Source organism: Schistocerca gregaria, chromosome 7 (genome assembly GCF_023897955.1).
Source record: "Schistocerca gregaria isolate iqSchGreg1 chromosome 7, iqSchGreg1.2, whole genome shotgun sequence".
Taxonomy (NCBI): Eukaryota; Metazoa; Arthropoda; class Insecta; order Orthoptera; family Acrididae; genus Schistocerca; species Schistocerca gregaria.
The window spans coordinates 406,953,743-407,097,921 of record NC_064926.1 but is presented as its reverse complement, the minus strand read 5'-3'; the positions used below and the strand labels follow the sequence as shown (position 1 = coordinate 407,097,921).

Sequence of the window (144,179 nt, the reverse complement as noted above, 5' to 3'; positions counted from 1 at the left end):
GGCTCTTCTGATCTTTGAAGTGGTATATATCTTTAATATACATTATATTCGTTGAATTGACCATAAAAGGCAAACAATCACCAGTCTGAAATGACTGGAGTGTTTGTATGTCAAACACATGTAAAAAACTGAAACGAACATACCTAGGTGGATTTGCTCTGTAAGACAGTCACTAAGAACAGATAAAATATGGTTGGCATCTTTCCCTGGTTGTGTCTCTAAGACAGTATATACAGGATGTCTGGTCATTATGAAAATGAATATTGAACGTGTACATCTACAATAATCTTCGTACAATTGACTAAAACCATAAAGCCTGGGTGGAGGAATGTTTCAGCCAGAATCGAATTCTATGATTGTACATTTCTCATTGTCTTCATCTTCCTCTAAAATTTATCTTTTTATTTCAACGTATGTCTCAACGTCTTCTTGTGAAAGAAATATACAACTCTGGAGCAGAGTTGCAAGTTTTGTTTCACAATGTGTAAAATTGTCACATAGAAGACAATAGGTTGTTGGAATAAGAATCTACATTTCTGTCTAAATAATATGAAGTATTTGCTATAACTCAAAGAAGAACATTCCCAGTCTGATACATTAGATATTTCCTGTACTTTTCTTAAAGTGTTTTAACATTCAACTCTGACTCACTGAAATAATAACAAATTCGCTCTGCCACCAATGACTTTTGTGTGACTGATTTGTCATCATTTCTCAATGCATTGTGACTGAAATTAGATGGCCTGTTAGTATGAGTACCTCTTGTGTTCACAAGAGATTTATTTAATGCAACTTTCTCTTAAATACTGAGTACTCTTTTATCACATGCTGTAAGTAAAGTTAAGAAAAATTTCTGACAGACTTTGACTTCCATCCCTGGCAGACATAACCTGTAAGCCCTGATATGTTATCTACTCTTTGAGTCTTTGCAGCATTGAGAGCTGTATTGTTTGGTTCATTAGATATGCAACAATTAGTTATGATTGTGGCTTGAATATCTTCAGACCCACTTAACCAAGACATATTGAGACATTGTTCTCGGTACTCTTCATTTATATCTTCCTGATTGTAACTGTCGTTCTGCCAACAACCCTTTATACATTGAAACGTTTTGGCTGCTGTTACCATATTTGAAGCAGCAGCATACTGTATGCCTGCATTTCTTGCTACTTTACTATACTCTTTATTCATAGACTTTTTTGCTATCAGTTTTCTTCTAGCACAATGGACAGACCTTTTGAGCTCTAGGCCATCAGTACCTTGAGCATAAACATCCTAGAACGTTATGTGAATTAATGTAACATACTTTCAAAGTAAGTTAATCATTTCTTTTATAGTTACAAAGCAATAAATTTTAAAGTAAACGTTAGTGTAGGTTACGCACCATCATTATGCATCAGTATTCAGCTGTGGAATTATTTCATGATGCTCCTAATTAACTTCTAGAGATGACTAATTGAAGTAGAAATTGCAGAAACTATAAATGTAAGTATGGCGGAATGTTTGAAACAGTGGGTGGAAAAGGGGCACATAAGCATATTTGCCCTTTTTCCAACCACTTCCTCAACAATTTTTTTTTACTTTATCCCACCAATCTGGATACCACTTCTCACAAATTTTGCTCAACATTTAGAGAATTACAATTTTCTTCATGGGTGTCATTGTAATACTGCCACATATTTCTGAAACAATCTTTGATTTGCTCTTTTCCCATATTCTGTTAATCAATGAGAATTTGTAAAAACTAGTATCTCGTATCTCTATCCCCCCTCCCTGCATATAATAACTAGCTTACAACAAGAGGCAGGGCCTGACCACGTGGAATATTATCAATAACTTGCCTTTTCACATCATAACATCATAACCACATTTCAAGCTATTAAACTTTAAAACATCTTCCTCTTCTATTTGCACTTAAATCTTACCTCTAGTCATTCCATCATAAACAACAGCATCACCACCCATTTTAATCTTATTAACTTTGCTGTCATTATTCACACACAAGCCCTTCATTCCCTTCTTCCACAAATCTACAACTTTCACATCTATCACTTTTTCAGTATCTACAGGATCACATTTTCCTCTTCCTTCCAAATTACCCAATAATTCATTAATACTAAGTTCATGATAAACATTAGTTAATACTACCACTTCCCCTAGTACATCATAGTCTGCCAGGCTGTGTACATCAGTATCCAGTTCAATCTCTTCATTGCAAACACGTATACAGACACCATGTTTTTGTTCACTTTCTTTACTTTCCAGAACCACTCATCAAAATAATCTTTTCTCTTGGTGTTCATCGAATCCGACTATGTAGATTCCCTGATTTCCCCTTTCTTTAAATAATTATTTAGATATGTTGGCTCAGTTTTGGTTTATATGCCTCACTGCCAACCTGATGAAATTCCTAAAGTAGCGCCACTTTCATCTTATGTCTGATTTTTTATCCTATTACCCTACCAAGGCTTCCTTCTATTCTTAAAATCTCAGTTTCCATTCCAATCTCGCAAAATGGATGAGAGTGTCATGGTTATCATATGCTAATTTGGATGGCAGTCACTAAAACAACGTCTACTAGAAACAACTGTCTACTTTACCAAAAGCAATTGTTACTGGACCTTTTATTTGCATTTAGACACCACACACTTTTCTGTTTAGTAATTACACTGTTCCCTTTGTCTTTGTAGTACTGGACTACCCACTTTACTTTTACATATACTGTTAGAATCAGTAATTGTGTCAGTCAACTTTTCGTTCAGTTAATCAGTTTTGAGATTTTTTCCTGTTGTCTTACAACTTAGTTCATTTATTTTGGTTTTTTATTGTATAATGCTGTCAATTACTCCTTTTAGTTCTTTTGTAAGTTGTTACCACACACCATTTGCCGCTGAAAATGAATCTGCAGAACTTTGATCAACCCTGAATCATGTCTTCCCATTGTCTTAAATTATATCTCAAATTTTATAACGAGATTTTTTCGTTTTTGTATTTTCACAGTAAAAAATAATTTCACACAACACGTTTTGCGAAAATTCATTTAAATTCACTGAAATAAAAAGTTGCTGTAAGTTTCTATACCTATCATTTTAATTTCATGCTATGTGACAAACAAAGACAATTCATTTAAATTCACTGAAATAAAAAGTTGCTGTAAGTTTCTATACCTATCATTTTAATTTCATGCTATGTGACAAACAAAGACTGTTTTCTATTTTTTGAACTTGAGTTGTCGTTTGGCTGCCACTTCTCAGTACGATTTTAAAAATTAAGAAGAATTAATATCTGACCCTTCTGCTTTAATTGATCTTAAATTCTTCAAATCTCTCTGAAATTAATGTTGTGATACTGTATCCCATATCTCTTCTCTATGGATTCCTGTTTTTTCTATAAAGTCATCGGATTATTTCTCGACCTTATGATGGTCTTCAGTGGATTCGTTTCACCTATTCGCTTTCGTCCCTGCATTTAACAGTAGAGTTAACATTGTAGTGTTAATGTTGACACCCTTATTCTTAATTTCGCCGATGATTTTATAACTTTTCTATGTGCTGAGACAGTTCTGCCATCGGTCGTTTCTTTTTCGATTTATTCACTTTTTACTGCAGCTGTTTCACCATGACTACGAAACTCTTCCTATTTATTTCATTCCTAGGTAATCTATAACACTGTATTCAAATTTTCCCTGAGCATGTTCGTATATACATCTTTTGACTATCTATTGGAGTATTTAATTAGTTATCAGATGTTTTTTCACAGTTCCATTACTAGTACTTACGTTCATCCTTACAACATCTCGGTGTGACTTTTTCAGTGATGTCCTCTCCTCTTTAACTGAACTGAGTACTTGGATATTCAATATTGCAGTATTTACATTTTTAGTGAAGTTCAAATGCGTCTCATCCTTCCTCAGTACATCAGCATCTCGCATCCTTCGACACTGATTCTTCTGTACGATTCTCTAAAACTTCATTCTACTCTTCATCATTACTAAATCTTGATCTGACTCTTATCTACTCCATTGTATGCCTTACAATCCACTATTTAGCTTCAGGATCTTTATTTGACAATGCTGTAAAACAACTTGAATCTCTCTGTAAGTCGAAGCAAAGTTTAGATCCTCCTCTTGAGATTTTTGAACAGTGTAATTGCTAATACTAAATGAAGTTCACTGCAGAACCGAAATTAGTCCTCACTCTCTCCTATTCCTATTACCACACCAAATTCGCCAATAACTACATCTTTTACTCTTTGCCCTACAACCTCATCATTATTAGGTTCACACCTCAATTTATGTACTGAGTCATTCTTTCAATATCCACATATACTTTCTCGCTTCATCTTTTGCTTGCAACACCAGGATGTGCTCATGAACTATTGCTGCCAATGTTGGATGGACATCGAATATGAGGTGAACAGAATTCAGAATTTGTGTATTTAATGTCAAAGCAAGCATTTTGTTAGAAAAACTGTTCTGATTATGATGTGAAATCCTTAACTGAATTGTTCACAATAACTCACTCTCTGTCTTATCTTCCTATTCATAACGAATCGAACTCCCATTTTTCCATTTACTGTAACATTAGGTGCGTCCTGCCAGAAACTATTATCATCTTTCCATTTCACTTTCCTGAACCCCATTATATGTAGATTAAGCCTGTGCATTTGCCTTATTAGATTTTCTTGCTAGACTTCCACAATCAGAATTCTGCCATTCCATTCTCTTTTCGTTGATTAATCCCTCTTTTTCTTGTGATTACCTCCTCCTTGATAGTCACCTCCAAGACAACAGAATGGGGGATTAGTCCGGAATCGTTTGCCAGTAGAGAGACCATCATCACAGCGTTTCAGTCACAGGCCGCATGTCCTGTGGATACATTTTATGTGTCCTTAACTCTGATAGGAGCATGAAAACGGGTGTTGTAACTTATGCCCACGTTTGAAAGTATTTAATTGTATTGTATAATTTACATTTTGAAAAAAATATATTATCTTCAATGAGTTCTTCAACCAGATTACAAAAATGATTTATATTTTTAAATTAAACTTACACAAAAAATTTAAGTCTTAGTATTTGATGTCACTTTTTCCAAAGAATGTCATACTTGTATTAACTACACTCCTGGAAATGGAAAAAAGAACACATTGACACCGGTGTGTCAGACCCACCATACTTGCTCCGGACACTGCGAGAGGGCTGTACAAGCAATGATCACACGCACGGCACAGCGGACACACCAGGAACCGCGGTGTTGGCCGTCGAATGGCGCTAGCTGCGCAGCATTTGTGCATCGCCGCCGTCAGTGTCAGCCAGTTTGACGTGGCATACGGAACTCCATCGCAGTCTTTAACACAGGTAGCATGCCGCGACAGCGTGGACGTGAACCGTATGTGCAGTTGACGGACTTTGAGCGAGGGCGTATAGTGGGCATGCGGGAGGCCGGGTGGACGTACCGCCGGATTGCTCAACAAGTGGGGTGTGAGGTCTCCACAGTACATCGATATTGTCGCCAATGGTCGGCGGAAGGTGCACGTGCCCGTCGACCTGGGACCGGACCGCAGCGACGCACGGATGCACGCCAAGACCGTAGGATCCTACGCAGTGCCGTAGGGGACCGCACCGCCACTTCCAGCAAATTAGGGACACTGTTGCTCCTGGGGTATCGGCGAGGACCATTCGCAACCGTCTCCATGAAGCTGGGCTACGGTCCCGCACACCGTTAGGCCGTCTTCCTCTCACGCCCCCAACATCGTGCAGCCCGCCTCCAATGGTGTCGCGACAGGCGTAAATGGAGGGACGAGAGCGATGAGGGATGGAGCGATGAGAGTCGCTTCTGCCTTGGTGCCAATGATGGTTGTATGCGTGTTTGGCGCTGTGCAGGTGAGCGCCACAATCAGGACTGCATACGACCGAGGCACACAGGGCCAACACCCGGCATCATGGTGTGGGGAGCGATCTCCTACACTGGCCGTACACCTCTGGTGATCGTCGAGGGGACACTGAATAGTGCACGGTACATCCAAACCGTCATCGAACCCATCGTTCTACTATTCCTAGACCGGCAAGGGAACTTGTTGTTCCAACAGGACAATGCACGTCCGCATGTATCCCGTGCCACCCAACGTGCTCTAGAAGGTGTAAGTCAACTACCCTGGCCAGCAAGATCTCCGGATCTGTCCCCCATTGAGCATGTTTGGGACTGGATGAAGCGTCGTCTCACGCGGTCTGCACGTCCAGCACGAACGCTGCTCCAACTGAGGCGCCAGGTGGAAATGGCATGGCAAGCCGTTCCACAGGACTACATCCAGCATCTCTACGACCGTCTCCATGGGAGAATAGTAGCCTGCATTGCTGCGAAAGGTGGATATACACTGTACTAGTGCCGACATTGTGCATGCTCTGTTGCCTGTGTCTATGTGCCTGTGGTTCTGTCAGTGTGATCATGTGATGTATCTGACCCCAGGAATGTGTCAATAAAGTTTCCCCTTCCTGGGACAATGAATTCACGGTGTTCTTATTTCAATTTCCAGGAGTGTATTTTGAGGTTCCGAATCTTACTTACACATCAGTATTTGTTAGAAATATGTGCAGCGAGTAAAAGTGATCAACAGTTAGCGAAACTGGCACTTAAAATATTTTTGTTCTGTTCATAATGTAGTTTGTAGTCCAAGTTATTAAAAGTGCCTTTATACTGCTAACAGTTGGTAAACAATTTTTTCAGGTTGCGAACCCTACTTACAAATCAGTGCCGCTTTAAAAAGTATGTTGTAATATAAGCAGCAGTTAATGAATTTTGCTTCTTTAGCTTTTTTGGGCCGGCATAAAGTTCCCAACCACCCACCCCCGTCTCACCGCTTTAGCGAAGCGCGTTACAGGAAATGTATTGGTATTTTGGTAGGGTTAATGCAGTGCTTTCTCTTGCCTTCTGCATCCTCATGCCTTTGATCATTTCTGATTCGTCCACCTCTTAGGACCGAGCGAGTTGGCGCAGTGGTTAGCGCACTGGACTCGCATTCGGAAGGACGACGGTTCAATCCCGTCTCCAGCCATCCTGATTTAGGTTTTCCGTGATTTCCCTAAATCGTTTCAGGCAAATTACTTGATGGTTCCTTTGAAAGGGCACGGCCGATTTCCTTCCCAATCTTTCCCTAACCCGAGACTGCGCTCCGTCTCTAATGACCTCGTTGTCGACGGGACGTTAAACACTAACCACCACCACCACCACCTCTCAGGGGCAATTTCACACACCAACAGTAAGAGAGGGCCTTGAACGTCCGCTCACTCCTTCACTCTCTTTGACAAAGCCGGTAGTAGACCGATGTTGACTTCTTATTTCGGAATGTAGTGAATAAAGGCAATGAAAAGTATGATGACATCCACATCTGTACTAAAAGGGATCCACGTAACTTCGGTTGCATGGTAAATCACACAACTCTGAAGGCCGTGAATTCAGCTAAGTACTTAGGAATTACAATTATGAATAACTTTAACTGAAACGATCACGCAGTTAATGTCGTGGGGATAGCGAACCAGAGCCTACAATTTATTCGCAGACCAGCTCGAAAACATTGCAAGTCTACTAAAGAGACTGCCTGCAGTGTGGTTGTCCGTCCTCTTCTGGAGTATTGATTACAAGACTGAAATGACCATCACAATAAATCAGAGCACCCACAGAAGGATTTAACTGTTCGTTTGACACCCTAGTGTTCGAGTGTGGAACGACAGAGAAATAGTTTGAAGCTGTTTCGGTGAACCCTCTGCCAGGAGCTTAGTTGTGACTTACAGAGTAATCACGTAGATGTAGTTGCAGAAGCCTTCGGTCGCCATTGATGACTATTTTTATTTAATATTTATTCATTAGCTAATTTAGAACGTGATTGCCATGACGATCTGATTACTTGTCAAAGACACTGCCGGTAGACCACACATACATTACGTCACAGTAGTGCACTAAAAAGATGTTTGGCAGTTGACAAATAAATGGAAACTGTCGTTTATAATTCTTTTAAGCTCATTACAGTAACATACAGTTACACAAAATAACTTTATTTAATGAAATAATCATTTGAAACGTTTTAATCATTGTTGTGGTTAGAAAAATCTATATAAATAAGAAAGTAAATGTTCGTTTGTTCAAAATCGTAATTTCCGAAAGTTGTTCACAAAAAACTTTAAAATTTTGACGGAATGTTGCATTCGAATACAGGCAGGTTTTTATATTTGTTAAATTCCTTGTGCCTTATAGGTAATATTTAAGTAAATTCGTAAAATATATAAAGGGGAAACTTTTCACTACCCAAAATTGAACTTTCGTACACCTATACAGGGTGAGTCGCGTAAGACGTAACACCGCCTTTAATCCGGGTGCGATTGCACTTATCGACAGGCTGTTTTCGACGAATCAAAGCCGACTATGGGGTACGTATTTTGGTGCACGTAAAATAATCATAACGTTTATATTGACCGAGATAATGAGGTACGCACCTATTTTTTAAATGGCACGCTGTACTTCTTTTACCATCATTCGAACGCTCCTGAAAAGACGCGTATAGTGATGTAACACATGTTGCTATTGTGACTGAAACTTTGCTTAAAAGACGCTGGGAAACGAGGATTTACCTACGAAGCGTAGGCGTGAATGCTGCATAGAGCACGGTAAGTCGGCCAGCGCGTCGCGCGAGGCGTGTTTACAGTCTGCAGCCGCTTCCGACCGCCTCGACCTCCAATCGTACAGTATTTCCCAGCCTCTTTTAAGCAAAGTTTGAATCACAATAGCAACATGGGTTACATCAAATACGCGTATTTTCCAGAGCATTTTGAAGTACATCTTTTCGAGATTTTGTGTAGTGAGAAGTTTCCCCTTTATATATATTATGAATTTACTTAAATATTACCTATAAAGGCACACACACACACACACACACACACACACACACACACACACATATATATATATATATATATATATATATATATATATATATATATATATATATATATATATATATGGGGTTATGATTAGAATACTGCTGTAAAATGTTATTTTTCAATGACAACAAACATGGCACATGGCATAAGGTGAGAGAAAAAGAGACAGATGGACAGAGGGGCTGCAGGATTGTTCGGGATCGAGTCACAGTTCATACTGAGGTTTGTGCTCAGGACTCGTTCACTGAGGGTTCCGTAAACAATTCATCCATTTCGGAAATCGAGAATCTGGACAATTTTTCCCTATTACCGATATCGATCTTGGCATGTTATCAGTCTCGGGAATACCAAGTCTTTGAAGAGTGCTTTTCATTGTATTAAATTTAAGTTTTGTGTGTAATTTCACATTTGCTACTGTGTTTTTCAATCATCTTATTAACTTTGGAGCTCTATTAACATGATATGCCTATTGACAATAGCAGATGTGTTCATTTCGTCTGCCCTCGTTTCTGTTGCGGTTAATAGTAAGATATGAAGGAGTCTCAAGAGAAGGTAATATGGCTAATGTTGTTACCAAAATGGTGAACTGTTCTGTGAGAAACTTCAGTGTATTTTAAGGCATAGAGTATCAACGAGCAGGAGGGTGGCCTTATGCCTATTATCGATAGATGGTAAAGGCACCGTTTTAACAGCAGCAAGGGACTTCATTTCATCGTAGGTTTCCAATTACCATGAAATATTTGTGAAATAAACATATGAACCCTGGAAAAAGTTTCATATCAGGGTGCACTCTGCTGCAGAGCGAAAATCTCATTCTGGAAACAACCACCAGTCTGTGGCTAAGCCATATCCCCGCTTTATCCTTCCTTCCAGGAGTTCTTCAAGGTTAGCAGAAGAGCACCAGTGAAGTTTGGAAGGAAAGAAATATGGAACTGGCTGAATTACGGTTGTGAGGAGGGTTCGTGTGTCGTGCTTGGACAGCTCTGTTCAGATGCGCTTTGGGACGCGACAGCGACAGGACGCGCCGGTACTTCCGCGTAGTCGTAGCACCGCAAGCCGTGTTTATAGACTTTCTCGGATTGTGACCTACGATATTCTCAGTGCTTCTTCGCTACCGTCGTTCACACTCTTGTTAATTACTTCACAGCGGTCTCGGCCACTCATTTAGTGCAATTATGGCTCCCAGTGTACCCCGTACGAATACCCTGTATTTTGCATTTAAGAAATCCTCCAGGAATGTGCAACCGAATTCTCTAGAAATCCATGACTGGATAATAGATATTATTGGCATCACGTCCGACTAGGTCCACACAGCATATTGTGACATGACCGAATACTGTTTCTTTGTGAAATTTTTGGATCGCATACAACTGGAGAAAATTTTGGTCAATACTGATGGGAAAGCAGAGTTCCGACATCGTGATTAGTCGGTGAGTAGAATTACTAACGCTGACATCGAATACAAACGAGTGCGAGTGTTCAATATGCCACTTGACGTTGAAAATTGTTTCCTCGCTAAATACGGTGACATCCGACAGATAAGAAACGAAAAGTGGTTTATCCGTCACAAACTCCAGTGTTATAGTGGGGTTCACTCAGTTGACATGGCCGTTAAAGTCAATATCCCATCCTATATAATGGTTTGTGGTTATTAGGCTCATGTCATTTTACGATGGACAAGTAGGCACATGTTTTATCTGTAACACGAGTGGCCATTTACGAAATGATTGCCCACGGCGCGTTGTCGTACTTCGAAAGAAATTGCAACAACGACAGAGATTAACATAGGCTGATGTCCTAACTCAAAATCAGACGCTTTCTGTGATTGACTGCCAACCAAGTGCATCTGTGCCAGAGGACAACAATCTCGGTAACGGCACCTTCCCACCCTTACCTCAGAAACCCGTGGCCAGCCACCCCTTAGCCGCCGGTGCCGCATTATCTGTCGGTAACAAACGACGCCGTACTAGTGACGCTAGTGGCTATGGTGACCAGGTTGTAAGAAATCAAACCGATGACGCGGAATCACCGGCCTCCACACAGGAAACGCGTATGTCGGCTCAGTTATGACACGCCGACCTCACATTGAATCTCCCGACGCAGAAACAGTCAATACGAGTGCAGTAGGCCGGCCGGGGTGGCCTTGCGGTTCTAGGCGCTTCAGTCTGTAACCGCGTGACCGCTACTGTCGCAGGTTCGAATCCTGCCTTGGTCATGGATGTGTGTGATGTCCTTACGTTAGTTAGGTTTAAGTAGTTCCAAGTTCTAGGGGACTGATGACCTCAGAAGTTAAGTCCCATAGTGTTCAGAGCCATTTGAACCTTCGAGTCAGTCGAGTGTTTACAGCAATCCGTTCCGATGCCGCTTCTCGACTCACCACAGGCAGTCAACACTCCAGAGGCGGAAGTCAGTCAACTTCACATCTGAAACACAGAGGATGATGCACGCGGTGTAGAGCATAACATGAAAACCCGCCACCTCGGAACCGGAAAGCTGTATACAAACAGCCAGTGCGGCTCCAAACAGACACAGTGAGCCTACTGAAGACGCGTCTTCGGAACTGGCGTTACCCGTTCCGAAGTAGGACTTTCACGTACCGCTTACAGCCATGATTCGACATCTTCGTCGTCTTCTGTGACGCATCGGACGACTGTACGGCGTCAAATTAAAGTTAAACGAAATGACTCCGTGGCTGGAAGTAAGTAAAAAAGTAAAGACAGATCAAAAACTTGTACAAAACCTGCGGATATAGGTTCGAAGTTCGAGGGTGAGATGGACTGCGCTTCCTACGCTTCCCAACACCCACGTGTCTCTATCATGAGTCAAGGTTATACGTTTTTGCCTCTGAACATTAATAGCGTTAGGATAGATTTAAAATGAGCAATGTTGCGTCAGTTTATCTATCAGCCCGACGGTTATTTAGTTCTGTCACGGGAAGAGTCTGACTTAAGTTTTCATGTATCAGGATTTATAACAATCGTAATCACCCTTGCGGAAAAGTGTAAAGGTACGGCGATTCTGTCACGAGACGGAATCCCAGAGAGCAATATCGAAATGTTGGACCCCGGTAGAGGCAGTCATAGCTTGCCAAATTTCTGACGTCACCCTCGTCAACATCTATGCACCATCTGGAACGACTCTAAAATCAGAAAGAGCTAACTTCGTCTACTTGTTACGCCGCAACATAACAAAGTTGATAATTAGTGGTGATTTTAACTGTGTGATCCACAAGAAAGATCAATCGCCAAAGTTTAATTACTGTAGGGAACTACATGATATGGTGCGTCACCTGCAACTGAAGGATGCGTGGGAACTAAAATTTCCTACCCTGGTAAAGTACACGTACCTGACCTCCACCGCATGTAGCCGTCTACACCGTTTGTACATCTCTGAAAACATTCGCCAACATGTTCTGGACGCTGATGTCAATCCGGCTAGTTTCTACGAAAACTGCGCCCTCCGTGTCACGATAAACCTGGCCAAACACCATACTAAATGCCGTAAGATTCCGTGGAGCTTAAATGTTTCTATTCTCGCCGATGCCGCGCTACAAGATGTCACCTCCACGACATGGGCGGATTGTCTTAAGCAGTGCTGCAGATATCCGTTTAACATATCCTAGTGGAGTGTTGTGGTCAAGCGTAAAATGCGATTATCCTTAAAAAACTACAGTTGGCAACGGGTGCAAGATGTTAAACGCACGATTAATTTTTACCAGACAGTTCTGCGAGGGCTGTATGCGACAACGTCACCAACTAACACGCAGTTGACGACCATCAAACAAATAAAGGCGACGCTTATAGGCATAAAGCGAACCCGGCTTGAAGGACTGAAGATGACATCTAAAGCAAAGTCGCTTCAAGAGGATGAACTTGCATCGCTGTATCACCTCATAAAACATCGTGCCAATTGCACGCGAGCCTTTATCGGGGAGCTGGACATAGATGATGGACTCCGTTTGGCCCGACAGAGTGACGTACGTACTGCAGTTTACCGGTACTTCACGGATCTGTACTCGCAGTGCGATACATACGGTCATGACGGCGGCGAGATCTTGCGCACTCTGTCCCCCGTAGTCACGCCTGCGGAGAACGCGGCGGTCGTACCCGATTTTGCTCCAGACGAAGTCCTTCAACTGATTTCTGACACACCATCGAATAAATCCCCTGGCCCTGATAGTCTTCCACAGGAATTTTATGTGCGTTTCTGGCCCTTAATCGGACATGCGTTTACAGATTTTCTCAGTGAAGTGCCGCGAGGGAGTGATGTGCCAGCCGAAATGAAGTAAGGTCGAATTGTATTGATACCAAAAAGCTAACACCGAAAAACCTTAGATAACTTCCGACCTACTGCTTTACTCAATTTTGATTACAAAAACCTTTGACAGAGCACTCAACAGCAGATTGTCTTCATTAATGAAGCAAGTGATTCACAAGCATCAATCATGCATCCCTGCCGGCCTCGGTGGTCTAGCGGTTCTAGGCGCTCAGTCCGGAACCGCGCGACTGCTACGGTCGCAGATTCGAATCCTGCCTCGGGAATGGATGTGTGTGATGTCCTTAGGTTAGTTAGGTTTAAGTAGTTCTAAGTTCTAGGGGACTGATGACCACAGATGTTAAGTCCCATAGTGCTCAGAGCCACTTGAACCATGCCTCCCTGGTCGCACTATTATTGGGAATACTGAGATGTAATAGCCATAGTGTGAATCTCGCATTGCTGTTTATCGACTTTTGCAAGGCATTTGATCGCGTCCGCCACGAGTAACTCCTACGGCTACCTCAGAGGTGTGGTTTTGATCAACGGGTTATGAATGTTGTGGGCATTACAACCAAATGCCAGCGTAAATGGACAACTTACTCAGCTCATCGAGGTCCTAAGAGGAGTGCCACAGGGGAGCCCTCTGTCCATGATGTTCTTTGTTTTATCGCTCGAGCCACTCTTCCGCTCCATTCATGACAGACTTCCAGGCCTGTCGATCACCGGGACGTCCTTCGTGGTTCGTGCTTACGCCGACGACATCGCAACAACGGAGATGTCTCAACCCTCAAGATCGTGGTAGACGAGTACTGTCGTGCTTCCGGTGCTTAGATCAACGTCGATAAATGCACCCTCGTTAACAATCGGGGATTCGACACAGTTATTGTATCTTGGGCGAGGCGTGTCGAAGCTCTCACCACTCTGGGGATGATTATCGACAAATGCCCCTTAAAAATTAATGAAAAATATTGCAAGCAGGTCACCAAGAAAATGCAAGGTGCCATCTATGAAAACAATTGGCGGTCTGTTGACATCCTCCAATGCATACGACTCCTCAGTAGTTATATATTCAGTAAAGCGTACTACACGGCCCAAATATTTCCAGTCCCCAAGATGCAGGCTAAACACTTGATGAAACTCTCTAATAGATTTATCTGGTTCATTGGAAGGCAGTTTGGGGCAACATAAGTTTAACCGTACACACTGCTGAGGCGGCATCCACATAAAGTGGTAAACGATGTTATACCCATTAATGAAAGCTTGCATAGAATCGGCTTAAGTGACAGTGATAAAAGCGTCCGCTGCGGTCTGGTCGACACCTTACGCCATCGCTTCACTTGTGGCGGGCATCTCATTAAGTGGAAATGGGTGCAGCAGAGGTTGGGTGTGATTACCCGTACCCCCACCCCCTGCCCCCCCCTCTCTCCGCCCAGCCAGTCACTCCACCGACATCCTGCTCTGGCCGGACACGAAATATTTTCCCGCTACCAGGAACAACACCGTGATGTAGCTGATGGGGCGGTGTGTAACATACACCATCTTCCACAATAGCGAAGATAATCTCATTAGTTTCGAGGCTTATATGAGAACGGCACGTTGGAAGATGAAACGTTACTCAAAAGTCTCGAAGAAGTTTGGTAACATGTCAGATATAGTTTTTGAAAAACAAGATATAGGGTAAGTCTCGACGCCGGGAAGGACACAAATCACATGCACGATCATGTAGCAGACAGAATACACGACAGGACTGCTCCCAACTTCTCACAAAAGCGAGGTGGCGCAGTGGTTAGCACACGGGACTCGTATTCGGGAGGACGACGGTTCAATCCCGTCTCCGGCCATCCTGATTTAGGTTTTCTGCGATTTCCCTAAATCGCTTCAGGCAAATGCCGGGATGGTTCCTTTGAAAGGGCACGGCTGATTTCCTTCCCTAACCTTGAGCTTGCGCTCCGTCTCTAATGACCTCGTTGTCGAAGGGGCGTTAAACACTAACCACCACAACCACCCAACTTCTCAATCGTGTTTATTAACTTCATTTGACGTTTTCCTCAATTTATGTTGCCTGTGCCTGTCTTTGTTATTCGTTTGTATGCGCCAAATGACTTTCTGTGAAGAGTTTGGACGGTTGTGGATCAACTGACAGAACTGCAATTCTAGTTAAGACAGTCAATTTAATTTTTTTTCTTTGTATTTCTCTTTAATATGTTTGCGTTTTAGTTCTATATCTCTGTCTGGATTGAAGGTGCTATTGTCAGTTTAAAATTTTTGTTACGTTTTATATGGTTAACAATGGCACTAAGTATATTGAAATGTGTTTTTCAGTCCATTGTAGGATATAATTTGTGTTGCAACAGTTCCAGTTCTTCATTATTTTGTTTCTGTGCTTATGTGCTTATGTGATTGCTTAATTTTAAAAAAAAAATGTCGCAAGCGGGCGAGGCGCCCGTCCAGGCGACCCTGGTTCGAGTGCTTCTATCCTACTTTTGTTTAATTTTTTTTCAAATGCCTGTTTTAATTGTAATTAATCATGAACATTCCGCAATGAATTGATTAAAAAAATTACAAGCCTAAAAACATATAAAAAAGTTGGTAGAGCACTTGCCCGCGAAACGCAAAGGTCCCGAGTTCGAGTCTCAGTCCGGCACACACTTTTAATCTACCAGGAAGGTTATTATCAGCGCACACGGCACTGCAGAGTGAAAATCTCATTCTGGATGTAAACTTTGCTCGTGAATAACTCTATGTGTTGTTGAAAATCAGGTCAAAATCCATATAGGAGTTCCTGGAGTTTTGTCAGATTACAGATGAAAATTAAGTTTGTAATGACAAGGAAAGGAATTTTTGTCTAACACATGAATAATTTAACAATGTCAGAATTTCCCCTTTACCTTGAAACTTTGCTTTTTACAAAATTTCGTGGTTTTTCCTTCGCCTACTTCCCAAACCGTCTAATCATTCTAGGTCATCGGAAATTATCCTACAGGTTTAGATGAATTTAGTTGTATCAAAATATCTGATACAAATAGTCGTATCTTTTGATTGAATTGACTTAGAAGCTTAAATGTTTTACACTGTCAAATGATGATAGACCGTAGGATGAGTCATAAATTTTAAATTGAAACGTCCACCCTTTACGGAGACAAGGGTTTCTTAACCGTCGGACAGACGGGCAGACAAACAGACAGAACACAAGGGGATTCTATAAGAGTTCCATTTCATCAGGCTGAGATACCAAACTCTAAAACTAGATTAAGTAAATTCCATCGGTCAATACACTCTGTGATCAAAAGTATCAGGACAACTCCAAAGACATACATTATTCATATTACGTGCATTGTGTTGCCACGTACTGCCAGGTACTTCATATCTGCGATCTTAGTAGAGAGCAGATATCGTGAGAGAGCAGAATGGGACGCTCCGCGGAACTCACAGACTTCGAACGTGGTCAGGTGATTGGGTGTCACTTGTGTCATACGCCTGTGCGCAAGATTTACACACTCGTAAACATTCCTATGTCCACTGTTTACAATGTGTTAGTGAAATGGAAACGTGAACGGACACGTACAGCACAAAAGCGTACAGGCCGACAGAGACCGCCGACAGTTGAAAAGGGCCGTAATGTGTAATGGGCAGACATCTATCCAACTATCACGCAGGAATTACAAACTGCATCAGGATCTACTGAAAGTACTGTGACTTTAGACGGGAGGTGAGAAAACTTGGATTTCATGGTCGAGAGGGTGCTCATAAGCCACACATCGCGCCAGTAAGTGCCAACCGACACCTCACTTGGTGTAAGGAGCTTAAACATTGGAAGATTTGACAGTGGAAAAACGTTGTGTGGAGAGACGAATCACGGTACACAGTGTGCCGATCCGATGATAGGATGAATGCTACGCGAACGTCATCTACCAGCATAAGTAGTGCCAATAGAAAAATTCAGACGCGGTGGTGTTATGGCGTGGTTGTGTTTTTCTTGGAGGGGGTTTCAACCCCTAATTGTTTAGCGTGACACTATTACAACACAGGCCTACATTGATTTTAAGCACCTTCTTGCTTCCCACTGTTGAAGGGCAATTCTGCGATGGCGATTGCATCTTTCAACACGATCGAGCACCTGTTCACAATGCACGGCCTGTGGTGGAGTGGTTACACTACTATATCATCCCTGTAATGGAGTGGTCTGCTCAGAGTCTTGACGTAAATCCTATGGAACACCTTTGGGATGTTTTGGAACGCCGACTTCGTGCCAGGCCTCACCGACCGACATCGATACCTCTTCTCAGTGCAGCACTCCGTGAAGAATGGGTTTCCATTCTTCAAGAAACGTTCCAGCACCTGATTGAACGGATACCAGCGAGAGTGGAAGCTGTCATCAAAGCTAAGTGTGGGTCAACTCCATATTGAATTCTAGAATTGCCCATGGAGAGCGCCACTAACTTGTAAGCTATTTTCAGCCAGGTGTTCGGATACTTTTGATCACATAGTGTATATAAATAGCAGCTCTAGGCCCAATAAAGTCCCATTGCTGGAAAGGTGGTCATACTTTAACTATTGCGTATACAGAGCTACGCTATGGCATATGATCAATATAGAAGCAAATGAATCGGCCATGCAACGACCCTTAAATGTTGAAGTAACCAGTGAAAGCACCCGAACTGAAAGTGAACCTCTGTGGTTCCCGCCGGCCATGAGTTCCGTTACGTACTGGAGTACCATATTAGAGCCTTTGCTATTGGGTATGAAAACTTGATTGCGCCCTGTTTTGGCATGGGCAGAATGCGAACAGGATTAATTTCTGTATTTGGAGGTTATTTCAGTGTTTTGAATAAAACAGAGTGTTGTATTGTATTGAACTTGTTACCTAGAAACGACGGAGTCGCTTCGTCCCCTCCATAGCCCTCAGTGTTTCACAACACCACAACAAGCTACAGCAGACCACTCACCCATCGCCGGCCGCCCCACAAGGAAACCAGGGTTATTGTACCATTCGGTCCCCTGTGTCCTATAGAACTGACTACGAAAATAAAAGGATCACAGGATTTCGTTACTACATCCTGGAGAAGAGTCACCAAATTTCTGTACGAGCACAACCTGTGACTGGAAAATCCTGGCTAAGTGTCGCCCAAGTCTTATTTGCCGCTCTAAAAAGTGGCTACATATATCAGAAGATTCCAAAATTTCGACGTATTCTAGCAAGCATCGTCAAATTCTTGTGTAAGGTAGCGGTTCAGCAGTTTAGTATACACCCAAGATCCTACATTTCGTAACTCTGGTGACCTACACAGATGGGAAGCTTCCCTTAAGATCGCACGTATTTAAAAGACACGAGGTCACCCAATGGATGGCGACAGAAAATTATTGGGAGTGGCTCAGTTCAGCATGAAAGTGTTGATGCTATTACTCACCCGAACATATTAATGAAGTAATCGTAGCCGTGGCACAGGTTGGGGTATTGATTTAAAATTCGTTTGTGAATACGGCCACTGACTACCGGATAGAATGAGCCCAGGAAAACATTAACGAACACGAGTACTCACATCTAACTGCATAATGGGTTCATCCTTCTGGCTTTGAAAATGAGATCTATAAAATGAAATCTTCATGCAAATTAACTGACTTCGTACTCGCCTCTCGTCGGTGGCTGCAAAGCTGGCGTATGCTTACCACTGTTTAACTGTTTGAGGGTAGAAGTGCAGCAGTGGCTGAAAATTCTAAGTTGATCTCGGCCCCTGAGCGCTGTTCTGAGTTGGACATATCCCTCTCTGCAGCTTTAGTCTGCGACTTCGAACAAGTATCTTCTATCGGCTGTCTAAGGAGGTGTTCTAGACGGCGTCCGTGAAGCAAGTGTGTTCTAACTTCGCTCGACAAAACCTAGTTGGATCTGTTAGCGTCGGAATCTCGCCGTCCAGTTGCAGCCGAATTTGCGAGTGGTACCCAATGATAATTTAGTGAACACGCTTAAGATATCCAACACATACGACTTTTGTCGTGGTTAACCAGAGGCGTGGAGAAGAAGGCAGAAAATCTCTTCCTCTACATCACAGATCTTATGGTCAACCAGAGGACGTGCTCGTTACCACATGTGGGAGCTCTCCCCCGTCACCACCGAAACAATTACTGTGAGCCAAACAGAGAACGCCTTAATAGAATTTGAACAAAAACCACAGTGTGCATAGCTGGGCTTAACGGCTACTCTTAGCCTATGGGGGACTGTGTTTTTTCCCGCCTTTCAGATTCTTATCTTAGCCAGAAAAGATTCCTTGCACTAGTCTCACAATGCAGTTATGGATCGCCGCCCGGCCTCCTTCATGATCATGCCGCGTATAGACGGCAAACCGTCCTCCAGTGGTCTCTAGCTGTGCGGAGAACGGCTTTCAGCGGGAAACAACTATAAGACCAGTCCATTTCCGTATGTGAACTTCCCTTTCACGAGTCAGCTAAAGGCCCCAAAGCCTTCAGAAGTAACGAGACTTCTTCACCATACCAAGATGAAAATAGGTACAGAAATAAGTGGAAATGTAGTGAATATGGCTCTGAAGTTTTCATGCAATGTTAAGTAGCGTCACTTTACTGGCTTTTGGGACCAGCATGTTAAGTTATAAAATAGATTATGCGATATGTTCAGACTAAACTGCATTGAATCTAGGTCGGAATTGGATGTATGTTACTTTACTAATTTATGTGCGAAACAAACTCTTCAAATGGCTCTGAGCACTAGGGGACTTAACATCTGACGTCATCAGTCCCCTGTAACTTAGAACTACTTAAACCTAACTAACCTAAGGACATCACACACATCCATGCCCTAGACAGGATTCGAAACTGCGACCGTAGCAACAGCGCGGTTCCGGACCGAAGCGCCTAGAACCGCGGCCGGCCATTTCAAAAAGGAAACGGACAGTCACGTTGTCTGATATTAATACGTACACACCAGTGGGTTATATCAGCAACTGTGTCAGTGAAATGGTTAAGACATTTAGGGGCTTCTTAAAGTGAATTTTATAAGTAGTGAAACCTGGCATTACTTCTTGCAAGTTACTGATAATAAGTGGTTTTGGTTAATGGATTCCTATTTGGACCAAAGAATGTTTATTGAAATCTTTGTGTACACAATGAAGCTTTCACAGCCAAATGTCTTAGCTGGTGATAAAATTGCCAGGCCGAATGGTCGTGGCCAACGAAACTTTTTTGTTGGTGACTTATCGCTCAGAGCTGTGTTGTACATGTTCAGATACTATTCCGGATTGGCGAGATTGGATTATCAAGAAAATATAAAAGAAGTTACTGACATTTGATACCGATGAGCAAATGGGATACCACACATAAAATTCCCCAGCAGGTAACTGACCCTTGGCAAAGCTTTAAAAATACTGCACGGTTTTCAATAAAATAGAATGAAACAGAAGATAAACAAAAGATGATTTTAAAACTTATGTAACCTGATTTATCGCTAAATCGACAACCCATTAAAGAAAAAGGAAGAAAGCAGCAGATTACCTTATTATGGAATGCGGTGCAGTGCAGTGCAAACCAAACCGGATCAGGCCTGCAGTAAATCTTTACACCATAAACAAACCAAATGTCTAGCACATATTGGATCTGGTAACATACAAGGTCCCCTACACTAGTGCACGCAGCCCTCGGAATATGGCTGGGAAGGGAGGAATGAGGGAGACAGAGGGTGGGGGGAGGAAACTGGAGAAGGGGGGAAGGAGAGGGAGCCCAAAGCAGGAGTGAAGGAAAGAGGAGGCTCAGAGTTGAAAAGGAGGATAAATATCGGGGCGAGGCACATCATCTGGGATGGTGAGACGCTGAAAGTTAGAGCGAGAGTATAGACAGAGAAAGGATGGCTGGAAGTGGAGACGAAAGAAGACAACAGCAAGGGAGGTGGAACGGGGCGGTGGTAGGTGTAGAGGATACAACTGTGTTCAAGAAACAGGACAAAATATGTGAAGGGGACGAGCTCATAGAGGATCCTCTGGGGGATGGGAGACAAATACGGAAGGTAGAGTATATGGCGTTCAAGGATTTGGAGGGCTTTCTTGGATTTATGAGGGGCGGAAATCCAGGTGACACTGGCGTAACAAAGGATGGATCAAGGACTTGAGGGTATGAAGGATGGTGGAAGAACATAATCCCAATCTCTAGCCAGACAGGAGTTTTAGGAAGTAGAGTCTTCTGTGGCTTTTGCGTTGGATGGTACAGAGATAGGAAGTCCACGATAGGTGATGGTGGAGGGTGACGTCTAGGTATTTCAAGGTGAGGGTAAGTTGTATAGGGTGGGCACAGATGTTGAGGTACAAATCACGGAAGGAGGGGGTGGCAGAATTAAGCTAAATCGTACGAGCAGTGTCCTAAAAAGACAAGCATTCATACTTAATGTCTATGTCAGACGGACTGTTAGAAGAACTAATGTCATATTTACATATTTTTGTTTCATAGGGTTTGTTCACAATGGAAAAAGTTGTTAATAACACTCTGTTTGAGGTATTCAAGTGCTACACTGATCGCAGAGATGCCGTAGGGCTGCGTGTACTAGTATTAGAGTGTAAGTAGGATGTTTAGGTTAGTATGTTGCTAACGCCAAGTAGTGCTCTGCATGAAAATAGCTGACTGCGCTGTGTGGCTTGTTGGACTCATTGTTGGGATATTTACTTGCGTAGTGTTGGGCAGTTGTATGTGTGAAAATTCCCCTTAGAAAATGAAGAATGACTCTGCTGGTAAATTTCTACATTATTTGATTTTCAATCTGAGCCAAACTGAACGTACTCGCACTGTTCTCTCTTTTCTTATTCAGACACATAATATTTTCTAGCGCAACGCAATCTGACTTTCAGTAATCCCTACAAAAGAATGGCCCTGACTAACAATTACCTATACCTTTCATCAATCACCAACTCACAAAAATCTTGGTTACTCGAACTACTGCAATACAGCGATCGTCGATACTGCCTGCTAAATAAAAGATTTCTAACTGCTGTCGGCACTAACTACTGATAGGCATAGTTAGAACACGAAAGATTTTGATAGAGAATAAACACTGTATTTACCTAAAAGTATATATATATATATATATATATATATATATATATATATATATATATATATATATATATATATAGTCTTACCAATTTCCTTTTGTGGCGGACACACGTCCAGATCGTCCACTCTCACTCTCAAAACTCTGGCATCTCTATCTCCACATCCACCACTGCCTGCGGTTCACCTCCAACTGCCCAACGCTATGTGCTGCTCACATCCAACAGCCCAACACTACACTAGCGAATAACCCAAAAATGAGTCCAGCCAGCCACAGACTGCACACAGCAGAGTCAGCGATTTTCATACGGACCACTAAGTGGCGTTACCAACATAAAAACCCAACCAGCCTACTAACATAGCCCCCATGCTCCCTACAAAATACTTTACAAATTTTTTTGACCGGTGTACAATATTGTTTGATAAAATTTTTCATAATTATGATAACAAAGATATCAAATGCACACACATATTGATACAATGTTGGTCAAAAGCAAAAATTCTCCTCACAGTCCATAAAGACAGTCTTCATCATTCATCACAGTAAGAATGATAGTTTTATGCACAATTCTGAGCAATAAAGGAGAGTGCACATGGAAGTAGTAAATTTCCATGCAGTCTTGAAGAAGTAATGGTGTTCTTCCAAAGGAAAGACTGTACCACTTCTTGACATGCAGACAGGTAATGGGCCACATTAGAGGAAATCCACAGCAGAGACAGTCGAAGATTTCATGAATATTGATAGGCAGATAATCAGAGAGCAGACCCACAGTATTTCTTGTATAGGTAATGGTATTAGTGGGCCACCACAGATGCAGACCCACTGTAGTCCTAGTAGAGATAGTGGTATTGGTGGGCCACCAAAGGTCTGCAACAAATGTAGTCCTTGTAGAGATAATGGTATTGGTGGTCCACCAGAGGTCCACAACTAATGTAGTCCTTGTAGAGATAATGGTATTGGTCGGACACCAAATGTGCAGATCCACTGTAGTCCTTGTAGAGATGGCACAATCACCATCAAAGAGTCTCACAGATATTATAGGAAGTCCATGAACCACTACTTGTGCAATCACAAAATTTTTGGAATGTCCTTAGTCCCTTGCTGAATTATCAACACATGTGCGAGCACTAACAGTCCTTTTTTTTTACCTTCTCACATACTGTGCATATACTATAAACAACAGAAAGATGTGTAGTGAAATGAAACCCTACTATATACTTAAGCTGAAGAACTGGTGTCAAATTTTATAACATGAGAATACAATTACAAAGGTACAAAATACATCATTCAAAGACATAATAATACAGATAATATTTGTAGCAATACAGACTTTACAAAAGAATATAAATAAACATATACATCAGTGTTACAGGAAGTATGATATAAGTAAATAAATAAAAAAGTGAGAATAGCTTTCGAAATATTAACTTCACACATGAGCATTACAACAGAACAGAATAAATGATGTCTATAAATCTTTACAAACATATTATTAGTACAAATTATATTTGAGAATAACAGTATTCCTCATCATAGTGAATGTACCTTAGTATTAAAAAAATTATACAACCTAACTCTTATCAGATAAATACATAAATACTGAAAGAACACAAATGCACGAGGGTATACAAACATATAGCGGAATAACACAAAAGGAAAGGACAGGATTTGTTTTCAGTGTAATATTTTGTACTGTAGTCCAACCCAAAACTTCATTCCATAGATCTTTCCTCTTTTTCAACATTTTTTTCCGCAAAGAGGTCCTATCTAAGAATCCTTTCTGTATTTTCCATTATCTTACCTCAACATTTGTTTCCCAGAAAATCCTACCTAAACCTGTTGTCCCTAAGCCCTACTTCTTTGTCTATATCCTCTTTCAAAGTAATTATTCTTCATTGTACAATACTTTTTTGGCCAAACCTTTTTCTTATATAGGGTGTTTCAAAAATGACCGGTATATTAGAAACGGCAATACAAAACAGCGATAGAAATACACTGTTTGTTGCAATATGCTTGGGACAACAGTACATTTTCAGGCAGACAAACTTTCGAAATTACTGTAGTTACAATTGTCAACAACAGATGGCGTTGAGGTCTGGGAAACTCTATAGTACGATATTTTCCACATATCCACCATGCGTAGCAATAATATGGCGTAGTCTCTGAGTGAAATTACCCGAAACCTTTGACAACGTATCTGGCGGAATGGCTTCACATGCAGATGAGATGTACAGCTTCAGCTGTTCAATTGTTTCTGGATTCTGGCGGTACACCTGGTCTTTCAAGTGTCCCCACAGAAAGAAGTCACAGGGGTTCATGTCTGGCGAATAGGAAGGCCAATCCACACCGCCTCCTGTATGTTTCGGATAGCCCAAAGCAATCACACGATCATCGAAATATACATTCAGGAAATTAAAGACGTCGGCCGTGCGATGTGGCCGGGCACCATCTTTCATAAACCACGAGGTGTTCGCAGTGTCGTCTAAGGCAGTCTGTACCACCACCAATTCACGAAGAATGTCCAGATAGCGTGATGCAGTAATCGTTCCGGATCTGAAAAATGGGCCAATGATTCCTTTGGAAGAAATGGCGGCCCAGGCCAGTACTTTTTGAGCATGCAGGGACGATGGGACTGCAACATGGGGCTTTTCGGTTACCGATATGCGCCAGTTCTGTTTATTGATGAAGCCGTCCAGGTAAAAATAAGCTTCGTCCGTAAACCAAATGCTGCCCACATGCATATCGCCGTCATCAATCCTGTGCACTATATCTTTAGCGAATGTCTCTCGTGCAGCAATGGTAGCGGCGTTGAGGGGTTGCCGCATTTGAATTTTGAATGGATAGAGGTGTAAACTCTGGCGCATGAGACGATACGTGGACGTTGGCGTCATTTGGACCGCAGCTGCAACACGGCAAACGGAAACCCGAGGCCGCTGTTTGATCACCTGCTGCACTAGCTGCGCATTGCCCTCTGTGGTTGCCGTACGCCGTCGCCCTACCTTTCCAGCACGTTCATCCGTCACGTTCCCAGTTTGTTGAAATTTTTCAAACAGATCCTTTAATGTATCGCTTTTCGGTCCTTTGGTTACATTAAACCTGCGTCGAAAACTTCGTCTTGTTGCAACAACACTGTGTTCTAGTAGTTGGAATTCCAACACCAGAAAAATCCTCTGTTCTAAGGAATAAACCATGTTGTCCACAGCACACTTGTACATTGTGAACAGCACACGCTTACAGCAGAAAGACGACGTACAGAATGGCGCACCCACAGACTGCGTTGTCTTCTATATCTTTCACATCACTTGCAGCGCCATCGGTTGTTGAAAATTGTAACTACTTAAATTCGAAAGTTTGTCCGCCTGAAAATGTACTGTTGTCCCAAGCATATTGCAACAAACGGTGTATTTCTATCGCTGCTCGTTTAGTTTTTATTGCCATTTCAAATATACCGGTCATTTTTGAAACACCCTGTAGCTTCTTAGTGCATTTCTTCCAATTCATCACAGCTCATTATTTAATATAGCCTACCCCCTCTTAAGGTAATTTAAATCTACCGAGCTACACTACAGAATGAGGTAATGCAGAAGCACGAACATTAACACTAACAAGAATGAGAAAAAAAGCAAAGTGGCAAAGCAAGCAGCAATAAATATAAATTAGCATAGTAAATGCAACATTTCAACTAATATGAGCCAATGTGCAGCAACAATAAAAATAAATCAGTAGTAAAACTGGCTTAGCAGAGAAATACAAAGTGAAGTTCAGTAGGACAATGCTTGACAAAGAGCAGCAGTAAAAGGAATAAACTATGCTTAATCTTGACAAAGCTCAAGCAGAAACAATGTTACAGTGAAGATAGAAATTAGGTTTTTGTTAGTCAGGGCCATTCTTTTGTAGGGATTATTGAAAGTCAGACTGCATTGCACTAAAAAATATTGTGTGTAAGTTTAGTGATGATCGGAATAAGTAAACAGAGAAATGTCTGAGTACGTTCAGTTTGACTAAGCTGTTTGAAAATGAAATAACGTAGAAGTTTACCAGCACTGTCATTCTTAATTTTCAGAGGGGAAGTTCCAAGGGGCCTTGTTATTTTTTATATCCAGTCTGTCACGTGCAGACAGAATACTACACCTCTGGCTTGTTTATGATGTAAGGATTTACTGTTGTCTGATCCTGTCTGGTTCTCATTGCATTGCGCCACATGCCATAATAAGGTAATTTGTCGCTTTCTTCTAATTTTTTGTGTGAGCTGTCGATTTAATAAAAAACCGTGTTACATATTTTTAAAAATACATTTCAGTTATCTTCTGTTATATTCTATTGTTAGGATACCGAATAGTTTTTCCAAGACTTTGACAGCGGCCGTTCACCTGCTAGAATATTATATGTGCCATATCCCATGTAGACATCGCCACAAAATTCAAGTAAGTTCTTTTATACTTTCTTGGTGAAACAATATCACTAAATCAGGCCACTCTACAGGTCATAAATTTTTCATATCTTCCATCGGCCAATCCTAAAATACCTAAATAAAGGTGGAACGACAAGTCATTGTTAAGTAATAAAAAATTTTATACACCAACCAAGACTGCTTGTTCCTCCATACCATACATGCTGTTTGCGGTAATAATCCCCTCATGAACCGGATAATGTTTTATTTGAACTGAAGTTAATGATTCTCGGCTATGATTTTAATTACATGCAAGCTCTCGGTTGTATACGGCAAAGTTAAGAGCTTTAGTGGCTACCCTTTCAGTTACATATTGATTTCTCATTGGCCCTACATGGAGCCGAGGTTTCGCGAAGTGTGGCGGAGAAGGCGACTAGTGCGACATCATAAGTTCGCGGTGACGCCGGTATTTTTCGTGGGCCTCGCCTTTTGCGGTGTCGATGGCGTCTGCTGGGTGATCATCGCTCTTCCATCGCTTGGAACTCTCCGCTGGGTGGAGACACGCTTGCACGCCACCACTTCACGAGGAATTCACAAGACTGCATTGCTGGAGCTCCAATATCCCAGTGTGTCTCTTTAAGCAGCTGCTCTCAATTCGTCACCTCCAACATTGAGTGTATCCACAGATTTATCAACACTAATAAAAATGACTTCAGTGAGGACTATACATGAACGTAAGACGACTTTACTAGGCATTAATAATCCAGTAACATATAAGTGTACCTTCATCTCCAGCGGTAATTCATTTGAATACCACCCTTAGATTGTGCTATTACAGTACCAATCGAATTGATAAGTGTTGCAGGTTCCAGCCGGCCAGCTTGCCAGCCAGTCCATCGACGTGCAGCAGTCCAGCCAGCAGTGGTCGCAGCCAGCAGCCAGCAGGGGTCCCCGCCAGCAGCCAGCAGGGGTCCCCGCTAGCAGCCATCAGGGTCCCTGCCAGCAGCCAGCATGGGTCCCCATCAGCAGCCAGCAGGGGTCCCTGCCAGCAGCCATCAGGGGTCCCCGCCAGCAGCCAGCAGGGGTCCCCGCCAGCAGCCATCAGGGGTCCCCGCCAGCAGCCATCAGGGGTCCCTGCCAGCAGCCATCAGGGGTCCCCACCAGCAGCCAGCAGGGGTCCCTGCCAGTGGCCAGCAGCGGTCCCCGCCAGCAGTCAGCAGGGGTCCCCACCAGCGGCCAGCAGCGGTCACCGATAGCAGCCAGCAGCGGTTACCGTGAGCAGCCTGCAGCGGTCCTTGTCCGCAGCCCGCAGCCCGCACCAGTCCCCACTGGCAGCCAGCAGCCAGGAGCCAGCATCCAGCAGCCAGCAGTGGTCCTAGCCGCCACCACCGCCATCACCACCACCACCAGCAGTAGCAGCAGCAGAAGCCAGACGGGTTGCCCCCCCAGCGACAGCATAGTGGGGCTTTGGCCCCAGTCTCCTTCGTCCTTCGTCATTCTCTGTCCCCTTCTCCTCTATGTCTCTCGTCGCCCGTCTCTCGTTTGCTTCCTTGTCTTGTAATGTTTTTTTCCTCTTATCATAATGTCAACCCCCACCACCTCTTCTACAGCCACCACCACTGCCATCATATACACCTCCCCATCCGCCGCTGCCACCACTACCACATGGTGTGCCACTTCACTTCCACCTCAGTCCATCCCCCCCTTCCTCACTCTCCCATCTCCCTCCCTATTTGTCGCCCCATCCCCGGCTCCTCCCTCCCGCACCTCCTCTGATCCCTTTCCTCCACTCCCTCCCTCTGCTCCTTCCGTTTCTGTGGCCATGGCTAGGGTGGTCGCCTGGAGGGCTACAGCCCACGCTCAACTCTCCCCTTCACCTTCATTGTCATCATTTTCACCGTCGCCTTCGCCATCGCCCTCATCATCTCCGGCGCCGCCTCCAGCACCAGGACCTGCCACTCCCAGCCACATTCCAGTCGCTCCCATCCCCCACACTTCCTCCGCCGCCGTCAAGCGCCCCAGTGGCACACCTGCCTCCTCTACTCCCAAAAAGGCTCCGCCTCGTCCACCTTCCCCAACCCATGACGCCATGGATGTCTCCCTCCCCCTCCTCCTCTACCCCTCCTCCTACCGCTACCTCCTCTCCCGTCCTGATCCATCCTTTCTTGAAGCCCAGAACCTCACCCTCTTCCTTCGTCAGAATTTTCCTGGTGACCCCATCTCCCTCCTCACTCCTTGCCATGATTCGGAGCTCATCTCCTCCCCCAGCCATACCCTCCACACAGACCTCCTTTCCCAGATCCCTGTGACCCACTTTGGCCCTAATGCCTCCCTCACCCCTGATCGTTCCCTGCCTCTCGTCCACCAACCCCAACCGCCGCTTTGCCCGCTGACCCTCACCGCCGTGATCACTCAGCTTAGTCCGGCGATCACGGAGGAGGAGGTGTTGGGGGAACTCAAGGTGCATCCCCATCTGGAGGTGCGTGCGGTTCATCGCATCCGTAACTCCACAGGTCCCACCCGCCTTATGTGGGTCGTTTCCGAACACGCCCCCTCCATCGACCGCCTCGTGAAGGAGGGTGCCCTCCTCTTTCACCGACGCTACAAAGTTGACCCTTCCCGTTCCCCTCCTCAATCCCTCCACTGCCAAAACTGCTTACAGTATAATGAACACCCGACATCTGAGAGCTGCAAGGCCCCCACCGGCCCACACTGTAGGCAAGCCCACTTCTTATGGCAGTGCCCCAATCTCCAGCCCCCCCCCCTCCTGCAATACCTGTAGCCTCCCTTATCCTACTTACTCCCAGAAATGTAAGGCCCGACCCACACCTACCACTTCTGAACTCACCGTTCCTGACCGCCCTCTGGACGCCCCCACCCCTCCTGGATATTCCCTTCGCCCACCCCCTACCGCTGAGGACATCATCAGATTCCTCACCATCGTCCTTCAGAATGTTCATCCTTTTCAGTGGCCCACACCCTCCAACAGATATCCCTCTCCGCCCGTTTCGTACGCCACCTATTCCAACAACCAAGCCCATTTCACCTTCTCCCGTCTTGACACCGTCGTCTAAATACCTGTCATGGCGCAACAGCACTTCGCCCTACCTCCTTTACCGCTCCAATAATCCTCTCCAGATTCCGCGTGGTGGAGTTGACATTGGTCACTACCGCCAGATCCCCATTCGGCTCCAACCTCTCCTTCCCGACGCTACTGAATATCTGATCCTTAGTCTCTTCTTCCCTGGCCTTACCGTCTCCTGCAGCACCATCTACGTCCGCCCTAACGCCCCTTCCTCTCCCACATTGACCTCCTACGTGATCGCCGCCGACCTCAACATCCATAGTCGTTCCGCCGCCCAGTTACGGTGGTGGCATCGGTTCCTCTCCTCCCTTCAAGGTGACCTCATCCCCAACTCCCATCACAACCGTCCCGAATCCAACTCCACTCCCGATGTTGTCCTTTCCTTCCCCCAACCTCCTTGTCCGCATAACGGTGGATGTCCTGGAGCCTATTGTGAGCGACCATCTCCCTGTTCTCCTCACTGTTTAAGATGGTCGTCACCCCCGCCACGACCCTCGTAATGAACCTCCCCCAAAATACGTCCATGATTATTCCCATACCAACTGGAATGCCTAGCGGGATACCCTCTCCACCCAGGTCGATAGTCACCCCTTCACCTACTACCAACCTGACGATGTAACCCATGCCACCTCCTTTCTCCAGCAGACCTTGTCTGAGGCCGTGTAAGCCCACGTCCCTACTGTCGCCATCCACCCCCACCATCCTACCTTACCCCCACAGGCCGTCCTCCTCCTCTGTGAATCCCTCCCTTACTGGAACTAAACCCTCCCCCTACTATCCTCTCCTCCATGATGATCACCCCTCCCCTCACACCCTTAGTAAGGCCAATCACTTTGCCTCCTACCTCTCCAATGTATTTTCCATCCCCGATGATCCCCAGTTCGATTACTCCCTCTTCCCGGATGTCCACGATCAAACTGACACCTCTGTCCCTCCCCTCGGGACAACATTGCACACGGAATTCAATGCCCCTATCACTATACAGTATCTCATTGCTACACCCTGCAAAAAACGCAACATTGCTCCTGGTCACGATTGTGTCACTTACCGTCACCTTCGTGAAGCTCCTGTCTCTCTCCTCTCCACCTTGGCCAGGCTCTACGATGTAGTCCTGTCCACCGGTTATCACCCCGACCTGTGGAAAACATCCCGTATCCTGATGTTACTTAAACCTGACAAACCGCCGTTCACCGTCTCCTCCTACCGTCCCTTCAGCCTTACATCAGTCTTCAGCAAGGTCCTGGAATCTATCCTCACCCGACGCATTCACCAGCACCTGTGCCAGCACTGCCTCCTTCCTGTTACCCAGTGAGGCTTTCGGCCATCCTTCTCTTCCGACGACCTTGTCCTTCGCCTCACTCATCTCCTTTCCGACCAGCTTAATTCTCATCGCTCCACTATCTTCCTCTCCCTGGACCTCGAACGAGCTTATGACCGCGAATGGCATTCCGGTCTCCTCTTCAAGCTCCAAATCATTGGCCTTCCCATCACCTACGTCCGTCTGATCGGCTCCTTTCTCTCCCACTGTCCTTCCTACGTCACCATCCATAACTAGGTCGTAAACGTCTCTGAGTCGAGGGAGACAGAAATAGCGAATTTACGGGAATTGAGCTGCGACGGAGACGGTGATGGAGTTGACGAAGAGAGAAAAATTTGGAATGGAATCCACACTGGTTGACGAAATATAGATGATACTGCGTCAGATGCTGAGATGCATGGGAAGGGTATGAATTCGAAGGCATCGTGAGACACTGAGGTGAGGAAGGTGGCACGGTAGGTGTAAGAAACAGAAGGGAGTTTTGTGTGGTTAGAGAAAAATTATGATTTACGAGCATTTACTTAGTTGATATTAGCAACGTGGAGATAGGAGAGGAAGCATTCCTTGACATATCAGTAGGTACAGTAGTCACAGCTAGGAAAAGTGGTGCATTTTTGTGGAATACTTTTTTATGTCCTCTGCTGTGACGCTCATTTAATCCTCTCGCTCCTACAGACGTGCTTGGAACACGACGTGCTGAGAGAGGTATCAATGTGGCCAGAGCTGGCTACCTGCGCCGGTACCATTCCGTGGGATACGGCCTCCTGTCTGCTCAGTTATCTGCGCTGACTTGCTCCTGTTATGCTGAATTCCTGCTTCTACCTCTCTTCAGGTATTTAGCGACATTGGCCGTTACGATGCCCACCGTTGGTGGGGTCTTCCTCTACCTCTTATTCCATAGTATAATTTCTGGCCTTTAAGTCCAGTCTGTCACTCTCCACTCTTTTCAAGTGTTGTTTCCATTTTCCCCTAAACTCTAGTATTTTATCGTTCAGATTACAAAAATTTAGTTCTGCTGTAATACCGTGATTCCTGAGTCTGTCCTCTATTGCACAACCTTTAATTCGTGTCAGGAATTTCATTCCTTGTGCCTGAATGCGACTTTCTTGCTCTTTGCTAATCACCGAGGTCACGCTTAGGTAGAGCGACGAGGAAACTGCCACTTTTTTCTAGAATTTAATTTGAGTGTCTTTCCTAATTTTGTTTTTAATGTTTCTGTTAATAGTTCCACATATCCTTCTACATTTGCTAAGCTTAATTTCGACATCTTTACTGTGTAAGTGAAGTGATTTACTTGCTCTAAAATCTTCTGATCAATCACCATTTTTGTTCTTATGTGTTCTTTAGCCATGAAGGCCAATCTCGTAGGTTTTTTCTGCTTCCATGTCAAGTTTAGGACTACATGTTTCATTAAGTAAATTCCATTCTAATGATCCTCTTCTTTATCTGCTAGGATCACTACATCATCAGCACGAAGTACGTTATTTAGAATAGTGTTCCTGTCAGTTTGTTAAACAAAACTGCGGTATACGGCAGCAATGTCGGACTCCTTTGTTAGACGGTATCTTATTAGTCAATTTTCCGTCATGATCTAAAGCGATATTCGTGTTCTGATACAGACTTCTTATCGCAGTTATTAGATATTTCAAATATTAGCGTTTTCTCATTATCTTCCAAATTCTCTGCCTCTTTCTCCAGGAAAAAACCTTTGTTAAAGCCGCTATAAGAATTGTGTGTTTCTTTTCTATATTCTCTACTTTCTTGTATTATCTGTTGTAAGATAAAAAATGCATCCATCTCAGAGCGTCCTTTCCTAAAACCCATTTGTTCCTCATGCAGTGCTACTGTGCTGAATATAGAGTACGTTATTTTCTTACATTTTACTTTGGGACTGATTTCACGACTCAGGTTTGCACAAGATATAAATAGTCGCAGAAAATTAAAAGTTCAGGGTAAAAAGAATCTACATAGAAGTCCCAAATATTTACTTACCTGTGAAAATGATTTATCGGCAATTAAATTTCTGTGCGTTTCCCCTGCGACACTCATGCATATCTGTAAACAAATGTGCAGACGGCAACGAAAAGACATAATTTCTTTGGCTTCTTCGGCAAGGGTCTGGTAATACAAAACACATATCGCAAACAATCACCAAATTTAGGATGGCCACGTAACCCTGGTCGAAATGTTGCTGATAGCTTCTTGCGTTATGAAGCGGTAACATAACCAGGAGGCTTTCACGTTATCGACGAAAGCATTGATGCTTCTCTGCCATAATTTGCTCACTGGCATCCACAGTGCTTTTCTACATGCCATATGGTGCCCTTGGTGCTATCTCATGAGCTACATTATTGTTCAAAATCTGGCACCAAAAATCATGTAATAGAGTGAAATCAGGAGAGCGCTACGTCATTTAATACATCTCTCTGGCTGCCTGCGATTCACACTCTGCTGAGAGTTAAAACGTGTAGGACATTAATAATGCTGAAACAACATGTTCTGGCGTTTGATAAACGGTGAAACGTCACGAAGTGATTGAAGAAGTCTCTGAGGGAACTAACTAAATTGCGGACGGGTTGTGGTGTCGTCTTCATCATAATCATTCATCCCCGTTATGGTCGGAGGAAGGCCAAGGCAAATCACCTCCGCTAGGACCTTGCTATTCGGTGTTTCGGTGCGGGACAGCTTTGCAGTTTAGGGCGCCTTGTCACGGTTCGCGCGGCTCCCTCCGTCGGGTGTTCGATTCCGCCCTCGGGCATGGGTGTGTGTCTTGTCCTTCGCGTAAGTTAGTTTACGTTAGATTACGCAGTGTGTAAGCCTAGGGACCGATAACCTCAGCAATTTGGTACCATAGGAACTTGCAACAAATCCAAAACGTTCAGGGGAGCGGGTACTTCGCGTCGTCCCCTGTGCTCCTATGAGTATGGGTCATCATCATCATCATCACCATCATCAATTCCTTTTCAATATAACATGATGAAGTTACTGAGGTTTACACACCACACGTAATCTACACTATCAACAAAACTTACTTCTTGTAGAATCTAACTAGATTCTCTACTGCCAGTTATGCTTACTGGATAAATTTACGTGCATGTGGTTATATAAATGAGTTTTCTCAGTAAATAGTATCTCCCTCGTTGGCCAAATGCTACCTTTTTCAGAAATAAACAAAAATCTACAAAGCAAGATATGTGGTTGAAAAGATGATATAGAAAGGATGATATATGTTGATGAATGCTTCTCTGCTTCATTTCGTCCTCATCATTCTTTTTCTTCATGTGTAGTTACTCATCTCTTGACAACAGGTTTTTTACAAATTGTTCCTCTCGTTTGACTTAATACGTGTGACTGATTACGTGATACTTTTCAGTATATAATCTGGCTGTTTCCTTGAAGTTAGTACCATACTCGCGGTAAACTAAAATAGCATCGAGTTTTCGTTCATTATTGAACCTCATGCTCACTGCTACAAACGCAAACACGCTAAAATCAACATACAGCTGTAATAACTGGTGCGCAATGCTTCCGTTGTCGGAGAGAGAAGGGGCCATTTCTGATTTGTTTGACACTGTCTTCCACAACCTCCAAGCTGTCCCTACCTCTTTCTCTCACAGTTCTATTTAAACCAATGTCCTCATTTATTTGCTGCATGTATGTCAGTCCAGGTCTTCCGGTATAATTTTAGTTCTCCAGATCTTCATGTAGTTCCAGTGTAGGTATTGCCTGGCATCTTCACATATTTAGTGTCTCCATCCAAACAACTCTTATCATATCAGTCCACTTAACTCATGTCTTAATCTACGTCGTCCTCTATCCTCTCTAGGTCCATCTTCTCCTCTACACTCTCTTCATCTCCTCATCTCCTCCTGCTCTCTGTCTATCCATCTCGTCATCCCACGTCTCACTGTCCATGTCCTCCTTTCCTCTTCTCATATCATACCCTCCACCCCAACACCAAGGAAAAATCTGTCATTTTTACCCCCACGGTACTTCCTTCCAGATTGTAATGTGTGTACCTTGTTTGGTTGAAATCGGTCTAGGGGTGCAGGATGTGATGTTCAAAATATGCATATGTGACATACATTATACACATATATGTCTGATTCTCTGCTGTTTTACACCATACAGCCAGAGAGAGGATGTTAAATCTATCTGTAATATTCACGCGAGTGCCTCGATCTTAGAGCCCGAAATACGTTGACAAAATTATCGGCTCGCTTCTGTGCTCATTCTCCTGATCTGGGTGACACACTGAACAGCGCAAATAAGAGATGTTTGAAAGCATCCCAAGTCAATTAAATATAGCACCAGCGAAGTGAGACTTTGGTTTATTATGTGGACGGGGGCAGGGGCAGAGACCAACAGTCTTTGTAGCCACGTTCCATACCAGCCGTTAAGACGTTTTGTCTTGCAGCTCCCACGGAACATTTCCAACCGCCGCTTTCTCTAAAAGAGACACTCCTCCATGTAGACATCGTGCCATTGACCGAGCGCTTTCTAGCCACTAGGAGTCCCGAGTCGGTTGAAGGACGAGGGTGTGTGCTGTAACGGCCCAGAAGACCCCTTACAGCTTCACATTCATGGTTGTGAAGAAGGTCTAATGCTTGCGTTTCTCCGCCGTCTCTTTTTGCTAGGCTGCTGTGCCGAATAAACAGAAAAATACAACTTCTCAAAAGCCGAAGTGAATATCTAACTCAATTCCTAACTTAACCATAGGCAATATTAAATAGCGGAAATTTACAATAAAGATCATTTACAGAGATTTGTACGCCACCGCTTCTCATTGACACTCTCACCCCTAATGGCAGTGAGGATTCTTACTCGCATGCTACTTTTTTCACGAATGCACCTAAAATTTTGGGTGCAATGAACTCCCTTGTATAAGACAGCTTAAAATTCTGATTTCTTTACGAACGAGTTAACGTGTTGTGCTTGTGATGGCGAGCACAAAAGTGCAAAAATAAAAACTAGGAAAAGCTTGAAAACATGTTTAAAGTTGGTTGGAGGTCGATAAGTACTTTCATAATCCAACACAGGGTGCTAGTCATCTCGGTAATGTTCGCTCTGTTTTAAGGAAACTTACTTTTTTACGTCTAATTGTTATGTGTAATACAATGATATAGTTTTGCAGGTACATTCAGTGGTATACTTTGATATAACCTCTAATGTGCTATGAATATAGTTAGTAGTAAAGAAGACATATATCAAAACCTAACGTCTCACTCGGTAGTTCCTCATCCATCTCAGTGTCTGTGACGTCTTGAACTAAATTTCGTACAATGATATAATTTGCCGGGTACAATCAGTGTTGTATGTCGATGCTGTCAATGAAATGTGTTGCAGTTAGAGACAAAGAAGTACTAGTTAAAAAGTCCTGCGTGATAAAAGCGTGGATAGCGAGGAAGCAGTAATCGATCAACATTTTTCCTTTCCTCATTTTTCCTGCCAGCGAGGAAAAGCTTCGGAAGGGTTTGAAATTATGTGTGAGGTTTGTCCCAAGTCGCCAAGAGCTTTCGTTCTCAAATACTGGATGAATATAGTACGAATATTTGTGACCTTTTTGATACGCTACTTTTTCATCCGCACCCCTACCCCTTTGAGAGGCAGCTGGTTCTTACTTCCACATTGCTATTTTTCCAGATTTGGTTCAAGTCGATCCAATGCATTAAGAGGACGTATTGAACATTCAGACCTCCGTACATTTTTATAAGATGTAGAGATATTGACAGAGAAGCAGAAAAATGTAAATTCTCTCACTAAAAAATTTGGGAACATTTATTTTTACTGTACCAAAAGGTTTAGGATTCATGCCCAAATATACGTAGTCCACATCTTATGTTATCTGTACATCTGCAAATCAAAGGGTATTATCTTATTAATGACATAAATGGTATATTCGATATGGATTAATAATATTGGTTTATTGGGGAAACCTATATTGTGACAAGGACTCTCAATATGGCATGTTATTGTCGACAGCTTTAACATACAAGATACCTGTCGTCTTGGTCTTGAATGTTATTATTTCACGTACATACATCGATATTCATATTGAAATTGCCATAGGCTGTTGTTTTATTACGAAATTACGTAAAGTATTCTTCTGGTACACTCATGTTGCTATAGATGCCATATAGGAAGCTTGCTGAAGCCTTTGGCGTCCTTGTTTTCTCAGTGCTGTTGAAATCCACGTGGTAGACGCCGAACTTCGGTCTGTAAAAGTGGAAGAAATGACAAAAATATCTACAGACTCACTATCAAAGTATTACAGCATTAGTTACAACACTGTATGTCAACACAGTAATAAAACAGTCTGTCTCTGAATGAAGAATCTTCCTGAAAGCTTAGTATAAACTGAACCAGAAAAAAATTTTCTTATCCAGTGCTGAACTACGCGATAAGAAAGGGGAGAAAATAGAATACTCAGCAAAGGGAGCAGCTAAATGAAGAAATTTCTTTATTACATTCGGTATATAACGTAACAGAAGCTTACCTGAAACCAGAATTAAACATCAAATTGTCGAGAAGGCTCCAAGCTGCATATCCAATTACATTGGCCCCATCTTCATTGATAGCTTTCAGTAATTCTGCCAAGTATTCCTGATAAGAGAAGATGTTCGTTTACACAAAAACTTACTCAGATTATTCGTAGAAATAATTCGTATCCCTCATAAGATACAGAACACAGGAAGCAAAACTCGTTAAAATATTGACACATTACATTTATGGTTTTTTAAATACACTCCTGGAAATGGAAAATGAACACATTGACACCGGTGTGTCAGACCCACCATACTTGCTCCGGACACTGCGAGAGGGCTGTACAAGCAATGATCACACGCACGGCACAGCGGACACACCACGAACCGCGGTGTTGGCCGTCGAATGGCGCTAGCTGCGCAGCATTTGTGCACCGCCACCGTCAGTGTCAGCCAGTTTGCCGTGGCATACGGAGCTCCATCGCAGTCTTTAACACTGGTAGCATGCCGCGACAGCGTGGACGTGAACCGTATGTGCAGTTGACGGACTTTGAGCGAGGGCGTATAGTGGGCATGCGGGAGGCCGGGTGGACGTACCGCCGTATTGCTCAACACGTGGAGCGTGAGGTCTCCACAGTACATCGATGTTGTCGCCAGTGGTCGGCGGAAGGTGCACGTGCCCGTCGACCTGGGACCGGACCGCAGCGACGCACGGATGCACGCCAAGACCGCACCGCCACTTCCCAGCAAATTAGGGACACTGTTGCTCCTGGGGTATCGGCGAGGACCATTCACAACCGTCTCCATGACGCTGGGCTACGGTCCCGCACACCGTTAGGCCGTCTTCCGCTCACGCCCCAACATCGTGCAGTCCGCCTCCAGTGGTGTCGCGACAGGCGTGAATGGAGGGACGAATGGAGACGTGTCGTCTTCAGCGATGAGAGTCGCTTCTGCCTTGATGCCAATGATGGTCGTATGCGTGTTTGGCGCCGTGCAGGTGAGCGCCACAATCAGGATTGCATACGACCGAGGCACACAGGGCCAACACCCGGCATCATGGTATGGGGAGCGATCTCCTACACTGGCCGTACACCTCTGGTGATCGTCGAGGGGACACTGAATAGTGCACGGTACATCCAAACCGTCATCGAACCCATCGTTCTACCATTCCTAGACCGGCAAGGGAACTTGCTGTTCCAACAGGACAATGCACGTCCGCATGTATCCCGTGCCACCAAACGTGCTCTAGAAGGTGTAAGTCAACTACCCTGGCCAGCAAGATCTCCGGATCTGTCCCCCATTGAGCATGTTTGGGACTGGATGAAGCGTCGTCTCACGCGGTCTGCACGTCCAGCACGAACGCTGGACCAACTGAGGCGCCAGGTGGAAATGGCATGGCAAGCCGTTCCACACGACTACATCCAGCATCTCTACGATCGTCTCCATGGGAGAATAGCAGCCTGCATTGCTGCGAAAGGTGGATATACACTGTACTTGTGCCGACATTGTGCATGCTCTGTTGCCTGTGTCTATGTGCCTGTGGTTTTGTCAGTGTCATCATGTGATGTATCTGACCCCAGGAATGTGTCAATAAAGTTTTCCATTCCTGGGACAATGAATTCAAGGTGTTCTTATTTCAATTTCCAGGAGTGTACGTTGTGACAAGTTTTGGGGATTTCCTATACAACGATAGTCGTCATATTCCGGCTAAATTCTATTTATTTGATTCCTAGGAACTACTTACAATCTTTTCGACATGATCTGCGAGCCTTATTGCGGTAATAAAGGCGCATAGTGAGCAATGCGACAACTGTCTGGCTTATACATTGAAGATCTAAAGAAACTGGCACACCTTCCTAATATCGTGTAGGGCCAACGCGAGCACACAGGTGTACTGCAACACGACGTGGCACGGACCCGACTAATGTCTGATGCAGTACTGGAGGTAATTGACACCTTGAATACTGTAGTGCTGTCCATAAATCCGTAAGAGTACGAGGGAGTGGAGATCTGTTCTGAACAGGAGGTTGCAAGACATCTTAGATATGTTCAATAATGTTCATGTCTGGGGAGTATGGAGGCCGGCGGAAGTGCTTAAACTTAGAAGAGTGTCCCTGTAGCCACTCTGTAGCAATTCTGAAGATGTGGGACATCGCATTGTCCAGCTGGAACTGCCCAACGCTCAATGAACATGAATAGATTCAGAAGATCAGGCAGGATGCTTGGATGCTTAATTACGTGTCACCTGTCAAGAGTCGTATCTAGGCTGCACTCGCCTCACACCATTACGGAGCTTCCACCAGCTTGAACAGTCCCTGGATGCCATGCAGAGTCCATGGATTTCTGTGGTAGTGTCCATACCCGTACACGTCCATCCGCTCGATAGAATTTGAAACGAGACTCGTCCGACGAGGCAACATGTTCCAGTCATCAACAGTCTAACGTCGGTGTTAACGGGTCCAGGGGAGGCGTAAAGCTTTGTGTCGAGCAGTCATCAAGAGTTCACGAGTGGGGCCTTGCCTCCGACAGTCAGTATCGATCCTCTTTCGTTGTATGGTTCTCACGCTGAGGCTTGCTGGTGGCCCACAATTGAAATTTGCAGGAATTTACGAAAGGGCTACATACCTGTCACGCCGAAAGGTTCTCTTCAGTCGTCGTCGGTCCCGTTCTTGCAGGATCTTTTTCCTGCCGCGGTGGTATTGGAGATTTGATGTTTTACCCGGTTCCTAATATTCACGGTTCACTCGTGGAATGATCGTACGGGAAAATCCCCACTTTCTCGCTAACTCGGAAATGCTGTGTCCCATCGCTCGTGCGCCGATTATAACACCACATTCAAACTCACTGAAATCTTGATAACCTGCCACTGTAGCAGCAGTAACCAATTTAACAAATGCGGTGGACACTTGTTGTCTTATATAGGCGTTGCCGTTTTCCGCCTATTCCCACATCTCTGTATGTGAGTTTCTTTGGCGCTTCAGTGTATTTTGACAGAGTTGACTAACACTGATTAGGACAGGAGATACGGTGACATGACACGTAATAAGATATCAGGTAGTAACCTCAGCAGTACTAGAGGTGATCGAAAGGGTCCTAAAATCGACTGGAAAGCTATACTGGAATAAATACAACTAATGATGAGGACTTTGAGTATGAGAACTAGACTATGCGAAGAGTTTGGAACGAGAGGAGAAGACCAACGTTAGATAAATTTAAAGAAAAATTAGGAGCTGTAATTTTCCAGGCAGATTACAATTTAACGTCCAGCTTCTGAAGTTTTTACTTTCAGTGACTTAAGAAAATCACGGAAAACATAACTATGCATGGTAGGACGGGAATTTAAAAATATGAAATAGGGTAGTTCAGGTACATCAACGACACCCAGTTAACAATATTACCGAAACCCCATGGTTTAACCAGAAGAGAGTAATTATAAAGTGTTAGAGTAGGTGAAACGATGAGTGATATACATTCACTACTTTGAACTACAGTGCCACTTTTCTCGCTACTAACATGAAATGTTTTTCACGTTTCTTACTCATTGAATCATACCTACACCTTTAATTTTTATGTCTTTCTTTTTGGATTATATTGTGTTATCTCGTAAGACACTCGAAAACTGGCAAATTGTATGGGAATATTCCATACTTACCCCGTAATAACTGATACGTGTTTCATCTTCGAGTCCCCCAAAATCGGGATAGCCGTTCTCCGTGATGAAAATAGGGTAGTTAGGATATCTCGATGACACCCAGTTAACAATATTACGGAAACCCCATGGCACAACCTGAAGGGAGTAAATAAAAAGTGTTAGATTACGTGAACTGATGAGTGATGTACATGTACTACATTTAACTACTAGCCTAAACATAATGACCATTCCATTAAAGATTTAAATCAAACCATGTGGTATTAACAACGTGAAAACCGCAAGTATGGTTCAGAAACAAACTCCAAAGATTTTACGAGGTCTCTTGACACGTGAAAGCGATGCGTCTGTTCATAAGTCGAATTAGGACATTTCGTACTTGCTTAAATTGGGAGTATTTTTGGCACTAATACATTTCTTTTGGCTAGCACTGCTCTCTTCACTTCTGCTTTTCGACTTACACTTTGTCCTCCTTTCTTGTTGTGTGGTCTGATTACAGCATGCCCTTGCTTTGTGTACCTTAGTTCTGACGTGCAGTATAATCTCATATCTGCTGTTCCCCAAAGCTGTTTTCTTTCTTTGGTTTGATCTTAATTCATAGACACTACCAGTACGCTGTTTATTACATGCAACAGGTCATTTTTCTCACATACATGCAGGACGCTTTTATCATCACAACATCTTATTAATGATATTCTCATCCCATATTTTCATCTCTGTTTTTTTTAAAAAAATACATCTTCTACTTTCCTCAGTGATTCACCGAGATTTTAATTAACAGCAGAGAAGAAATTACACTGGCGATCATTACATTTGGAATACCGGAAAGTGTATCAAATAGTAAGATTTTACGTATATTATAAGGGAAGTAAACTGAAAACGAGACAGAATGCAGAAAAGTATGTAGACTGTTTATTATTTCAGAGGTAACCGCCGTAACTATGAATACATTTACCCCACTGTTAAACAAGTCGGTCAGTGCCTTCATGGAGAAATGTTTTCGGCTGCCTACAGAAGCATGATCGTACGCAATCGTGCACCTCTTCACCGAAGCAAACAGACAGCCGCGAATGTCTTCCTTGAGATCTCCAAAAATATGGAACTCGCATCGGGAGGCATCGGGACTGTAAGGAGTGTGTTCAGGGACTTCCCAGCGAAATGTCTGCAGCCTACTCGAAATAACTTTGGTACCTAGTGGGCGGGCGTTTTATTAGAAAATTGTTTCGACTACGGTGTAGAAGTTCCGCAGGGAAGCCAAAACATACTCCATTAAGTCCGAATGTCTCACACATGCGATTTCAGTATTTTTGGGGTAATGAAGAAAGACATTCATGGTCACTGATTTCCTTCGGTCGGAGAAGTGGGCACATGGGTAACATCGTAGTTTCGCTGGCAACCGGTAACATTTTTGTACGAAGGTACTTACCGTCTTGTCTCACAGTGGTATAAATTCACTAACAGCTGTGGCGATTGCTTTTAAAATAATTAACAGATTATTTATTACTTTCCAATCTGTTTCTTTTTCATTTGGCTACCTCTTATAAGAGCAAATATCAAACTTTTAGGTGCTTTGGGGGGGGGGGGGGGGGGATTTAATAAGAGGTAGTTGCACCTCTGGCCGTAACAGCTTCTCTAAGGCCCCGGGAATAGACAACATTCCATTATAACTACTAACGGCCTTGGGAGAGCCAGTCCTGACAAAACTCTACCATCTGGTTAGCAAGATATACGAGGCAGGCGAAATACCCTCAGACTTAAAGAAGAAAATAATAATTCCAGATCCCAAAGAAAGCAGGTGTTGACAGATGTGAAAATTACCGAACTATCAGTTTAATAAGCCACAGCTGCAAAATACTAATGCGAATTATTTACAGACGAATGGAAAAACTGGTAGAAGCCGACCTCGGGGAAGATCAGTTTGGATTCCGTAGAAGTGTTGGAACACGTGAGGCAATACTGACCCTACGACTTATCTTAGAAGAAAGATAAAGGCAAACCTACGTTTCTAGCAATTGTAGACTTAGAGAAAGCTTTTGACAATGTTGACTGGAATACACTCTTTCAAATTCTAAGGGTGGCAGGGGTAAAATACTGGGAGTGAAAGGCTATTTACAATTTGTACAGAAACCAGATGGCAGTTATAAGAGTCGAGGGGCATGAAAGGGAAGCAGTGGTTGGAAAGGGAGTGAGACAGGGTTGTAGCCTCTCCTCGATGTTATTCTATCTGTATATTGAGCAAGCAGTAAAGGAAACAAAAGAAAAAATTGCAGTAGGTATTAAGGTCCAGGGAGAAGAATTAAAAACTTTGAGGTTCGCCGATGACATTGTAATTTTGTGAGAGACAGCAAAGGACTTGGAAGAGCAGTTGAACGGAATGGACAGTGTCTTGAAAGGAGGATATAAGATGAACATCAACAAAAGTAAAACGAGGATAATGGAAAGTAGTCGAATGAAATCGGGTGATCCTGAGGAAATTAGATTAGGAAATGAGACATTTAAAGTAGTAAAGGAGTTTTGCTATTTGGGGAGCAAAATAACTTATAGTGGTCGAAGTAGAGAGATATAAAATGTAGACTGGCAATGGCAAGGAAAGCGTTTCTGAAGAAGAGAAATTTATTAACATCGAGTATAGATTTAAGTGTCAGGAAGTCGTTTCTCAAAGTATTTGTATGGAGCGTAGCCATGTATGGAAGTGAAACATGGACAGTAAATAGTTTGGACAAGAAGAGAATAGAAGCTTTCGAAATGTGGTGCTACAGAAGAATGCTGAAGATTGGGTGGGTAGATCACATAACTAATGAGGAGGTATTGAATAGGATTGGGGAGAAGAGAAGTTTGTGGCACAACTTGACTAGAAGAAGGGATCGGTTGGTAGGACATGTTTTGAGGCATCTAGGGATCACAAATTTAGCATTGGAGGCCAGCGTGGAGGGTAAAAATCTTAGAGGGAGACCAAGAGCTGAATACACTAAGCAGATTCAGAAGGATGTAGGTTGCAGTAGGTACTGGGAGATGAAGAAGCTTGCACAGGATAGAGTAGCATGGAGAGCTGCATCAAACCAGTCTCAGGACTGAAGACCACAACAACAACAACAACAACAACAATAACAACGTAGCTGGGCATCGAGTCAAACAGTGGTCTCATGACAGATGTATCATTCCACACTGCCTCCACGCCATAAGGCATCAATAGTAGTGGCTGGAAATTGGTGGTGTGCCAGTGCTTAAAAAACACATTAGCAGATAGAACATAACTCTGTCGAAGTTTTGCCGAGACTGCAACCACTGCCACAGTGAGATATCGATAGAGTGCCAGCAGGAGCTAGACTTTTGGTTTATTATGTCGGTGGGGCAAGGGTAGAAGACAAACGTCTTTGTAGCCACGCTACATAGCAGACGTTGAAATGCTGTGCCTTGCAGATGCCACGGATAACTTCCAACGTCCGTTTTCCTTAAAGAAGACGTTCCTCCATGTAGCGATCGTTCCTTTGCACGAGGGCTATCTGGCAACTGACGGTATTGCATCCCATCACGTTAACATGCTCTGCCCCATGTCAGTTGAAGGGCGAGGGTGGGGGTAACAATGGCCCAGAAGACCCTCTACAGCTACACGTTTATGGCTCTGACGAAGGTCGAACGCTTCCATGCCTGCATTGCCTCTCTCTGATTGGCTGCTGTGCCGAATAAACGGAAAAATACAGCTTCCCAAAAATCGAGGTGAACAACTAATTCAATTCTCAGTTTTACCATAGGCAACACGTGGAATTACAAGTGCATCGATTCTGATGGCACTTAACCCTTATCTACCTTCCTGTTCACGATGTGTCGCAGTCCTGTTGTACTACTTTCAGCTATGGTTGACCTTATAATTTTGCGTCCGATCAGTTGATAGCGACTCACCCTGAGCCATATTAAGCTGCTGCCAGGCCAAGCAAAGTTGATTATTCGCTGAACACCAGAGTCGCGTTCCAATGATGGTGAGCCACCCACGACTGCAGACTTCACGAGACTTGTTGTGTATGAATTCAGTCCAAAGAAATCAGAAGAACCTGTAAATAATATATCAAGATTTACGATTTACTCTGCAGAGACATGTTTATAAATGAGCTGGTGTTTGTTTTCTTGTAGAAATAGTAAGCAGCCAATCAGTTGCGAAATAGGTTTATTGAAACCTCTTTACCATGATTTCAAGGTTTATAAAAACGTATTCTTCAGGAGAAAATATAGACAACTGGAAAGGCATCCGCACAAGAGGTGGTCCACAAAACAACCGTTGCTGAGATACAACACATTTTCTATAGCAGTTTATCAAGGTCTAGGAACACTGACATCTCTAAACGCTAAAGTAGGTGTTCGAATTGTTGTCCATGCGTCTGAATGCAACGTTAAACTCGTCTCTGCAATGAATTGCGGATCTTCTCAGGCAGTCCTGAGGAGATCTGTAAATTCTGGAAAGCTGCTGCAGTCCACAAGCGTAATTCCTCAGAGACCAGGCCTCGGTAGCGTAGACCAGGCTTTTGACATGACCTCGTACACAGAAATCCATGGGACTTAAATTCCGTAACCTTGGAGGCCATGGCAAAGCCCTCCTCTACCTACCCAAGTTGACCATAAGTCCTAGTTAGAAGCCAGCGCACTCGTAAATGAAAACACATTTTCAGGCGTTGGTTCAGTCGGATAACATCATGTACATCTTGAGGAACAGCCCTCAAAATCCACATTTACTGCTGTCCAGTTAGTTTCTCTGGTAGTAAGTGTGGCCCCCATTGTGCAGTCTCCGAGCAGATCTGCCCAGGAAATGAACTAACAACGCTGCTAATGACGTGATATGGGCATTGCATTAGGAGTGACGTCTGCCAAAATGTTACAGCTATGGTAGTTAGAAATATCGTCAAAGGTAAATCCAGCCTCATCAGTGAACAGAATACTGTTTGTACTGTATTGTGTTGTATGTTAACCGGGGGCCTAGAAACAACGGAGAGGCTCCGGACCCGCCGCAGCTACAGTGATCCACAACCCCAAGACGACTAGCACAGTCCACTTCACCCCTCCGCCGCTCCACACCGAACCAATCTTTATCAAGGTCTAGTAACACTGACATCTCTAAACGCTAAAGTAGGTGTTCGAAATGGGATAGATTGGAGCAATAAAATACTATAAATTCTATATTCATTAATTTCTGTATTAATTACAGTGCTGGCCGGCCGCTGTGGCCGAGCGGTTCTAGGCGCTTCATTCTGGAACCGCGCGACCGCTACGGTCGCAGGTTCGAATCCTGCCTCGGGCATGGGTGTGTGTGATGTCCTTAGGTTACTTAGGTTAGGTAGTTCTAACTTCTAGGGGGCTTATGACCTCAGATGTTAAGTCCCATAGTGCTCAGAGCCAATTAAACTGCTGAGAAAATCGTACATCCTCATAAGCGTTCTTTATTCTGCAAACATTCTTCCAAGTTTTCTGTAGTGTACGAGAAAAGAGATCATTTTAATTGTCACACAGAGGAGTTTATGAGTGCACAATAAATATAGCTTTGAAAATATAAAAAAACCAATGGCCCGATCTCAACAGAAAATGAATAGCAGCGTTTGTAATTGAATTGTGATACATTAGTGAAAGCAACTGCATGAGGGCGCAGAGACTATCTAAATAAAGAGGTGGAAGTTGCATAGGAGCAGAGACAAACCTGCAGATCGAAACATGTGTGAAGATTTCTACATCATCTGGTGCTTGTGTACTGACCATTGATCATCCGCTTCTCCTCGTCTGTGAAGCTGGGCAGACGTGACCTGGGTCGCCCCTCGGCTCTGCTGTTGTTGTCCACACGTTCCCGCACCACGGACGGGTAGTCGCCGTCCACGAAGATTGGGTTCGCGAACATGCCCAGCTGTAAGGTGTTCATAATACAGCAAGTCCTTGAAGCCAAACCATAGAATCTGAACATAGAAAATACAAAGTGTGCAACGCAAACAAGGTGTCTGGGCTACAGGTAACCACAAAAACTAATGCTTATAACGAAAGGACATCTAATGCTGTTGGGCAAATATGATAGAGACACTCTGAAAGATGTGATTCTCACTCTTTCCTGAACAGTGCTAAGTTCCATAGCGCATGCGCATCAATGACAGAGAAAGCCTATCTCGACATTCTGATGAACTATGCAGTTCCACTTATGCCTTCTGATCTCATTTTGCAGTAAAATTTTCCCCCTCCCCTGTTCCCTCACACCCATGATCATGGGGATGTTACCATATCTGCCTATGAGGCGTTTCCCAATCTGACTCCGCTGGATTTTAATGCATGAGGGATTACCAAGGACTCTGCATACAGAACTGGGTTATGCTAGCTTTCAGACAATGACTCTATGTACTAGCAGAGAACATGACACCTGTCATGATTATGAACATGTGACGAGAGACGAGTCGATCATCAAACGCTGCCCACTTTAAATATACAAAACCCTTTATTATTTTGTACGAGATAGTAACATGTGAATATGTAATTTTGTTTACTATTTCTACTTGCATAAGCAAAATTATCCCTAGTCGTGTCTCCAGAATCGCTGTTGAACTCTTTTATATACTACCTTGTCCACAACAGATATCATGCCAAGATCTTTAGTTTTATTATGCCTATGTGGACCCAAAACAGTCTTCAATCATTGTTTAAATCATTGGAATTGAGAGTTGTCTGTATACAAGGTGATTCACAGTTTCTATTACAGGCTTATAGGGGCTGTAAAGGGGCTTTGCGGATAAAGCCTTGATGATTAAACCGTGTCCGAAACTGTACTGTCTGGAAAATAAGTTTGAATATCGGATCACTTTCACAGTTCCCATTTCACCATACACACACAACGGACGTATTAACCCGTGTCCGAAAATGTACTGTCTGGAAAATAAGTTTGAATATCGGATCACTTTCAAATTTCCCATTTCACCATACACATACAACGGACGTAATGAGGGCTGACCAGTGCTCGTCTACAGGCGCACATGACAAGGGCAACGTTTCGTCGTCAGCTTGTCTCCTACATAACTTAGGACACCCTCTTCACACTCGACAGTCGGAGCGCCAGTGGTACACCAGAGTACACTCTTCTAGCTGTAAGCTCACCAGTTCCTCGCGCAGCCGCTGAAGTGGGACGAAATTAGTACGTGGTGTCTAGGTCCCGGATTTTAATGACATTAAAACAGAAAAATATGTATGCATTTAAGACCTAAAACTTACATAAATAACACCATAAAAAATAAAATAATTCTTTTCACAAGCTAATTTTCTTGTTTATTTGCTTATACACCTTTCGACATAAAATTCACTTCCGAACAAATACTGAGCACGGTACTTATTTTATGCAGAGTTTGAAGCTAACTAGCATTTACTTTTGAAATGTTTATTTGTGTGTGAAAAAGAAACAATATACAGTGAAAACAAAGACACCTATCCAAACAACTAAGCTACATTTTTACCACAGCACACCATTTGTTTAAAGAGTTTTATGTAATTTATCATGTCCTGTCAATCTTCAGTTTCTACAGAGCCACACTGGATCTCAAGATGAATTTCTTAGATTTTCGGTTCTCGTAGGAGAGCTTCTGTAAAGTTTGGAAGGTAGGAGACGAGATACTGGCAGAAGTAAAGCTCTAAAGACGGGGCGTGAGTGGCGCTTGGGTAGCTCAGATAGTAGAACACTTGCCCACGAAAGGCAACGGCCCCGAGTTAGAGTCTCGGTCCGGCACACAGATTTAATCTGCCAAGAAGTTTCATATCAGCGCACACTCCGCTGCAGAGTGAAAATCTCATTCTGGAATATTTATCCATGTAATGACGACAGGAACTATCAGGATTGGGGAACAACTTCTCCGGTGATTACGATGTTTTCTTTCAAAATTGATGTCATCTTGTTACCTCTTCTTACATGAACTCTCACTGCTTAAAGACTGACTAAAGAGACGGATACAACAACGGAATTTTCATTGATTTTTGACATCTACGACGCCCGGACATTATTTTTGTTTTGATCTTGTATTAAGGTGTCTCTAAGAATGCTATGAGTCATCAACACCTATAGTCATTTCTAGTGAGGTGTTGATTTATCACTAAATCGGTTTTTCTTACTACATGAAAAATGGCCCTTAGCTGTTGCATTCCTGAAAACTAACGAAAAGTTTGTTGTGGTACACAGAGTTACTCTAGTTAACGTCAGGACGGCAGTCAGAGTTGAAGGGGGCACTTTACTGGTAGTTCTGTCAGGTCACCTACTGAAGATGATACTACAGGTGAACGACATAGCAACTACTTTGCGCCTCGGAAGTTCGCATCCTACTGTTAATTTTTAAGAAATGAGTTGGATAATGAATAACTTCTTATGACAGGGAAGAGTCAAAGAGGGATATCAGCTGTCGCTTTGCTGTGAGACACTGCTGTTCTCGTATCTTAGGGAATAAACGTGCTTCTATTAAAAATAACATTCCGGGAGCTCAATTACATAGAATTTCTTTTTCGCACGGAATTACTAATGACAGATATAAAAGTGCGATTTAATTTCTCGGCATAAACGTGGATTAATTTCTCGGAAAAATTTGTTTTGCGATTGACAACGTCGTGTTACGCTCTGAAGACACAGAGCATGATTTTACTCGCCTTCCATTAATTAATAGCAACAATCTCACATTTCGTTGGCATAACTCGGAACATAACAGCATTAATTACTTCGAGAAAATGAGTGATGTATACTTACTACACAATCTCCTGAAAAATATAACCTTTCCGTCATACTTACTACACACTCTCCCAAGAAATATTATCCTTCAGTCATAATCCCACGTACAGGGAAATAAAACCTCAAACAAGTTTTTCATCTACGAAAGTTTATTGAACATCTACTTAAATTTGGTAATATCTCATACCATTGTAAAGGTCAGATTGTGCAGTACCACTCAGTCCTGTTTAGTGGGTAATCGTGTTGACAAGACAGGACTTGAGGTCAAACATTTTATGTTGCGGTTCTCCTACCTGGAACTGAATCAGACGTTCCTGAGCCTCCAGGGATTCATCCAGGTCATCGTATGGTTCGAACCAGTCACAGTTTAGTGTGATACCGACTTTACCTGGAAAAAAGACGATAATGACCAATAAAAATCAATGCATTACTTTTAATCGTTTTTGTGTCAGTAAAAGGGAAAACTATGATCATATGAATGCATAGAGAGTAGACTGGCCTCACAGTGCATAAATGTTAAACTTTAGAGGAAACGGACTGGTTCCCATGACATAATTAAACTAATATCACACATTTTTGAGGATACTTGGAAGATGGGCGTCAGCTTCGCATTCGAAACATCAGCGCCAAATTATGGTTATTAGCCCTGCCAGTAATGTTCTGTGATGAGCGTCGGCAACCGTTGTGTGCTCGTTGCTAATGAGAAATGGGTCGAAGGTGGCCAGATTAGGAGTGGCTAATAATAATCAGATGCCTGACACAGGCATGAGTCTGTGTACGCTGCATGGTTTTCCGGTAGAGCTAACTATCAGCAATTTGGGGTTATGTTGGTACCAATTAGGAACCCGGGACTCTCACTACCATCACGGAACTTCAAGTAGAGGTAGAAGAGTGATGTCGAGGTGGTCACGATTATAGCACTGTCCAGACGCGGCCTGCGTTGGACGGCGGCCTGGAGGTTCTTCATTGGCGGCGATGTTCAAACAGCCTCTCGCGGAGCCCCGAGGAACCTTCGAGGCAACCACTCTGGCAGTATCTATAACTCACGATACTGCGTAATGAAACAGTGTAGCGTGGAAAGACATGAGAGCGTTCAAAAAATTTTGTCGTTCTTCGTTTTGGTATCAAATGCGACCAGATATTTTACTGCATAGGACCTCCTGCCAGTCTCTATCCCCGTCAAAGTCCAAGAGCCAGTCAAATAAAAAGGGGACAAATAGAAAAAAGGAAGTATACTATTATTTGAGAAGTAATAGCCATGATTCTTAATTTTTTTTCCTACAGAGGGACAAAATGGTCAGTGCCTTCGTGGAAAAATGTTTGCAGTTGCCTTTAAAAACATGACTGTGCCCTGGTGCGATCCTCTACGTCCGAATCAGATCGAGGGTGACGAATGTCTTTCGTCGCTGCTGAGAAATGTGGAAATCGTTTGGGGAGATATCGAAACTTTATGGAGGATGCTTAAAGGACTCCCAGCGGAGCTTCTGAAGCGTAGTGGAAACAACTTGCCAGAAAATGTCCGTCACACATTTCTAAGGTTGCGTCGACTACGCTGACCATAACTTACAACGATGATGATTATTTATCTAACATATTTTTATGAGGATTGCGCAGTGTCGAGGCAAGCCATCATCGATGGTCAGCTTTCAGACTATATTCGAAAGTGTTTTACTGTTAATAGAAGCCGGCCGGAGTGACCATGCGGTTCTAGGCGCTACAGTCTGGAACCGAGTGACCGCTACGGTCGCAGGTTCGAATCCTGCCTCGGGCATGGATGTGTGTAATGTCCTTAGGTTAGTTAGGTTTAATTAGTTCTAAGTTGTAGGCGACTGATGACCTCAGAAGATAAGTCGCATAGTGCTCAGAGCCATTTTTTTGTTAATAGAAGCAAGAGTAAAACTGTGATATATTCAACAGGTTTACGCCAAAGTGGAACATGTAACGTCTGGAAAGCTTACTGTTTTATAAGGGTACTACGTAATCATTATGCTGCTTTAAGATAACTGATAATGTCACTGCCTTACACTAGCTGTCATTTGTAAAGAAATATCGGGTAAAATCCAATTGCATGAGGTCACTGTAGGATCAAAATTAAGATAACCGCCGTCCGCAGATATCTTATATAAATTACGTGATCGGTTCGTGAATTTTTGGCTGAAGGTGTACTGATGTCGTGGATACAATATCCGAAGATGCCTACGGTTTGTTATTCAGAAATTAAAGGATGACTCTCAATTGACGCAAGAGCTGTGTCCGAAGCTTCCGGGGAACCAATTCATGGAAGGAAACCCCTGGCAGCTGATGACGTTGTGGCCTTTCCTAGGACTCTGACACGTGGCGTATCGCTTTCGCAACATATGGCACTTCACAGTGGTGTGTCTGTACCTTTTGTTCACAGACGTAATATACAGACTTAAACTGAAATCTTACGTCGATGTAACAAAAGTCACAAGATCCTCTTAACCTTTTGACCGAGATAGTGCAGCAACTCAACTTGGCATGGACTGAACAAGTGGTTGGAAGTCCCCTGCAGAAATACTGAGCCACGCTGCCTGTACAGCCGTATATGATTTCGGAAGTGTTTTCGGACCAGGATTTTGTGCTCGGAGTGACAGTGACGTTTCGAATGTATCTCGTAAGTGTTCTGTGACACTCGGGCAGTCCGGGTGACCAAATCATATACTCAATGTGTCCAGAATGTTCTTGAATCAAATCGCGGACTATTGTGGCCCAGCGACGTGGAACATGGACATACATAAAAATGCAGTATGAACAGGTGCAAATGGTCTCCTAGTAGCCGAAGATCAATGTTTCCAATCAATGATAGGTTCAGTTGGAACACAGGACCCAGTCTTTCTCTTGTAAGCACAGCCCACACCATTATGGAGCCACCACCAACTGCCACAGTGCATTGTTGACAACTTAGGTCCATGGCTTCGTGGGGTATGCGCCACACCCGAATCCAACTCTCAACAGCTGAAATCTGGACTCATCTGACCAGGACACGGTTTTCCAGTCGTCTAGCGTCCAACCGATACGGACACGTGAGTAGGCGAGATACTGCAGACGATGTCGTGCTGTTAGCAAAGGCACTCGCTTTGTTCGCTTTCTGGCACAGTCCATTAACGCCTGATTCTGTAGCACCGTCCTAATGGATACGTTCTCCTTACGTTCCACGTTGATCTCTGCGATTATTCCACATAGGCTTGCTTGTCTCTTAGCACTGACGTCACCACGCTGCTCTCTGTCGTGAAGGCCGTCGGCCATTGCACTGTCTGGAGTGAGAGGAAGTGCCTGAATTTTGGTATTATCTCCACATTCTTGACACGACTACGAATATTGAATGTCCTACGCGTCTACGTCCAACTGCCATTCTACTCTTCATTGTTCATTAACGCCCGTCGTGCGGCCATAAACACATCAGATGTCTCCATAACAAGACTTTTGTCACTTCATCGTACCAATATCACTATCGCGCCCTCTGATAAATTCAAGTAATGTTGCTCGTCGTGAGTACTACAACTGCCAATTGTAGTGTGGGCATGATGGAGAACTCTATCCTCAAATGTGCCATTTCTTCTAATAAAGCATTTCTCCCCTTACTGGACTAAGTGAACTTGCAGAACATTAGAAAGTGGAGTTCTGAAACAGTTGTTAGTTGTAGCAGGAGAATATGCATAATGTCAGATCAGGAATGTGGCGCACAGTGAATGCTACAAGGATAATGGGGACTGAGTTCTTCATCAGTCCATAATTTCTGTTAACTATGTGAATAATATGTTAAAGGGCACTGACTGATCAATAGTTTCCGAACACATACTAATGAACGTTAAAGTAGGGTGTGTCAAACCTTCGCCTTTATGACAGTCTCAACTCTGTTTAGGACACATAATTTGAGGCGCCAGAATGTCTGGCAGTCAATTCTTTATCAACAGCGGAATTCTGAGAAGGTAGTGTTGCGTCTTGAGCGACTTCGACGTTCTAACTCATCCCAAGGGTGTTCTGTTGGGTTCACATCTATAAAATGCTAAAGGCAGGAAAGTGCAGATACATGAAAAATTTAAAAAAATTGAAATATCGGATGCAAGTTAGTATAAAATTACAACATATGCACTTTCATCTTAGACCAGTGACGTGTTTTGATGTGTACTTTGCAGAATGATATATAGACTCGATAACGAGGCGAAATAAAATTGCATCCTTCACAGTACACAGAAGAATACGAAAGTGGGCTAAAATATACGGACATACCTTGTAATTTCATATCAGTTTGCATTCCGAAGGAATCGTCGCTAGGTTTATGTGTGGGTCTGGTTAGCAGACTGCTGCTGGGTGCTGTAGAGTGACGCCACCGGGCAATGAATGATGGGAAACGAGTGATTTTATGTGATTACTCACGCTCTAGCCTGCTACAAACCGCTGGGTAAGTCTGGGTTTGCTGAGGACCTTACCTGCCATGACGTGTAGCAATAACAGTGAAGTAATGAGGGGGTCTTTCTCGTGGTTACTGTGGAGCTCCCTTATTACGCTTAAGAATACAGTAATTGCAGAGTCATGCGAACACCTTTTAATGAATTGTGTATTGTGTATCGTAGAGGAATGGCTCGCAGACGATGGGTGTCCGTATCATGTTGAGAATGCACCGTGCCATGAAGCGGCGTCTTTCGAACAACATTTTGTGGACAGTTCTGACCAGAATCTCCACCTCAACCCAATAAAACACTTACGGGATGCGTTAAACGTCGACCTCTCCTCGGACACCAGCGTCCAACATTATTACCTTCTCTGATTTCGGCTTCTGAGAAAGAATGGGCTGCCAGACATTCAGACAACTAATTGGACGCGTCCCAGGTAGAGTTCAAGCCATCATAATGGCGAAGGGAGGATATAGCCCACATTAATGTCCATTAGTATGTGCCTGAATTCTTTTGATTAGATAGTGCAGTTGGTTATTTAAGCAACGGTCATTGCTGTCTGCATCTTGTTCCAAAGTAAATGACGTTTAAGCTTGCTTACCGTGAATGGAATTTAGACATCTGGATTTGAGAATAGGTGATTTCCTTTCGGGAACAGTAGAGAAAGGAAGTACAAACTCACCGTTCTGCGTGGAGCGGTACTGCTCGTCGTAGAGGCGGTAGACCATGGCGTGCGCTCTGATGACGGTGTGTGCTGCCAGGTAGTCGCCGATGCCAGGAGCTTCCTGCGACGGAGCTTGGCCGCCTGTGGTAGCGTAGCCTTTCATTAACTCGAAAGGCTCGTTGAATGTCAGCCACATCTTCACCTGCGAGAGAAACATGGCACCACAATACAGGTAGATGTCGATGACTGTATATGGTGTTGGCTTGGAAATGGATACTGAACAGAAACACCTTCTCGTATCTTTGACTGGTTAAAAATGGGAAGTTTGGAGAAGTCCCATGCCTCTGCACAGTTTGGTATATGTAGAAATTCGACGAACCTATACAGTTATTCTCCATCTCCAACCACCTCATCTTCCAACACCCTCGATTTTTCTGTCGATTTACGTGTACGTGTATATCCAACATGTGGGAAACCAGGCCACTGGCAAAGTTATTTTTAGAAATCATGTACACTTTTTTCAAAGACTGGTATGAATGTTTCATGACAGCAGTTCCTAAGAACCTGGACATTCTGGAACAAAAAAACGCACATAAAATTCCCTTAATTCATTGTGGTAAAATGGGTTGAGACCTTCTTGATTCTTCAGAATATTGTCAAGACTGGATGAGCTCCAATGAAATAAAGGAGTTGTATGTATTCAGCATGTGGTATTGTTCCCGAAAATCGTTAATGAAACAGTGACGTTTGCACTAATTTTTGTTTTCCTTTAGATTTGATGTACTATCCAACACACAGTTCTGAGTGCCGGTCCTGAGCCCCAGTCTCAAATTTGTACATGTATAGCACAAGGTTTGACCTGCCAGGGAGCTTATAACAATTGTTTGACATCTTCTTCTGAATGTACCCGCAGATCTCCATTGGTGGCTATCTGGTATAAAAACTATCAATATTAAAACACATTTGCCGTTCAAAGTCGAAAATGCATTAGGTGTAACTCTGATTCCCTCAACATCTTTATTCTCGAGAACATAAATTTACCAAATGTATTCTATACAAGAATGCAGCATTTACCAAAATATTAGATTTCTGTCCAGCTCAGTATTCTTGCATTTAGTAATTGTAGCTGGATATAGGATTCATCTTCAGTTACGTAAATATAACTTGGATAAGCAACCTCTAAGTCTCTCTTTTAGTCTGCTATCAAAGCTCTAACATTTAATGTTCCAGTTAGGAAAAATCAACTTAAAACACCACCTTCGTTGTTTGGTCTCTTGAAAATTGCCTTAGGATTGGAGTTCTTGCCTTAGGAATTCATTCGAAGGCGATGATGTATAGGCTGTGGCAACATTTTTGTCCATCTTTATATTCTTGCATTTAGTAACTAGCTGGATTTGGAATAAATCTTTATTTATGTAAATACTTTTTTGTTAAGCAACCAATAACATATACTTGGTATATAAATTTAATATCAAGTCTTAGCTTACAGATTAATCCCTTGAAAAAAAGTGTTGGAGGAAGGCTAAAATCCTCTTTGAGGCCTTCGTTCTCTTTAGTCTCTGTAAAAAGTGAAAATAGTATTTTACTTTTATCTTCCCACTTCTACACAGGTTCCTTTAATCATTAGCCAATGATCGTGGGTTCACTATGTACCTACCTTCTACTTACCTAACCACCTTAAAGTTTTTAATACGTCAGTAAATGTGATATGAGTCTCTAAGGTAGCATTCCTCTTCGTTTGTATAATTTGGTTAAGTATGAAATGCCGATACGCTGCAACCGATGCTCCTATAGTAAGGTCGATAATTCGGAGTCCTCTTTCTCTGACAGTAAAAATGTCGGCAAATGTCCAATTGTTACTTCACTCGCGTCAAATCAGTTGCGATCACAATTTATTCACATCAGAAAGCTTCTTCGTCCTCTCTCTTGAATTTGAAGATGCTTCTTTTAACTGCACCTTAGTTCTTCAGAGTTATTTCACAACCGGTTCGGCAACTCGTTTCCACATCGTAGGTTACTCTAAGTTCTTTTTAACAATACTTTCAAAGCTCTGACACGTAATGCCCCGATAAGGAAAACAGTAACTTAAAACAATAAATTCATTGTTTCACCTCACCAAAACCCTATGAATTTCCCAACTGAGCGTGCCTTATTCGTAGGACGATGATGTAGACACAGTACGGAGTTTATCTCGCCGTACTTCACGGAACACGTTTCATGCTAACTACAGTATCGCTACCACGAAACTTATTTTTGGGTCTTAGGCTGTCTGAAGCCAAGAGGAGGAGAAACGTTTTGAACAGAAATGAACTCACCCTGTCACCGAAGTTGTCAAAGAGCACCCTGGCGTACTCGAGGAAGTAGTCCGCTAGGATGGGGTTGGGCCAGCCTCCTATGTACTGCAGGGCTTGCGGCAGGTCCCAGTGGTACATCGTCACCTGGAAAGGAGAGAGTTGAGTGACGAACATAGATGGCTAAGGTATCGCTGGAGTTTCATATTCTACTGGTTTTATAAACTGTCTGAAACATACTGACTGCACTAAAAAGGCATGAATGGACTCTTTTTTTGGCGCCGACAACCAACTGTAGTATGCCGAAAATTTCACCGTAAAACCCAAAATAAATGTACTACAATCGTGTGAGGTTATTATCGACGTTCCAATTGATAGTAACTAACATTCAATACACAAAACGCTGCTCGACAGGAAACAAATAGAGAAGAAATTCGAAAAATGCCTTGATACAAAAATCCAGTTCCACTGTTCCCGAGGAAGGCACACAGTCTACGCAACAGCTTAACGTATCGCAGACTAGGAGTTAATCAGGCCTTACAGATGGATTAGAGGTTATAACTGAGGAAGCGAGGGGAACGAAATTGCCCTCGCCCTTATTAAATGGCTCATCCCTACATTTGCTTTGATTTGCCTAAGGAATGTCGATGGAATAACACTGATTTTTCTACTGCTCGTTCCAATTGTTTTCTAGTATCTTAACTAAAACGTTACCTTTATCTATGGTGAGCACAAAAATGTCCTGTAAATGTAAAATCTAATACAGTTACGATAAATGCAGGAGTATAAAACGAGAAGATCAAGCAAGGTGTTTATACTGAATTTCATTTGGAATGCGATGCAGGCGTGTGGCATGTTCATATATAATGCTATACAGGTAAACGTATCGTCTAGTGAACGATTCTCTATAACATTTCTATGTTCTTGAAAGTTGTCTTTTATTGACGTTCCATTTGCAGAGGATCACAGTGAACGTTATCCTTTGTCTAGCCTCAGCAGCCATAAGACACTATGGAACAGTAGAAATGTCCAAATCTAAGTGCCTAGTCTCACATTAATGAAGATCCACAGAAAACAATGTATATACTGTTTCCATTCTTTTGTTTCATAGTAAAAATTGTAATAGGAATTTGCATCCAAAATATTATGAATGTATTCTTGTACCACAGCATTATATTGCAGATATCATTACTGCAAACAATAAACAGACAGATTATAAATAACCGAGGGGGAATGTTCTAAGTGGTGTACCAGGAAGTAATTGCTTGTACGCGCCAATAACAAAGATTTTGTTTCAAGTGCCACTAATACAGAAGCATTACGCTTTACTTGTGATAATACATGTGCAGAAATGCATTATTGCTTTAACTAGCTGAACTGCAGAATACGAAAATGATTACTGATATATTTTGAAATTTTTGCAAGAGAATCAGAAAACTATATTCAAGTAACAAGTCCCTCTGAATTTACTTCCGTTTCTTACTACTCGAAATTCGGAAGTTTCGAGGATTACTTGTGCTGTGGTGAATGAAATGAGAACGTCGTCAAAAAGTCTTTCTGTTGCTGTTGACCGGCACTCTTTCAGACATATTTCTGATGAATGACGGCATGGTATACTTCAGCCGTGGCCTTTGCTCTTTTGAATGCATTATCATTTTCCCATCCTTCTGTTCCAAAGTAAGAATTATTATACGGCTGTTTGAGGTGGATGAGTACGAGACCGTTCAATCATGCTGTGCTTTGAGCTCTTACACATCTGCGTTGATCACAATGTTGCAGCAGCATATTTAAAATCAAAGAAAATAATTCTATTCCATCGAATGGACCCATAGCATTAGCAGACAACAATTCAGTCTGAATAGTGTGGAACAGAGGTCTTTCTTACCTTCCTTTGTTTCTTCATAATTTCAACAGCTCTGTCGCTGAAAAGGTGTGCCCAGTCACCAAATACTTGTGTGTTATCTTTACAAACCACCCCAGGCTACATAGAGGAGACCATGAAAAGTGGCACTTGGTATACGGAACGGAAGCACTGTCTGACACAATGACGAGTCGCGATCTAGCAGTTAATGTTTAAAACACTCGGTGCACGATTTGACACGTGGTAAAAGTCTGGCCACATGCAACAGAGAACCGAGAACACGTTTTGTTAAAAGATGCACATTGTTTGTTTGACATTTCCACAGTAAATTACAGCCAGTTCTGGTAAGTGATTGCGATCCTTATAATAACTGAATGCAGTGATCTGCAGTTGAGCATCACCGGCGGAAACAGGTCCATGATTCATTATAAACTGAGGTGAACGACTAGAAAGAAGAACAGTTTCAACTACTTCGTTTTGCTGTCAAATAAGGAAACATATAGTGTCATCTGATCGTTTTCTGGTGAATGGAGACAAGGCTATATTCATTTATTTCATTTACGTTTCATTTATCTCTTATGAATGTATTCTTTAAAACTGAAAGTACCGTTTAGCGACGAGTCCACGGAACTCCTCGGTTCTTTCGGAGATAGCAACTATTGTGTGCTCATTACGCTCTCTGTTTATTTTCATATTAGAGATCGGTTATATTGACATTCATCTTCCTGCTTTCGATTTCTGATGGTGGTCACATTATTAACTTGTTCATACCTGATCATGATGTAATTTTTATGTGATTTCAATGAAACTGGTAAAATAAACTTTCTGCTACCCCACTTCGCGACGCAGGATGAATTAAAATTCGGATCAAAACTATAAAAGCAGCTATTCGTCTTTTTCGAAGGGAGAATTTCGAAAAAATAATCAGATCCTAGGCGAATATAAAGGAAATTTACGTCCGCAATGATGGGCGTAAAAGAAGAAAAAGAAACAAAATATTTGAAGAAATTGTAGAAATAATCTAACATGATTTATAATTGGTATATGCGCACATTGATTGGAATGAAAAGACTTTGCGTCTTACCATTTAAAGAGTAAACCAACACACCTATAAAAACGTGTTCCTTCTGTGATAACACGTTTCATCAAACAGGTTTGTACGTGAAACTTCCTGGCAGATTAAAACTATGTGCCCGACCGAGACTCGAACTCGGGACCTTTGCCTTCCGCGGGCAAGTGCTCTACCAACTTTTTTTTTGTTATCAGATTGACTTGGTATATTTCACGAGAATTCAGACAACCATAGTCAAATCATCATTTAATATTAGCTGCAAAAAAGAAAATCAACAAATTAGGTGAAACACAAATAAAACATTTCTTCTGAAGGGGAAGACCAACCCGTTACCCCACCCGTATGAATTTTGGGTGTATATATATACATGCAAAAGAGAGAGAGAAAAAAAAATTACGAAAAAATACAACAAGGGAGGGGACTCGAGCTCAGGGAAGAAACAGGAATCACAGGGGAACTTAACCAACACCTTGACGGTTAAACACAAGAAAAAGCATATTTGCAAAAAGCGTTCGGTATTGTGGTAACCGCTGCCATTTCCAATGCGCAGTTGACAAATAATGGTGAAAAACGCGGGGATCTGGGTCATTACCGCCTTCAATGACGTAATGGACATAGTAACCCAAGAGCCAGACAATCGTGTTCGTTTTCGTCTGAGGAAAATAAGAGATGTCCGGATGTAAGAAGATGTCGTCTGGGAATGCGGTTTCAGGCCCTCTAGTAAGAAAAGCTAATTGACGGCGGACCCAGAGCCAATGATCCCGTCCGCAAGCAACTAGCCTGTGAAGTAAGGTGTCAGTTTGATGACATTCCTCACACTGATCAGTCGGACGAAGGCCAATACGAAAAAGACGATCACCAGTAGGTATCAGACGGTAAATGACCTTATACCACGTTGAAACAATCTCCATCGGCAAAATGGGAAGACTAAGATGAGACCAGACCGTTTTCCATGACGTTGACGGGGAAGCAAGTTCAACAGAAGAAGGGAAACATGCTGTACCCCAACGGATTTGTAGCATGTTGGTAGTAATATGCGTCATAGAAAGTATATCAGCACCCAGAATACCGACAAGTACAAAGTATTCACGAATGTGCCGCAATTTAGGATTAATCCGTCCAACATCAACAGGAGGGGTCAGACTGGCCGGCCGGAGGCGGGAAAGTAAACGAGAGGTGACTGAATGCGGAGCCCGCGTACAGGTTAAAACATTGCGGCGGGCAAATAAGATGGACGTCTTCACTTTGATATCTGAAAGACCCAATCCTCCAAGCTTCCGAGGCCTGGCCACAACTTCATACCGGACACGGAAGACATGGCGGCGCCACAGAAATCGACTAGACAGCTGTTTCAGCCTGCGGGCCATCATCGCGGGAAGCGGGAAGACCTGCGCAACGTAGTATATTTTACTGAAGACATAGGTCTCTAAAACCCGTGCCTTGTGAAGGAGGCTAAGGGAACGGCGGTCATGTTCAAGGATCGCCCCGTGAACACGACTCGTAACCTCACGCCAATTTAGTGCCGCCATTTTGATCGGATTACGATCCACTATGATCCCCAAGGTCTTATGGCGATCGACAACCGTCGCCCAAGGAATGACGACATGATCAAAGCCTCTCAACGGCAGGAACGTGCATTTGCGATCATTAATGCGAGCACCAGCAAGACCACAAAATGAATCCAAGGTATCCTTAAGCCGCGGTATGTCCTCGGCATGTCGTACTAAAACCATGACGTCATCGGCGTATGCACGCACTGCAAAAATTTCCCCCAATATATTCCAGCCACGTAAGTGCATGGTGAGATGGCGAAGTAAGGGCTCTAAGGATAGAACAAAAAGTGACATGGATAAGGGGCTTCCCTGGGGTAACCCCCGTCTGATCGATATCCGGGGGGTAGGGTGACCGTTCACAATCACCGAGACACTGATACCGGTAAAAAGATTAGTTAAGACTTGTCGAGCATCATTATTAAAGCCGACAGCGGTGAGCACTCTCGATAAAAAATCATGGCTGACGTGATCGAACGCTTTTTGGAAATCAAGAAAAAGCAAAGCCCCTGGGATATTAGCGGCAGCCGCCACCGAGATTACATCGCGATATTCGAGAACGGAAGTCAGTATCGTGCGTCCAGGCACACAGCTTTGGTGGGCGGCAATAATGATATCGAGCAGCTTAGAGAGACGGATATTAATTGCTCGAGCGACAAGTTTATAATCAAAGTTAAGGAGAGTAATAGTACGGAGGGAATCAATTGCAGGTCGACCTGTGGATTTCGGGAGGAGGACCATTCTGCCTTCCTGAAAAGGAGCAGGAAGTGAGACTCCCCGCATCACTTCATTTACCATTGACGTTAAGGTGTCACCAATGAGCGGCCAAAATTGAACATAGAACTCCTTAGGAATACCATCTAATCCAGGCGACTTGCGGGACTGCGATCCTGCAACAACATCATATATGTCATCCTTCTGAAAGGAACGCAGAAAGGCGTCGTTTAATTGAGGAGTGACGACGCGAGGCAGCAAGGAGGTAAAGTCGTCAAGAGAGGTTTCCGCCGGGACATGAGTATCGTACAGATCAGTAAAATAGGTGTAAACGAAGTCAGAAATGTCACGGTGAGAGGTGAACACGCGGCCGTCAGCGGTTGTGAGGGAGGCAAGGCACCCACGTTTCCGGCGCGACCGTAAACGGACTAGATGGTAGAGTGACGTCAGTTCCTCTTGTAGAAGGGAACGTGGTTGAGACCTCGTCCGCAGGCCCTCCATTTGAATGCGTTTGAGCTGCAGCAATTTGGCTTTGATGCGCTGTATATCAGTAACCCGGAGGGGAGCATGCGTAGCACTATCGTACAGTTGACGTAAGACAGAATAGTAAAATTCTTGCGTTCGTCGATCTTCTGCCACCTTCGCAGCCCCAAAACGCATGAGAGCCCTACGGATGTGTGGTTTTGCATACAGTGTCCACCATGCCACGATAGACGGGTACCGGTCCATAGTACGAGAACAACGAGTCCAAATGTCCTCCAGGACGATACCAAGGGAGGTATCTTGCAAATACGCGATATTGAGCATCCAAGGAGGACGAAACAATTTTACCGGTTGTCGCTCGTAATTAAACGTAACGGCTACAGCGCAATGATCAGTAAAACAGGCTGGTATCACATCAACAGCCAGAAGTTGCCCACACAAGGAATCGGAAAGGTAAAAGCGATCGAGGCGACTGCTAGACGTGGGAGTAAAGTAGGTATGTCGCACAAGTGTAGGATAGCGAGAAACCCACACGTCACGCAGGTGCAAGGAGCGCACAAGGTCGTCGAGTTCTTTACTGAAATTAAAATTAGGAGACTGATCTACCGGCCGTAGAACACAATTGAAGTCCCCACCTAAAATTATCTTTGTCGGGGATTTACGAAGCAGGTAAATGACTTCTTCTTTATAGAAACTCGAGCGTGCCGTAGTACAACCCGAACCAGAAGGGGCATAAAGAAGGAGTAAACTGAGATCATAAAACGTGCACCCGATCCCCCTTCCACTGTCGAGTACTTCGAAATTCATCAACGGAATGCCTTCTCTATAAAACAAGGCAGTGCCCGTAGAAAGTTCGGAAGCGACATTAAAAAACGTCGAGAACCCAGGAATGGAAAACTGGTCGAATAGGACTTCCTGTAAAAAAAACAACATCTGCCCCAGACTGATAGATAAACTGTCGCAAAGCGGCGAGCCGAAGCTCAGAACATATTCTGTTAATATTCAGAGTAAGAAATGTATATGCTTGCATGGAACTTCAACCTAGAAAGAAAAACAAAGATCGGTAGAGAGCGGTCAGCTGACGGAGCAGCATACAAGTAATCATACCAGAAACAACGCTGAACCACAGAGAGAAAAACTACGAAACAGAACCCTCATCTTCCCACTGCTTTTTCTTCGGTCGTGACGCGGCTCTCCGTGGCTGTTTACGGATTCGACTGCGGCTCCGCGGTGCCGACGCTGCAGCGTTCGGCTGCGTAGGAGCATCATGTAGACATTCCGTGTCAGATTGCGAGAGAGAGGCCTCTACATCCCACTCGTCCGCAGACATGGGTTCACGGTGGGACAGTTGGTGAATAACAACGGGATCCACTGGCTCTGGAGAATCAATCAGTTGTTTGATGGGAGGAGGCTGTGACCCAGAGGGGGCGACAGAAATTCCAGAAGGGGGATGCGAAACAGAGTCAATAGGAGAAGTGTCAGAGAGCACCGGAGAAGACACGTGGCAACCAGAAGCAGGTTCCGTCACGGGCGTCTCCGAAGAGGCTGCCGCGGTAGCAGGAACAACGTCAGATAAGGTGTCAGGGAGCTTCTGCAAAGGCATGATAGCACCTGTGGCTTCCTCATCCACGATTTCCGACTGAGAAAGAGAGTCCTTTACCGGAGGCCCATCGGAAGGGCGAGCCAATAAGGAAGATTCATCAGCCGCATCATCCTGTGTTCGCCGACGCTTGTTGTGAGAAATCAGCGCGGGAACATCGGAATTAAGGGCAGCAACATCCCTACTCAAGGACAACGGGGGAAAATCACGGCCGTTGTCGGGCAACGGATCACTGCGTCCCTCAGTAACAGTGAGCGATTCAGTCCGAGATCCTTGCGGGAGAAGATCAGCTAAAGTCAATTTTTTACGCTGTTCGTATGTAGGTTTTAATACCACCACACGCCGCGGACAATTAGTACGGAAATGACCAGTTTCATTACAATAATAACATGTTCCTTCCTGGCCACTGTACGTGATATGGACCCTATAACCACATACCTGTAGGTGAGAAGGAATAGGTTTTTTGACCACCATTTCCACCGACCGAATACCACTATATACCTGTAAGCGGTGCTGAGCAGACCAGCGTTCCTTTCGAATATGGCGTACGTCCCCATAAGGAAGCAAAACGGACTTCAGAAAAGAGTCGTCAACCTCGGGCGGAAGGTTAAATACCCGAACATTCGTATATATCACTTCAGCATTTGCCAAGAGAACCATACTAGTGGAACCATCACGGTGCGTAAAGGGTACCTGAGAACCATGACGAGAAAGTAGCCTATCAACCTGGAGCGGGTCAAGAAACTTAACAAAAAACACATATAATTCGCTGTCGAAATATGTGGTATGCATCTGATCAGTAGTGACCTTAACTGTATCGACTAACCAGTCATGTATCTCCAAAGAACCGGGCTGGACGTGACGCGTGGATTTGTCAAAGGTAAAACTGACTGTACCTGTACGCGGAACTTTCGTGGGAACCATGGTGGACATCACGGCGAGAGACGACGCCGCGACAGGAAGGGCCGCACGAACACCAAACACCAGCCGACAACCAGCGATGCGACGCGCACGGAGACCAACACGGCACTAAACTGACAGGAGGAAAACACGCTGCGGTACGGTAGAGGCGGAACTAAGAGCACGACCTAGTCGCCCGACGCGCGAAGCGAGAATGCGTCCAACTGAGCTACCGAAGCACGACTCACTCCTGGTACTCACAGCTTTACTTCTGCCAGTATCCGTCTCCTACCTTCCAAACTTTACAGAAGTGAAAATCTCATTCAGGTTTGTACGTACCATCGGTTGAATGTCATTCTCCAGTAGCAGGTTGATGAGGTTGTTGTAGTAGTCAATCCCCGCCTGGTTGACCACGTCTATGTCCCCGTTAGGCAGTATACGAGGCCAAGAGATGGAGAAGCGGTATACTTTAGCCTGGAACAAACATAGTCTCATACTAGCGTTTTTACCATCTGCCAAGGCTGTAGCATTCAGTGTGACGACTCTATGGAGGAACATGTAGAATACAGCAAACTTCATCACAGATATTATCAAGATAATTCCAACAACTTTGAAGCAGCAAGCGGGTTTTTGCTATGAAACCTAAGCGCTTCGCAAGAATACGCTTTTCTCCCACTCTTCATTCAGGGCCATCTCCTACGATCTGAATGATTTGTTTGGCGGTCACTGGCTATTCATCTCAAAATAATTAGTTTAAGATCCTTTTCCTTTTGATAATTATGACTCTTATGGTTCTGAACACAATATGCATAGATTTTGACGCAAGGGAACTTGTTTAGCAATTACTGCATTCGTTTATTAGATGAAATCGGGATTATGCAATTAGTCATGATATATCCATTTTTTCCACTTGTCTTGAAGAAAAAAAGACTTGTCTTCAGTCGTTCCGAAGAGGACTGCTGTAAAGACGTTGGAAACGATAATTTTACAGCTGCCTTTCAGTCTCATTATTAAGCGGCGTAGGGCTCTAAAGTATTTTATTCACAAGGATAATGGTTGTCGAAGTCTACACACATAGATCTAGTGAGTTCTTACGTACCGAAAGCTTATTTATTTATTTTATGGTGGAAGAGAGTGGAAGGCAAGCAAGGTAAATGAGCGTAGATGCCAGCAGAGTATTCTTCTCTCGGAAAAAGTCTGATGGACCAGTTTCCATCGATCCACACTTGCATCGATTGAAGTCGTTTATGTCACTGCCTAGCAAGAGTCTTTCTGATTGACACTAATTGAGTTGTTCGCTTTTCGGGTGTCTTAAGTTTTACTGTTTCGTGAAGGTTTTAAAGATGCTCTTCCTTTAATTTTATTTTTATTTACACGTCAAGTCCCGTAGGACTAAATTGAGGAGAAATCTCCAAGGTCATGGAATATGTCAGTACATGAAATTACAACATAAAAGTAATAACAGATAAAAATAAAATATTTATTAACCAGAAAAAGGCAAGCCATAACTTTAAGTTACCGCTATAAACAATACAACAAGAATCAGCTTAATTTTTCAAACACTTATTACCCAAACGCCCGTTTCTGAGTCAAAAATAACCGTTTAGAATGGGAAGAGTTGCCCCAAAATATAATACCTTAAACAATAAGCGAATGAAAATAAGCAAAGTAGACTGATATTCCTGTCAGACGATTGCTTACTTCAGATACCGTTTGAATAGTGAAAATAGCAATATTAAGTGTTTGAATAAAATCCTGAAAGTAGGATTTCCACTACAGTTTAACATCTGTCTGAAGACCTAGAAATTTGAGATGTTCAGTTTTACAAATTATATGTCCATTCTGTGAAATTAAACGTCAGGTTTTGTTAAATTGTGTGTTAGAAACTGTAAAATCATTGTAAATAGTTTCTATAAATTTAAATAAATTTAATTGACACAGGTGAGAGCAGCGTCCTCAAATGTACTGAACCTATTTTCACAAGAGACTGACATTAACGCACGCTAAAAAGTTGGCGCACAAAATAAAATTCTATTGGTATTTAGTCAAAAGGAACGGCCATTACTTCCTCTATTAAAGCTTGGTATCAGAAAGATCTTGGTAATGTAAGGAAATGGTGGGCAGGGGGAAGATTCGGTGAATAATTACAACATGACAATTCTATTATCAGTTATCAGGATGTGAAAGGCTGCCTCACTGCATAGGCATGATGTAATTGCACCCACTGTGTCAAATATTGGGGCTTAAAAATGAGCGACGTTGCAAAGTTGTGCCCTGGAAAATGTACAGTGAAACTGCGTAATGACCCAAGGCAACTACTGTCATGGACTGACTACTATCTCACATCCAACTGCAACCTCTGAAGTCTGGGAAGGCGGATGAGGCGACCGTGTACCAGAGTTCCGTGAACTCGGAATGATTGCTCATCACTGTACCAACAGCTGTGACGAGTAGCGACCAAGGTCTACCTGCACGGACACGACTGCAAACAATGCTTCCAGTCCACAGAGATTCTGTATTCTACATTCCCAACAACCGACGACAGTGGAGTCATATTTTCGTTCACTGCCACTTCTTGAATAATAAGGAGCCCTTCAAATTTGTAGAGGATTATAACGGTAGTCATTATTTTGAGGATATAGGTAAGGCCTATCGCTATGTTCATAACATAAATAGGATTGTGAGCTACTGCTCTCCAGTACATATGGACTCGGCTTTTTATTTCTCCTGTCTCTCTATATTTTTCTTTGGTAAAAAATTGCGTATGGTGATATACACGTTTGAAATAAAATAAGCAGTAAATAAAAGGCTGTTTAGCAGTCTTAGTAGTAAGAAATGGAACAAGATTCTAAATTCCACAGAGACGATTTTTCATTGCTTAGAGGTCTCTGTCTTTGTTAATAGCCTTGTATGAAAGCACATCTACGCATCTCAATATATGGCGAGGCTGGCTAGAGCCGTCTTATGGCAAGATGAATTTAATGAAATTGTGTTTTGTGGGGTATTTATGTAGCTAACCATGACAACACGGAGAGGATAACACACAAAAGACCTACAACGCAGATGCCGCACCTATGTCTCCATCCGATAGACACAACATCATCAGTCTATATTGAAAATATGAGAAATTGCAGAGAGGTTGGGAATTCAATTTGATCCTTTTGCTTCCTGTGTCATAGACCACCTCTTCTCCTTCCGTAGCACGCTAATTAATGTTGATGGAAGTAGCTACCACGACCAGGACTTCAAATTTCCATACTTAGCTGAACGAAATCGCACGTGCATGAGTTAATGAATACGGATGAGGAGGCAGTTTGGTTGCTCTGCTGTGTGATTAGCGCTTATACCTGTAATATTGGGGAACAGTATGGGTTTCTGGAACTGAATCATCAGTGTTGTTATTCCTGTTGACAACGAACTGGTTAGTGGACTTTGTCCTAGTCTAACGGATAAAGGCTGAATTTCGGTATACAATTTTCTGGTATAATAATGAGGAAGAGGCTCTGTACCTCTGATCTCAGCTCCGAATTCCATCCTTGCCCAACCATTCAGTGCTTACGGTTTGCGGTGTCACTCTTCGCAAAAGGTGTCATTAGGAAGTGGTATGAATGGACTTTACATCAACACACCGCTTTGTCTGCCGTTGTTAGCATCGCAGAACCCTATACCAGTACACTCACCAAGGCCCATGCATTAAATGGATTGAAACCCGGTTCTCCGTATGGCAGTTACACACATACACCTATGTAGGCGCACTGTACCTTTCAGTTATTGCCCTGGATGTCAAAGAGCAGAGGAATTAAATGTTCTACGGTAGACTTCCACTCTTGTGTACTCACCCCCATATCCTTGAGCGCCTGTACGTCCTCAGCATAATGGTGGTACGAATCGCAGGTCACGTCTCCGTTCTCCCCTTTGTGGCCGTACTCTGGATGTTCGTGCAGCATGTGGTCCCATATGCTCTCTCCTTTGCCTGTAAATATATGTGAAGTTTTACTATACAGAGGCTGGCTTTATATGTGGACTCTTCCTTTTGACTTACGAAAAAACGGTGAAGATGCTGAATGTGTTAGGAAAGTGTTCGTTTTTCCAGCGTTTCATAACAGCCGCAGGAAATGATTGCGATTAAGTTGTTTTGGGAGGTAATTCGATCAAGTACATATCTGAGATTCTTAGATAAGAGGCATTGCTGATAGAAAGTTTTGAGCCTTTCCCATTGTGTTACCGAGCACTAGATGTGTTGTTACGACAGAACGTGAGTGCTCTTGTCTGTCTCTTTCGAATAGTATTCGAGGTTATATGTAGAGGTGTTTCAGAAAAGAGACGTTGAGGTTATAAAAAATATACCTCAGTAAATAACTGAAACCCTACCACAAGTTTAAGCTCTTCTACCGATTATCTTTGTCTTGAGAAAAACTATATGATATCTGTGGGTTCAATTATCAGTACCATTTTTTTTTTAAATTCTGACACATGTCAGAAGTAGGTTGTTACAAAATAATTCCAAATTATTCTGTTTATAGATGCATTGTTTCGTAAGTAAAATGAAGGACACAGTAATCTAGTATTTGAAATTTGTAGAAACACAACAGCATTCGCTAGCATTTTTTTTTTTTAATTTAACATTATGACAGGTTTCGGCATATATACTCTTCGTCAGATAGGACTGTCTTCCAAAACTAATAACATGTTGCCGATGACTACCCAGGATACATTTCTCTTTTGGGAAGCTAGACATGTGTGATGACAACCACATACATCGAAACCCATCGTTAAACAAAATAAAACAATTTCGATCAAAGAGTTTTAAATTGTACTTTCTCCTTTACTGTTCCTTACGTGCCACCACCTTAATAATAGTGTCAAGAATAAAGATATCGCTATCAGCGTATGTAAACACGTTACGTCTAAAGCAGAAAAAGCCACTAGCAGTTATTATACACTTGTCCTTCTGAAATCGTGGAATTTTCCTATTGGAAGTGTTATTTAAAATTTGCTGTACTTTGATGTCACCAGAAAAAGTGATGCTGTCAAACATCAATGAACAACAATGTCATTCATCGATTCAACGAGTTTCATTAATTGGATAGCCCCAAGTAGACACTTTTAAAGTTATGGAGACATCGCATCCTCTTCATTATGTGCTGCATGAACGGAGTAAAAATAATTCTCCTACTTTCAGATGGTACCGCTTTTGAATTAACCTTAAACTGACAGCATGTTTGCCGGCCGTGGTGCCCGAGCGGTTCTAGGCGCTTCAGTCCGGAGCCGATTGACTGCTACGGTCGCAGATTCGAATCCTGCATCGGGCATAGATATGTGTGATGTCCTTATGCTAGTTAGGTTTAAGTACTTCTTAGTTCTAGGGGACTGATGACCTCAGAAGTTAAGTCCCATGGTGCTTAGAGCCATTTGAACCTGACGCCTCTCTGTTGGATAGCCAATAGTAACCCGACCCCCAGCTTCGACGGGAAACACCAACAAACATTTTTCCGCTAACAATTGTTGTTCCTCGTGACTGATAAATGAGTCCTAGACTTTTGATGCAAAGACTATGAACCACTCCCTATGTGACCAACCTGTTGGCGACTGGGGGTAAAGGTGAACGGAAAGAGGTGCACCTGTCAGCTAGCGGCTGTTAACAGAAGTCTACCGCAGGAAATGAAGTTACGTGATGAACAATGATGTAAATGGCAAATAATTTAGTTTACATGAAAGTGAGTAAAGATAAGATTTTAACTGTCTGATTTTTTGATTTAGGGTGGATGTTTGTTGAATATAAGCAAAATTTTTTCTTATGCTGTAATTAAGAAAATACTCGTCTGTAACCCAGTTCGAGCTTTGCCAAGAAACTTATTTTAGAAAGAACTCCATCTTTAACACTTGTTTACGTTCCTTAGTTCTTTCACGGCTCAAATTACGAGCATCATTTCAAAGTACTTTATCACGATACCTGAGTATGCAAAGAGCCGTTAAGGAGATTCAATGTAGAGTGTCACACAGCTGTTAGGTCTGATGACCTGTTCGCACGCACACGGGGATGAACTTTATACAGGCAGACGCATTGTCATAGAGAGAAGCAACATCTGTTAATGAGTTGTAACTATTATTCTTCAGTCATGGCTGCTTTATTAATTCTATGCCATAGCAGGAATTCACAGTATCAACGGTAACGTAGTGGTACACTGCAGCTAAGTAGGCGGGATCAGAAGACTGCCTCTGATAGCAACAACCGGTAATGATCGCTCACGTCGCTAGGCAGCTGTGACTGACATAAACAGCTAGACACGACGAGCCGTATGAATGAACGTCTATCTACCGATAAAATGTACTGTGACGAGTGTGAATAGACTGCATAGACGTAAAACATACCAGCAAAGACATTCACTGGATGCATCACCCGATTTATGGCCAATAATCTACATGAAAATGTTCCACAACGTAATTAATATCTTGAAGTGAAACGTAAAGCCTAGCGATGAAGAAAACTTATGGATACACCTACTACATAAACAGATTAGAGATCCTGCTGTCCTTCCTGGGGGGTGGCACCCAATAATCGTTACATTTCTGAAGAAAACTAGCGCTTCAGTGTATCGTATATTCCTCCAGGGCCAGTCACAGAAGGACACTCTGTAAGGTCATATTTTGGAACAATTTGGAAACTTGTGGTAAGGACCATAGGACCAATTTGCTGAGGTCATCGGTCCCTAGGCTTACACACTTTTTAATCTAACTTAAACTAACTTACGCTAAGGACAACACACACACGCATGTCCGAGGGAGGACGCGAACCACATACGGAAGGAGTAGCGAGAACCGTGACAAGACGCCCCATACCGCACGGCTACCCCTCGCGGGCACTCGTGCTTTGATTAGTAGCCTTACGGGAATATAGAAAGGCTTATTCTACCTATTCGTCTAATTCTATTGTTTTCAAAGCGTCGGGAATGAATGAAGCTGTGTTTGAGATGAGTGATTCTTTTGTAAATCTTTGCTGACTCTTTTTAGATAATTTTTTCAGAAACGTCATAACGTTTGTCCCCAGATTACACTCCAGGATACCGACGTTGGCCAGAATCTCTATCAATGGTGATATTGCTAGTGACATGTCAGTAACGGCTGAACTTTTCTCGACACTCTTTCCAAAACAGTCCTCATGAAGCAACTACCATTGTAATATCTTGAGTCATAATTGCCAGGGGTACAAAACAATTTGTTTTTAGATGTGCAACGCCTGTAGCCGTACAACGCTCCATTAAGTGAATGGGAGTCGTGCAGTGCTTTCATACAACGCAGAGAGACGTCCTTTAGACCAAACAGAATCCATAATCAAATCCTTTAACACGTTAATAATTACATCATAATATACAATCATGTGAATTGTAAACGCATTTTGTAACAATAGGAATTTCCCCATCGTGGCGGGAGGGTTTTATTTCTCCTGTACTGAAACCAGACAAATACTTATGAATTTTGACTAATTGAGGATTAAAATGCTTAATGAGTATGGTACATAAATTATTTTAAAGATTTGTGAGTCTACAAATATGTTGGTACCTGGCAGCCAGAGAGGCGCTCTGCATCGCGGTGTAGCTTGCTCGCCAGGTTTCGAGAGGGTGCGTTTCTGGATGAGGTATGGAATATATTGCTTCCCCCTACTAATACCTAAATTATTTTAAAGATTTGTGAGTCTACAAATATATTGGTGCCTGGCAGCCAGAGAGGCGCTCTGCATCGCGGTGTAGCTTGCTCGCCAGGTTTCGAGAGGGTGCGTTTCTGGATGAGGTATGGAATATATTGCTTCCCCCTACTAATACCTAAATTATTTTAAAGATTTGTGAGTCTACAAATATATTGGTGCCTGGCAGCCAGAGAGGCGCTCTGCATCGCGGTGTAGCTTGCTCGCCAGGTTTCGAGAGGGTGCGTTTCTGGATGAGGTATGGAATATATTGCTTCCCCCTACTTATACCTCCCGAGGAGATCACGAATGTAAAATTAGAGAGATTAGAGGCTTTCAGACAGTCGTTCTTCCCGCGAATCACACGAGACTGGAACAGGAGAGAGAGGTAATGACAATGGCACGTAAAGTGCCCTCCACCACACACCGTTGGGTGGCTTGCGGAGTATAAATGTAGATGTAGTAGATGTAGAACATATATTCCTGATTCAAAATAGCCTTTGGATTCTCTGGTCCACTGCAGACCCCATGTTGCATCTGGAGTCTGAAGTGCAGAATGCTTTCATACGTCAACACCTGATCACCATGTTCTTTGATTTGCAAAAGGCATATGATATCACTTCCTGCCGTCACATTCTATTTACACTATACAAGTAGTTTTAAGGTTTGCTTACAAATTTTTGTGCACAACTTTTTATCCCTCAGACTGTTCCAGGTCAGTTCAATCCAAGTGGCAAGGGTGCAAGAGAAGAGGCCCTCGTGGTTCGATGTTGAGTGTTATCCTCTCTGCCATTAATGACGTAGTGACCACCATGGTTATCAGTTCAACCCTCCGCATACAAGGCTGACTTTCTCTTGCACAGTGGTACCACTCGTTGCGCACCTCAGCACACAAGCTGAAGGGTTTGAGAATCCTCAAACCAGAACTATGTCTCAGCAGCATTGACCTGTGCTGTCGTTCTGTCACAAAGAACTGTTCCTGGTGAAAGCGATGATCGATATACGTTGGCAAGGAAAAGATCTAATTCCGCGACGTATTAAATCCAAAATCATGCTGCCTGCTGATATGTTTGCAGCTTGATGATATGTTCGCTTTAAGTAGTCTTAAATGCTCTTCAATAAGGCGCTAAACAAATTGATATCCTTCATTCCTGAGTCAGTTCGATGGTCAAACTTCAGTGCAAATAATATGTTATTGCATGAATAACTTTTGATTTAAATTCCAATTGCTGAGGATTTAACTACCGATTGTCAGTTTTGTTTGATGATGGAGTTGTATGGTGTACTTCAATTTACACAACTGAATTTTTATCTCAATGTGTGATTCTGTTTTCTTGACCATTTCTGCTCTGACATTTATGCATGCTTCACGTGATTGCAAATTCTAATTGAGGAGATTTGGTTTTTACCGGTTTTGTAGTGGAAACACTCTTGCTCCTTGCAGAGAACACGATAGACAATTTCCTGGCGCCCGAGTACCTGGTTCAACGAATGTTGACTCGTATTTTCAGTGAAATGGGTTAGACTGGAGCATTGCCCCTCACCTTAACCAGAAAATGAAAAGTTTTTGAATGAAGTAGAAGAAAATGTTCAGTTGGTAGAATGTCACACTTCAGTAAGCTCACGGGGAATTTCTAATAGCATCTGTGTTGCATTTACAAGAATAAGGCAGACAATGCGTATGTATGCACGCTCTCTGTCCTGATCGTGTACACAGGACTAAACACCTGCAAAAAGAACGTGGAGGTACTGCATGGCAGTTTTGTCGTTTCCCGTTAGGAAATCAAAAGAGTAGTCCCGTTATTGGTCGTTTACTGACGAAGCCACTTTAGATGTTACTGTCCAATAAAAGATTTATGTAATACATGTGGCCTCCCATACGTATTTGCGAAGACACAGTTTTAAGAACTCATCTCTGCACAAGAGTGATGTGATATGATAAACAACTCTTGATTGGGCAGGTCATGTTAAAGCGTCGTCGTACAACGTGCCGTTATCTTGACGTTCTTGAAAACGAGTTTCCTGCGTTGATGGAAGAAGTTCCCTTTGGCGATAAGAGTGGGTATGTCGTTCCAGCATGATAGGGTTCCCGCTCACTCTAGTTGTCATGTGACGTATCATGATAATCTAAAATTCCCATAAGTCGGATTGGCAGAAATGTCACGTTTCTTGGCCGCCAAGGTCCCTGGAATTTACCCTTTAAAATTTTTGCTTGTGCTAACGGCTGAGGTGCGAAGTCTACACAGAAAAAGTAAACAAAAGTGAAGAATTGGTCGTTCGGTTTATAGTTAAAACTTACTTTAGACCAAAAAAAAGATATAAAAAAATTCGCAAGTGTTTTGAAGTCGGAGGTGGAATTTCTGTGACCTATCTTTCAACTTAAACATTTTATTTGCTTAAGACCTATGAGTATTAATTTGTGTTCCATTCGAACGGTTGTAGCTCTGTAATTATTAAAAATTTCAGCGCGTGGCATATAGAATGTATTATTCTAATTCCAGTATACAACCCTATGTACGACCACCTCCTCGATTTTTTATTACTTCTTCTGAAACATTTGATATTATTAATGTACTCTACGCATCCCTCAAAAAAGTATATGGTTTCCTGAATACGCAGTTAGTCTTTTTGCTTTAACCGTTTTCAGGTGATTTCCTTGGTATTAGGGCAACTGTTGAAGCTAGATACACCCTTTCCAAATATTCCCATTTGTGCCTTTCTCTCTGCACCACTACTGGCTCTACAATAGCTCAGATCACTCACTTCCCAACGTATCTTTACGGACAGAAAACAGGAAATAAATGCAACTTACAGACTAGAGATGCTTGTGACGGGTGCCCAAAGTGTACATGCATTTATCCTTTGTAATTTTTCGTTGCAGCACTATTAGAGTTATTACTATATTCTTCGAGTCCAAGATAATGCCGATCAACACAAAAAGTTCCGCTCACCATCTTCGTTCCAGGCGCCCTCCACCTGGTAGGCTGAAGTGGCAGCTCCAAACAGGAAACCCTCTGGAAACTCATTGAACGCTCTGCTTTCACTCCCGTGGATCGCTGCTAACAGGCAACAAATACCCAGCAATTCCAAGTACGACAGTGGCGCCATCGTGCTGGTTTACCGTGCAAGCAACACAACACATTACTTGCTTATAAAGCATTATTTATCTGATAACGCTTTCCAAGAGCATGTACTGATTGCTGTTGTCTTTTTCATACCGGATGTGTAACATCTTGAGAAACATCCTCCAGTTATCGTAACAAGAATAACTTCCTGCTGAGACTGGCCGTTTACGTGGCTGCACTTCTTATCGGACCAGTATACGCTGTTACCACCGGATTTCATCACAGGTGCCAACTCAAATTTTTTATCAGTGTCAGCTCCCCCCCTCCCACGCCCCCTAGTCGTAATTACTAGGAAATGACAACAAACTCAGATGCTAGACGTATGCATGCAATGTGCCGCGAATTAATCTTGAAAGGACGACGGAGGCATAAAGATCACACGTAATTTTGATACTGCACTGTAGTTAATTTCTTGGGTTGTGGACGTTGTATAGCAGGTAAAACGGTAGACATCTTCACAGCTCTGTGATGTTACTACAGATATCTGTGACTCTTTAATAAACACAACTTCGTAAGAAAAAATTAATCTCATGTTCGTATTACGTTGGACACCAGGAAAGAGCAGCATGCAAGCAATATGTGCAGAGAATTTTGCAGCCATAGAAATTTCCTTGAAAAAATTCTAACTTTGAAGTGTGCCGTATGTTGAAATAAACCTACAGTTTGTCCCTGAACCAAAATTTCATTCCTTTGTTTGTGTTACCTGTTCTGATGAGGTCCACTGAGGACAGAAACCTAATAACAGTTCCTGTTGCAGTAAAATGCGGAGTACATTGTTTCGAGCATAACTAAAAAAGGACAGTCAAATATTTCTGTTATTCATGTTATTTTTTACCTTTATGCAAGGCATTTCATAAAGCATTTGAGTGACTCTTCCAGCTTTTTATTTTTCTTCAAGTGATGTTCTTGCGACTACATTTTTCAGTTTTTTCCCTCCAGAGTACAGAACGATTTCCCCACTTAATGGCGGAGATGTCACGGCAATACTTGACCATCTGTGATAGAGCCCTACTCAGCAATCTGTGTTACTTAAAGGAATCAACAAGCGGAGATTATAGCTAGTACAGTTTAAATGGCACTGCTTGAAAGAGATTTCAGAAAAATCACTTGTGTTTCAAATTACAGCACACTACGACTATCATGATGAGAAGATATTGCACTGTGAAATCACTGTGAAATTCAGGCAGTGGTTCCAGTTCATGTTACAACATATGTATTTGAATTTGTATGGGATTTAATACTCGTTTGAAATCATCCCCTCCACTCCAATGACATAGAAAAATGCTGTCAGATATCATTGATATGTTTATGCCCCTGAGGAAATTCGTTGAACATGAGCAGCTCTTCATTGAGTTCGAAATACATGGTGCAGTCACATTAATGTGACCACCGATTATGCTCGACGTCAAAGTACTGTAAACTTTCACAAACGACAGGGGACAGCACTAGCAGTGAACGGTATACAAAGGGCGTCGAGAAAACGCGGGAACGGAGCATTCGTTGTCTTAATGCGCAAACGGAGCTATTTATTTGACGTTCAAAAGGACATTAACACTGGCTTTTGGGCCAGCGGGTAAAGCAGCTCCGAAACGGCTACGTATGTAAAGGGCTTTTGCGTGCCGCCATGGTTAAAGCCTACCATGCAGGGTCAAATGGCACTATCAAAAATTAGACGTGCAAATATTGAGTGACTAACCATCCGGGTGAACTGAGAGTCTATTTGCACGATCTCCTTAACGACCGTTCAGCTAACTTTGCTGCGTATGTCTCTGCAGAAGGCACCTCGTCCATGCACCCATGCTGACTGCGGTTCATCGGCGACGAAACGTAGAACTAGCACACCAATAACCCAACTGGACGTCCACTGGAGAATAAAGATGACAGGCACTGTCCGTGAACGGTAGATTACTTTCTGCCAGTACATACGCCGAACGAGCTTGAAAAGATGACCAGTCCGTTTTTTATTTATTTTCTGGAGAAAATAGTGAAGGAGAAAGAGCTCTACCGGTAATGAGGTGTCGTAATGTGTTTGTGTGCTTAAGACAGCTAGTTTATTTGTCAAGAATAAACTACACACTGGTTCATGTTCCCTGAACATTCAACCACGGCTATCATCCACCCACTACACCGGAAGGATGTTGAGAGGAATCGAGAAAACCACACAGGAATCTCTCTCCTAAACTGCACATACAAGACTTTGTACATGATCCTTTGTGGAAGAATTAAGGAAGAACTGGAACAAGAGTTCAGGCTTGACCTGGGAGGTTTCAGACCGCGGAAAAGCTGCGCAGAGCAGAGCATTAGTTTAACACTGGTTACGGCATGCTACAGCAAACAGAACAAACGTTTGACAATAACGTTTATAGTTAGGAACTCCACCCAAAACTAATTAAATTAATGGGCCTCACTCCTTCGAAACCCACTTTGAAAGTGAAGTTTAGAGTGGAAATTTCTGTGTCATTCCTTATAAACACAGGCTTACTACAAGGTGACTGTCTTTCACCGTTACTGTTCAGCTGTGCCCTGAAGTACACAATGAAAGAATGGTGAAGGGGCAACCCAAAAAGAAAATGTGAATTGGGACCACTATAAATGATATAAACTTTCGTTGCCTGGGATATGCTGATGATCTTGCTTTACTGGCTAATAGTATTCAAGAAACCAGACAATAAACTATACCAGTACAAGGAACAGCACAGAAATTTGTCCTCAGAATATCATTTTAATAACAGAGATTATGTTAACTCACCGGTATCATGCATAGCAAATTGCAATAGGAGTACAAGAAATTTAAATCGTTGATAAAATTAAATATTTAGGTGAAATTGTAACTTTCAATCTTAATGAGAAACCATAATGCCAAAGAAGAATAAAAACCTGAATACAGCAAAATGCATTACCAAACACACATACAACAAATAAAACTTATCTACAGATACAAAATCAGAGAGGAGGAGATTAGTGTTTAACGTCCTGTAGGCAACGAGGCCATTAATGACGGAGAAAAAGCTCGGATTAGGGAAGGATGGGGAATAAAACTGCCAGTGCCGTATCAAAGGAACCATCCCGGAATTTGGCTGAAACGATTTAGGGAAATCACAGGAAACCTAAATCAGGATGGCCGGAGACGGGTTTGAACCGTGGTCCTCTCGAATGCGAGTCCAGTGTGCTAACCACTGCGCCACCTCGCTCGGTCAAAAAATTTGAATGACTTACGCAGCTGAAGCCACCTTTTAAACCACTGATACAGCAGACATTGACAAAATGCTGAAGATAGGAAGAAGAATAATTGGGACATGCATAAATAAACAGTATCAAGTCAATGTACATAGGAGAATAGCTTCAAATGAAACAGTATAAAAGAAAATAAAACCAGTAATGGGTATGATCCAGAAGAAACGTATCTCATTCTTTGGACACCTGAGCAGAAGACCAATAAACAGATTTAGTAAAAGGATAATAGATAGTTGTGGAGTATTAAGAGCGACATTAAATGGATGACACAGATTAAGGAGGATATAGGAGAACTCCAAATTACAGTAGATGACTTAAAAAACAAAACAAAGAAAACGAGAATACCTCAAGAAACACAAATCAGTCTACAAACGAAGAGGAATAAGATGGCTATAGGACGAGTGGTCTCAGATGAAGATAGAAAAAAGATCTGAAAGACTGGAGAAATATTAGGCAGACAGAAGAGCAATAACTATAAATTATAATAGTCTTTGTATAACCACTGTACTATTGGACTGTCTCATTCAACTGTACTACACTGTATTATTGAACAACAACTACCTCTATAAACCTTTTTATACCTGATCAGAGTTATCCAACGACGACCGTTAAATGAATAAAAAATAAAAAAAAGACGAATAGATGCCTTACCGTTTCTTTTGTTGTTCGGCCTTCAGACACTGTGATCAGTGATGTAATGGTATGTATTAAGACTGATTTACGTTGGGACTTCCATGCCAATTAACCTCTGAGAGAGACGAATGACTTAGAGGAAGAATAATTCCGCAACAAAGTAACCACTTGCAAAACACTCATTCAAAACACCATATTTCTGTGCCTGTGTTATTCATAAGCATGATGAAATATTCCTTGGGACATGCAAATATATCCGAAGTAACAGGTCCTGCGGCGAGTACAGCTATTATGAAATACACATATTGGCAGTTGCTAATATGGACATTCATCAGTTGTCATGAAGAAATTTGTGGCCGACCAGGGACCGAACACGGATACATCGCTCATAGGGGATGGCCACCTTACCATTAGGCTATCTCAGCACGCTCAATGGCCAGACCCGAACTTCCATATATTTCAACCATGTATCTACTACCTGCACACGTACATTCATTATGTACGAGTATATCCCCCTACTGGGGAGACATTTTAATTCAGAGTCACTTGTCAGGTGTCGGCTAATAAATACGACTTTTCCAACAGTTTCTCTAACACGAAACGATCCCAGCACACACAGGAAAGTTATTGACCGGCTCAGATAACATTCACTGGCAGGAGAAAAATCCAAAAAATAATTAATGCAGAACAGTAAAAGTTCAGAAATACATTGGCCTAGGTAACATAATACTGATTAACATTGTAAGATGAGTGAGATAAACCATTACAAAGTGGGCACATTATTAACAGGTGCAACAGGCACAATGCTGAACGTACGTGCATTGTGTTATGCATGTATCGGATGTCATTTTGTAGGATGGCGTTCCATGTCAGGTGCTCTTTGCCGGTCCATACAGAGTCGGTTAATGCTATTTGTGGATGGCGCTGGACATGTCCGATGATGTCCCGTATGTCAGATGCTCTTGGCCGTTCCATATAGGCTCAATTGGAGACAGATGTAGTGATCGAGACCAAGGCAATACGTGAACACCCTCTAGAGAATTTTGGGTTACAACAACAGTATATGATCGAGCGTTGTCCACTTGGAAAACTGTCCCTGCAATACTGTTCATGAATGGCACCAAAACAGTCGAATCACCAGACTTGCGTGCAAATCTGCAGTCAAGGCTCGTGGAATACGCACGAGAGTGCTCCTGCTGTCATTCGACATCGCACCCCAGATCATAGCTTCTGATATAGGTCCATTGTGTCTAGCACACAAACAATCTGGTTGTATGTCGTCAACCGACCTTCTTCTAGCCACGACATTGGCACCACTGGCACCGAGACCGAAACAGTTTTCATCTGAAAGCACAGCTGAGCTCCACTCTGCCCTCCAATAAGCTCTCGACAGGCACACGTTGAAACTGCATATCACGAGGGTTTGGTGTCAGATGAATGCACGGTACAGGGCGTCTGGCTTGGAACTGTCCTTAAAATAACCGATTTGTTGCAGTTTGTTGTGTCGCTTTGGTGCCAACTGTTACTCAAATAGCTTCTGCAGATGCAGTATCATGAGCTAGAGCTCCACTCGGAACAGGATGGTCGTCCCTCTGGGTAGTGCCACGTGGCCGTCTGGAGCCCGGTCTTCTTGTGACCAGGGCTGCCAGCAGTCATGTACAGTGGCCAAATGCTTGCCATGTCTTTCTGCAATATCCCAGAAGGAACACCCACCTTCTTTTAGCCCTGTTACAAGAACCCGTTCAAACTTAGTGAGTTTTTGATAATAGCATATTTATTTTATTAATTTAATTTGAAGAACAGCGCAACTATTTTCACAAATTGATATTGATATTGCAACCATCCAAAAGTTTTCTTCAAGTGATGTTCTTATACCATTACTGGTTTTGGGTCTGAGACCATCGTCTGATGGTAGCGTTGACTTCTTGTGTCCTAAATATGACAAAATGTTTTTTGATACATTGTTTGCAAAAGATTTTTTTCCATTTTACTTTTGCGTCATAAATTTAATAAAGCTTTTCTGATTACATAGTTTTACACGTACATATACCCCTTATATTGTACTTCTACATCTACAGCCATACTCCGCAAGATTGTCGGTATGCCTCTGTGTGGGCTCTAATCTCTCTGATTTTATCCCCATGGTCTCTTCGCGAGATATACGTGGGAGGGAGCAATATACTGATTGACTCCTCGGGGAAGGTATAAACTCGAAAATTCAACAAAAATCCGTACCGAGCTACTGAGCGTCTCTCTTGCTGAGTCTCCTACTGGAATTTATCAATCATCTCCGTAAGACTTTCGCGATTACTTCATGATCCCTTAAGGAAGCGCGCTGCTCTCCGTTGGATCTTCTGTATCTCTTCTATCAACCCTATCTGGTACGGATCCCAAAATGGTAAGCAGTACACAAGCAGTGGGCTAACAAGTGTACTGTAACCTACTTCCTTAGTTTTCGGCTTGCATTCCCTAAGGATTCTTCGAATGAATCTCAGTATGGCATCTGCTTTACCGACGATTAATTTTATATGGTAATTCCATTTTAAATCACTCCTAATGCCTACTCCCAGATAGTTTATGGAATTAACTGCTTCCATTTGCTGACCTGCTATATTGTAGCTAAATGATAAAGGATATTTTTTGCTATGTATCCGCAGCACATTACACTCGTCTACATTGAGATTCAATTGCCATTCCCATGCGCCATGTGTCAATTCATTGCAGATCCTCCTGCATTTCAGTAAAATTTTCCATTGTTACAACCTGTCTATATACTATAGCATCATCAGCATAAAGCCTCAGTGAACTCCCGATGTTATCCACTAGGCCATTTATATATACTGTGAATAGCAACGGTCCTACGACACTGCCCTGAGGCACACCTGAAATCACTCTTACCTCGGAAGACATCTTTCCTTTGAGAATGACATGCTGCGTTCTGCTATCTAGGAACTCGCCAATCCAATCACACAATTGATCTGATAGTCCATATGCTCTTACTTTGTTCATTAAACTGCTGTGGGGAACGCCTGAAAAGCCCCCCTTCATGAATTGTAGGGCGGAGGCATGACTTTAGTTTACAACCCATACTGATCAATGAACTGAACTAAAACCAGGATGGCAGAAACATTTGATCCACAGATCACACCCCAAACCTACCGTTGTTAAATCCAGCTTCAAACACCGCCCCAGACATATAGCGAGTAGATTCGCCTTCCAACTCTATCCCAGCCGTAACTCCTCGTGGGTCGACTCTTAAACACTGTCATAGCAATAACACGTTATGCATATAATTCCTAACCCTATTCTAGCCATAAGATATTATGGATCCACCTTCGAACCCTATCTCGATCCCAATTCGTGGTGAATCCACCCTCGAATCCTATCCCTGACATAACACAGGGATAATATACCTTCGATCTCTATCCTGATCCTATCCCAAAACTAATCTGTGCCACGGGGCCCCCACATGAAACCAGGTGCAGGAAAATTCTAGCATATGGGAATGAGTACGTGACAGCAAGAGGAATAGGAAAAAAAGTTGAAGCCACAGTACCAGGAACCGGAAAAAGCAGCCCTTTTTTCGTGGACAGCGATAAGACTACTGGAACTGTTTGTTTATCTAGTGTGACCGTCACATTTAGAGTAATAGACTTGTATTTCTCACATCACAAGCCCAGGTGTGATACAAAGTTGCGAGCAACAATCTTATACGTTTTTGTTAGGAGTGCGTAGCTAAAGAACATTGTATTACCACTATTGGAACTGCATATACAACTACAGAATCGAATGCGTGCTTGGCCCTGTGCAAAACTCTTTATGGGTTTCGGACTATATGAAATAGTATTTACAGTATGTCTCTTTGTGCTCTCTACCAATCACATCAATGGGATGTCAGCTAACAAATACCTTACAGAACAGTTACTGCATAGTTTTTTATAACAATCTGTTGAGTGTTTATTGAGGTAATAGGGATACATAAAATCTGACTACCATCTTTGATTCCTTCCTTATTTTGATGGCGATTTCATGACTATTCCTTGCGGGATCGGAAGAAAGCGATGTACTTACGCATTTGATCACACCTTCCTGATGTATTTTACAAGACATGCATTTTCCAAAGTTAGATAAACAGATAATTAAACCATCCAACTCTTGCGAATTGACTTCTAGAAATAAACAATGTATCCTTTGCTATGTAATTCACGTTGATTTTAGTCTTGTGTTGTGTGAGCCATCCCCTCTAGCACAGACTTTTTCCCACCAGTTTCCAAAGGGAGAGAGGAGAGGTGAGGGAGTGAGGGGAGGGGAGGGCTGATGATTTCCCTGAGGTGGAGGGGGTAGTTAATGGATCGATTTACGTAAGTAGTCAATTAATTTGGTATCAAAAGTGTGCTTGTACTGGTGATGGAATTTCTGGAGGGGTGGGTGAGGTAGAGGGGAGGGGATGTCGTGGGGGTTACGCAGAAGGACAGGTTTTCCCCAGGGCCCCATAAACCAATCAACATAACAGTAGTTTAAGTAGAGAGGAGGAGTTTACATTAAAAATCACTTAGCCGAACAATAGGTTAAGGTCGTAAATCAATCAGCTGTCAAAAATTAAATAATTAATAAATTTGCATGTAAATTTTACATCAAAATTGCACCAGACTATGCTGTACCCTACTACATAATTCAATTACAGACAACTATGACAAGAAGGTCTCGGAGGACGATGGAAATGAGGGGACTGAGATCAGCGATGGGCCTAGTCCTTGAAGTAAAGAAGAAGAAGAAGAAGAAGAGCTAGAAGGCTGTCAGAAGGCGACTAGGCATAATTCATACGCTATAACATGTTCCATATCTTCCAACAGCACATATTCAATGAATGTTGCATGTTTCTGTTAAAAGTAAAGTTCTTCTTTCAGAAGCGATGCAAGAACAATTAAACAGAGGGGAACTATCCACTACTTGCTGTTCAAGGAAACTGTAACATATTCTTCAACGTAGTGCTACCAGACTTTGATGAATCACACTAATATTTGCTAACACAAGATAAAAACTGTCTCATACAAGAGCTTGGGCCACGTGTAGTAGTACTCAGGTGACCACACAGACACGCTGTTTATCTGTTTGTTTAATCTTCAGGGACGACCAGCGAATGGCACTCACATGTGAGAAACTTTCTCACAGCAAGTAACTGAAAACAGGAAGCACTGTAATGTGTTCATCATTGTACATCAAATGAGTCACATACACAAATATGAGACACATCTCTTTAATGGTGTGTAGTATGGGTGTGTCTACAGTCACTAGGAATTTCTTGAGGGTAATTTTTAAGAACAAACGGTTTTAATATGAAACAACCACTGTATTTCGTTGTTTATGGGTTAGCTAATGTCGCTCCCCTTTTGAAGCTACATCACAGTAAAAAAAATGGTATAGCACGAATTTTCCACACATTTGTGGGGAGGAAGTGACATGTGATGTGTCTCCGATAAGGATTTTACACAAAAATAGTACTATGGGCACAGCTATCTCCGATGTGCAAAGAGCTCTTCTTAATGGGCAGCTGCCACTGTATAAGTCTATTTCCTAAAACGAGGAAACTGCACAACAATTTCTCAATTGACAAACTTCTGTTGTGTTCATGACTGGTTTTAGAGCAATTAAAGCTCCATAATCTGGTGAAAAAACTAAAATCACCAATCCATCTAATGCTTTCCTCAACCCAACAACATTGGGGTGGTTAAATCATTTTTTTTCACGCCAGATGATGGAGTTTTAGGTGTACTGAAACCAGTCATGCACACAATAAGACACTGTAGATTAAGCAACTGTTGTGTGATTTCTTTATTTTACAAAATATCTCCAACTTGAAACCCATATGTAAAAATGAACATATGTGACCCTTCTGAGGATTTTGTCAATGTTACATTGACATTGTAATGTGTTATATGGCTCAGTGATAAAAAGTCACAAAGGGATTATAATTATACGTTTTAAATACTGATATGATATTTGAAATAATGAAAGATAAGGTGTAATGTTACTTTCATAAAAACATATGTCAAATGCTTGTGGAGTATGTGCGGATCTGTGCATCTGTGTGATGGTTCAAAATCCCAGTCAGGTAATTCAAATCTACTCAGGTTAGTCAACATGTAAAGTCAACGTATCCTGCAGAACTTGTTGTCCTGACTGCAGAAATTATACCTCTGAATATCAATAAACCCCCTTTACCTGAAAACACTAGTTTCACTTTTCTAAATATTTCAAGTACAAACTAGAACAACCCAACGTTTTTCAATATTTTGTACTGTCCACATAACATTCTCAGCTAGCCTTAGCTTTCCTTCAGTTGCAAATAATTCTGTCATTTGTGATATTACTTTGAATCATGATTCCATTTGTAGGCTGTATCCAATCCAAAGCAATTGAAATCCAAAGTTGCACAACATGAGGTACTTTACTGAATGTAATTCATATAACAAATTTATTCTAAACAAACCTCCTATATCTACCATCTCTACAAAACATAAATCTCTATTATCTTTCAGTCATTACTCATAATTAAATATATCTTCACTATCAGGAATTTCTTCTATTATTACTAAATTTCTCATATAAATCTCACAAGATTATACTAATATCATAGTTAATTTCAGTGACGTCATAATATTTCCGAGTAACAATTGTATCCAACATATGAACAAGTCAATCTGATTTAAACTTTCTTTGAAGTGTGCTTTAGCGTGGTATTCAAGTGCCGTGGGTTAAAGCTGAAGTTTGTGGAGATATGGGGATCAATATTAATATCAACAGTTTATTTACCATTCAACAGAGAATTTAACAAGACAGAAAGCACTGTTAAATAACAAAATTTCTTTGACATCCAAATAAATCTGAACAGATCTATAATGACACAAATGTCTTTTTCAATTAATATCAATAATTCTTATGAAACAATTCAAGCTTGACCATAAGGGCAACCTGAATATGGAAATAACACTTTGGAATAGGTGGATTTCGGTCTTCAATAGTTATGGCAATAGCAACTTATTGTATCACAAAATATTCACTTATCTATAATAGAAAACTGAATAAAATCGCCACTAGATACTACTTACCTGGCCATACCAATTACCTCCAATCAACAACACAAAAATTACAGATATACCACACAGTTACCCACTTGCCTTCAAAACAGCATTTACATATGCATACAGAACATTCACATACTAGAATATAACAATTCACAATACACATGAATAGACCACAGTTTCAGTAAAAAGACTGGTACTGAATCAATATGAAAACTACAAAGTGCAGAAGAGATCCTCAGTTGTAATAAGATTTTACATTAGATATATCTTTTGTACAACTCTTGCACATTGTTTACTAATAAGAACCAATGTGATTAATAGCACAATATCTACTAAGCACAATCCCATAAACAATTGCTACAACAGTCTGCAGCACTATGCTGACAACTCCTGGACAAAGTGAGCTACTACTGCCTTCACACTGCATTTTTGTATATGATGCGGACTCACCTTGAACAAAAAGCACTAGGATACCAATATTAACTAAAAATCACTGTGACTATGTACCTAGCAATCTGCAGAAGCCGTTCCTCAGTCCCCTGAAATGATTGGAAGATACAGGATCCATTCCAAAAGATTGTTGATCACAAGCCATCAAAACCCATACTGATCCTGTTCTTCTGGTGGTGCCTGCACTCCAACTTGATAAGCGCTTTTGACTTCCCCTTGTGCACAATTTTCTCCTAGATACTTCTCCAGCAACTCCGATCACTGACTGTCCATCCATGAACACCAGCCAAGCCTTGAATCCTGGCCATCAGCACAGCTCTGTGTGCCTCGTGCTGACTATAGATGGCTCACCACTGGTTCTGGCATCAGACTATATGCTTACTTCAGGCAGATATATACTCAACTCATGTTCAGTTGACTGATTGCTTGCTGCTGTCTGCATCTTTCCCTCATAGTGCCAGAGGGGTGCTCCTGTGAGTCACATGTCTCACAATGGTCGCACTCTGGAAGCATCAGTATCACATAGCCAAGAACAACATTGCTAGTGATGGGGAAATGACCAAGCAGTTTATACAATGTGCCTCAAGGTAATAAAATTTCCTGTAACCATTACTATACTCCCAAATATATTTATGTGATAGAAGTTTTGCAAACAAAAAGTCATCCTAGTTAACTAATCATACAATTCTCCACACATCAAATAGTGCAAAACAATCTTGTGTAATGTTGTAGGTGCGCATCACTATAGGGGAAACATGTGTGATAACTCAGATTACATATTACATTTAAAAAGGATTGAAGAATTCAGAGCTAAATTATTATGCTGACAAAAGACAATGAAAACCATGAAACTTTTAGAAATTGCATTGCTTGACATATCAGATGTTCTTCACTTTAAAAAGGTTTTTAATAACAGCCTCACAAAGTAAGACTAAAATAACTGTAAAAGAATCATCCAACCTATGCATTCCTAAAGAGAACTATGAACATTAATAGTAAGTAACTTATAATCAGTGTCAATAGTAAAGAAACATTTACATTAAACAATTTGTAAAACCAATGAGAGAAAATTGATCATTAGTGATCTAGCATGGCTAACTCTAGAAAGGGTAAGCAGACATAAACTTACATAGCTCTGAAGTATGCAATAATAAAATTATGATGCATATTACATATGATGTTTGTGTTAATAGATCCAGAGTAGCCCTAGAAGAGCTCAAGTTTATAAATGGTCACTTTATCTAAAATATTCCACAGTGGAAAATTTTTCCATATCACTGCCGTGATGCAATTCACCCAACCACATCATCTGATTTTCTGTTAATATTGAGTTCTTCAGCCTAAAGAGTCATTTTCTGCAGATCTTCACCACCTTCCTTTAATACCAGATTAACAATTTATTGGTGCCTGAGGGTACTCTGTCAGATGATCAATGTTTATAGTCAGGTTGTTTCATAAATTACTTTTCTCCCCAGTTCTATCCTATATCTTATCTGTGATTTGACATATGCATCTAATTTTTAGAATTTTTATATATCACTACATTTCAAAAAACTCTATCCTTTCCTTTTTTGAACAGCTTACCATCGATTTTTCACTCCAATCAATGGCTGAACCCCAGAAAATATCTATAGAAGAGATGTTGTAAGGCTTATATTAATATTGGAGTTAACAAATAACTCTTTTTCTAAAAGACTTTATTTATTTTGCCAGTCAGCATTTTTCATCGTCTCTCATTAATTCTTACCCAATTATTTTGACAGCCAAACACCAAAATCTCATCTTTAAGTGTCTCATTTCATAATCCATCACCGTCAGTGGCACCTGACTTGATGCAACTACATTGCAGTTTCCTTGTCTCACATTTGTGGATGTTCATTTTATAATCTCACATGAAGACACCACCCAATCCATTCAGCAGTTCATCCAACTCATTTGTCATCTCAGACAGAATTAGAGTGTGTGATTAATTTCCTTTTCAAACTGTTATTGTATTAAAGGGTTTACAACGTCTTCCTTCACTTAAACAGAAATATAAATGTATCGAGAACCAAGAAAAGTATAATAAAAAATATGCAAACAATTCACGACTTCTATACAGGGTGAGTCACCTAACATTACCTCTGGATGTATTTCGTAAACCACATCAAATTCTGACGAATCGATTCCACAGACCGAAGGTGAGGAATGGGGCAAATGTAATTGGTTAATACAAACCATAAAAAAATGCAGAGAAGTATGTTATTAACACAAATCTACGTTTTTAAATGGAACCCCGTTAGTTTCGTTAGCACATCTGAACATATAAACAAATGCATAATCAGTGCCATTTGTTGCATTGTAAAATGTTAATTACATTAGGAGATATTGTAACTTCCGTGCATTTTTGTATGGTTTGCATTAAACAATTACACTAGCCCCTCTCCACACGTTCAGTGTGTGGAATAGGTTCGTCAGTATTTGATGTGGTTCACGAAATATATCTAGCGGTAATGTTAGGTGGTTCACCCTGTATATAAGGTTTCAGCCCTGTAATGTTCCTCACACTCAATTATTTTTTATTTAGGATAAATTACCCTCCATACATTTAGGTGAGGGTTATCCAGGATGTCAAACTGCACATTGTAATCATCAAAAAATTATTTAATTTGATCCGACTGTCAGTCACCGCCGGCCCCGGTGGTCTAGCGGTTCTAGGCGTGCAGTCCGGAACCGCGCAACTGCTACGGTCTCAGGTTCGAATCCTGCCTCAGGCATGGATGTGTGTGATGTCCTTAGGTTAGTTCTGTTTAAGTAGTTCTAAGTTCTAGGGGACTGATGACCACAGTAGTTAAGTCCCACAGTGCTCAGAGCCATTTGAACCATTTTTTTGTCAATCACCTCTTTTCTGGTTTAATGGGTACTATATCTACCACTTTACAGGAAGTCATTTTTACTATTTCATATATTTCTTCTTCCTAACTTCTGACGGTCTACCCATGGTTTTTCGACAGATTTCCTCTGTTTCTTGAGATGTAATGACCCTACACACTGCATACTCAATGAGTTCAGATAAACGTTAGCTGTATTCCTGTCATATCGAGAACATCCTGAAGATGCGTGTATTGTACTCAGTCTGAATGGCTCTTACTGCAGTATATCCCACACAGTCTACAAATCTCTCACACATATAATTAACTGTTTTGACTGATGAAAAGTAAAGAGAGATGAGTATAGTTTTTAAATATTCCTTGTCAACAAAGATTTTACATTTCTCAGAGGTAAACTGTGTTCTAAAACAAAATAGCTTCTCGTGTCCCTACATTCGGAAAGAAGTATCTCTCGATTTTTGAAATGATTTCTTGATTGGTTAATGTCATATACCTCCAATAATAAAAGGGTAACAAATTGCATTCGGGTTCTAGGTAAAGGCTCATACATAACTTCTGCAATTAAGCTTATTTGTGTAGTAGATACTGTATTCTGGATAAATCCACTTTGCGTGAGGTTGCTTAACGTAACCATCTCACCCTTGTCAAAGGGTATGAGAATTTTTAAATTTATTTTGTATGCAGTGTAATGCTACATAGGAGCCAAAACTTTATATTCTTATTTCATTAAAATTTCAATAGAATGTTGAGGTCAAAATAGTTTTAATAATCATTATCTAAAACAGTTCTTTTGGAAAGTACCCCCTTATGAAATGTACTATATTGCTGAAGTTTTTCATGCTCCTTTCTCCCCACATAGTTTTTCACCAGTTTCCAGTTTTCATCATGATTCTGATATCTCCATAACCCATTATAAATGTTTCTAATTCATTATACATCTTTGATTCCCTTTGGTTCCAAGATTTAGAACTCTTTTGATTTTCAGATTGCTAGTGTCTATGCCACTACCACTCCCAGAGGAAACCTGGATAAAGTGTAAGAACACAACCAATTTTCTTGATTTTGTTTCTAATTAAAATGCTGCACATACAATACCCATCTGATGAAACTACTGTGGTAAAGTCTGTATTCTTGCAAGTAGCTTCACACTTTGGTCACAATAAACGTTCACTTTATGACCTGTAAGGTAATTTTTGAACTTTTAAATAACTGACGATTGCTAGTAATTCTTTCTCAGCGTTTTCTCATTTTTAAATAACAAATTAAAAGGCACTGGACCTGTACTCTAGTATCAGACTGTTTTTGAATTAATGTTCTGACTGTTTGTGCTCATCATCAAATATTTATAACTTTTGAAAACATGTCCACAACCCTAAAAATGTAACAAACACACCTCTAGATGTGGTGTCATTACCTACATTTAAATAAAACTTGTAGGAATTTGTACAAAGAATACCGTGTGGTATTTCTTTAGCTGCCTCTGGCTTGTAATAGCAGGCTGTGGACATACAAGTTATAGCTACATTTACGCAAAAGGATTGTGAGACGGGCTACTTATGCTCAGTGGAACATGCCCAAACGAATGGTAATAACTGCAGCGAGCATGACAGTTTCACCATAACAGGTTAAGTACAGTATTAGAGCTATCTGACCTGCCTACAAGTAACAGTGTAAGAAATGTACGTGAGAGATTTATAACAACTGAAAATTTTGATTCAGAGGCGTTTGGATCCTAGCAGTGCTACCACAAGGCCAAGAGTTTGCTAGACGACGAAACAATTGGGCACACCCAGCTGCAGCCATGGGGTCGACACTGGGTCCGAATAGCCGCCTTCGCACCACGTTCACACATTGGGACTTGCTGCCATAGCACTGCTGAGCCGTCGAATTGCCGTTCGCGCCTGCCGCACTAGACTGAAGCTAGGTGGCAGTAGGTCATGTGCTGTGCACATCAGTCTTCATTTGTCACTATGGAGGATGCGAACTGGGCCTGGGAACCCTGAATGCAGGCGCTCAACTACAGAATGCAGTCGCACCACAACAAAGAGTGCTCAGATCGTATCAGGTTCTTGGGAGATTGATGGGCCACAAAGTTACTGGTCGTCAGTAGTGCACCCGCTGACACGTGTACCTCTTCGCTGATGTTGAATCCAGCTGACCGCTGGTCATTGCTGTTTCACCAAACTGGAGTGGGCCTCGTCTCACCTACGGTAATTATGACAAAATGTGTAACTGATGTACAATAAAGAATTTCTCTGGACCACGAGTTAGTCACTGGGCCTCACTGACGTGTCACTCCAACACCCACCCTACAAAGTAATGTCGGTAGAGCTGACACCGCCGACAGTAGAGTGTAAATGTAGGTGGTGTAAATACATGTTTGACGTTGTGGCGGCTTGTTTCCCGGTTTCGACTGATCTTTGCTGTCATCATCGGATCTTGTAAGATATTGACATATCACGACATTATGACAGGTCTACGTGTCGAAACCAATATTCAATAAGAAGATTTACAGTCGATTATGGCTAACCTGGTTCTTGAGAATAATATAGATAAAAGTCTTACTTTCCGTCTGGTTGATGTAGGTAATACGGTGAGTGTCAAGAGGAGGAGATTGGCCCATTGTCTAGTAGTATAAGCTGTTGACCTGAGTATTTATTGAGGAGGATAAGTTACCTTTAGTCATTTTTTTCGGTGTGTAACAGTGTGTTTCAGCAGGTACTCACTCGCTACATAATTTATAGTGAGAAGTAGTATGACTATGTTGCTGTTGAAAATTCTTGTAATTTCATTTTCTTTTTCCAGTGTAAGGAATATGGATTGTTATTTAGGGATGTGTAGTAGTGGAAATGTGTAGGATAGTGAGGTGATTAAGTATTTTTCTTTCCTGGTTCGCTTGTGTGGCCATCCTCTGCAGTAAGCATTCCAATAATTGTTTTGTAAGTAAAAATTCCTTTTCCAGCTGTTAGTTACCTTATATATCCCATACGCATTTCGCCTTTTCCTCTTCTAAGAAGGCATGAGTGGGATCTACAGCGATATAGTCTTGTTACTATTAAATTATTACAGAGTTCAGGTTGCGATTTTTTGTACAAAATTAATTACTTACGATATGCGGGTCTGTGTTTGCTCACATCTGGTCTGGAGGTCGCACTATCACTTTTATTACTGCCAAATGTTCACTACTTTGTGTTCTGACCTTCCTCACACTGTTCACCATGTTTGTCATTCTTTTTTTTTGGAGTAATATTGCTCTTTTGTCCTTCGATAAAACAATTTCGCTGGACACTTCTTTTCACAACGTAAATATTCATTACGTGTTTCCTCCTCTTTGGTATGTTTACCCATATGTTGCCAACCTAACGAAGTATATGTTCGAGACTAACTTCTATTCATGGTGTTTATAACGAGTGTGTGTATGAGCGAGAGAGAGACAGTGAGTTGTAGAGCCGACGAGGCTTCGTTTTTTCTTCTTTCTTAACGTAGGTGTCGGCTGATTTGACTTTTCGTTTCAATATTCTGTGGAGGGGTTCATGAATGAGTGAGTGTAAGGATGTTGGGTGCTATTATTATTATATTGGACAGTATTATTATATTAATCATTTTTGGGAGCGTTATTTCGTTATTTTATCTATCAGTGTAAACAATGAATTGCTTAGCATGTGTACTTGCTCATTCAACAGGATTTTCCCTTGTGCTTTGGTTATCTTTATATGGTATTTTTCTTGTATGGTTAGGAGGTGTCTCCAAATGTGGATTCGTTTGCCCCATATTTCCAGACTCTCATGTGTCCTTTGCATCTGATATGAAATGTTTTACCTGTCTGTCCAGTGTATCTGCCTTCACAAGTGTTACACTCTAGCTCATATATGCCTACTTTCCGTTATATGTCTCTGTTTTTTGTCAGTTTTCGGGTATACTTATGTATAGGATTGTCTATTGTGTATGACGTGTTTATTCCCTGTCTTTTGAAAATATTGCGTGGTTTTATGGGTGAGTTTGTGATTGTATGTCATTGTTTACCATTTTGTGCTTTCTTTCATCTTTTTTATGATTATCCAGTGTAGTCATTATGGAACTACCTGTTTGTGTTGGGTTCTGATGTGTTGTTGCCTGTGGTATGGAGCTTTCTGCTCTTATTTTACTTCTAATTCTGTTGTTTAGTTTTATGACTGTGTTATTATTTTAACCATTATTTTGCACTATTAGCATTATTATTTCCTTTTCTTTTTTGTAGCTTTCTTTGGTGAATGGTACTGTGTTAAGTCTATGGAGCATGTGCTTGCATGGTGCATGTGTTTGATTTGAAGATTGAAATAATTTTGTTCTGTTCTGAGACTTCTTTATGTGTACATTTCCTTAATCTGTTCATCAGGGAATTGACTATATTATTTCAGGTTCTTATCTATGATATCTATTGTTTCTGGTACTGATATGTTGGAAAACATGCTTTCTATATCAAATGAGAGGAGTGTTCCAATTCTTATATCTTTTATTTGTTGTATTAGTTGTGTATTGTTTTTTAATGGTTCTGTCTTCTTGTACTTTGAAATTTACAGATTGTACTTTTAACATGTATCCTGGAAGCTTGTAAGTGGGGGAATTTCTGAAGTCCAGTAGTGGCCTCACAGGAAGATCTAGTTTGAGGATTTTTGGTTGCCTTCAGAGGACCAGTGCAGTGGGATTGATCTGTGTGAACTTTCTTGTCTCTGTGTTATCCAATATGATGTCAATAATTTTTTGAGTGTTTTTTACTTTTATCTCAGATCTGTTTGTAGGTCTGATTTTAATTTTGTAATGTTATTTTTTGAGATGAATTCTTGTGTTTTTTCAATGTATTGTTCTTAGTCTATCACTACTACTGTGTTGCTCCTCTCTGCTTTTGAAATGGTAAGATTTTTATTTTGAAGTTTCCTTCTAAGGTTTCTGAGTGTTGCAGATTCTGTGTTTTCCTTGTTTTGTGTTGTTGTGTTTTTATACTGGTTTCTATATTTCGATTCCTTTTTTTTCTTTATTCTCTAGTTAGCAACATATTGACACTGCTGTTTTCATTCCTGTCTTCCTTTGTCCAAACACTTTCTGCCTTTATAACTAAATTTTCTAAGTAATCTTCGTCTATTTCTTAATTTCCATTGTATGTTAGTCCTTTCTTCAATAGCTGCCTTTCTTTACTATTTTACTGTATGTGTTTTTCTTGGCTGTGTGTAAAGCTAATATGCTGTGACTGGGGTTTCTTGAGTTGCTTGATTTTTGTTGAATAAACTGTTTCCATTCTTTGTTCAACAATTTTTGTGTGCTTTCCGACCTTGTTGACCAAATGGGAGAAACTATCATATTTTTAATAGTGTCTGCAAGTTGTAAATGTCTCCTATAAGGCTCATAATTTTAATCTCGTTTTTTAGGGTGTAGGAATTTGATTCGTATTGCAATCACGATTTCTGAGTAGCATGCATTGCATTTTGGGCGATGGGTGAACTGTTCTTAATCTTTACAGGGATGTATTTAGGTACAAGATCGTTACATTTGCATATGTTCTTGAATTTTATGTGTTGTATGGTTTTACGTATGTTCAGATGAAGTCTTCTGAATTTCTGGCATAGACCACACGGAAATGCCTGGCATGGCGTGAATAACAAGTTCGTTTGTGCGGCCATCCTCCACAGCAAGCATATCAATACTTGTTTTGAAAAAAAAAAAAAACCTGCCTTTTTGTGTTTCTAAATACTTTATTTATCCCATACCCGTTTCGCCTTCTCCTTTTCTAAGACATCATCAGTGGGATCTACAACGACACAGTTTTGTTAGTTTTAGATTATTAAAAAGTTCACGTCGCGATTTCTTGTAACAAAGTAATTACTTACTCTTTGCTGATCCCCATTTCCTCACATCTAGTGTGGAGGTCGCACTATCACTTTTATTACTGCCATCTAATCACTGCTTTGTGTTCTGACCTTCCTCAAACTGTTCACCAAGTTTCTCACTCTTCTTATGAAGTAATATTGCTCTTTTGTCCTTCGATACAACAATTTCGCTGGACACTTCTTTTCACAACGTAAATATTGCGACTCCATTACGTATTTCCTTCTCTTTGGTATGTTTACCTGTATGTTGCCAACCTAACGAAGTATATGTTCGGGACTGACTTCTATTCATGGTGTTTATAACGAGTGTGTGTATGAGCGAGAGAGAGACAGTGAGTTGTTGAGCAGACGAGGCTTCATTTTTCTTCTATTTTTAACGTAGGCGTTGGCTGATTTTAGTTTTCGTTTCAGTATTCTGCAGAGGGGTTCATGGATGAGAGGATGAAAAGGTGTTGGGTGCTATTATTACTATATTGCACAGTATTAACATATTAAATTTTTTGGCAGTATTATTGCATTATTTTATCTTTTAGTGTAAATAATGAATCGCTTTACATGTGTACTTTGCCATTCAACAGGATTTTAACTTCTGCTTTGGTTTTCTGTATATGGTAATTTTCTTGCATAGTTAGGTATTTTTTATTTTTTATTCTAGTTATTTTCTTGTCATCTTCTCTAGTGGTTGGTTTGTGGTCATTTTCTGTCTGATTTTCTGTATATGTGGTTTGGATTATACCATATTTCCTGGCTCTCATGTCGTCTTTGTATCTGGCATCAAATGTTCTATCTGTTTGCTTGAACAATGCCACCAGGCATCAGAAATTAGTTTTGGGGGACGGGGGGGGGGGGGGAGGACGTCCAGAAAATCAAGCCAACGGATGGAATTGAATACGAGGCAGTATGAGGAGTTGAATGAGCAGAATATTTCTGGGACCAATATGTAAACTGCTATCCTGTAATTAATCGTTATGTGCCCATAGAGCAAATTCAAAGCTTCTGAGCAGTCTCTTACTAAACTTTGCTGGGCTAATTTTATGGCACAAGTGTTTACAACATCTGTGATAAATTCAGTGCATCTCGTACAACTTGAATATCTTATCACGGACACACGTGTCAGTAACATTGATAGTTTATCAATGGGATGCTGTCTGTGAGATTGTATTGCACAACTAAACTTAGAAAGAAAACCAGGAAGGATACATCATGACACAAAGTAACTTGCATTCCCAATACAAGAATCGTGAGGCTGTTTTATGACTGATTGTTCGACACAGTCATTCTGCCACAATAAACACATGATAGTTAATGTTGTATAAATGTATTGACAATGTATGTGGCACAGACAATGTATTATAAAAGAGTAAGTTGTGATTTAAGCAGAGGAGGAATGTAATAGAAGTGAAGAAAGAAATTTGTAAATGTTTAATAAATGCAGTTCATTGCTGTGGATAGAAGAGATCGGTGAACAAAGGGCTCACCAAGGTTTTCAACATGAAGTTTAGCATACCGAAGAATTAGAAGAGCTAGTTTTGGATATGTTGTCCAGGCTTACCATGACCTTCCATAAGGTCATTTCATATTTTGATGTTTTTTGGAACAGTGCATGACTATGGGGAATGGAGTATCTTATAAAAACACCAGCCTACTATCGTACCACACTAGACATTGGAATTGCAAATTTTCGTTCAGTGCTGATATGGTCATGTAGGAATGTGGGATCCAGGTGACCCAATGGAGAACGCCCACTGAGCCATGTCTCAGGCTCTGTACCATGAGCACCCTCTGCCGCAGCAATACAGGAGGGCTGGCGGCAGCCACATATCTTACTTTGGGTCAGCACCACTTTGCTATGGGTCACTGCGCAGAAGCAGCACAGTCACAGCCCCAACTCCAGTTGCTTGTGCTTACTTCAAGGAGCCTCATCATCTGTTTCTTGCTGGATTATTTGTAATCACTCTTCATTCGCTTTGAAAAATACTAGATAAGTATATCTTCTGTTTGTTGTGTTAACTTGTTCACTAATAATTTCTGCTCCTGACAAGCTGTCCTTCGATGGCACTCTGTAACCCACCTCTCCTTACCATTGTTTGCAAAATCGCTCACAACAGCGATGCCTCATGTGTTCCACAAAAGGACAGAAACATCCTGGGAAATAAAACTTTGTAGTATTTGGCACTCATATTTCCGAAAGCTTAATGAACCATCTAAGAAGGAGACTTTAACAAGTGCTCTAAGAAAAATGAAGGCCTCTAGTAGGATTGATAGAGATAGATACATAGATTCCAAACGTTATGGGAGACCTGCATAGTTAATATTATTCAAATCTAATATTGGAACTAGTATTGCATTGACAGGGAAAGAGTTGTACAGAATTGAAATCATCAAGAACAACATGAATCAGAAAGTGACAAAGACTGATTGTAACAGGTGTTTAGGTAATACACACAAACTAAGGAAACAGTCATATAATCTTATAACAAGGACATCAGAGTTATAAGTCAACAGTCCAGATAATAAATCTGTGCCAAATGGGATAGATTGGAGAAATTAAATACAATAAATTTTATATTCATTAATTTCAGTATTAATTAAACTGCTGAGAAAATCGTACATCCTCATAAGTTATTTATTCAACAAACATTCTTCCACGTTTTCTGTAGTGTACGAAAAAAGAGAACATTTTAATGGTTGCACAGAGGAGCAATAGATATAGCTTTGAAAATATAAAAACACCAATGGCCCGATCTCAACAGAAAATGAATAGCAGCATTTGTGATTGAAGTAAGATACATCAGCGAAAGCAATTGGATAAAGGCATAGAGTCTATCTAAATAAAAATGTGGAAGTTGCATGGGAGAAGAAACAAACATGGAACAAGAAACACATAAGAAATCGTAAGATTTCTGCATCTTCTGGTGCTGGTGTACTGACCATTGATCATCCGCTTCTCTTCCTCAGTAAAGCTGGGCAGGCGTGACCTTGGTCGCCCCTCGGCTCTGCTGTTGTTGTCCACACGCTCCCGCACCATGGCCGGGTAGTCGCCGTCCACGTAGATAGGGTTCGCGAACAGACCGAGCTGTAAGGTGTTCATAATGCAGCAAGTGCTTGAAGCCAAACCAGAGCATCTGAACAAAGAAAAAGTCAGTGTGCCACGGAAACAAGGTGTCTTGGCTACAAGTACACACAAAAACTAACCCTTACAGCGAAATGACATTTAATGCTGCTGGGCAAATTTGAAATTGATATAGACACTCTCAAACATGTGATTCTCACTCTTTCCTGAACAGCGCTAAGTCGCACAGCGCATGCTCATCAGTGACAGAGAACACCTATCTCGACATGCTGGCGAACTATACAGTTCCACTTATGCCTCCCGATGTCATTCTCCAGTTGGATGTTCCCCCTCTCCCCCCCCCCCCCCCCCGCCCCCGTCCAACCCCCAACCATCCACGCATGATCATGGAGTTGTTACCACATCTCCATATGAGGCGTTTCCCAATCTGACTCTGCTAAGTTACAATGCATTAATGCAAGAGGATTTATCAAGGACTCTGCATACAGAACTGGGGTTATGCCAGCTTTCAGACAATGGCTCTACGTATTAGCACAGAACATAACATCTGTCATGACTACGAACATGTGACGAGAGTGGAGTACCTTTTCGATTACTGTCAAACAACAAAAGCTGCCCACTTTAGATATACTAAACCCTTTATTATTTTGTACGAGATAGTAACATGAGGATGTGAAATTTTGTTTACTATTTGTACTTGCATCAGGAAATTTATCCCAAGGCGTGTCTCCAGAATCGCTGTTGTACTCTTTTATATTCTACTTTGTCTACAACAGATATCATGCCAAGATCTTTAGTTTTATTATGCCTATGTGGACCCAAAATAGTCTTCAATCATTGTTGAAATCATTTGAATTGAGAGTTGCCTGCATACAGGGTGATCCACAGTTCCTATTACAGGCTTATAGGGGCTGTAAAGGGGCTTTGTGGATAAAGCCTTGATGATTAACACGTGTCCGAAAATGTACTGTCTGGAAAACAAGTCTGAATATCGGATCACTTTCAAATTTCCCATTTCACCATACACATACAACGGACGTAATGAGGGCTGACCAGTGCTCGTCTACATGAGCACATGACACGAGCAACGTTTCGTCGTCAGCTTGTCTCTTACATAATTTAGGACGCCCTCTTCACACTTGACAGTCGGAGCGCCTGTGGAGCACCAGAGTACATTCTTCCAGCTGTGAGCTCACCAGTTTCTCGCCGTCGTAGTGCCTAGGTCCCGGATTTTAATGACATAAAAACAGCGAAATATGCAGGCACTTACGACCTAAAACTTACATAAATATGATCTCAAAAATTAAAATATTTATTTTCATAAACTAATTTTCTTGTTTATTTGCTCATACACCTTTCGACATAAAATTCACTTCCCAACAAATGCTGAGTACGGTACTTATTTTTTGCATAGTTTGAAGTTAACTAGTAGTTATTTCTGTAATGTTTGCTCGTGTGTGAAAAAAAACAATATACAGTGAAAGCAGTGACACCTACGCAAAAAACTAAGCTACATTTTTACCACAGCACACCACGTGGTTAAAGTATTCTATGTTATTTAACATGTCCTTTCAATCTTCAGTTTCTACAGAGCCACACTGATGGATTTATTAGATTTTCGGTTCTCGTAGGAGATCTTCTGTAAAGGTTGGAAGGTAGAAGACGAGGTACTGGCAGAAGTTAAGCTTTGAGAACAGGGCGTGAGTGGCGATTGGGTAGCTCAGATGGTAGAGCACTTGCCCGTGAAAGACCACAATCCCGAGTTCGGACGTAGCCACTACTTTGCGCCTTGGATGTTCGCATCCCACTCTTAATTTTTAAGAAATGAGTTGGATAATGTAATAACTTTTTATGACAAGGAAGAGTCAAAGGGAAATATCAGCTGTCGCTTTGCTATGAGACACTGCTGTTCACATATTTTAGGGAAACCTGGTTCGTAATTTGAACAGAGCTCATGCGGTTATGAGTACTAGTTTTTGTGAAATAAACATGCTTCTACTGAAAATAACATTCCGGGAACTAAATTACGTATAATTTCTTTTCACGTGGAATAACTAATAATATATACACAAATGTGATTTAATTTCTCGGCAAAAATGTAGTTTAATTTCTCGGCAATAGTTGTTTTGCGATTGATAACGGCGTGTTACGCTCTATACACATAGCATGATTTTACAAATTGTTACTCACCTTTCATTAATGAAAAGCAACAATCCCAAATTTCGTTGGCATAACTACGAACCTAACAGCATTAATTACTTCGAGAAAATGAGTGAGTTATACTTATTTCACAATCTCCTGAAAAGTATCACCTTTCAGTCATAAATAGTACGCAGTCTTCCAAGAAATATCATCTTTCAGTCATAACCGCACGTACAGAGAAATAAAACCTAAAAACTAATTTTTCATCTACCAAAGTTTATTGCTACTTAAATTTGGTAATATCTCATACCACTGTACATAACAGATTATGCAGTATCATTCATTCCTGTTCAGTGGGAAATCGTGTTAACAAGAGAGGGCTTGAGATCAAACATTTTATGTTGCGGTTTACCTACCTGGAACTGAATTACACGTTCCTGAGCCTCCAGGGATTCCTCCAGTTCATCGTATGGTTCGAACCAGTCACAGTTTAGTGTGATACCGAACTTGGCCTGAAAAAATACGATAATTACCATTAAAAACCAATGCATTACTTTTAATCGTTTTTTTGCGTCAGGAAAATGGAAAACTATGATCACAGCAATGCATTGAGAGTAGACTAGCTTCACAGGACTTGAATGTTAGACTTGATCGGAAACAGATTGGCTTCCTATTACAAATTAAACTAATATCACACAGTTTCTAGCATACTTGGAGGATGGGCGACAACTTCGCATCCGAAACATCAGTGCCAAATTAGGGTTATTAGCCCTGCCCGTAATGTTCTGTATTGAGCGTCTGCAACCGTTGTGTGGTCGTTGCTAGTGAGAAATGGGTGGAATGTGGTCAAATCAGCCGTGGATAATAATAATCAGATGCGTGACACAGGCATGAGTCTGTGTACACTGAATGTTTGTCGGTTGAGCTAACTGTCAACAACTTGGGGTTATGTTGGTACCAATTAGCAACTCGGGTCTCTCACTAAAGTCACGAAACTACAAGTAGAGGTAGAAGACTGATGCCGAGGTGGTCACTGTCCTGACGCGGCCTGCTTTGGCCGGCGGTCTGGAGGTTCTTCATTGGCGGCGATGTTGAAAGAGCCTCTCGCGGCACCCGCAGGAATCTTCGAGGCACCCCCTATGGCAGTATCGATAACTCACGATACTACGTAATGTAAATTTGTAGCGTGGATAAACACGAAAGTGTTCAACAAATTTCGTCGTTCATCGTTTTGGTATGAAATGCGACCAGATATTTTACTGCATACGACCTTCTGCCAGTCTCTTTCCCCGTCAAAGTCCAAAGGCCAGTCAACAGAGAAGGAGACAAAAGGAAAAAAGTAAGTATGCCATGATTCGTAATACTTTTCTCCTATAGAGAGACAATATGGTCAGTGCCTTCATGAAAAGTGTTTTGCAGTTGCCTATAAGAACCATGACTGTGGTCAGGTGTGGTCCTCTACGTTCGCATCAGATCGAGGGTCAGGCATGTCTTTCGTCTCATCTGAGAAACGTGGAAATCGTTTGGGGAGATATCGAAACTTTATGGGGTATGTTTAAAGGCCTTCCAGTGAAACTTCTGAAGCGTAATGGAAACAAATTGCAAGAAAAATGTCAGTCACACATCCCTAAGGTTGCGTCGACTACGCTGACCAAAACTTAGAATGATGACGATTATGTATATAACATATTTATATGAGGATTGTGCAGTGTAGAGCCAAGCCATCATCGATGTTCAGCTGTCAGACTATATTCTAAGTGTTTTATTGTTAATAGAAGCATGAGTACAACTGTGATACATTCGACAGTTTTATGCCAAATTGGAACATGTAACGTCAGGAAAGCTTACTGTTTTGTAAGGGTACTACGTTATCATTGTGCTGCTTGAAGATAACTGATAATGGCATTGCCTAACACCAGCAGTCATTTGTAAAGAATTATATACTACGATGAAGCCAAGAAAAGAGTATACCAGCTGTTTTAGCTGACGGTTTTTTCTGTCTTCTGCTGTTTCCTTTTTTAATTAGAAAAACAGTTTCTGTGACCACAAAAAAGTTATACAATTTTAGTTATACTACGAATAAAACGATGAAAGAATGCCGAGAACAATGCAGTACAATTTTTATGTAATAATTTGGCTATGGAAAGAAAATTAAACAAATAATATCTTTGTATATCCATCTTTGTAGAGGATGGTGGTTGGGATATCGGCTGGTCAGTTTTAAGTAAACAGCAATACACATTATCCGTAAATTGGAACTCTCTAGTACGCTACCAGTTTCGAGGTTACATTACTTCGCCATGAGACCATGTGAATAAAGTAGATCGGGTAAAATCCAATTGCATGTAGTCGCTGTAGGATCATAAATAAGATAACCGGTGTCCGCAGATATCTGATGTAAAAGACGTGATCGGTTCGTGTATTTACGGCTTAAGGTGCACTGATGTGGTGGATACAATATCCTTAGTTACCGACGGTGTGTTATTCAGGAATTACAGGATGACTCACAATTGACGCAAGAGCTGTGTCCGAAGCTTCCAGGGAACCAATTCAGGGGAGGAAACCCCTGGCAGTTGATGATATTGTGTGGTCTTTCCTAGGAGTCTGACATGTGTCGTATCGCTTTCGCAACATTTGGCACGTCGCAGTGGTGTGTCTGTAGGTTTTGTTCACAGACGTAATACACAAACTCAAACTGAAACCTTACGTTGATGTAACAAAAGTCATGAGTTCCTCTTAATCTTTTGCCCAAGATAGTCCTGCAACTCAACTAGGCATGTACTCAGCAATTATTTCTAAGACCCCTGCAGAAATATTGAGCCATGCTGCCTCTACAGCCGTGCATAATTGCGGAAGTGTTTCCGAGGTGACGTTTCGAATCTATCTCATAAATGTTCAATGACACTCGGGCAGTCTGGGTGACCAAATCTTTCTCTCGATGTATCCAGAATGCTCTTCAATCAAATCTCTGACTATTGTGGCCCGGCGACGTGGAACATGGACATACATAAAAATGCAGTATGAAAAGGTGCAAATTGTCTCCTAGTAGCCGAAGATCAATGTTTCCAGTCAATGATAGGTTCAGTTGGAACACAGGACCCAGTATTTCTCTTGTAAGCACAGCCCACACCATTATGGAGCCACCACCAACTGCCACAGTGCATTGTTGACAACTTAGGTCCATGGCTTCGTGGGGTCTGCGCCACACCCGAATCCAACTCTAAACACCTGAAATCTGGACTCATCTGACCAGGCCATGGTTTTCCAGTCGTCTAGCGTCCAACCGATACGGACACGTGAGTAGGCGAGATACTGCAGACGATGCCGTGCTGTTAGCAAAGGCACTCGCTTTGTTCGCTTTCTGGCATAGCCCATTAACGCCTGATTCTGTAGCACGGTCCTAATGGATACGTTCTCCTTACGTTCCACGTTGATCTCTGCGATTATTCCACATAGGCTTGCTTGTCTTATAGCACTGACAACACCACGCTGGTCTCTGTCGTGAAGGCTGTCGGCCATTGCATTGTCTGGAGTGAGAGGAACTGCCTGACTTTTGGTATTCTCTCCACATTCTTGACACGACTACGAATACTGAATTTCCTAACGACTTCCAAAATGGAATGTCCTACGCGTCTATTTCCAACTACCATTCTACTTTTTCGGTGCCCATTAACGCCCGTCGTGCGGCCATAATCACATCAAATGTCTCCATAACAAGACATTTGTCACTTCATCGTACAAATAACTGTATCCCGCCCTCTGATAAATTCAAGTAATGTTGCTCGTCGTGAGTACTACAACTGCCAACTGTAGTGTGTGTATGATGGAGAAGTTTATCATCAAATGTGCCATTCCTTCTAATAAAGCATTTATGCCCTTGTTGGACTAAGTGAACTTGCAGAACATTAGAAGGTGGAGTTCTGAAAACAATTGTTCGTTGTAGCAGCAGAATATGCATAATGTCAGGGCAGGAATGTGGCGCACAGTGAATGCTACAAGGATAATGGTGATGGAGTTTTTCATCAGTCCATCATTTCTGATATTATATTACAGCACACTGACTGATCAATAGTTTCCGAACACATACTAATGGACGTTAATGTAGGGTGTGGTACTCTTCCCTCTTAAGGACAGTCTCAACTCTGTTTAGGACACATAATTTGAGGTGCCAGAATGTCTGGCAGTCAATTCTTCTTCAACAGCGGAATTCTGAGAAGGTATTCTGTTGGGTTCACATCTGGATCCTGGCAGGTTAGTTCCTTTCAGGAATTTCTTGAAGGAATACACCGTCACTTGAGAGTATATTTCTGCATCTTCCCTGCATCTTCTAGATTTGGGCTTTTACTCCTTTATCGAATAAAATGCTACAGGCAGGAAAAAGCAAATATATTAATTTTTAAAAAAAATCGAAATATTGGATGCAAGTTAGTATAAAATTACAAGATATACAGTTTCATCTTAGACCAATGACGTGTTGTAATGCGTACTTTGCTGAACGATATATAGACTTGATAACGGGGTGAAATAAAATGGGATCCTGCACAGTACACAGAAAAATACGATAGTGGGCAAATATATACGGACATACCTTGTAATTTCATATCAGTTGTAAGTAGGCTGGTTAGGGTTTCTTGTTGGTATCGCCACGTAGCGCTCTGTATGAAAAATCACTGGCTGTGCTTTGTGCAGTCTGTGGCTAGTTTGCATTGTTGTCTGCCATTGTAGTGTTGGGTAGATGGATGTGAACAGCGCGTAGCGTTGCGCAGTTGGAGGTGAGCCGACAGCGGTGGTGGATGTGGGGAGAGAGATGGCGGAGTTTTGAAATTTGTAAGACTGGATGACATGAACTGCTATATATGTTATGACTTTCGAACACTACTGAGGTAAATACATTGTTTGTTCTCTATCAAAATCTTTTATTTGCTAACTATGCCTATCAGTAGTTAGCGCCTTCCGTAGTTTGAATCTTTTAGTTAGCTGTGGCGCTCGCTGTATTGCAGTAGTTCGAGTAACGAAGATTTTTGTGAGGTAAGTGATTTGTGAAACGTATAGGTTAATATTAGTCAGGGCCATTCTCTTTTAGGGATTACTGAAAGTCAGATTTCGTTGCGCTAAAAAAATATTGTGTGTCAGTTTAAGCACAGTCTTGTATAATTTTTCTAAGGGGACGTTTCACAGTTTGCATTCCGAAGGAATCTTCGCTAGGTGTATGTGTGGGTCTAGGCACGTTGGTCTCCTGCTGGTTAGGAGACTGCTGCTAAGTGCTGTACAGTGACGCCACCAGGCACTGAATGATGGGAAACGAGTAATTTTGTGCGATTACTCGCGCTCTAGCCTGCTGTAAACCGCTGGTTGAGTCTGGGTTTGGTGAGGACCTTACCAGCGATCACTTGTAGCGATAACAGTGAAGTAATGAGGGGGTCTTTCTCGTGGTTAGTGTGGAGTTCCCTTATTATGCTTAAGAATACAGTTATTGCAGAGTCATACGAAAACCTTTTAATGCATTGTGTATTGTGTATCGTAGAGGAACGGCTCGCAGACGATGGGTGTTCCTATCATGTTGAGAATGCACCCTGCCTTGAAGCGGCATCTTTCGAACAACATTTTGTGGACTGTTCTGACCAGAATTCCCACCTCAACCCAATAAAACACCTACGGGATGCGTTAAACGTCGACCTCACCCCGGACACCAGCGTCCAACATCATTACCTTCTCTGATTTCGGCTTCTGAGGAAGAATGGGCTGCCACACATTCAGACATCTAACTGGACGCGTCCCAGGCAGAGTTCAAGCCATCATAGTGGAGAAGGGATGACACATCCCACATTAATGTCCATTAGTATGTGTCTGAATACTTTTGATTAAATAGAGCAGTTGGTTACTTAAGCAATGGTCACTGCAGTGTCCATCTTGTTCCAATGTAAATGACATTAAAACTTGGTTACCGTGAATGGAATTTTGACACCCAGATTGGAGAACAGGTGATTTCTTTTCGGGAACAGTTGAGAAAGGAATTACAAACTCACCGTTCTGCGTGGAGCGGTACTGCTCGTCGTAGAGGCGGTAGACCATGGCGTGCGCTCTGATGACGGTGTGTGCTGCCAGGTAGTCGCCGATGCCAGAAGCTTCCTGCGACGGAGCTTGACCGCCTGTGGTAGCGTAGCCTTTCATTAACTCGAAAGGCTCGTTGAATGTCAGCCACATCTTCACCTGCGAGAGAAACACGGCACTTCAATACAGGTAGATGTTGACGACTTAATATGGTGGTGGCTTGGAAATGGATACTGACCAGAAACACCTTCTCGTATCTTTGACTGGTAAAAAATGTGAAGTTTGAAGAAATCCCATGCCTCTCAGCACAGTTTCGTATATGCAGAAATTCGACGAACCTATACAGTTATTCTCCAACTCCAACCACCTCATCTTCCAACCCTCGATTTTTTTGTCGAATTACGTGTGCGAGTATATCCAAGATGTGGGAAACCAGACCACTGGCGAAGTTGCTTTTAGAAATCATGTATACTTATTTCAAAGACTGATATGAATGTTTCATGACAGCAGTTCCTAAGAACCTGGACATTCTGAAAAACCGCACAAAAAATTCCCTTACTTCATTGTGTTAAAATTGTTGAGACCTTCTTGATTCTTCAGAATATCGTTAAACAGTTTGTGCTCCAATGAAATAAAGGAGTTGTATATATTCAGCATGTGGTATTGTTCCCGAAAGTCTTTGATGAAACAGTGACGTCTGCACTTTTTTTTTTTTTTTTTTTTTTTTTGCTTTAGATTTGATTTACTATCCAACACACAGTTCTGAGTCCGGGTCGTGAGCTCCGGTCCCCAAATTGTGCACATGTAGCATAGTATTTGACCTGCCAGGGAGTTTATAACAATTGTTTGACATCTTCTTCTGAATGTTACCAGCAGATCTCCATTGGTGGCTATCTCGTATAAAACTATCAAATTAACACACATTTGCGGTTCAAAGTTGAAAATGCATTAGGTTGAACTCAGATTCACTCATCATCTTCATTCTAGAGAACATAAACTTACCAAATGTATTCTATACAAGAATGCAGCATTTACATAAATATTAGATTTCTGTCGAGTTCAGTATTCTTGCATTTAGTAATGGTAGCAGGATATAGGATTCATCTTCACTTACGTAAATATAACTTTGATAAGCAACCTCTAAGTCTCTCTTTCAGTCTGCTATCAAACCTCTGACATTTAATATTAGAGTTAGGAAAAACCAACTTAAAACACCATCTTCGTTGTTTGGTCTCTTGAAAATTGGTTAAGACTGGAGTTGTTGCCTGTGGAATTCATCGGAAGGCGATGATGTAGAGACAGTGGCAATATTTTTGTCCCTCTTTATATTCTTGCATTTAGTAACTGTAGCTGGATTTGGGTTTCATCAAGTCTTAGCTTACAGATTAATTCCTTGACAAAGTTAATGTTAAAAGAAGGCTAAAATCCTGTTTGAGACCTTTGTTCGTTTTAGTAATTGTAATAAGTGAATATAGAATTTTACTTTCATCTTTCCACTTCTACACAACTCCTTTAATCATTAGCCAATGATCGTGGGTTCACTGTGTACCTACCTTCTTCTTATCTAGACAACTTAAAAGTTGTTACTAAGTCAGTAAGTGTGATGTGAGTCTCTAAGGTAGCATTCCTATTTGTTTGTATAATTTGGATCAGTATGAAATGCGGATACGCTGCAATAGATGCTCCTATAGTAAGGTCGATAATTCCGAGTCCTCTTTCTCTGACAGTAAATATGGCAGCAGCTATTCACTTGTTACTTCGCTCGCTTTCAAATCAGTGACGATCACAATTTATCCACATCAGATACTTTCTTCGTCCTCTTACTTGAATTTGCAAATGCTTGTTTTAACTGCGCCTTAGTTCTTCCGATTTATTTCACAACCGGTTCTGCAACCCGCTTACACATCGTAGGTTACTCTAAGTCCCTTTTTAACTATACTATCAAAGCTCTAAGACACCTAATATCCCGATAAGGAAAGCAGTAACTTAAAACACTAAATTCTTGGTTTCACTCTCCAAATCCCTCCGAATTTCCCAACAGAGCGTGCCTTAGGACGTTATTCGTAGGACGATGGCGTAGACACAGTACGGAGATTATCTCAGCCGTACTTCACGCAACACATTTTACGCTGACTACAGTATCGCTACCACGAAACTTATTTTTGGGTCTTAGGCTGTCTGAAGCTAAGAGAAGGAGAAACGTTTTGAACAGAAATGAACTCACCCTGTCACGGAAGTTGTCAAAGAGCACCCTGGCGTACTCGAGGAAGTAGTCCGCTAGGATGGGGTTGGGCCAGCCCCCTATGTACTGCAGGGCTTGCGGCATGTCCCAGTGGTACATCGTCACCTGGAAAGGAGAGAGTTGAGTGACGCACATAGTGGCTAAGGTATCGCTGGAGTTTCATCTTCTATTGGTTCTACAAACTGTCTGAAATATACTGACCGCACTAAAAGGCATGAACAAACTCTTTTTTGGCGCAGACAACCAACTGTAGTACGCCGAAAATTCCACTGAAAAACGTAAACTGCATGCACTACAATCGTTTGAGGTTATTATTGACGTTCTTATGGACAGTAACTAACATTCAATACACCAAAGGCTGCTCGCCAGGAACCAGATAAAGAAGAAATCCGAAAAATGGCTTGGTACAAAAATTCAGTTCCACTGTTCCCGAGAAAGACACACAGTGTACGCAACAGCTTAACGTATCGCAGACTAGGAGTTAATCAGGCCTTACAGATGGATTACAGGTTAAAATTGAGGATGCGAGGGGAACGAAAATGCCTTCGCCCTTATCAAATGGCTCATCCCTACAATTGCTTTGATTCGCCTAAAGAATTAAGAGACAACCGAAATGTCGATGGACTGACACTGACTTCTCTACTGCTCCTTCCAATTATTTTATAGTATCTTAACTAATATGTTACCTTTATTGATGGTGAGGACAAAGAAAGTCCTGTAAATGTAAAATCCAATGCAGTAACGATAAATGTAGGAGTATAAAGCGTGAAGATTAAGCCAGGTGTTTATAATGAATTTGATTTGGAATGGGATGCATGTGTGTGGCATGTTCATATATAATGATATATAGGTAAACGTATCGTCTAATGAAAGATTCTCTATAACATTCCTATGTTCTTGAAAGTTGTCTTTTATTGACGTTCCATTTGCAGAGGATCACAGTGAACTTTATCCTTTGTCTAGCCTCAGCAGCCATAAGAAGAGTAGAGGTGTCAAACTTTCTAAGTGCCTAGTCTAACATTAATGAAGATCCACAGAAAACAATACATGTCATGTTTCCATTCTTTTGTTTTATAGTAACAATTGTAATAGGAATTTGCATCCAAAATATTATGAATATATTTTTGTACCACAGCATTATATTGCAGATCTCATCACTGCAAACAATAAACAGACAGATTATAAATAACTTAGGGGGAATGTTCTAAGTGCTGTACCAGGAAGTAATTGCTTGTACGCGCCAATAACAAAGATTTTGTTTCAAGTGCCACTAATACAGAAGCATTACGTTTTATTTGTGATAATACATGTACAGAAATGCATTATTGCTTCAACTAGCTGAACTGCAGAATACGAAAATGATTACTGATATATTCTGAAATATTTGCAAGAGAATCAGAAAACTATATTCAAGTAACAAGTCCCTCTGAATTTACTTCCGTTTCTTACTAATCGAAATTCGGAAATGTCGAAGATTACTTGTGCTGTGGTGAATGAAATGACAACGTTGTCAAAATGTCGTTCTGTTGCTGCTGACCGGCACTCTTTCAGACATCTTTCTCATGAATTACGGCATGGTATACTTCAGCCGTGGCCTTTGCTCTTTTGAATGCATTATCATTTTCCGATTCTTCTGTTCCAAAGTAAGAATTATTATACAGCTTTTTGAGGTGGATGAGTACGAGACCGTTTGATCATGCTGTGCTTTGAGATCTTACACATCTGCGTTGATCACAATGTTGCATCAGTATATTTAAAATTAAAGAAAATATTTGTATTCCATGGAATGGACCCATAGCATTAGCAGACACAACAATTCAGTCTGAATAGAGTGGAACAGAGGTCTTTCTTGCCTTCCTTTGTTTCTTCATAATTGCAACACCTCTGTCGCTGCAACGGTGTGCCCGGTCACCAAATACTTGTGTGTTATCTTTACAAACCAATCAAGGCTACATAGGGGAGACCATGAAAAGTTGCACTTGGTATACGGAACGAAGGTACTGTCTGACACAATGACGATGTGCGATCTAGCATGTTTAAAACACTTGGAAGAAGTCTAGGCACATGTAACAGAGAATCGAGAACACGTTTTGTGAAAAGATGCACATTGTATGTTTGACATTTCCACACTAAATTACGGCCACTTCGGGTCGGTGATTGCGACCCTTATAATAACTGAATGCAGTGATCTGCAGTTGAGCATCACCGGCGGAAACAGGTTATGATTTATTATATACTGAGGTGAACGACTAGAAATAGGAGCAGTTTAAACTACTTCGTTTTGCTGTGAAAAAAGGAAACATATAGTGTCATCTGATAATTTTCTGGTGAATGGAGACAAGGCTATATTCATTTATTTCATTTTTATTTGATTTAACTCTTACGAATGTATTTTCTAAAATAGAAGGTACCATTTAGCGACGAGACCACGGAACTGCTCTGTTCTTTCGGAGATAGCAACTATTGTATGCTCAGTACGCTCCCTGTTTATTTTCATATTAGAGATCGGTTATATTGACATTCATCTTCCTGCTTTAGATTTCTGATGGTGGTCCCATTATTAATTTGTTAATACCTGATCATGATGTAATTCTTATGTGATTTCAATGAAACTGGTAAAGTAAATTTTCTGCTTCCCTACTTCGCGACGCAGGATGAATTATAATTCCGATCAGAATTATAAAAGCAGCTATTCGTCATTTTCGAAGGGAGAAGCTCGAAAAATATAATCAGATCCTATGCGAATATAAAGAAAATTTACCTAAGCAGATATGGGTGTAAAAGAAGAAAAAGAAACAAAATATTTGAAGAAAATTTGAATAAATAATCTAACATGATTTATAATTGGTATATGCGCAGATAGATTGGAATCAAAAGAATGTAATGGTACTTTGTATCTTACCATTCAAAGAGTAAACCAATACACCTATAATAACGTGTTGCTTCGGTGACAACAAGTTTCATCAAACAGGTTCTCTTGTGTACGTACCATCGGTTGAATGTCATTTTCCAGTAGCACGTTGATGAGGTTGTTGTAGTAGTCAATCCCCGCCTGGTTGATCACGTCTATGTCCCCGTTAGGCAGTATACGAGACCAAGAGATGGAGAAGCGGTATACTTTAGCCTGGAACAAACACAGTATCATACTAGCGTTTTTACCAACTGCCAAGACTCTAGCATTCAGTGTGACGACTCTATGGACGAAAATGTAGAATACAGCAAACTTCATCACAGATTTATCAAGATAATTCCAACAACATGGAAGCAGCAAGCGGGTTTTTGCTATGAAATCTAAGCTCTTCACAAGAATACGCTTTTCTCCCACTCTTCATTCAGGGCCACCTCCTACGATCTGAATGATTTGTTTTGCGAACACTGGCTCCTTATCTCAAAATAATTAGTTTAAGATCCTCTTTCATTTTGATAATTTTTATTCTAAGGATTCTGAATACAATATGCATTGATTTTGACGCAGGGGAGCTTGTTTAGAAATTGCTGCATAGATTTAGTAGCTGAAATCGGCATTATGCCATTAGTCGTGATATATCCAGTTTTTCCTCTTGTCTTGAAGAAAAAAAACTTCTCTTTAGTCATTCCGAAGAGAACTGCTCCAAAGACGGTTGAAACGATAATTTTACAGTTGCATTTGAGTCTCATAATTATGCGGCATAGGGCTCTAAAGTATTTTATTTACAACCATATTTGTCGTGGAAGTCTACACATTTAGATCTAGCGAGTTCTTACGTACCGAAAGTTTATATTTTCTTTTATTGTGGAAGAGAGTGGAAGGTAAGCAACGTAAATGAGGGTAGATGCCAGCACAATATTCTTCTCTCGGAAAAAGTCTAATGGACCAGTTTCCATAGATCCACACTTGCACCGAGCGAAGTCTTTATCTCACTGCCTAGCAAAAGTCTTTCTGATTGACGCTTCAATTGGCTGTGAACACTGTGGGACTTAACATCTATGGTCATCAGTCCCCTAGAAGAACTACCTAAACCTAACTAACCTAAGGACATCACACAACACCCAGCCATCACGAGGCAGAGAAAATCCCTGACCCCGCCGGGAATCGAACCCGGGAATCCGGCCGCGGGAAGCGAGAACGCTACCGTACGATTCTGATTGACACTACTTGAGTTGTTCGCTTCTCGGATGTCGTAAGTTTTACTGTCTAGTGTAGGTTTTTTATTTTTATTTACACGTCAAGTCCCATAGGACAAAATTGAGGAGTAATCTCCAAGGTCAGTACATGAAATTACAACATAAAAGTAATAACATATAAAAATAAAATATTTAGTAACCAGAAAAAGGCAAGCCATAACTTTAAGTTAACGCAATCAAAAATACAAGAATCAGCTTAATTTTTCAAGGCACTCCACGACAGAATAGAAGGAGCCACCCATGAAGAAACTCCTCAGGTACGATTTGAAAGCGCGTGGATAACTGAAAAGATTTTTGAATTCTAATGGTAGATTATTGAAGAACAGGGTTGGATAAGAGGTTTGTGAACTTACACCACTTATTACCCAAAACGCCCGTTTCAGAGCCAAAAACATTCTTTGAGAATGGAAAGAGTTACCCCAAAATATAATACCATACGCAATAAGCTAATGAAAATAAGCAAAGTAGACTAATACCCGTGTCGGACGATCACTCACTTCAGATACCGTTCGAATAGTAAAAATGGCAGTATTAAGTGTTTTAACAATATCCTTAACGTAGGCTTTCCACGACAGTTTAGTATCTGTCTGAACACCTAGAAATTTGAGCTGTTCAGTTTTACTATTTATATGTCCATTCTGTGAAATTAAAACGTCGTGTTTTGTTGAATTGTGTGTTAGAAACGGTAAAAACTGTCTCTTACATGCGAAATTCTTGAGCGTAATCTCTATCATAGATTTGAAACCTACTTATAAAGGGATCAAATTCAACTATTTACAGGAGTGTGGAGGTGACCAGAGGTTCAAACTTAGAAAATCATTGTAATTACTTTCCACAAATTTAAATAAGAGCAGCGTCCTCAATTGTACTAAACCTATTTTCACAAGAGACTGACATTAACACATACCAAGAAGCTAACACACAAAATAAAAACTACTGGTATTTAGTCAAAAGGAGCGACAATTAGTTCTTCTATTAAAGCTTGGTAGCAGAAAGGGTTGGGAGGGGGGAGGTTCGGTGAATAATTACAACATGACAGTTATGTTGCCAATTTTTCTGCATGTGAAAGGCTGCCTCACTGCATATGCGCGATGTAATTGCACCCACAGTGTCAAATGGTGAGGCTTAACCATGGGCGACCTTGCAAAATTGTTCCCTGGAAAATAGACAGTGAAACTGCGTGATGACCCAAGGCATGAACTGACTACTATCTCACATCCAACTGCAACCTCTGAAGTCTGGGAAGGTAGATGAGGCGGCCGTGTGCCAGAGTTCCATGAACTCCGGTTGATTGCTCATCACTGTACCAACAGCTGTGACGAGTAGCGACCAAGGTCTACCTGCACGGACACCGACTGCAAACAATGCTTCCAGTCCACAGAGATTTTGTATTCTACATTCCCAACAACCGACGACAGTGGAGTCATATTTTCGTTCACTGCCACTTCTTGAATAATAAGGAGCCCTTCAAATTTGTAGAGGATTATAACGGTAGTCATTATTTTGAAGAAATACGTAAAACCTATTACTAAGGTCGTAACAGAAATCACATTGTGAGCTACTGCTCTCCATTACATATAGACTCTGGCTTTTATTTATCCTTTAATTTTTTTTTTCTTTGGAAAAAATTTGCGTATGGCGTTATACACACTTCGAAATGAAATCAATAATAAATAAAAGGTTGTTCAGCAGTTTTAGTCGTAAAGAATGGAGCAAGATTCTAAATTTCAGGGAGACGATTTTTAATTACTTGGAGGCCTCTGCCTTTGTTAATAGTACTGCCAAACGCATATCTATGCATCTCAGTAGATAGCGAGGTCGGCTAGAGCCGTCTGGTGACAAGATGAGTGTAATGAAATTGTGTTTTGTGGGGTATTTATGTAGCTAACCACGACAACACGGAGAGGATATCACACGAAATACCTACAACGAAGATGCCGCACCTCTGTCCCCACCCGGTAGACAGAACATAATCAGTCTATATTGAAAATATGAGAAATTGCAGAGAGGTTGGGAATTCACTTTGATCCTTTTGTTTCCTGTGTGATATGCTACCTCTTCTCCTTCTATAGCAGGCTAATTAATGTTGATGAAGTGGCTACCACGACCAGGACTTCTTAGCTGAACGCCATCGCACGTGCATGAGTTAATGAATACGGATGAGGAGGCAGTTTGGTTGCTCTGCTGTGTGATTAGCGCTTCTACCTGTGATATTGGGGAATTGTATGGGTTTCGGGAACTGGATCATCAGTTTTGCTACTCCTGTTGACAACAAACTGGTAAGTGTAAGGCCGTTGACTTTGTCCTAGTTTAACGGATAAAGGATGAATTTCGGTATACCACCGTCTGGTATAATAACGAGGAAGAGCCTCTGTACCTCTGATCTCAGCTACAATTCCATCCCTGCCCAACCATTCAGTGCTTACGGTTTGCGGTGTCACTCTTCGCAATTGGTGTCATTAAGAAGTGGTATGAATGGACATCAAATCAACACATCGTTCTGTCTGCCGTTGTCAGCATCGCAGAACCCTGTGCCAGTACACTCACCAAGGACTTTTCTACGGCAGACTTCTACTCTTGTGTACTCACCCCCAAATCCTTGAGGGCCTGTACGTCCTCAGCATAATGATGGTACGAATCACAGGTCACGTCTCCGTTCTCCCCTTTGTGGCCGTACTCTGGATGTTTGTGGAGCATGTGGTCCCAGATGCTCTCTCCTTTGCCTGTAAAAATATATGAAGTCTTACTATACACAGGCTGGGTTTATATGTGGATTCTTCCCTCTGGCTTAAGAAAAAAACTGAAGGTGCTGAATGCGTTAAGAAAGTGTTAGTTTTTCCAGAATTTCATAACAGCCGCAGCAAATCATTGCGATTAAGCTGTTTTGGGACATAATTCGTTCAAGTACAAATGTGAGATCTTTAGAAAAGAGGCATTGCTGATAGAAAGTCTTGAGACTTGAGTTCAGGATGTTTTGTCATTATAGGATGCGGGTGCTTTTCTCTGTCTGCGGCGACTCGTATTCCAGGTTATATGCAGTGGTGTTTCAGAAGAAAAGACCTTCACATTATAAAAAATATACCTCAGTAAATAACTGAAACCCTACCACGCTTTTAAGCTCCTCTACCGATTGAAATTTGTCTGGAGTAAAACTGTATGATATCTGTGAGCCCAATTATCAGTGCCTTTTTTTAAATTCTGACACATGTCAAAAGCAGGGTTTTACAAAATAATTCTGAATTGTTTTGTTTATAGATGCAATGTTTCGTAAGTAAAATGAAGGGCACAGTGATCTAGTATTTGAAATTTGCATAAACACAATAGTATTCACTAGCATTTATTTTTAAATTTTACTTTATGACAGGTTTCGACATATATACTCTTCGTCTGATAGCACTGTCTTCCAAAACTAATAACATGCAGCCCACGACTACCCAGGATACATTTCTTTTTTGGGAAGCTAGACATATGCGACGATGACCATATACGTCGAAACACATCGTAAAACAAAATAAAAGAATTTCGATCAAAGAGTTTTAAATTGAACTTTCTCCTTTACTGTTCCTTACGTGCCGCCACCTTAACATTAGAGTCAGGAATCATGATATCGCTAACTTTTGTTAAAGGCAAAATGTTCGTCTAAAGCAGAAAAGGCCGCTGACGGTTTTTACATACTTGTCCCTCCAACATCGTTGAATTTTCCTATTGGAAGTGTTATTTAAAGTTTGCTGTAGTTTGTTGTCACCAGAGAAAGTGATGCTGTCAAACATCAATGGACATCAATGTCATTAATCTAATCTACGAGTTTCAACAATTGTATAGCCCAAAGTAGACACTTTTAAACATATGGAGACATCGCATCGTCTTCATTACAATTCTACTTATTTCAGATGCTATCACTTTTGAATTAACATTAAACTGACAGAATGTCTAGATGGTTCACTTTCTTCCATACGTAAGAACATAGGTAACCTGCATCACCCAGCTATACAATGAAATACATATTCATGATACAATTAACGATTCTGCGCTGCTATATATAGAGGGTATTTCAAAGTCTTCGCATCAGAGTCCGATGGGTGATTGGGGAATTACTTTTGTTAAAGGCAAAATGGTCGCTGACACTATAATAGTTTATCCTCTTGCGAGGTGGCAGTCCATGTATGCATTGTTTGTTGCCTACAATCCAGCGATCTGCTCCCCGCATAAAGGTGTAAGCTAATCAAAATTGAAGTTCCAGACTCTTAAGGTTTTCTTGTTAAAAATCACTGTGTCATTGTAACGGAGTAGCTAGTATACGCACACCGCAGAATGTCAACGACTGACTCCTCTCTGATGGATAGCCAACAGTAACCCGATTCCCAGCTTCGCCAGGGAACATCAACAAACATATTTTTGCCAACAGTAGTTCTTCCTCGTGACTGATAAATGAGTCCTACACTTTCGATACAAAGACTTTGAACCACCCTCTATGTGAAGAATTTGTTGGATACTCGGGGTAAAGGTGAACAGAAAAAGGAGCACCTGTCAGCTAGCGGCTGTTAACAGAAGGCTAACACAGGAAATAGAGTTAAAATATGAACTATGATGTAAATGGTAAATAATTTACTTTAAATAAAAGTGAGTAAATACAAAATTGGAACTGTCTGATTTTTTAATTTAGTGTGGATGTTTGTTGAATATCAGCAAATTTTTTCTGATGCTGTAATCAAGGAGAATTGCTCGTCTGTAATCCAGTTCTGTCTTTACCAAGAAACTTATTTTAGAAGGTACGTCATCTTTAACACTTGATTACGTTCCTTAGTTCTTTCACTGCTCAAATTACCAGAATCATTTCAGAGTACTCTATCACGATACCTGAATAAGAAAAAATTCGTTACGGAGGTACAGCTTAGAGTCTCACAGAGCCATTGGGACTGTTGACCTGTTCGCACACAGGCAGAGATGAACTTCATACAGGCAGACGCATTGTTATAAAATAGAAGCAACATCTGTTAATGACTTGTAACTATTTTTCTTCGGTCATGGCTGCTTTACTAATTTTACGCCATCGCAGGAATTCACGGCATCGACTGTGACGTGATGGTACACTGCAACTAACTAGGCGAGATTAGAAGACAGCCTCTGACAGCAACAACCGGTAATGATCGCTCATGTCGCAAGGCAGCTATGACTGACATAAACAGCTAGACACGACATTCCGTATGAATGAACCTCTACAAACGGATAAAACGTACTATGATGTGTGTGATTAGACTGCATAGAGGTAAAACATACCAGCAAAGACATTCACTGGATCCATCACCTGATTTATGGCTAATAATCCACTTGTAAATGTTCCGCAGCAACATCAGTATCTTCAAGTTAAACGGAAAGCACAGCGATGAAGGAAAACTTCTGGCTACATTTACTACATAAACAGATCAGAGATCCTGCTATCCTTCCTGTGGGGGTGGCACCCAATAGTCGTTACATTTTTGAAGAAAACTAGCGCTTCAGTGTATCGTATATTCCTCCAGCGCCAGTCACATATCCGTAAGAACGCTCTGTAGGGTCGTATTTTGGAAAGAAATTGAAAATTTGTGGTAGGGACTATGGGGCCAAACTGCTGAGGTCATCGGTCCCTAGGCTTACGCACTAAACTTAAACTGACTTACGCTAAGGACAACACACACACCCATACCCAAGGGAGGACTCGAACCTCCGACCGGAGGAGCAACGCGAACCGTGACAAGACGCCCTAGACCGCACCCCTCGCAGCCACTCTTACTTCGATTAGTAGCCTTACGGGAATCTAGAAAGGATTATTCTACCTATTCATCTAACTCTATTGTTTGCAAAACGTCGTGAATGAATGAAGCTCTGTCTGACATGAGTGATACTTTTGTAAATCTTTGCTGATTCTTTTTTGAGAATTTTTTCAGGAACGTCATAATGTTTGGGCCTATATTACCCTCTAGGATACCGACGTTGGCCAGAATCTCTATCAATGGCGATATTGCTAGTGACATGTCAGTAACGGCTGAACTTTTCTCGACACTCTTTCCAAAACAGTCCTCATGAGGAAACTACCATTCTAATTTCTTGAGTCATAATTGCCAGGGGTCACAAAACAATTTTGTTTTAGATGTGCAACGCCTGTAGCCGTACAACGCTCCATTGAGTGAATGGGAGTCGTGCAGTGCTTTCACAGAATGCAGAGAGACGTCCTGTAGACCCAACAGAATCCATAACCAAATCCTTCAACACGTTAATAATTGCATCGTAATACACAATCTTGGGAATTTTAAACGCATTTTGTAACAATAGGAATATCCCCACCGTGACAGGAGGGTTTTATTACTCCTTTACTGAAACCAGGCAAATACTTATGAATTCTAATTCAGGATTAAAATGCATAACCAATGTGGTAAATAAATTATTTGAAAGATTTGTCAGTCTACAAATATGTTGGTGACTGGCAGCCAGAGAATATCTATTTCTATTTCAAAATACACTCCTGGATATGGAAAAAAGAAGACATTGACACCGGTGTGTCAGACCCACCATACTTGCTCCGGACACTGCGAAAGGGCTGTACAAGCAATGATCACACGCACGGCACAGCGAACACACCAGGAACCGCGGTGTTGGCCGTCGAATGGCGCTAGCTGCACAGCATTTGTGCACGTGGGGCGTGAGGTCTCCACAGTACATCGATGTTGTCGCCAGTGGTCGGCGGAAGGTGCACGTGCCCGTCGACCTGGGACCGGACTGCAGCGACGCACGGATGCAAGCCAAGACCGTAGGATCTACACAGTGCCTTAGGGGACCGCACCGCCACTTACCAGCAAATTAGGGACACTGTTGCTCCTGGGGTATCGGCGAGGACCATTCGCAACCGTCTCCATGAAGCTGGGCTACGGTCCCGCACACCGTTAGGCCGTCTTCCGCTCACGCCCCAACATCGTGCAGCCCACCTCCAGTGGTGTCGCGACAGGCGTGAATGGAGGGACGCATGGAGACGTGTCGTCTTCAGCGATGAGAGTCGCTTCTGCCTTGGTGTCACTGATGGTCGTATGCGTGTTTGGCGCCGTGCAGGTGAGCGCCACAATCAGGACTGCATACGACCGAGGCACACATGGCCAACACCCGGCATCATGGTGTGGGGGGCGATCTCCTACACTGGCCGTACACCTCTGGTGATCGTCGAGGGGACACTGAATAGTGCACGGTACATCCAAACCGTCATCGAACCCATCGTTGTACCATTCCTAGACCGACAAGGGAACTTACTGTTCCAACAGGACAATGCACGTCCGCATGTATCCCGTGCCACCCAACGTGCTCTAGAAGGTGTAAGTCAACTACCCTGACCAGCAAGATGTCCGGATCTGTCCCGCATTGAGCATGTTTGGGACTGGATGAAGCGTCGTCTCACGCGGTCTGCACGTCCAGCACGAACGCTGGTCCAACTGAGGCGCCAGGTGGAAATGGCATGGCAAGCCGTTCCACAGGACTACATCCACCATCTCTACGATCGTCTCCATGGGAGAATAGCAGCCTGCATTGCTGCGAAAGGTGGATATACACTGTACTAGTGCCGACATTGTGCATGCTCTGTTGCCTGTGTCTATGTGCCTGTGGTTCTGTCAGTGTGATCATATCATGTATCTGACCCCAGGAATGTGTCAATAAAGTTTCCCCTTCCTGGGACAATGAATTCACGGTGTTCTTATTTCAATTTCCAGGAGTGTAGGTTTTGTATTCTCTGGTCCACTGCACGCCAAATAATGCATCTGGAGTCTGTATTGCAAAAGGCTTTCATACATCAGCAACACCTGATCATCATGTTTTTCGATTTGCAAAAGGCATATGATATCATTTTCTGCCATCACCTTCTATTTACACTATACAAGTCGTTTTGGGGGTTTGGTCCCAAATTTTTCTGGAGAACTTTCTATCCCTCTGACTATTCCAGGTCAGTTCAGTCCAAGGGGCAAGTATACAAGAGAAGAGGCCCTCATGGTTACATGTTGAGCGTTATCCTTTTTGCCATTGCGGTCAATGTTGTAGTGGCCACCATGGTTGTCAGTTTAACCCTCCGCCTACAAGGCTGACTTTCTCTTGCACAGTGGTACCACTCATTGCCCACCTCAGCACACCAACTGATGGGAGCCAAATGAAAAGCACAACCGTTGACCTAAACCATGTGCATAACGTTTTTCTTACAAAAACTCTTTTCAGCATTTTTTTCGGCTCAGGATTGAGAATCCTCAAACCAGAACTATGTCTGAGTAGCATTGACCTGTGCTGTCGTTCTGTCACAAAGAACTGTTCCTGGTGAAAGCGATGATCGATATACGTTGGCAAGGAAACGATCTAATTCCGCGACGTATTAAATCCAAAATCATGCTGCCTGATGATATGTTTGCAGCTTGATGATACGTTCGCTTTAAATAGTCTTAAATGCTCTTCAATAGGGAGGCAAAGAAATTGATATCTTCATTTGTGAATCAGTTCGATGGTCAAACTTCAGTGCGATAATATGTTCTTGCATGTATAACTTTTAATTTAAATTCCAATTGCTATGGATTTAACCATCGATTGTCAGTTTTGTTTCGATGTTCGAGTTGTGAAGTTGTGTTTTAATTTAAACAACTGAATTTTTAACTCATTGTGTGATTGTGTTTTCTTGACCATTTCTGCTCTGTCATTTATGCATGCTTCACGTGATTGCTAATTCTGATTAAGTAGATATGTTTTTTTTTTACTGGTTTTGTAATGGAAACACTGTTGCTCCTTGCAGGGAACACGATAGACAATATCCTGGCGTCCGAGTACCTGGTTCAACGAATGTTGACTCGTATTTTCAGTGAAATGGGTTAGACTGGAGCATTGCCCCTCACCTTAACCAGAAAATGAAAAGTTTTTGAATGAAGTAGAAGAAAATGTTCAGTTAGTAGAATGTCACACTTCAGTAAGCACACGGGGAATTTCTAATAGCATCTGTGTTGCATTTACAAGAATAAGGCAGACAATGCGTATGTATGCACGCTCTCTGTCCTGATCGTGTACACAGGACTAAACACCTGCAAAAAGAACGTGGAGGTACTGCATGGCAGTTTTGTCGTTTCCCGTTAGGAAATCAAAAGAGTAGTCCCGTTATTGGTCGTTTACTGACGAAGCCACTTTAGATGTTACTGTCCAATAAAAGATTTATGTAATACATGTGGCCTCTCATATGTATTTGCGAAGACACAGTTTTAAGAACTCATCTCTGCACAAGTGTGATGTGATACGATAAACAACTCTTGATTGGGCAGGTCATGTTAAAGCGTCGTCGTACAACGTGCCGTTATCTTGACGTTCTTGAAAACGAGTTTCCTGCGTTGATGGAAGAAGTTCCCTTTGGCGATAAGAGTGGGTATGTCGTTCCAGCATGATAGGGTTCCCGCTCACTCTAGTTGTCATGTGACATGTCATGAGAATCTAAAATTCCCACAAGTTGGATTGGCAGAAAATGTCACGTTTCTTGGCCGCCAAGGCCCCTGGAATTAACGCTTTAAAGTTTTTGCTTGTGCTAATTGTTGAATTGCGATGTCTCCACAGAAAAAGCAAACACAAGTGAAGAATTGGTCGTTCGGTTTATAATTAAAACGACGCCAAGACTATAGGGAAAACTACACATACTTTTGACAAAAATAAATGTATAAGTAAAACAAAAAGTCGCAAGTGTTTTGAAGTAGGAGGTGGAATTTATGTGACTTAACTTTGAACTTAAACATTTTATTTGCTTAAGACCTATGATTATTAATTTGTGTTCCATTCGAACGGTTGTAGCTCCGTAATTAGTAAAAATTTCACCACGTATTATATAGAATGTATTATTCTAATTCGAGTACACAACTCTACGTACGACAACCTCCTCGATTTTTTATTACTTCTTCTGAAACATTTGATATTGTTAAACTACTCTACATATCCCTCAAATAATTATATGGTTTCCTGGATACACAGTTAGTCTTCTTGCTTTAACCGCTTTCAGGTGATTTCCTTGGTATTAGGGCAAGTGCCCAAACTAGATACCCCCTTTCCAAATATCCCCATTTGTGCCTTTCTCTCTGCACCACTACTGGCTCGCCTTCTGACTGAAAACTTCCTGAATCTACAATAGCTCAGATCACTAATCTCCCAATCTATCTTTACGGACAGAAAACGGAAAATAAATACAACTTATATAAGTAGAGATGCATGTGATGGGTTCCCAAAATGTACAAGCATTTACCCTTTGTAATTTTTCGTTGGAGCACTATTAGAGTTATTACTATATTCTTCGAGTCCAAGATAAGGCTGATCAACACAAAAATTTCCGCTCCCCATCTTCGTTCCAGGCGCCCTCTACCTGGTAGGCTGAAGTGGCGGCTCCAAGCAGGAAACCTTCTGGAAACTCATTGAACGCTTTGCTTTCACTCCCGTGGATGGCTGCTAACAGGCAGAAAATACCCAGCAATTCCAAGTACGACAGTGGTGCCATCGTGCTGCTTACCGTGCCCGTAGCACAGCACATTACTTGCTTATAAAGCATTATTTATCTGATAACGCTTTCTCAGAGCATGTACTGATTGCTGTTGTTGTTTTCATACCGGATGTGTAACATCTTGAGAAATATCATCTAGTTATCGTAACGAGGGGTGACTTCCTGCAGACTGGCCGCGTACGAGCCTGAACATCTTATCGGACCCGTATACGCTGTTACCATCAGAGGTTGCACGTGGCTGCACTTATCGGTCCACTACACGTAGATACTATATCAGATTTCATCACAGGTGTCAACTCAATTTTTTTTATCAGTGTCAGCCCTCCACCTCCCCCCCCCCCCCCCCAGTCGCGATTACTTGGAAATTACAACCTGAATGACAACAAACTCTGGTACTAGACGTATGCCTGCAATGTGCCGCGAATTAATCTTGAAAGGACGACGGAAGCATGTAGATCACACGTAATTTTGCTACTATACTCTAGTTAATTTCTTGGGTTGTGGACGTTGTATAGCAGCTAAAACGGGAGACATCTTCATAGCTCTGTGATGTTACTACAGATATCACGACACTCTAATAAACACAACTTCTAAGAAAGAATTTATCTCATGTTTGTATTACGTTGGACACCAGGAAAGAGCAGCATGCAAGCAATATGGGCATAGAATTTTTCAACCATAGTAATTTCCTTGAAAAAATTCTAACTTTGAAGTGTGCCGTATGTTGAAATAAACCCACAGTTTGTCCCTGAACCGAAATTTCATTCCTTTATTTCTGTTAACTGTTCTGATGAGGTCCACTGAGGACAGAAACCTAATAATAGTTACACTTGCAGCAAAATGCGGAGTACATGGTTTCGAGCATAACTAGAAAAGGCCAGTCAAATATTTCTATAATTCATGTTATTTTTTATCTTTACGCAAGGCTTTTCATAAAGCATTTGACTGACTCTTCGAGCTTCTTTTTTTCTTCAAGTGAAGTTCTTGCGACTACATTTTTCAGTATTTTCCCTTCAGAGTACAGAACGATTTCCTCACTTAATGGCGGAGATGTCACGGCAATACTTGACAATCTGTGTGAGAGCCCCACTCGGCAATCTGTGCTACATAAAGGAATCAACAAGCGGAGATTATAGCTAGTACAGTTTAAATGTCACTGCTTGAAAGAGATTTCAGAAAAATCACTTGTGTTTCTAATTACAGCACACTACGACTATCATGATGAGAAGATATTGCACTGTGAAATCACTGTGAAATTCAGGCAGTGGTTCCAGTTCATGTTACAACATATGTATTTGAATTTGTATGGGATTTCATACTCGTTTGAAATCATCCCCTCCAGTCCAATGACATAGAGAAATGCTGTCAGATATCACTGATATGTTTATGCCCCTGAGGAAATTCGTTGAACATGAGCAGCTCTTCATTGAGTTCGAAATACATGGTGCAGTCACATTAATGTGACCACCGATTATGCTCGACGTCAAAGTACAGTAAACTTTCACAAACGACAGAGGACAGCACTAGCATGGAACGGTATACAAAGGGCGTCGAGAAAACGCGGGAACAGAGCATTCGTTGTCTTAATGCGCAAACGGAGCAATTTATTTGACGTTCAAAAGGACATTAACACTGGCTTTTGGGCCAGCGGGTAAAGCAGCTCCGAAACGGCTACGTATGTAAAGGGCTTTTGCGTGCCGCCATGGTTAAAACATACCATGCAGGGTAAAATGGCACTATCAAAAATTAGACGTGCAAATATTGAGTGACTAACCGTCCAGGTGAACTGAGAGTCTATCAGCACGATCTCCTTAACGACTGTTCAGCTTACTTTGCTGCGTATGGGTCTCTGCAGAAGGCACCTCTTCCATGCACCCATGCTGACTACGGTTCATCGGGGACAAAACGTAGAACTAGCACACCTCTAACCCAACTGGACGTCCACTGAGTAAGGAATGGGATGTCATTTCATATGAATAGCGTTTTATACTCTATCGGCGTGAAACGTCTGAAAGCTAATACGCTGCAACAATCTTCGGAAGCGTCCAGGCTGGAGGAGATGGCGATGGTGTTCATGCGTGTCTCGAAGACCAGAGGGTGAGTTTAACTTGCTCTCCTGATCATCAGCCTCCGGATTTACACTCTAGCATCTAGAGGACCATTTCGGTCGGGCCGTGCTCGCCACGCATTCTCAACCGAGAAACATAGCCACAGCTGGCCACGACATTGGAGTCGACATGGATTCATATCCCTGTCGGTAACTTGAAGAACATCACTGACTCTCTTCCTGTGCGTCTCGCAGGGTTACACGCACCAAAAGACGCTTATTCAGGCTTTTGACAGGCGGTCATATTATAGTGGCAGGACAGCGTGTGTCCGACTACACAGGTAACGACGTACTTACATCGTGGCTGTCGTCATGCATGACCTAGAAACCTCTGACCTCACCCAGATACATTAATAACGAGCAGGTCACCTCTCACCTAGTCCTGACCAGATTCTGATCTGTACTTGCATGTGTAAAGTTGACAGTCACTATGCGTGAACGGTAGATTACTTTCTACCAGCACATAGGCCTAACGAGCTTGAAAAGATGATCACTCCGTCTTTTACCTATTCTCTGTAGGAAATAGCGAAGGAGAAAAAGTTCTACCTGTAATGAGGTGCTGTAATGTATTTGTGTGCTTAAGACAGGGGAGCTAGTTTATTCGTCAAGAAAACGTTTCCCTCACAGTGTGCCTTTCTCGGGCGGCAGGGATACCGACTATGGCCGTTTTGTGCAGCTATCAAGGTAAACACTCTTGAGCATTACACGTACGCTGTATGACATGGACAGAGCTTATTTCATTTACAGCGATTGTTGATAGGTACAAATCGCCGTTCAGATAAACATTACTCTAACATTTGTCATAATTCTGGAGCCCTTTATTCCTTGAGGGGGCTACTACACATTTAAAACCATTTTGCTCTTAAAGTTTTACGTGTGATAATATAGAATGCAGATTTGAAGAGAAGTAAATGAGCCCGTTTTCAAAAGAAAAACTTTATATCGCCGATGCGATGGTAATGCTAATTTCTTACTTGCTAAAACCAGGAGAAGACTTGGAGTAAGATATTTTTCGAAAAAGAAATCTCAAAGCGAACAGCCCATCTAGTGGGACTGTAAACATTCCCTTGCTTGACTTATTACTGTGTGTTTGAATGGGTATTTATATAAAAACATGGCCTGAGAATTCTTCCGTGTCATAGAATTGATTAACTGAGTTTTCTAAACTCTGACACCATAGCTGATAGTGTGACCTCTAGGAAAGTGTATCTGAATAAGCGTCGCTAAATAGATCCATGAGTTTGGAGTGTGAATGAAGTTTGAGATTTTTTTAAGTAGTGGTACTTCTACAATAGTTCCATTTCCTGTCACCTGTTACTCGTGTAGGTAAAGGTTCACTAACATTATCACTCGTCACGATGAGCCCTCCCTATCAAATTCTGAAGGTGGCAAATGTCAAATACAGTGAGCAAAAGACTATTTACAACTTGTACAGAAATTAGACTGCAGTTATAAGAGTCGAGGAGCATGAAAGAGAAGCAATGTTTGGAAAGGGAGTGAGACAGGGTTGTAGCCTGTCACCGATGTTATTCAACCTGTATATTTAGCAAGCATTAAAGAAAAGAAAAGAAAAATTTGGAGCAGGAATTAAAATCCATAGAAAAAAAAAATAAAAACTTTGAGGTTTGCTGATTACATTGTGATTCTGTCAGAGACAGCAAGCGACCTGAAAGAGTAGTTGAACGGAATGGACAGTGTCCTGATGAAAGATATAAGGTGAACATCAACAAAAGATAAACGAGGATAATGGAATGTAGTCTCATTGAAGCAGGTGATGCTAAGGGAATTAGATTAGAAGATGAGACACTTAAAGTAGGAGATGAGTTTCGGGAGCAAAATAACTGATGATGGCCGAAGTAGAGAGGATATAAAATGTAGACTGGCAATGGCAAGAAAATCGTTTCTGAAGAAGAGAAATTTGTTAACATCGACTATATATTTAGGTATCAGGAAGTCTTTTCTAAATGTATTTGTATGGAGTGTAGCCTTGTATGGATGTGATGATCTTGTTACTAAAATACTAAACATACACCCAAAGTTTCACACTCCTTAACAACAAAAATTTAAGTGTGGCTATACTGATAGCAGAACTGGTTTGTCACATTGTATTGGTTAAAGTCTGTGATGAAGATCAACCTGAGAAGGAATGTGATTCCTGATATTTCCCAGCATATTTGTTGATCGAACGATCCGCGGCTCTAGTTCCTGTTCTTAACGCCGGTTGGACACTATGAACCGGCAATACACCCGTGGACTTTTCGAGAAGAGCGTTGAGACAGTAAATTTTCTACGATTGACTCTGCGAGACATGGCTCCCATGCAAAACAACCATTTGTCCGACCTGGAACGAGAATATAACAGCAAGAGTAACACTTTGGGAATACTGACAAGGAAGCGCTGGAAAACATTTCGTGGAAATATAAAAATTCTGTTGCTCTATCATGTTATATAGAATTAAATGATTGTCCAAATTCAACATACAGATCGCTTTCCTTTTTTTCCATATGACCGGTGCGGGCCAGATACCTATCTCCAGATCAATGGTTATCGCTGCTGAGTTACCTGTCTAATGTGGAACTGAAAGTGATAGCTGAAAAATTTCAGTTCCACATTCGACAGGTCACTTTGTAGCAGTAAAATATGATCTGTGGATGGGCAGCTGGAACGAACCTGGTGGTATGGAAATTAGCGAAAGCGATATGGAGACTGAATTAGGACACCTTTCTGTAAGTAACGATCGCGGTAACGCCATGAAGACAAATGCCTCCAGTTTTGAGGAAGTGGAATTGGCTGGCACTGAAATATCTGTGCTATTCGATGACCACCTGAAATATTGCAGCAGCTTTGTGTAGATGACTATAAGCCTATGGATCTGGATTGCACGCAAGAGATCGCTGGGATTTTTACCAAAATGGAGGAATGTGAATACCTGATATAAATTCATTTCCTCTTAGGCAAGAAGACTATCAGAGATACAGAGCAACTTTTTGTGAGCAACGTTAAAGAGTTGGAATGGAAAGTTCAACGTGAACGAACTTCAGTTATGGAATAACAATAATATATCACAAATTTATATGCTCAAGAGTGAACAAGGATATCAGGACCTATCTTATTGATTTTACAAAGTTTTTTTGTGATATGCATCTACAGGAAACTTTTGTGTATACCTTGGCTGAAGAACATGGTATTACCAGACTGGAAGCTACAATTTATAACTACAGAATGAATGGTGTTTTTGACCCGGTGGAAGACTGGCTACGTTTATTAAACACCAACAATCTGCCCTGTGTACTCCGTGGCAATCACTTCTTTGTAATGTAAAACATAAAATGGCTTACAGAACAGATGCAGTATAGGGTTTAAAAAGAAACCTTCCAGATAATCAAGGCAGAGAGGAAATTATACCGTATGCTGTGTCTATATATATTTTTAATTGTTTACCTCTAAACTATGTGGAAATTGTTTACACAGACTCCACAAAGACAACATAACTATGACATAGAAATATTATATTAAAACGAGGAAACACTTGTTGAGAGGAGCTAGTGCTTTTCCGAGCTCACAGTATAGCCTAAGATTTTTGGTTCATTTGTAAACAGTACAAGTGTATATTATGATCACATGTGCTTACGTATTGAAAACATATTGAAATATATGAAGAAAAATCAACATTGCTTAATCATAAGGAGTGTCTTTTCATGCACGTGTTGGTAGTTAGTCTGCTTAAGTTGCACCAAAATCAAATGACTTACGTCATTATTAATGGATAAATGACTGATTAATTATCTAGTAAATCTGGATAAGTACTGTACGTATTAAGTTGTGGGAAATGGGACAAGTTATGGGTACTACATGCTGCATTCATTAAGAGTGGCTGTATGGAGGCACCTTCATTCCAACTCATTCTGAATAGTGAGCTGTAATTAAAATGTGCTATGATTTAAGCTGTAGATAACTTAGTGATGCGAGACAATCATAGGAAACACCCACGGCTATCGTCCGACATCTTGACTATAATTACCGCTGAATAGCTTTACTATTTATTAATTTTTAAAATTAATGAAACTGGTTTATACAATTGCCGTGACGAAACTTCTATAGTTATTGTAGTATAGATATCATTCAAGCAGCAGTGTGTGCATCTCACTCTGCCTATCACCCTGGTGTATTACGATACATGGTAAGATGCTCCTATGATTAATTAATTAATTACGAAACTATCAGCTATTGCCGTTTATCCTACAATTTCCAAGGTCCTCCCTCTTTGCCGCATTCAACCCTCTTGATACTAAAACAGTCTTCCGCTTCAACCATGCTCCTGAGAAGTGCAGGCGAAGGGCAGAGCATGCCCAGCTTCTTACTCGCCGACCGCTGTTAACTCCGCCCTCCAGGCAGCTCTCCCCTCAGGTTTGCAAAGCCCGACTTCTGGACATTAATGCTCTAAATAAAGAATAATCAGAATTACAGAAACTACTAAAACTTTCAACTACTCGTCAAAAGTCAAGTACAGAAGTACTTGTTTGATAAAACGCTACAGTTGCTTTGGGAAATTTTTTCCGTATTGGTATTTTATGTTTCATGGTAATGGCAGGTTAAAGTATACGTGGTTTACTAAACCACTGAATGTGTTCCTGATGGAAACTAATGTCATTCATGTAGAAATATATTCCTTAACGTCAGTCATAGGGAATGCCAAAATTTTGAGGACATTAATTTTCACGTATGGCAGAAATTTTGTATGATATCTGCTTTCCACTATCTCCTGCGTCTCGGATATCCCTCTTTAATTAGTACTGAAAAGACAAGGCATTGTCTTCACTAAATGTAGGACGAAACAACTACATCCGTCTTACTGCTCCACAGAGCTTTCGTCGTATTTTTTCGGGAAACTTCTTCTTCTGCCTTCAAAACAAGTGTAGAACTGGCGAAACAGAAAGCTTTCCTGAGCACAATGAAGGTGACCAACAACCACTAAGAATCCTTCAGTACGTTTCTAGCAAACAGTAGACGAAACCACACTTCCTTAAATAAAGACGTTTACTAAACCTCTGCGAAAGCCGACTGTCAGTCAACAGTGACGGCCTGTGGCTGGGACAAACTGTGGCACTGTGAGCTATGGGTAGGAAACGTTTAGAGATACATTTAAAGCGCTCCATCTAAAGTCGAAAAATACTTCTACAATACTGGGCAGCTGACCATGTAGTAGTACACAATTTGTATTGGAATGATTCTAAGTAGAGAACTCATGACGTTCGGAAAGAGCATTGCTGCACCGTCCTAAAACATCGCACATGCCCTCTGATCAATTTCATTGCGAATATTTACGTTCAGATTCTACATTAGCTATGGGATTGAGCGATAATCAGAGGAGCACTAAAACAGAAAACAATTAGTTCTGTCGTTGTTGTAATCTGGGTTTGATGCAGCTCTCCATGCTTTTCTATCCTGTGCAAGATTCTCCATCTCTCAGTACCTACCTCAACCTACATCCTTCTGAATAAGTTTATTGTATTCATCTCTTGCTCTCCCTCTACAATTTTTACCCTCCACGCTGCCCTAAAATACTAAATTGGTGATCCATTGATGCCTTGGAACATGCCCTACTAACCGATCACTTCTTTTAGTCAAGTTGTGCCACAAACTCCTCCCCATTTCTATTCAATACCTCCCCATTTCTATTCAATACCTCCTCATTAGTTATGTAATCTATCAATCTAATTTTCAGCATTCTTCTGTAGCACCACTTTTCGAAATATTCTCTTCTGTTCCTGTCCAAACTATTTATCGTCCATGTTTCACTTCCATACATGGCTACGAACCACACAAATACTTTCAGAAACGACTACCAGACACTTAAATCTATACTCGATGTTATCAAATTTCTCTTCTTCAGAAACACTTTCCTTACCATTGCCAGTCTACATTTATATCCCCTCTGCTTCGACAATCATCAGTTATTTTGCTCCCCAAATAGCAAAACTCCTTTACTACTTTGTCTCATTTCCTAATCAAATTCCCTCAGCATTACCCGACTTAATACGACTACATTCCATTAACCTCGTTTTGCTTTTGTTGATGTTCATCTAATATCCTCCTTTCAAGACGCTTGTCCATTCCGTTCAACTGCTCTCCCAAGTCCTTTGCTGCCTCTGACAGAATTACAATGTCATTGGCGAATCTCAAAATTTTTATTCCTTCTCCATGGATTTTAATACCTACTCCGAATTTTTCTTTTGCTTCCCTTAGTGCTTGCTCAATATACAGATTGAATAACATCGGGGAGTGGTTACGACCCTGTCTCACTCCCTTCCCAACCACTGCTTCCCTTTCATGCCCCTCGACTCTTATAACTGCCATCTGGTTTCTGTACAAATTGTAAATAGCCTTTCGCTCCCTGTATTTTTTACTTCTAAGATAAGTTGAAGGGTCAGTATTGCCTCACGTGTCCCAAAATTTCCACGGAATCCTTACTGATCTTCCCCGAGGTCGGCTTCTACTAGTTTTTCCATTCGTCTGTAAAGAATCCGCGTTAGTATTTTGCAGCTGTGTCTTATTAAACTGATAGTTCGGTAATTTTCACATTTGTCAACACCTGCGCTCTTTGGCATTGGAATTATTATATTCTTCTTGAAGTCTGAGGGTGTTCTGCCTATCTCATGCCTCTTGTTCACCAGATGGTTTTGTCAGGACTGGCTCTTCCAAGGTTGTTAGTAGTTCTAATGCAATGTTATGTACTCCCGAGGCCTTTTTCGACTCAGTTCTTTCAGTGGTCTGTGAAACTCTTCACGCAGCATTATATTTCCCATTTCAGCTTCATCTACAAACTCTTCCATTTCCATAATATTGTCCTCAAGTTCATCACCCTTGTATAGACCCTCTATATACTCCTTCCCCCTTTACGCTTTCTCTTCTTTGCTTACAACTGGGTTTCCATCTGAGCTCTTGATATTCATACAAGTGGTTCTCTTATCTTCTAAAGTCTCTTTAATTTTCCTGTAGGTAGAATCTATCTTAACCCTAGTGAAATAAGTCTCTACATCCTTATATTTGTCCTCTAGCTGTCCCCGCATAGCCTTTTTGCACTTCCTGTCAATCTCATTTTTGCCTGCTTCATTTACTGCCTTTTTATATTTTCTTCCTTCATCAATTAAATTCAATATTTCGTCTGTTACCCATGGAGTTCTACTAGCTCTCGTCTTTTTACCCACTTGAACCTCGGCTGGCTTCAATACTTCATCCCTCAAAGCTACCCATGCTCCTTCTACTGTATTTCTTTCCCCCATTCCTGTCAATTGTTCCCTTATGCTCTTCCTTTGGTTTAGTCAGTTTATCCAGGTGCCATCTCCTTAAATTTCCACCTTTATGCAGTTTCTTCAGTTTTAATCTACAGTTCATAACCAGTAGATAGTGGTCAGGGTCCACATCTGCCCCTGGAAATGTCTTGCAATTTAAAACCTGGTTCTTAAATCTCTGTCTTACCATTATATAATTTATCTCATACCTTCTGGTATCTCCAGGCTTCTTCCATGTATACCTATTCTTAAGAATAGGTTATTCGAATATTGCATTAGAGAACAATTCTCACTCCCAACTCGTCTCGACAGTGCCCAAGACCAAGTCCATGGCTGTATTAGTGTTTTCAGATACGTGGTCGTCTGTGATAACACAGAGCGACGACATTCATCAGCAGTACATGTATCGCTGTCACTATAAATGCAGCCGTTGTGAGTGTGGTGGTGAGGGCAACCTATGCATGAGATAGCAGTTCACCAGTCTGGGGGCTACTAGTCTCCATCCACTGGTTGGGGTTCCACAGAATGTTGAAGGTAATCCGTATTTTGCAGATAGCAGGCGCATGTAGGATGAGGTACGGTGTGGTTGGCTCACAGTACTGTGATCCCCCATTGTGGTTGTAACATGTGGTCGTTTGGAACCTTGATGTAGAGAATGCCTGCCCTTACTTTCCCGTGCACTCCAACAATGGATTATTGTCACTTCCGAATGCCCCACAAATCTGGATGTTGCGCATGTCCCCTTTGAAACTCTGTCAGGTGCTGAAACACTGCCTCACTCGAGTATTCGGCACCTCCGTGTTGACTCAACAGCTAATGCTGATGCCGCCCTTTTCGGGCGACGAAAGTCGTGGGGTAGCGATATGCACGTATACAGATAGCGGTAGTAACACGAACACCAGGTATAAAAGGGCAGAGCATTGACGGAGCTGTCTTATTGGCTTATTTATGTGAAAATGTTTCCATCATCCGTCCTGCTTGAGGTCGCACGACAGGAATTAACAGTCTCTGAACACGGAATGGCAGTTGGAGGCAGACGCATGGAACATTCCATTTCAAAAATTGTTCGGAAATTCAGTATTCCGTGTTGAACAGCGTCAAGAGTGTGCCGTGAATACAAATTTCAGGCATTACCTCTCTTCACGGACAACGCAGTGGCCGACAGTCTTAACTAACGACCGAGAGCAGCGTCGTTGTTTTTAGTTATCAGTGCTAACAGACAAGCCACACTGAGAGAAATAACCCCAGAAATCAATGCAGCATGTACGACGAACGTATCCGTTAGACCAGTGCTGCGAAATATGGGGGTAACGGGCTATAGCAGCAGACGATTGATGCGAGTTCCTTTGCTAATAGTACGCCAGCACCTACAGTGCCTCTCCTGGGCTCTTGACTACATCGGTTGGATCCTAGACCACTGGAAAACCGTGGGCTGGTCAGACGAGTCCCGATTTCAGTTGGTAAGATTTGATGGTAGAATTCGAAATGTGGTGCAGACCCTACAAAGCAATGGACCCGAGTTGTCAAGGCACTGTGCTAGGTGGCGGTGCATCGATAACGGTGTGGGCCGTGTTCACATGGAGTGGGAGGGTCCTCTGGTCCAACTGAGCCCATCATTGACCGAAAATGGATACGTTCGGCTACTTGGAGAGCTCTTTCAGCAATTCATGGACCTCATGTTCCCAAACAAAGATGAAATTTTTGGGGTGACATTTCGTTTTGTCAGCGGGACACAACTATTCGCGACTGGTTTGAAGAACATTGTGAACAATTCGAGCGCATGGTTTGACCCCCGGCATAGACCGACACGTATCCGGTCGAACATTTATGGGACATAAACGAGAGATCACTTCGCACCGGGAACGCTTTGGAAATTATGGACGCCTCTAGAGGCAGCACGGCGCAACATTTCTGCTTAGGAGATTCAACGACTTGTTGAATCCATGCCACATCGAGGTTTGTTTTGCTGCACTACTCCCGGCAAAAGAAGGCGTGACACAATGTTCTGAGGTATCTCACATCTTGTGTCGCCTCATTGTATACTCCGCAGTAGACGTGGAAACAACAGTAAACAGGAACCACACTAATGCATGCTGGTGGCTAATATAGATGTCACAGAGAATTTCACACACTCGTCCATGGTGCGTATGAATACGAAGTTACGATGATGTCCGACCAAGTCATTTTTTTTGTAGTCAGGCACCTAATATTGTTCCGTTTTGAATTACTAAGGTTTTCTGAAAGATAAGGGAACAATTCGAAGGCAACTCATTAGGAATGTTTTCATGAAAATACTCAGCGTACATAATATGATATTGTTTTCTAAATTCATTCTGAAATATCTTATCTTCCTTAACAAGTTAAAAGTTATGTTGAGATTCCCTTAGTATGGTGTCGACCTGGGTGGAAGTCACTATTTTTTGGAGAGGATACCAATGTTATAGCTGGCGTCATGTTGTGGAGTGCCATCAGGTATGACTTGAGGTCACGGTTGGTAGTGATGGAGGGGACTCTGACGGCACAGCGATACGCTAGAGACATCCACACGTGTTATGTCCCATGTGGCGGTATTGTGGTAACATTTTTCAGTAAGACAATGCTCGTCCACACATGGTACACGTTTCTATAAGCTGACTACTTGAGGTACACTGTTTTCTTATCTGTCACGGTGAGCAGACTTAGGTAAAAAGAACTGTAACAATTTTATCACCCTCCAGAAGGGATGCTATATGTAGCCGCTTGTAGTCCAATTCCAAACTCGGCGAATTTTTTGCACATAATGTATTTATCTGTAATGTATTGCTAAGAAGCTGCACCCTCATTCTAATTTGAAAGAATTCACTATGATTCAGTAATTCACAACTTGGTTTAAATGTACAGGTATGCAAGTATGTGAATTCCTCCAACCTCATAAATGTGGTATTATGTGATTAACGTATCATCTAAAAACAGTATGAATCGACAAACTCTCACAAGTATCTCGCTGGATGATGCAATGTAAATGCAAACCAATAAGCACCTTGTCTCAGTCATAGGTGACGCTAGCAGCAGAGATTCATTGGCAGCATAGCCCATTGGAAAAATGCTGTTAGTTTACAAAGGAGATTACTTATAAAACAGTTTTGTGTCTCATCTTAGAATATAACTTAATTGTGAGGGATCCATGTAAAATAGGACTAAGAGGGAATGTTGAACGTTCTCAAAGAAAGGCCGCACGAATGATCGCTCTCAAGTGAAACTGTCACGGAAATACTGGAAATCATGTTCTGGCACACGCCTGAACAAATACTCCCATTTGTGAAGATTCAAGAACCAGTATTAAGAGCCTAGAAATATGCTTCACCCGTATGGAAGACGAGGATGAGATTAGACAAACTGCATCTTGCACTAGGAAGTTTAAAAATTTGTTCTCTCCACATGATTAGAACGTGAAGAAACCGTTACATACGTTGCAGTACTCTCTACCATGCACTTCATAATAGTTTGTAGAGTATGTACGTGAACGTAGATCGTTCAGTAGCTGAACTACACGGCTACACGGTAAAAGCGTATCACCAAAATGGCGAGTGCTTAGTGAAAAAGCGACGTGCCTTTCGATGTCATTTTAACATGCCGCTTAACTAACCCATTACGTCAGGTAATATGATTCGATTGTGGATAAGCAACTTCCAGCATTTGGGTCGATATCTACAAAACGGGCACGACTCTGACAAACGCAGAAAACGTTGCTGCTATTTAACAGGCAACGATCTCAAATCCATGCCGAGTAGGCAGGAAGCCATTTGCTTTGGAACATTGAACACATCAGTATATGGAAATGCCGTGTGGCTAGGTCCACCCGTCAGGTACACCGTTTGCCTGGTGCAAATCTTTCGATTTGGGGCCACTGCGGCGACTTGATGTGTCAGTGGGAATGAAATGATGATGAACATCCAGTCCCTAGCGGAGAAAATCTCCGACCCAGCCGGGAATCGAACCCGGGCCGTTAGGTATGACATTCCGTCACGCTGACTACTCAGCTACCAGGGACGGACTACACTTCAGTGAGAAGGAATCTCCATGACCTCAGATTTCGTCCTTACAAACATCACTGTGTCTCATCTCTTAATCTGCTCACAAAATCATTGTGATGCTACGTGAAGGATGTTTTCATAAACTAATTTTCTTTGTGTTGTAAATCTGATGACTATTTTCGTATTTTCAGAGTATGTTGGCTGTTAAACACTTTTTCCCCAACCTACTAATTTTAAAAATCTTTCCGCTTCATTAGTGAACCCTGCAGAAGAGCAAGAAGGCAAAATATGAAGATACGAGGGTCAGTCAAAAAGTAATGCCTCCTATTTTTTTTCTACGTTTAATTGTCAGGAAATTTAAATGCAATTACATAGGTTGAAAACCACAACATTGAGGATCATTTTGTCATTTTTCAATGTAATCTCCGCCCATCTCTACAGTTTTGGTCCATCTTTGAACAAGGGCATGTATCCCAGCACGGTAAAAATCACAGCTCTGCTTCCTAAGCCATTGACGCACGGATGTTTTGACGGCCTCCTCATCTTCAAAATGAATCCCACGATGAGCTTCTTTTAGTGGCCCGAACAGATGGAAGTCTGATGGTGCCAGGTCAGGGCTGTATGGGGGATGAGGCAAAACTTCCCATCCAATTTTGACAATCTCGTCAGAGGTGTGACGACTGGTGTGTGGTCTTGCATTGTCATGCAAAAGAAGAACATCTGCCATTGTTTTTGTTGGGCGAACTCGCTGAAGACGTGCTTTAAGTTTTTTGAGGGTTGTGACGTATTGAACAGAATTTATTGTGCATCCCTGCTCCAAAAAATCAACCAGAATCACACCCTCTGTATCCCAGAAAACTGTTGCCATAACTTTCCCTGCCGATCGCACAGTTTTGAATTTTTTCTTCCTCGGCGAGCTTGTGTGACGCCACTCCATTGACTGCCTCTTTGATTCGGGTTCAAAAAAATGCACCCATGTTTCGTCCCCGGTCACAATTTTTTTCAGAAACTCATCTCCCTCCAAACGGAAGCGCTGCAAGTGTTGGGAGGCTATTGTTTTCCTTGCCTCTTTATTCTGATCGGTTAACATTCTTGGAACCCACCGTGCACAAACTTTTGAGTACCCCAATTGTTTAATAATCGTGATCACACTGCCTTTACTAAGAGAAATAATGCGTCACACTTCATCTGCAGTCACCCGACGGTCACCACGAATGATGTCATCAACTTGCTGAATGTTGTATGGAGTCACTGCACTCACCGGCCTGCCGCTCCGCTTTTCGTCAGTCAACGGTGTTTGCCCTTCAGCTTCCTTACAACGACGAACCCATCGTCTAACAGTGCTGACATCCACTGTCACAACACCATACACCTTCTTCAGTCTTTCATGAATGCGTATGGGCGTTTCACCTTCTGCATTCAAGAATTCAATCACACAACGCTGTCTCAAACGAACATCGATGTCAGCCATCTTACAAACTTCTGCTGTGCTGCCACCTGTTGACACAGAAAGTTACTACTGCAGTGGATTGCAGAAGAAGGTTTGAGGAATGGCGCCAAATTCAAATTTTTCACTTAACTTAATTTTTTTAAGTAGAAAAAAAATGGGAGGCATTACTTTTTGACCGACCCTCGTATCTATTTACAATTTGTCAGAGGTGTGGGCGATGTCGAGAATTTCACACAGGGTATTTGCGATCTATCAAGCTGAAAATAACATCAAATTTTTCTGTAAATTGTTAACTTTCACGGTTGGGAATGTAACAATTAATAATATGTTCCGAGCTGTTATGCCGTTGTCGAATGGATTTCACCTTAAAAACCAGTGTTTCGTCCAGCGGAATGCAGGCCGAGCTAGATTTTCAATATTCTTTCCCTCTCGGCCGTCATCGGTTTTTAAGTTAAAACTTTGACATACGTCAATTTTACATTTTGTAAGTGTAGGACCAAGAGGTTTTTAATATTTACGGAAAATTTTAACCAAAATCTCGCGTGGCCCAGATGTTGTTAGCTTAGGTTTTCCGTAGACCAATCTGAGCCTGCTTCCCAACTCCATAGATGACAAGTGTCCTACATCAATTTGTTAGTGACAGCTTCACCGATACCACTATGGTATGTTTAAACAATTATCATTTAGTGTATGTGAATAGTTGCTGTGAAGTGAAAATACGACTAACGCCTAAGTGACATTTTCTTCCAATTTCTTCGAAGTTATTTGTATGTGGCTGATGCTCTGTTTCTTCCTAATACTTTCGTTATTCCGTTAACTGATATAATTTTTTAGACCTACTTCTACAAGGTGACAATTGTTGAAGTATATGAAAAAAACGTAAGTTAGTTACAAACTACGGCATGTACACACTTCATTCGACATGTAAACGTCACTACAGATATTCGGATTTAGGTTATGATATGTTCAATATGCCTGCCGTCATTGGCGATGATGTGTCGCGGACGAATGGCGAAATTCTACATGACCCGCTGTACAGGCTGAGCCACCTAACATTACCGCTGGATATATTTCGTAAACCACATCAAATACTGACCAATCGATTCCACAGACCGATTGTGAGGAGAGGGGCTAGTGTAATTGGTTAATACAAACCATAAAGAATACACGGAAGTATGTTTTTTAACACAAACCTACATTTTTTTAAATGGAACCCCGTTAGTTTTGTTAGCACTTCTGAACATATAAACGAATACGTAATCATTGCCGTTTGTTGCATTGTAAAATGTTAATTACATCCGGAGATATTGTAACCTAAAGTTGATGCTTGAGTACCACTCCTCCGCTGTTCGATCGTGTGCATCGAAGAGCACCGAATTACGTAGGGATCCAAAGGGAACGGTGATGGACCTTAGGTACAGAAGAGACTGGAACAGCGTATTACGTCCACATGCTAACACCCTTTTGTTGGTCTTTTTCACTGACGCACATATACATTACCACGAGGGGTGAGGTACACGTACACACGTGGTTTCCGTTTTCAATTACGGAGTGGAATAGAGTGCGTCCCGACATGTCAGGCCAATAGATGTTCAATGTGGTGGCCATAATTTGCTGCACACAATTGCAATCTCTGGCGTAATGAATGTCGTACACGGCGCAGTAAATCTGGTGTAATGCCGCCGCAGGCTGCCACATTACGTTGTTTCATATCCTCTGGGGTGGTAGGCACATCACGGTACACATTCTCCTTTAACGTACCCCACAGAAAGAAGTCCAGAGGTGTAAGATCAGGAGAACGGGCTGGCCAATTTATGCGTCCTCCACGTTCTATAAAACGCCCGTCAAACATTCTGTCAAGGGTCAGCCTAGTGTTAATTGCGGAATGTGCAGGTGCATCATCATGCTAATACCACATACGTCGACTCGTTTCCAGTGGGACATTTTCGAGCAACGTTGGCATATCATTATGTAGAAACGCGATGTATGTTGCAGCTGTTTGGGCCCCTGCAATGAAGTGAGGACCAATGAGGTGGTCGCCAATGATGCCGAACCATACAGGCCACGGTCGCTGTGGCTCTACCTGTCTGAGCCAGCGAGGATTGTCCACGGACCAGTAATGCATGTTCCGTAGATTCACTGCCCCGTGGTTTGTGAAACCCGCTTCATCGGTAAACAGGTAGAACTGCAACGCATTCTCTCTTAATGCCCATTGACAGAATTGCACTCGATGATTAATGTCATCACCATGCAATTGCTGACGTAGCGGCACATGAAACGGGTGAAAGCAGTATGCGCATGACACTACTTTGACTCAGTCCACCGGCTCTCGCAATGTCCCGTGTACTCTTGTGTGGGTTCATGGCAACAGCAGCTAACACACCAACTGCAGTCGCTTCTCTTGTGAAGGGCCTGTTACGGACTCGTTTGCGTGCTACGACCCTACCTGTTGCATACAGTTGGCGGTAGATGTTTTGCAATGTGCGGCGCGTTGGATGCTCTCTGTCCGGGTACCGTTCTGCATACACCCTGCAGGCTTCAGCTGCATTTCGTCTACACTCGCCATAGATGAGTATCATCTCCGCCTGTTCAGAGTTCGAATTCACCATGGTCACAGTTCCTACAACACTACACTATCACAGACGTCTGGTAACACGGTGTACTACAGTTGGTCTGCGTGTGGACACGAATGCAGAATAACAATAGCAGCAAGCGCTACATGCGGACACTGCGACAGCTAGACCAAAGCACAACAGTGCACTACGGCAACACTCGTAAACACGGTCGTCGTCGTAAACATGTCCCTGCAGATGCTGCTTGCCGACCGTGGCCCGTGTTTGTTACAACACGCCACTGAACGTCGGAGGTTTCAAGCGTCAACTTTAGGTTACAATATCTCCGGATGTAATTAACATTTTACAATGCAACAAAAGGCAATGATTATGTATTTGTTTATATGTTCAGATGTGCTAACAAAACTAACGTGGTTCCATTCTAAAAAAATGTCGGTTTGTGTCATAAAACATACTTCCGTGCATTTTTGTATGGTTTGTATTAAACAATTACACTAGCCCCTTTCCTCACGTTCGGTCTGTGGAATCGGTTCGTCAGCATTTGATGTGGTTTACGAAATATATCCAGCGGTAACGTTAGCTGACTCACCCTGTAGTGTCGGAACATCGATACTGTCGAAGACCTTCTAATGGCTTCTTTCAGCTCACCAATGGTTTTGGGTTACTGCTGTACATCTTGTGTCCCACAAAAAGGAGTCGCAAGTGTTCAGACCCGGAAGATATGGCGGCAAATTGAGGCCCATGCCAGTGACCTCTGGGTACCCCAGAGTAAGAATGTGGTCCCCAAAGTGCTCCTCCAGAAAATCGATGGCCGGCCGGAGTGGCCGAGCGGTTACAGGCGCTACAGTCTGGAACCTCTCTACCGCTACGGTCGCAGGTTCGAATCCTGCCTCGGGCATGGGTGTGTGTGATGTCCTTAGGTTAGTTAGGTTTAACTAGTTCTAAGTTCTAGGGAACTGATGATCTGAGAAGTTAAGTCCTATAGTGCTCAGAGCCATTAGAACCTTTTTTTTCTTTCTCCTGGCCTTATCTCTTATCTTCACCGAGTCGTCATGTTAATCCGGCATTGGAAACCTCAGCAGTAAAGAGTGGTCTAATGCCCATTCTCTTGTTATCTCTCGCAGGATGTAATTGAAAACAGGAAACTTTGTCAGGTGGAGCGATTGATCGATAACAATTATTCACTTGAAACACTACGATGAATCAGAAGAACATTTGAAGAATTTTTGCAGCTTGCTCAACTGACTAATGAGAATGTTTTGATCGAGGACCTGTTACATTGGATATGAGTTATCGGCTACAAAGCGAGTACAAGAAATGCACTGTTTTCTTGTTACAATGTAACGAACGAGAAATGAGATAACTATACCCACTGCCTTCATGACCCTGTAGCACAGCAATGAGCAATGCATTGTCGATCCGTGTTTCAGTAAATTTCAAATATATACAACATTACGCTGCGAATACTGCTTACTGTGTACTAAGTAAACAAGTCATTACGAATAAATCAAACACTTAAGGTGTTAGGGAATTTCCGTAACAAACTTCAAGGTTTAGAGGGGAATGAGTCCGTAGTATTTTGAATAGGAACACATGTCCTGAAACGTAGCGTTTCCGTTTCAGCAATGGTTTCTGTTCAGGTTTGTAATGCATCCACGCCTGATGAGGAAAAAAGAAAAGTCTCAGAGCTGCTCGTCCTGGTATGCAATATGTGTGTCAATATGATGTGAAGTACGTCAAACGGCCATCTGGTGCCAATTAAAGTCCGAGTTTAGCTTACGAGACTCTTGCAGAGACAGAGGAAGATCTGCTGGCGCGCGTTCAAGTTGCTGCACTAGAAACTAAAGAGGCACGAAGTGGAATAGAGAGTATGCGCCAAAACATGCTTTGTAGGTACAATGTCTTTCACAACGTTGGTGGTCACCACATCGAGCCACTGTTGTAATGCGTCACCACTGTTCTGTAAGTATGGTTTCTTTTCTGTTTTGAGCTAATATAAGCACGTAATCTTTAGATCTTGATACACGCAAATTCCTTCAGAATTGTTACCTAATAACTGTACTACATCACCCCTAATTTAATTCCTGAAGCAGAAGAGACTGAATTAAGCATCTGAAATGAAGATGTCGTAGAACGGTAATGTTACGTTTCCGGGCATGAGTTCCTATTCAAATTATTATGTACTCACTCCCGTC

At 41.8% G+C, this 144,179-nt stretch overlaps 1 protein-coding gene across 1 annotated transcript; it reads right to left on the bottom strand.

The window, feature by feature from the left end:
- Positions 1-37,111: 37,111 nt before the first annotated feature.
- On the bottom strand, positions 37,112-110,001 carry LOC126282412 (myrosinase 1-like). Its single transcript, XM_049982069.1, has 15 exons — positions 109,849-110,001; positions 107,592-107,783; positions 101,990-102,085; positions 99,290-99,434; positions 76,052-76,156; positions 69,259-69,392; positions 65,759-65,893; positions 57,264-57,386; positions 54,967-55,150; positions 50,163-50,257; positions 46,890-47,034; positions 45,054-45,202; positions 41,157-41,291; positions 37,519-37,625; positions 37,112-37,238 (listed from the first exon to the last, which is right to left on the bottom strand). Exons 1-15 carry the CDS (start codon positions 109,999-110,001, stop codon positions 37,112-37,114), a joined length of 2,025 nt encoding a protein of 674 aa, XP_049838026.1.
- Between the last annotated feature and the right edge of the window lie 34,178 nt (positions 110,002-144,179).

Excerpts from the sequence above, each read along its gene's own strand:
- LOC126282412 (XM_049982069.1), bottom strand. The coding sequence starts at position 110,001 with ATGTGCGTCACTCAACTCTCTCCTTTCCAGGTGACGATGTACCACTGG. Across the intron at positions 76,157-99,289 it reads AGAGAAGCGGATGATCAATG|CGATCCACGGGAGTGAAAGC; the intron begins GTCAGTACACCA and ends GCCTGTTAGCAG. Across the intron at positions 41,292-45,053 it reads GCAGCTTAATATGGCTCAGG|GTTGTGCCATGGGGTTTCCG; the intron begins GTGAGTCGCTAT and ends TACTCCCTTCAG.